The 144179-nt window shown below is 39.7% G+C and overlaps 1 long non-coding RNA gene and 1 pseudogene across 1 annotated transcript; both read left to right on the top strand.

The window, feature by feature from the left end:
* Positions 1–55645: 55645 nt before the first annotated feature.
* Positions 55646–126450, top strand: LOC103277647 (uncharacterized). Its single transcript, XR_505577.3, has 3 exons — positions 55646–55981; positions 59179–59238; positions 123226–126450. It is a non-coding gene; the product is annotated as an uncharacterized LOC103277647 (long non-coding RNA).
* Positions 126451–129373: 2923 nt separating this feature from the next.
* Positions 129374–131859, top strand: LOC100554149 (tripartite motif-containing protein 2-like; annotated as a pseudogene).
* Positions 131860–144179: the final 12320 nt, after the last annotated feature.

Here is a 144179-nt window from a genome sequence, read left to right as displayed (position 1 = left end):
ATGACACAAGATAACAGGGGATCATTCCCCCCAAGTTCAGAAATATTCATACATCTTCTGATATTTGGGATTTTAAAAAACTTTTTGACAAAAACATTTTTTTAAAAAAATCCACAACACCCACTATCTCATTGAATGTCTTTAACCAATAGAACTTCAATTTAGGGATTTCTTCCCAGCCCATGACAGATTTATAGTGCTTACGAGTATTGAAGCATCAGCCAGTCCTCTTTGCAGAATTGTAAACTTCATGGCTAGCTGGCTGTTGCTACAGAGGAGAAATCGCTCTCCCCTATCCTCATTGGGGCTTATATAGGCAAAGCAGTTTATGTAGGAGAAAAACAAATTTCTTTGATGGGAAAAATGATTGTTTTTCTCTTCTTCCCCTCTCCTGTTTTTTAAACAATTTGCATGAAAACAGCACAATTACAGAGGTCATCCAGGTAGGAAATCAGTAATGTATCAGAAAGATGGGTTGTAGAGTTTAGCACATTATGATGCTTCATATTCAGTTTAAAGTCTTTTAAAGTAGTGAACCATGGCATTAGGAAGTAGGAAGCACAGTCAAATTTCTATACACCGGAAAAATGCACCCACCCACAAATAAATTCATAGCTGGTTCCCCCCCGCCCCTCAATCATGTAACTCAATACCCTTCTTCACTTTTCTTTTTTGTTCTGGGTGCTTTCCACAGAAAAGACATCATTATTGGCACCAGACTGTCTGCCTTTCTGAAACTGAAGCTCCAACAAAGCTTCAGCTAGATCAAATTTCAGCTCTGTTTGCTTTGGAGGAAAGAAACCACTTTACCTCATGAACCATCCAAACTGGTCTGAAGGACTTTGGTGCTCCTTGGACTTCAGTTAAATCCAAAGTACAGTCTTACTTTTAACATTACAATCCCCTCATTAGATGTTTTCTAATATCACATGCCATGTGTAACTCCTGCCTCTATATGGAACAGAATATTCATTAATTTCTACATATGGATGCAAATTAAGAGTTAATATTGTCTTGCTTATATCTTGAATGTTTGGTGCGTTTTGGTCTTGTATAACAGTTTTACCATTAGAGGGTGCTAAAGACTTTCCAAATTGGATTTCTTGTAAACAAAAAAGTTTTATGTAAATATAGTTATGTTAAGTGAAAATGAAAGTAAAATCTTGGTAAACCACTATATTAAACCAGTTTACTACAACAAGAAGTTCCAGTAAACCTTCAGTTAAATTGGCTGCTCCACGGTTTTTAAATCAAGTGTAGAAGAGATATCTCAGAACAAGTACTTTGGAAGTCACAAAAATGTTGAGCTTATGGCATTTCAAAATGGTTTGTTTAGCTGAAACATCTACTGCCTTCAATAAAAACAGAAAGTTTGCACTAACAGAGTGATAAAAGTTGTGAGCTACACCAGGTGTAGCCAAAAGGCAGTTTCAAGAATTTCTCAGCATGGGCTAGGTTGGCAAAAGTTACTGGAAGAGTCATTCAGCAACCATTTCCAGTTCAGGTTAAATGGCTATTACTTGATTCTCTTTGATGGACAGTTCTGAACATGGACAGATTGATCATTTTTTTTATTGCGATTCACACTGTAATAAGCTGTGTGAGATTTGTTTTTATAGAAAGATGGCTTTAATTTTTTTTAAATGGCTAGAGTCCTCCATAGCACATGTGTCAAATGCAAGGTCCATGGGCTGGATTCGGCCTTCCGCATCATATTATGTGGCCCATGAGGCTTTCAATACCAGGGCAATGTAGTTACAATTACATATGGCCCTTTCAAGGCAACCATAAGGCTGATGTGGCCCTTGGTGAAAATGAGTTTTACCCTTGTCACCGATTAAACCCCAGTGACACAGTGGGTTAAACTCTTGTGCCAGCAGGGTTGCTGACTTGAAGGTTGGGTTTCTGACCTGAAGATTGCTGGTTCAAATCCAACCTGGGGAGAGCATGGATGAGCTCCCTCTATCAGCTCCAGCTCCATCGGGGACATGAGAGAGGCCTCCCACAAGGATGGTAAAAACATCAAAACATCCAGGCATCCCCTAGGCAATGTCCTTGCAGACGGCCAGTTCTCTCACACCAGAAGCGACTTGCAGTTTCTCTAGCCGCTCTTGACACACACACACACACACACACACACACACAAAGCGATTAACCATGCCAATCACCTTCATACATCTGGGATAAGATAAAATGCCTTTATATCATATCTGAGGAAAAGACACTACTCCCTCTACGTTTAGAGATCAAGGCATGACATTATGGGTTTCTGATGAAAATTCATTTTTTTCATATTTGTTCAACTGTTGGTCAGAATTACATGGGTCTAATTCAATTTTCTTGCTGGGGGAGGCTGGAGATGTACAGTACAACTCCCATATCTGTGAGATTGGTATCAGTAGTTTCACTTATCTGTACCTGGCAAAATATGTCCTCTTTAGGCATTTGTAGGTTCTCAAGTATGTCTGTATGGCATTCTTGGATTTGCAGTTCTTCATTTCAATAGGGTTCACTATTGTCCATGGTTTCCTGTATCTACACAAAGTTCAGATTCTCCATATACTACTCAGATGGTAGGATATAGAGCTGCATTGTGTTTTTAAAATATATGCTATGCAGTCCGTAAAAGGGTAATGTTTTGTTTTTGAAGGAACAGAGCATTAGGAGTTTATTTCAGATACTTAGCTAAGATTTACAATAAAACTACATAGTATATAGTATTCGATTTGCAGCCAGAATGATCATAATCTGGAGATGTATGCTGTTTACAATATCCCTCTGGTCCTCACATGGTAATAGTAAAGCAATTTGTGTGATGTGTTAAATTGCCTGGTGTAATTGAATCAATCGTCCTTGTGTAGACAAGCCTGTTGTTGGCTTCAGGGTCTCATCACTTTCCAGGAAAAGAACAAATGAAGCAGGCGTTTATTCATGGACATTTGTGAGAATCAGGATTTATTAACCTAGTGAAAATGCTTATCCATAGGTCTTCATACAGAAACCCATGCAAGAAAGTTTTCCCAACCATAGTTATTTATCAGGTACTAATGATTGCAATTTTTCAGATACTAGTCATTAATGCTGCAGGCCTGCACCTAATGAGTTGTGCATAAGTACCAATAAATCAATAGGACAATAATGAATATCAGGAATGCACACTCCATTAGCATATTTTGTATTATGTAAATTTAGGCAAAAAGGACCCAGGTTTGACAAAGCTAAAAGAGAGTTGTCCTGTGCTTTTGTTGTTAAAGTTGTCGTATGTAAGTAGCTGTTTCAAATTCCCCTTCAAAATGTTTAGATCAATTTACACTGCATTCTGACATCATTAATACTTTACATTTCCCAATCCAGCAGCATTTCACTGCTTGCCACTTGAAGGGAACTGATATAGGGTTGCTGTTTCCAGCAGCAACTTTTCTTGGACTGTTGTAACACATTGTTCTACCCCTAATGTAAGATAAGACAGCCAGAAAAAATCAATCACCAATATATCCTAGTATTCACAGGCATGCTGTGAATATAACAAAGCAATCCTCAATTATTTTTTGAGCTGTATATATGAGGAAGTCAACACCATGATTTGCAGAAAGAATAGTGCTAGACTTTGGCTGGTATAGCTAAAGAGGCATGATACTCAGACTCATTGAAAGATGAAGTATTTCCAAAGTTGCTTGCATCCTGGACTGAGAATATCCCATTTAAATGCTTTCAATTGGCTTCAAGTGTGGATCACCATCAGTGAAAGTTTCATATTCAGTTTGCTATGGGCATAGCAACCTTTGACTTTAAAAGGGATTCACATCCCTGCCATGAAGGTCAATGTTTGCAGCTTCACTCGATTTGTTATTGGTCAGGTGGTTCAGGCAGTGACTATTATCCAGATTAGATTACAGTACTGCAAATCCACAACACTGCTTTTGACAGGGGCTGGGCAAAGGGAATATATCTACCAATTCTTAAGCACTTGCTGTCATTGCTGACCTGTTGATCTGTTTTGTGTGATTTCAAACTTGGTTTTCCTGAAGATCACCTACTCTATGGATTTCAGAAATAAAATATGGCAATCCTGAAAAAGAGAGTGATTCCTGGAGCCTGGCAGGGATGGGAAGAAGAGTTAGAAGAGTTAGCTAAAGTAGAACCAGGATGAAGGGATGAATGCGTTGTTGAAACTCCAGGACCACAAAGACCCAAAAAATCAGCAACCAAAGAGGAGCCCCTGGTGACGCAGTGAGTTAAACCCTTATGCCAGCAGGGCTGATGACTTGAAGGCTGAATTGCTGACCTGAAGGTTGCCGGTTTGAATCCAACCCAGTGAAGCCAACAACCCAGATGAGCTCCTTCTATCAGCTCCAGCTCCATGCGGGGACATGAGAGAAGCCTCCCACAAGGATGGTAAACACATCAAAAACATCCGGGTATCCCCTGGGTAACGTCCTTGCAGGTGGCCAATTCTCTCACATCAGAGGCGACTTGCAATTTCTCGAGTCGCTCCTGACATGAAAAAAGCAACCAAAGAAGGCATCAGGAAGGGTCTCACTGAAAAAGTCTAAACTGACCTTTCCCCCAGAGGTTACCTTTGGTTCCATTTTCAGTTGTACAAGCATACATACTGCTGGGAAGGGGGCGCTAATCCTCCAGGCAGAAGACACAATCATTCATGACCATCCTTTTCTCTGCAACAATAAACTCACTCTGGTCAGCAGGAAGAGTCATGAAGTCACCCAGTGCCATGCCTTAGTCTCTTCCTAAGAATCCATCCAGGTGTGCCAATACCCATTGTTTCACCAGCCCAGACCCATAGTCTTGTCTGGGCTGGTAAAATTATAACCATTAGCACCCATCAACCTGAACCCTTCTCACATTCATTTCCCCCATGTACCCACTGAGGGCAGACCCAGAAAGCAGCCACAGACGTCATAGAATCAGAGAATCATAGAATTGGAAGAGAACTCGTGTGCCATCCAGTTCAACCCCCCCCCCCCTGCCAAGAAGCAGGAAAATCGCATTCAAAGCACCCCCGACAGATGCCAGCCAATCTCTGTTTAAAAGCCTCCAAAGAAGGAGCCTCCACCACACTCTCGAACAGAGTTCCACTGCTGAACAGCTCTCACAATTAGGAAGTTCTTCCTTATGTTCAGGTGGAATTTCCTTTCCTGTAATTTGAAGCCATTGTTCCGCATCCTAGTCTCCAGAGCAGCAGAAAACAAGTTTGCTCCCTCCTCCATATGACTTTCCCTCACATATTTATACATGGCTATCATGTCTCCTCTCAGCCTTCTCTTCTGCAGCTAAACATGCCCAGCTCTTTAAGCCACTCCTCATAGGGCTTGTTCTCTAGACCCTTGATCATTTTAGTTGCCCTCCTCCGGACACATTCCAGCTTGTCAACATCTCCCTTAAATTGTGGTGCTCAGAATTGGACACAGTATTTCAAGCGTGGTCTGACCAAACTGAGCAATGACAATTTATTAAAATTCCCACCAGACACAGAGTCCAATCAGCCACAGCAGCAGACGGCATGTCTCAATCAGCACACGGATTGTTGCCTGCACCGACTTCCACCAATCAGTGTTCAGGGTGGCAAAGGTCCATTGCTTGAATAGCTGTCAAACCTCTATAAATATCTTTGCATCTGCCCCATTGTCTTTATGTGATTTAAGAGTGCAGACTCTCCTGACATCCACTTTGGCCAATCTGAATAAATTTCTGATCCTTGCCTCCATCCTGCCAGGTCTTATTTTGAGATTGGAGCCTAGGCACCCCTGGAACTCAAACCCATGATTCAATGGAGCTGCAACAAAAATGAGTGAGAGAGGAAAGAAGAGAATCAGGACTTGAGAGAGAGGAACAAAGTGGGGTCTCACTCAGGGGAGTTTGGTGAAGTTTGAATATATATCAAAGTAGGGAGGGAAGAAAACCAAACCCAAAACAAAAAAGACTAGAGGGATTAGGAGAGGAAAGAGCACTGGGATGAAGAGTGAGACTGATAGCTTTGTGATCTGAACAATGGCAAGTGCTTTCACTAGTTTCTAATAATGCTGTGATTCTAAAATTCTAATAATGCACATTCAATCATTCCACAAAGCCAAAGGAATCATCCAGCTCTGTTTACACCCCTAGATTTTTGGCCCACTATGAATGATAAGCTGCAGAGATCTATCTGGAATGAGGTGAAGTCATAGCTAATGGCTTTTCTGCATGAATGGTTACACTTCAAGTGTCCACATTGCAGTCTCTTTTTATAAAGCTTCTCTTAAGTTTTTTAGGTTATCGCAGAAAAGATCTGAGCTGGCACTTTTTCTTTTCTTGGAAGAAGGTGATTGCATTGCATTCTTACCACAGAGTTTTATGCTGTATAATTTTATATACCAGCTCCACAGACTGTTTCAGAAAAAGAACTATGAATTGTAACAGAACATATTACAAAAAGGGGATAGACAAAAAAGTTGCTTTTGATTCTAATCTGCATGAGTTAGAATGAAGAAACTCAGCTAGGTTTTCGGAAAAGCCAAGTTCTGGCAAATCTATGCATGTTATATTTTGCCTACACTGCTTGTGAACACCACAACAGATTTTGTTAGCAGGGATGGGGGCAATTTGAAAGAGTTGTTCAAGCTTTAGCAGTCGCAGTGACGTGCAGTCTCAAAGAATATATGGTATATCTCATGTATATGTCAACTTCTGGTGTAAGTCAGGGACAGGTTTGGGGACCAATATTAAGGATTTTGGTGTTCTGGTGTTGAACAATGTGAACCAATAAAAAAAGATTGTTTCTCCATCTACTCGATTCATGTCTCTATCTTTCCCAACAGCTCTCCAGCTTTTCAGCAGTGCAAAATTGGTGCACCTATAATGATGGGCATTGAAATATTAATTATGTTTTTACATTTGGTTTCTGTTACACCATTGTGATCATAAATGAAATCTAGTTGATCCAGATGTTCTTAAACTGGATTGAAGCTGGAATGCTGACTAGCTATAGCAAAGTCCAAGAAATAATTGATTTGCTTCTCTTTTCAAGGGTTACTTTCAAATCTGCATACAAGGTACAAAAAAGCTTTAGAAAAGACTATCTATATATATAATAAAAGTGAAATCGGAGTATGTATCAGCGTTTTGATTGGCCTGGCGGAATATGTGCTCGCGTTTTGATTGGCCTCGCAGAATATGGATCAGCTTTCTAATTGGCCAGCCGGAATATGGGCCAGCTCTGATTGGCCGCCACTTTCACAGGCCACTGGGATCGCTCAGGGAAAAACTACTACCAACTGGCTTCGTTCGGCCTACTTCTCTCCTCAGAACGATGCTAGCTTTGGGACAGTTAACAGCCTCGGCTTACACTTTGGTAATCCAAAACATCACTGCCACCACCAGAAAGGCCGGACCTGGACCAAACCTGACACACATCACCCCATGAACCCACTGACAACGGATGGCCCCCTTTGGCCCCTCTGCTGACATGTTTAAGGCCTTCCAGGCTGGCCCCTCGCTGCTAGGCCGAAAAGGAAGACGCCATCTTGCCTCAGCTTTCAACTTCTTTGTAAGGCCCTACTTGCCTCAAAAGACAGCAGAGAACATTGTTATTATCTTTTTAACGATATGCTTATGAACACTTCTAGCCCCCAAAGCCCCAATCCAAGCCTCCTTTGATCATTTTGCTAACACGTTTCAGGCCTTGCGGCCTGGCTCCATTGTGCTAGGCCGCAAAAGAGGCAGCCATCTTCCCTGTTCCACATGGTTCCAAACAGAGCAGCTTTTGCCTGTGTCTTTTGGATACAGCACTCTCCTTCAACAAGGTAAGGCGGCAGTACGTAAATACTATTCACAGCAGACTAAAGAGAAAATAATGACTATCTTTTTATTCTTTCCTTTTAAGGATCGTTTACTCCCCCCCCCCCCCCCCAGTTTTTACTGAGGCAAAAAATTACCACAGAGCAGGCTTTGGCCTACTCACTCTAACAGGCCTGACACATACAGTCCCCATGGCCTACTATACATCCGGGCCCTGTTTGGAGTGGGATGGACCATGGATGATGGACTTGCATATGGGAGTTGTAGTTCACCTGCCCCACTGAACCCTGCTATTTCTTATTTATACTACTATTGCTTGACATTACTTTTATGTTTTATTTATATGGTGGATGTTAGCACGTGGCTTAATGACCTTGCAAGCCACTTTGGGTCCATTGCAGAAAGGCGGGGGAGAAATATCAGAATTAAATAAATACATAAATAAATAAATGTCTCAATGGTATGTATGGTTGGAATGACCTTCTGTCGGGAGGGCTTGAATGGTCTCTTCCTTTGTGGCAGAAGGGGCTGGATTGGATGACCTTCAAAGACCCCTTTCAAATCTAGGACTCTCTCTATCTCCCAATCGTATGTATGACTGGATGGCCATCTGTCAGGAGGGCTTGGATGGTGTCTTCCTTTACAGCAGAAGGGGCTGGACTGGATGACCTTCAGAGACCCCTTTCAAATCTAGGACTCTCTCTATCTCCCAATCGTATTTATGACTGGATGGCCATCTGTCGGGAAGGCTTGGATGGTGTCTTCCTCCATGGCAGAAAGGGGTTCGATTAGATGGCCTTTGGGGCCCCCTTCTAACTCTAGGATTGTATGGAAGCCTTTAAACCAGGCATGGGCCAACTTGGGCAGGTGTTTTGGACTCCAACTCCCACAATTCCAGAGAGCCTACCCCATGATGCGCTTTATGTCCTGGTGCCGTTTGCGGGATGATGGCCCATGGGTGATGGGATATGTAGTACTTTCAATCGCTACGATTCCCACAGACCACTGCGATGCCCACCAGTGACGGAACTGGACCAAATTTGGCACACAGTTGGGACATGCAGTACCTTCACTCGCTTCTTGAGACCACAGCAACTGCTACATATGACAGAACTGAACCAAATCTGGTATATATATCCCAAATGACACACTTTATATGTTGCAGCAGTTTGGGGGAGGATGGACCAAGGACGATGGGATTTGCAGTACCTTCATCCAATTCACCTCCCACAGGCCACTGTGATTCCTATGAATGATGAAACTGTACCATACTTGACACACAGGTGCAATGTGGCCCCCTTTACGCCCTGGTCCAGTTTGGCGCAGGGTGGGCCATGGATGATGGGATTTGCAGTACCCTCACCCAATTCACCTCCCATGGACCACTGTGATACCCATGAAAGATGAAACAGTACCATACTTGACACACAGGTGCAATGTGACACAATTTATGGCCTGGTGTGGTTTGCAGGAGAATGCACCAAGGATGATGGGATTTCCAGTACCTTCATCCAATTCACCTCCCACAGACCACTGTGATGCCCATGAATGATGAAACTGTACCAAACTTGACACACAAGTGCAATGTGGCCAGCTTTAAGTCCTCCTGCCGTTTGAGGAAACAACTGACCAGGGAAGATGGAATTTACAGTACCTTCACTCACTTCCTCAGACCACTGCAACCCACACCAATGACTGATCAAGATCAAACTTGACACATTGCGTCCCCATGACCTACTTTACATCCTGGCGCTATTTGGAGGGGGATGGACCATGGACTTACATATGGGAGTTGTAGTTCACCCATACCAATTGAAGACAACTGACACTGGATCGAGACTAAACTTGGAACAAAGGCAAACAATTCCATTCTCAAATAACCCGGGCACTGCTGGGCCCCCAAGCTAGTATTTAATAAATAGCTGACTCTTTTTAGAATGTTTGGTGTGAACATTCTTTTTCCCCCTTGGATGAATGCCAGCACCTTGTCAAAAATGCCATTGTTGATGAAATCTGCAATTTATTTTTTGCAAGTGTGATAGGCTTTCATGATTTCTACTATAATTCTATGTAGAAATTTGTTTAAAGCTGGCATGACAGAAAAATTCAGATGGCACGAAAGCAAACACTTTCACATCTAATGTCATGTTTCCCCCCAATAATAATCAGATTAATTGTAATTAAAATGTGATTTGATCTCTCAGTGTAACTACACCATAAATCAAGGGGAGTAATGTCAACAAGTGACACCAGTATTATTGGTTTGGTCAGTACTATCCAAGGTGATAAACCAATTGGTGAGATTGGTTCCTACATCTTGGATTTTAAGTTTGGTCTACATCCCATGGTGGATTAGCTGCTTCACTGACATCAGATCTTTTAGCTACCATTGGAGAGAGGTTGATTCATCACTGTAAGGACTGTTTATGATCTAGAGCAGTGATTCTCAACCTGTGGGTCCCCAGATGTTTTGGCCTTCAACTTCCAGAAATCCTAACCGTTGGTAAACTGGCTGGGATTTTTGGGAGTTGAAGGCCAAAACACCTGAGGACCCACAGGTTGAGAACCACTGATCTAAAATCTATGTGCTACATGAAATATGACAGCCTATAAATAAGAATCATTTCCACTGTTTGGCACAGTGCTGTGGATTTTTTTTCTTGATGGAAGCCTGGTGAGATCCTTTTGAGTTGCTTAACAACTTGCCTCTTTGGGTAACACTTCTGTTACTTTGTAGACTTGATGATTTTGTTTTACCTTTTATATTTCAGTATTTGAAGGCCTACATACCCCAAAGGCAAGAGATTCTGCCTGAACTTGGAAATTAACAATGTTTAACCCTGGTTAATATTTGGGTGGGAGACTACAATGAATGCAAGATGCTATATGCTATACTTTAGAGGTTGGAATTGGTAAAACCACCTGAGTATTCCATGCCTAAAAAAACCCTTTGAAATTCATACGGTTGCCAGAAATCAACGGGTGACTTGAAGGACACACAAACGCATTTTAGTTCTCATATTCAGCTATAAAATGTTCATTTATTTGAGGTGTCGTTATGCTTCCCTATAAATTCTGGGGGAAGCTCACACAATAGAACAGATTAAAGACAGTAGTAGAATGGACAATATTGTAAAAATCTTGGAATAAAAACATTTTAAAACCTAACAAAAAAGTCTGAAATCTACAGTGCCTTTGAGAAGTCTGACTGATGCTTAGAAATGTTACAATTTGGATGTCTTATCTTGTCTTCAAGGATGTTATTATCATCACCTTTTTCAAAAAGGGAGAAATAATAGATTGTGGGAACTATCCACCTTTTAACTTTTGTCTGGGAAATCCTTGCAAGAATCTTCACAAACCACTTTCAAATTATTTCAGAAGATATCTTACTTGAATTCCAAAATGGCTTCCTCCCCTCAAGAAAAATATGATCTTCACTGCACAACAGCGCCAAGAAAAATGTAGGGAATAAACTCAATCTCTGTACACGGCATTCATCGACCTTGAAAAGGTATTTGACTCAGTGAATCACAATGCTCTTTGGATGATCCTCCTAAAAACTGGATGCCCTGATAAATTTGTGAACATCCTGTGGCTCTTCTATGATGAAATAATGGCAGCAGTCTTGGACAGCAATGGCTCCCAAAGTGACCCATTTAAGGTGAGATCAGATGTCAAACAGGGAAGCATTATTGCTTCAATCTTATTTTCCATTTTCATAGTTATAATTATGCACCTTGTTGATGGGAAGCTTCCCACCATTGTAGAAATCATCTATAGAACAGATGGCAAGCTCTTTAACCTCAGCAGGCTGAAAGCTACCCTGTTTCCCCTAAAATAAGACATCCCCATAAAATAAGACCTAGTAGAGGTTTTGCTGAATTGCTAAATATAAGGCCTCCCCCGAAAGTAAGACTTAGCAAAGTTTTTGTTTGGAAGCATGCCCGCTGAACAGAACACCAGAGCATGCAGGATCGGTAAGTGTACATGGAAATAATGGTAGTAACAAGAAACTCTTGATAGGATTCACAGTTTGTCTGATTATGCTTTGTGATGACAGCTACTGTACAGTATACTAGCTGTGCCCAGCCACGCGTTGCTGTGGCGTTGTCTGGTGGTGTTGGTGAGAAATTGTTGTAGTGGTGGTATTGAATGTGTGTTTTATGGTTGTCTTTATGTTTAGTATGCATTTGGTTGTTTGTGTACTGTGAAAGTGGTGAGGATAGAGGGGGGGGTCTATGTGCGGAGCTTAGCCCTCTAACTGGCAGCAATTGGATAAAAACAATTATTGCTCTCCCTCTAATTAGGACTTTATTTTTCTTTTCTTTTTGTTGTATCAACCTAGAGCCGTGGATGATGGGTTGTGTTGTCAAATTTCAAGGTTGGAGGGCCTGTAGTTTTGTTGTTTTGTCCGGTGCCCTGATTCCATCACTCTTATATATATATAGATAATAAATGTTCCTTTTTTGTTCAACAATAAATGTAAATTCTTCTTCATGGAAAAATAAGACATCCCCTGAAAATAAGACCTAGCGCATCTTTGGGAGCAAAAATTAATGTAAGACACTGTCTTATTTTCGGGGAAACACGGTAAAAGTAATAATTTCACTTATAGAACTACAGTATGCTGATGATACTGTAGTAGGGGATCATTCAGAGGAAATTCTACAAGTCACTTTAAACACTTTTGCAAAAGCATATGAAAAGCTTGGCCTCTCACTGAACATCAAGAAAACGAAAATGCTCTACCAGCAGGTATTAACCAATATATCTGCAATACCATCAATAAAGCTCAAAGGTGCAATGCTAGAAAATGTTGACCATTTCCACCACTTAGGCAGTTACCTCTCCATGAAAGTTGACATCGGCACCAAAATACTTCACCGTATGAGCTCTGCAAGGGCAGCATTTTTTTCAAATGAAATGGAGTGTAGAGTATGTTTGAGGATTGGGACATTTGTAAGGACACCAAGATTCTTGTTTATAAAGCTATTCCAACTCTGTTGTATGTCTGTGAAACATGGACCATTTACAAATGTCACTCTCAACTTCTGGTATGAATCAATCAGCATTGCCTTAGGGAAATCTTGCAAATCTCTTGGGAAGACAGGTAGACAAATGTCGGCATTCTGGAAGATGCAAAGACAACCAGCACTGAAGTGATGATCTTTTATCATCAACTTTGCTGAAGTGGCCCCATTGTTCAGATGTCCAATTGCCGTCTCCCAAAGTAGTTATTTTGCTCTCAGCTCAAGAACAGAAAATGGAATGTTGGTGGACAGCAAAAGAGATTTAAAGACGGACCTAAAGCTAACCTTAAAAAATGTGGTATAAATACAGAGAACTACGAAGCCCAGGCCCTCAAGCATTGTAACTGGACATCAGCTTTTAACAACAGTGCTATAGATTTTGAGGAGGGAGGAGGGAGCAAGCTTGTTTTTTGCTGCCCTGCAGACTAGGATGCGGAACAATGGCTTCAAACTACAGGAAAGGAGATTCCACCTGAACATCAGGAAGAACTTCCTCACTGTGAGGGCTGTTCGGCAGTGGAACTCTCTGCCCCGGGCTGTGGTGGAGGCTCCGTCTTTGGAGGCTTTTAAGCAGAGGCTGAATGGCCACCTGTGCTTTGAATGAAATTTTCCTGCTTCTTGCAGGGGGTTGGACTGGATGGCCTGCTAGGTCTCTTCCAACTCTATGATTCTATGATTCTATGATTCTAGGCCCAAATAGACGACGAAAAGGAGAAACATGCCAAGAGGAAGGCGCATCAAGTAAACTCTTGTTGGGACTGCTTTCCATTTGTATGTTCTCACTGCAAAGGAGCATGTTGATTCAGAATAGGTCTCTTTCTACAGTCACTTGCGGATTTCTTGTGTGTGTCAGGAGCGACTCAAAAAACTGCAAGTCACTTCTTGTGTTAGAGAATTGGCCATCTGCAAGTACGTTGCCCAGGGGATGCCTCGAAGTTTTTGATGTTTTTACCATCCTTGTGGGAGACTTCTCTCATGTCCCCACATGGAGCTGGAGCTGATAGAGGGAGTTCATCCGCGATCTCCCTGGGTTGGATTCAAACTAGCAACTTTCATGTCAGCCACCCAACCTTCAAGTCATCAGTCCCGCCGGCACAAGGGTTTAACTCACTGCTCCATTGGGGGCTCTGGGATACACTGCCAAGACTCTATCCCTGGAAGACAATCATACTCAGCCACAAGTGATAGCCTATGATTATTCGAAATATGGGCAGCATTCTTTGTGGAGGTACACAATTTATCAGTTCTGCCTTCATTGGCAGCATAGTGATACCGTCTCCCAAAGCAGTTACTTTACTCTCAGTTCAAGAACAGAAAACAGAATATTGGTGGACAGGAAAAAAGATTTAAAGATGGGCTTAATGCTAACCTTAAAAACTGTGGCATAGACACTGAGAACTGGGAAGCCCTGACCCTTGAACACTCTAGCTGGAGGTCAGCCGTGACCAGCAGTACTGTGGAATTTGATGAGGCACAATTGGAGGGTGTAATAGAGAAACGTGCCAAGAGGAAGGCGTGTCATGCCAACCCTGACTGGGACCGCCTTCCACCTGGAAACCTATGTCCTCACTGTGGAAGAATATGTGAGTCAAGAAAAGGGCTCTACAGTCACCTACATATCCACCGCTAAGACACTACACTTGGAAGGCCATCATACTTGGACAATGACGGATAGCCAAAATAAGCAAGTAAGTAAGTGACATTGAGAGAATTTGATTTCCCCCAGAGCTTCTGTTTGTATAATTGTGTTCAATTCTATTGCATCTAAGTTCCTGTTTGTCATTTCCCCCCCTTAAAATGTTAGCCTTCTGCACCTGATATTATGGCAATTAGACCTGTCTTCTGAAGTCAAAGGATCTCTCATCAGCTCAATGAAGTGGCTATTATTCCTTTTGCTAAAAAGCTTTCCTCCATTTGAAAAAAAGCTTATGAATCATTGCTTCTGTCCAATCTCCCCTTCTTGACAAAGGTGATCTAAAAGGTCATATCTGAACAGCTGTAATTTTTATGTTTTCTGGGGAGAAAAAAAAATTAAACTTCAGCTGAATGAGAAATTTCAGTCCAAGCCTGAAGCTGTGAGTCACTGTGTTTAAGGCCTGCAATTGCTAATTCTTGATTGCCCCTCTTCTAGTATGAATAAAGCTGAGCGCTTCCTTTGATGAAAGGGAGGTCATTTAAAATTCACCTTTAAATGTAAATTGACCCAAGTGTTGCCTCTTGCATTTCTATTAAATTGATTTTTGTGAACCAAAGTATAAGAAAAGGCCTGTGGGGTCACAAGGTCCAAACAAGTGCAATGTAGAAAATTCTAAAAGTTGTGAAATGGATGCGTGCAGTTGTTTTGGCCAAAAAAGTGGGTTCTTTTCCCCAATGACTTTGGGGATCACTGGAAAAAATTGGTAGAGTCAGCCAACCAACAGCAGTCTTTTCCAGGAGCAACTTCCCTGGATTGGGAGTGGAAGACATGCAAGAACAATGTGTAAAAGAACAATTAGTCAGGTGGGCCTCAGAGCAAAATTGTGACCTTTATTTCAAAAGCAACTTTAATTGGATAAACAAATTAAAACAAATTAAACAAAACAAAACAAAGCACTATTTTGCAAAAGAACGTTAAGACAGTTCAAACTATGCATAAAATGTAAGAAAAATGAAAGCATAGCATCTTTCACTAAAAGACCTTTCTGCCATATGAATTAAGAGACAAAGGGACAAAGGCCTGCCTAAGTAAAAAAGGTCTTCACCATTAGGGGCACAAAGAGAACCAAAGAAGGAGCAACCAAATCTCTCATGAGAGGGAGTTCCATACCTCAGAGGCTGTTTTTCAAGATAGTCATCACATTACCCAGAAATTAATTCAATATAAGTAATGCCTAAGTATCTTAAAGACACTAGATCCCATATGATCTTGGAAGCTAAGTAGGGTCATCCCTATTTAATACTTGGATGAAAGGGTTACCAATAAATAGCAGGTGCTGTAAGCTATATTTTAGAAGAAGGCTCTAGCAAAACCACCTCTGAGTATTCATTGCCTAAGGGAAGTGCGGAGCCCCTGATTATGGTTTGCAGAGCCCTAAGGGCTCCATGGAGCACAATTTGAGAATCACTGCTGTAATTGATTACTTTCAAGCTCAGATGAATTCCAGCTGAAGATGGTATATGTGGTCCTTTAGAGAAGTGATGTGGGTTATCTATCTTGCTAAATCAAAAACTGCACTTGGGTTATGTGATACCAAGGTGGCCTATAACACTGCCTACAAGGCAGCACATCACACTTTCTCTAAGGTGACTTACATTAACATTTCTGTTAAACACTTGGCCAAGGCAGGCCAGAATTTTAGCAAATCACTAAAAAAAATTATAACTGATATTGCAAAAAGGGCTGTTGATATTAATATTGTAATTTGGTGAGGTACCAGCACTGTTTGGCAGAGAAGATTAAGACCTTGTAAAACTATAGCTCTCCGAATTCCATAGCATTGAGCCATAGCAAATAAAGTGGTGTCAGACTGCCTTATTTCTACATTGTAGGTGTATCAAATACACAATCTACCTATCTGAAGTGACCCTGAAACTGAAAATTCTGAATGATTAAAATGTTCTGATCCAGCCAGGAATCATAGGCATTTATAGAAATTTGTTTTAATATGTGCATTTTATAGAATGTTTACAATGATCATGTCAAGGACAGAACGCCACAAGATTCAAAGTAACAGAGTTTATTAGATTACAGAACTCAAAAATGCCCGTAAAACACAAGGGCCAGGCAGTTTTTGCCTTTAGGAGCAAAAAGGGGCAAAAGTAAATGTTCAAAAGATAAACCGGATTAAACCGGAGTTTAATCCGGGTAAAAACAAACTGCTTGCGTCAGCCTGGGTATAAACGAAACGAAAGCCAAGGAACAAAAGATACAAAGAATGCAACTAATTGGCAGCAGATTCCTCTCTGCTGCCAACACTGTGCTTAGAGTAACTTGCGTCGCTCCCCCACACACACAGCAGACAGGATCTCCAACACGAGTAAATCAGCCAAGGATTGTAGCAGTTGAGTAGACCAGTTCCGTTCCGTAGATCAAAGCCAGAAGCAGACGTTTGTAGTTTTTCCAAGTCCAAGAAGGGGGGAAAGACAAGCCGTGGTCAGTTCAGTCCGAGTTCTCAAAGCAGGAGATGGCGTCCGTCAAGAAGACGACGGAAGGTCAAGCTAATAAGAGTAAGCACAGGTTTGCACAAACAAATGCCCACACAATCCCTCCCGCCGTCTGACCCTGGATTCCAATCAACTTACGTCACAGCACAGGAAAGCACACAAGTCTTCAGGGAAGCGTCCCACACACACACGGATCCCAAGCGTTTGCCCAGATTACCTTGCCCAACGCAATTTGCAATTGCTCTCAAGCCCCATTTTATGCCAGTTACAAATCTTCATCACTGTCAGCTGTCCTCCTTAACCCGGGCGTTTCCTCATCACTTTCCTCGTCAGAGCTGGAACACCTCTGACTACGCCCAACAGCATCTCCAGCTGTGGATCCCGTCCCATCCCTCCAGCTAAACCATGGGTCTAATCCTGAAGGTCCCCATTCATCTTCTGTCCCATCATGGCCAGTGGCACCCACTTCCTCCCTTACCCGAGTCCAATCCATCTCATCCTCCTCTGAGCTAACCAGCCCCTCCTCCATTCTCTCCGTAAACCCTTCGAAAGACTCCTCGTCAGATGGTGCTGCAAATATGTCTCGCAGTCTTTTTCTCTCTCGCTCCTCGAGAGTATCTGACTCTCGAGGAGTCTTACGCCCACGTCTGTCAGTAACAGAGCCATGAGGCTCAATCATAACACTATCCCCTCTCACAAAGGCCTCCTCCCCCGATGGCGGAGAAGTGGCAGTGATACCCTCCGCTATAGCACCACGACGACTAGAGGTATCAAGTTTCAACAGCGAACGATGAAAGACTGGATGGACCTTTAAACTAGACGGTAAACGCAAACGAAACGCAACAGAAGAAATCTTTTTAACGATAGGAAAGGGACCCAAATACCGAGGCGCAAACTTTCCCCCAGCCTGTTTAATATGTTTGGAAGATAACCACACCAAATCCCCTTCTTCCAACTCCTCCCCTGCCTGCCTGTGGCGGTCAGCCTGAGTCTTCTGCGTTGCCTTAGCTTCCAACAGTAAGCGACGGGCAACATCATGCAATGCAGCCATTTCCGAAGAGCGGTACACAGGGTCCGAAGAGACCACATTGGTCGACGGCGCCACACCTCCCCGTGGGTGAAAACCATAAGTTAGCTCAAATGGCGTATGCTGACTAGACGTGTGCACCGCATTGTTGTAAGCAAATTCCGCCACCGGTAACCACTTTACCCAAGCCGTGGGTTGATCTAAACAAAAACAACGCAGATACTGCTCTAAGAGCCCATTAACCCGTTCCGACTGTCCATCCGTTTGCGGATGGAAAGCTGAAGACACGTTTAACTTAGTCCCCAAACACTCATGGAAGTGTTTCCAAAAGCGTGACACAAATTGCGGAGCCCTATCTGAAATAATCACCTCGGGTGCTCCGTGCAAACGATAGATGTGCTTTGTAAATAGTAAGGCCAACGTAGGGGCCGCCGGAATGGTTGAACAAGGAATAAAATGAGCCAGTTTACTAAATAAATCCACCACCACCCAAATACAAGTATAACCCCCAGACTTAGGCAAATCTGAAATAAAATCCATGGAAATGATTTGCCATGGCCTCTCCGGAACAGGTAAAGACGATAACAACCCTCTAGGACGCCCAACAGGCGTCTTACTCTGCTGACAAACGGCGCAGCTGTCACAAAAGCGCAGAATGTCTTGCCGCATCTTTGGCCACCAGTAGCTCCTGGTGATAAGCTGTACGGTCTTGAACCTGCCAAAGTGCCCAGCCATGGGTTCGTCATGGTGGGCTCTAATCACCTCCAACCTGAGGGTCCCTACTGGTACGTAAACCTGCCCCCTACGCACCAATACCCCGTCTTGATCCTGGAGATGCGGCAGTATGGTACGGTTACCTGCAGAGAGCAGCATCAGTTGCTCCTGAGTCCACACATCATCCTTCTGAGCCTCAAGGATCTGGTCATGTAACCCAAGCTCATTATCTACAACACACAGAGAGGCAGTAGGCAAGATGGTCTGACATACTACCTGCTCATTGGTCTTAAATTCCGGCTTGCGGGATAAAGCATCGGCCCGCAAGTTTGCCTTCCCCTCCACGAACTGCACCTTGAAGTTAAACCTGGAGAAAAACAAAGCCCAGCGGATTTGACGCTGGTTTAACTTCTTTGCTGTTTGCAAGTGCTCTAAGTTCTTGTGATCAGATCTGACCACGATCTGGTGCCGTGCCCCTTCAAGCCAGTGCCGCCACACCTCAAACGCCACCTTAATCGCCAACAACTCCTTCTCCCATATGGTATAGTTCTGCTCGAAGGGTGTTAGTTGCCGCGAGTAAAATCCACAGGGACGCAAGGTCCCTGAGGAATCCTTCTGAGACAATACAGCCCCCAACGCGTAGCTAGAAGCGTCCGCTTCTACCACGAACGGTCTGTCAACATCAGGATGGGTTAGTATGTTGTCCGATTGAAAACTAGACTTTAGTTGTAGAAACGCCTCGTGAGCTTCCCGCCCCCACACAAATGGCTGTTTCTTGCGCAGAAGCTGCGTCAAAGGTACCGTGAGCTTTGCAAAATTCGGAATAAACTCCCGGTAGTAATTAGCGAAACCCAAGAACCTTTGTACATCCTTCTTAGTCTTCAGCTCCTGCCATGAGTTGACGGCGTCAACCTTATGTGGGTCCATTTTAAGTTCCCTACCTGACACTACATGACCTAGGAACTCCACTTCAGGCACATGAAAGACGCACTTGGAAGCCTTGGCGAAAAGCCCATTAGCCCGCAGTCGGTGCAGAACCTGCTTGACATGTTGACGATGTTCTTTCTCGTCCTTAGAAAAAATCAAGATATCATCCAAATAAATCACTAAAAATTGGTCAATTAGGTCCCTGAACACATCGTTCATGAACCTCTGGAATACCGCAGGAGCATTACAAAGCCCAAAAGGCATGACTCGGAACTCGTGGCATCCGAAACACGTGTTAAATGCCGTCTTCCATTCATCCCCTTCCCGTATACGGATTAAGTTATAGGCCCCCCGCAGGTCAAGCTTGGTAAAGACCTTAGCCCCTTGCACCCTTGATAACAGTTCCGAGATTAAAGGCAGCGGGTACCTATCCCGAATGGTGTATTTGTTTAGGATCCGATAATCGCAGACCAACCTAAGTTCCCCAGTCTTTTTGGCTACAAAGAATACCGGTGCCGCAGTTGGAGAACTAGATGGGCGAATAAACCCCTTGGCTAAATTTTCATCTAGAAACTCCCGCAAAGCTTGCCTTTCCGGTACAGTCAAGGCATACAGCCTCCCTGCTGGCAGTTTCGCACCTTCTGCCAACTTGATGGCGCAATCATATGGCCTGTGCGGTGGTAATTTGTCCGCTTCTCTTTTACAAAATACATCAGAGAACTCCCCATACTCAGCAGGCACTCCCTCCATATCAGAATGAGTAACATTTAGAGTGCAACAATCCTGCCTCTTTAAGATCACTTTACGTGTTGCCCAATCTACATGTGGGTTTACTACAGCTAGCCAATCCATCCCCAGGATCACATCATATCTAGGCAAGCTCGTAATATCCCACACAAACGTTCCCGTTACTCCCTGCACCTCCCACGTTACTGCTGAGGTTTCATGGTTAACCACCCCAGTCTCCAGCAGTCTCCCATCTGCTCCTTCCACCCACACGTCGCATGCCTTGCGCACTCTAGGAATGCCATGCTTCTTAGCAAACTCAATATCTACATAGGAGACCGTAGCCCCTGAGTCCAGCAGTGCCAAAGTAGAAACAAGTTCCCTTCCCCCAACAGATAATGTAATGGGTACGAAAACATGCTTCCTCCCCTCAGTTGACTGCTTGAGGAGCCCTAGTGCGTTGGACTCACGTCGCACTAGGGCTGGCCTTTTCCCGAAAGCTGGGAAGGTTTCACATTACAATTTTTGGCAAAATGCCCAGCATTCCCACAGTACAAACACAAGCCCAGCTGCCTCCTACGGCTCTTTTCCTCTGTAGACAGCTTTTTAAAGACCCCAAGCTCCATGGGCTCTTCCCCCATCACCACAGGTGCCCTGGTTACATGCATGGGTGGCGCACACATTGCTTTTGAGTGTTTACGAGCCTCGAACCTTGCGTCTAAACGCAGCACCTTAGCTACTAAGGCGTCCCAGCTTTCAGCCGGCTCCAAGCGTGCTAATTCATCCTGGAGCATATCACTTAACCCGGCAGTAAATAAAAGCATGAATGCATTTTCCCCCCAATCCAGCTGGTGGCGATACAGGTTAAACTTATTTAAGTAATCCAAAACAGTCCCCTTTCCCTGTTTCAACCGATACAGAGCCCACCCAGCGTTCTCCGTGCGGAGAGGATCCCCAAAAGTATCAGTTAACAACTTTTTGAAATTATTCAAATTGTCCTTGACTGGGTCATTTCCCAAAATTAAATTAGTGGCCCATTGTCCTGCGGGACCGGTCAACAAACTCAAAATAAAGGCCACCTTGCTAGTGTCTGTAGGAAAAGCATGAGCACTGAGCTGAGAAAAATAAAGCTCCACTTGTGCCAAAAAGGTTGGCAACTTGCACCTGGTTCCGTCAAAGCGTTCAGGAGTCAAAACATGTCCTTTCACAGCCTGAGCTGTTTGGCTAACGGTAAAAGCCGTTTGCAATTGGTCTACTTTGGCCCTTAACTCATCCATCGTCTTCCTGACGGGTTTATTGCTGCAATAAACTTTTTATGGGCGTTGGGCAATCTGTCAAGGACAGAACGCCACAAGATTCAAAGTAACAGAGTTTATTAGATTACAGAACTCAAAAATGCCCGTAAAACACAAGGGCCAGGCAGTTTTTGCCTTTAGGAGCAAAAAGGGGCAAAAGTAAATGTTCAAAAGATAAACCGGATTAAACCGGAGTTTAATCCGGGTAAAAACAAACTGCTTGCGTCAGCCTGGGTATAAACGAAACGAAAGCCAAGGAACAAAAGATACAAAGAATGCAACTAATTGGCAGCAGATTCCTCTCTGCTGCCAACACTGTGCTTAGAGTAACTTGCGTCGCTCCCCCACACACACAGCAGACAGGATCTCCAACACGAGTAAATCAGCCAAGGATTGTAGCAGTTGAGTAGACCAGTTCCGTTCCGTAGATCAAAGCCAGAAGCAGACGTTTGTAGTTTTTCCAAGTCCAAGAAGGGGGGAAAGACAAGCCGTGGTCAGTTCAGTCCGAGTTCTCAAAGCAGGAGATGGCGTCCGTCAAGAAGACGACGGAAGGTCAAGCTAATAAGAGTAAGCACAGGTTTGCACAAACAAATGCCCACACAATCCCTCCCGCCGTCTGACCCTGGATTCCAATCAACTTACGTCACAGCACAGGAAAGCACACAAGTCTTCAGGGAAGCGTCCCACACACACACGGATCCCAAGCGTTTGCCCAGATTACCTTGCCCAACGCAATTTGCAATTGCTCTCAAGCCCCATTTTATGCCAGTTACAAATCTTCATCACTGTCAGCTGTCCTCCTTAACCCGGGCGTTTCCTCATCACTTTCCTCGTCAGAGCTGGAACACCTCTGACTACGCCCAACAGCATCTCCAGCTGTGGATCCCGTCCCATCCCTCCAGCTAAACCATGGGTCTAATCCTGAAGGTCCCCATTCATCTTCTGTCCCATCATGGCCAGTGGCACCCACTTCCTCCCTTACCCGAGTCCAATCCATCTCATCCTCCTCTGAGCTAACCAGCCCCTCCTCCATTCTCTCCGTAAACCCTTCGAAAGACTCCTCGTCAGATGGTGCTGCAAATATGTCTCGCAGTCTTTTTCTCTCTCGCTCCTCGAGAGTATCTGACTCTCGAGGAGTCTTACGCCCACGTCTGTCAGTAACAGAGCCATGAGGCTCAATCATAACACATCATGTGTTTTAACTATGTTGTAACCTGTCTTGAGGAGAGGTGAGTAAGAAATAATAATAATAATAATAATAATAATAATAATAATAATAATAATAATAATTCTTCAGAAGGCCAGATCTATATATAGTTCCTTAAGCAGGTGTGTTGCACTTTGCATGGCTAGCACAAGATAAATGACAAGACAGATGGATCATTTGGAGTTAGGAAAAGGAACTAAATATTTTCCTTCCCACTTCCTACTGGCAGTAGTTGACAGTATTTTATGTGGCGACCTTTAATGCCATCTTCAACAAAACTCCAGGATTGAAAGGTAACAAATAAACAAATATGATGTGATGTATTTTCTTTCTTTAATGAATTACTATATTTCCATCCTTTAAGAACTTTACTGTGCTGTTTGTCATCATTTAAGACAACCAATAGCACATTTGATCACATTAAATTTGATTCCTGCATCCACCCACAGCTTCATTGTATAAAGGTTTTATCACTGTATGTGATGCCTTTCACATTTTAAAAAAAATGAAATCTAGTTTGTGAAATGAAAGCTTACAAATCAAACTGCTGCTAGCTCATGAATTTCAGAAAACCACATAATGAAAAGCAAATGACAAATTGATGACTAACAAAGCGACAACACTCAGGTGAGCTTTGAATACAAAGTATAGTACTGCAATGAGGATCACGTGTCTCTGTTGAGAATTTGAATTCTGATATGTTTGTTCTGAGTACTTGCTCAAGATTGTAATTGTTTTCTTTGCTTTAGAGCTGTTATTGGGAAACAAACACCTTAATATACATGTATCCTGTTTCAACGTACATTATATATCTACAGTATACATTAAGAGCAATTCAATATCACTGTAACAACTATGACTCCATTCTAATGAATCATGGGAGTTGTTGTTTGGTGTGGTACCTACCTCTCCCAACTGCTTTGGTTAAATTCTTTGAGTGATAACATTAGGGTTTCCCTGCAGTGAATGTTATGTTCCACCAAAATACTAGATTCCCTAAAATGAAGTTATGGCAGTTAAAGTGGTACTTGATTCTTATAACTTCAGCTGGCTTTCCATATTCACAGATCCTGCATCTATACATTCAACCATCAAAGGCTTGATTTAAAAAAAAAACCAAAAAACCATAAAGCAAACATTGATTTTGCCATTTTGTGTGAGGGACGCCATTACTACACCATTGTGTACAATAGGATGTGAACATCCACACATTTTGGTATCTATGGGAGTCCTGGAAGCAAACCACAGCAGATACCAAGAACCGTCTGTGTTCAGAGTGCATACAATATTTAAACTTTCCAGGACATCAGAAAGGGAAGATCCAAGTTTTGGGAAGTCCTCACCAGTATCTTGTTTCCAAAGTAAATTCTTGCTGCATAGTGGCAGATTTAGTAATAATTGCTGTTGGTAGCCATAGCTACAAATTCAGTTTGGGAACTGTCTGGAAACTACAGTGAGATAGAAGGACCAGACATCTAATAGAGGCCTCGTCTACACAGCCACATAATATGGCATAAGAAACGGATTAGCACATGAAACAGATTAGCCTGGGGCATCCAGTTTATTCATTGCAATCTGGAATAAATCTTGTTTATTCCAAGTTTAAAAAATACCTGCAAAAGTCCAGATCTTGCCATTCACAATCCCAAAAGGCATATACACAGCCATCCCTCCTCCCCAGGTTCAAGCATTGCCAGCCTCCACCCTTTTTAAAATATACAATGTTGACAAATGCTTGGAGATACAATATTTGTTGGTCTGCACATCAGCAGCTAGAGAGCTAGACTTTCTATACACTATACAGGCTATCGACAAAGCATTCTTTGTTGAAAATAAAAAAAGTTGATCACTTGGTTTCATGCATTCTCTGATAAATAAGAAAATGCAATTTTTAAAAAAGGACATTGGTTGTTGGCATGCTGCCTATTGAATTCAGAGAGGGATAATGACTACTTTAAAAGGTGCAATATGCTTATTATCTCTCCCTGTCTAAAGTGATGCATAGACAAAGGGTTGAAATCAGAAGCTGAGCATGGTTCTTTCTTGATATGCTGATGATAGTAGACTGACCTGAAAAAGAAAAGGACATTGTAATGTGCCTTTTGTATTGCTTCATTTGGTTAAAAAACCCCTTTCTTTGCAAAGTCGAGAGTGACATTTGACTATCCAAGTATACATTACATAGGAGACATTGCTCCAGTGGCCTCAACTTGATATTGAACTTGTTTCTGCATTGGTGTTGTACCCGCTGCTCCAGTTTTATGAATTCCATTTTATAGATATATGCCACTATTTATTTTTAACAATCAGGTAGTATTTGGTTACTCGTGCTTATTTGCTCTCCCCCTTCTCTCTGTTTTATTCATGCATGTTCAGCGAGAGATTCTGAAAGCAGCTGCTATTTACCTTGCCTGTTGGAGGGAGACACACAGGATAAAATCATTTGAATAGAATCTCCACCTTCCCTAGCTTACTCTTTATTTATCCAGCCTGTGTTTCTGTAGCTCTCCTTCACCATTTTGCCAATGCCAATGGGTGTTGTAACCCAGCCTGCTCCTGAGCTGTCAGGTGGGCCTGAGGTTCAGCCTGTTCAGCCTGTGATTGTCCCTGCTCCTTACTGTGATTATTCGTGCACCTGACTTGTCAAAGGACTCGGTTTGGGCCTGTCCTGTTTTGTCTTTCAAGAACAGCCTAAAGACACTGTGGTAAGTAAATGAAAACTGCTTTACTTCAGCAAAACATAAAGTACAGTACACTCAGTGAAATAATGCAAAAGAAAGCCAGGAAGTCTTACTTTAGACAAAGAAACAGGCATAAATCCAGATGCAGACTTGAAGCAGGCACACAGGGAGTGAAGGCATTAGAGTCAGGTTGTTACCAGTAAGAACTGGCTGCACCTGCTTCAGCTTTTATAGCTGCTAGGGCAGTTCCTAATTACTCAGCTGCATTTCTGGCAGCTAATCTAGCTGAACAACATCTCTGCTCTGTTTCCTTTCACCTCTCCTGGTGAAAGGGTACTAGCAAAGTCTCCTCCTCAGACTCCAACTCACTCTCAGATTCATGAACACTTTCCTGCTCCCCTTCCTCTTCTGAAGAAGAGGAATCCCTGACAAGGCCTGAGATTCCTATGCAGCCAGAGTTGGATGAAACTGCTGTTCCAGCCCAGCCAAAGTTTGGCTTGGAGGATTCTGGGAACAGGCACAGAATGGTTTCAAGCCGGCAGCTTGAACTGCATTCCTTGAGGGAGTCCAGGTCGAACCTTCTTTTGCCAGATGGGCATTCTAGTTGTGATAAGGATAATGAGCTTGACAGAAAGAAAGCAATATGTCAGCAGAGGAGGTTTCTAGGCACAGCCGAAGGCTGTTATTGAGAAAGAATAATGAACAAAATTCCCACCGGAAGAGGCCTTGAGTTTAGCCTTAAGAAGAGCTGCTTCTCTGAGAGATTTTCAGAGGCAGTAACTTAGCTCATCGAGAGAGAGATCCTGGTTTCATGCTGCATAGACTCCTGTTACATGTTCCTGTGGACTTCTATGTCAAGTTGTGTAGCCTCAGAGCCGGCCCTAGGTATTTTTCAAGTGTAGGCGAACAGAATTTTGGCACCACCCCCCAAAAAAACAATCACTGAAAAATAAAAGGGTTGGGTAAGCGAAAATGTTGGACAATAAGGAGGGATTAAGGAAAAGCCTATTAATCATCAAATTACATTAAGATTTTACAAATTAAGCACCAAAACATCATGTTTTACCACAAATCAACAGAAACAGCAGTCTCGACTGCGCCCCCGTATGTTTGGCGCCCGAAGCGACCGCTTAATTCGCCTCATTGTTGGACCGGCTCTATGTAGCCTTGTGTCCTGAGTCTTGTTCCAGTCTTTGTTCTGCTTGTGGGGATTTTTGGATTATCAAGGCATTGTTCCTGTAAGTTGCAGTTTGGATTTCCTGCTCCAGTCAAGGTCCTGCTTTTGTTCCAGTATTGATCCTGTTTCTTGGACTAATCTTGGTGCCTTGATTCCTGCGTTCCAGTTTGATCCTGTGTCTTGGACTAATTTTGGTACTTTATTTGGACTCATTTGGATATCCTGTTTGGACTTCATTCTTTTGTGAGACTTTCATAGACTTGTTTTGAGATTTTCAAGTATTTTGCACCTTGTGGACTTAAGCCTTATTTCATTGACTTTGAACTCTGATTTGCTATTGCTTGCATATAATCTTCAATAAACAGCTTGCTTTGCCCATATTCTGGGGCTCTAGTGTGGTTTTGAGGTGCCTCTGCAGCCTAGGGTGCAACAATAGGGCCAAACAATTCTGGCTAGGCAGAGGATGAGGGAAAAGAGGAGAGGGAAGCTGGATTGATGTAAAAATCCTTTTATAAAAGGAATTCCATTGCACAAGGATTTGCCAATTGTGGCAAGCCTGTCTTGATTTAGAGTTCATCTACACTTTAGCAGTAATGCAATTCAACACTTCTTAAACTGCTATGGCATCATGAAATATGTTGTTTTACATTATCTTTAGGGGTTTTTTTTTTAACCAACAAGTGCTGGTGTCTCACTAAACTACAATTACCAAGATTCTATAGCAGTGAGCCATAGCAGTTAAGGTGGCATTAAACTGCATTAATTCTACAGTGTAGATGTACCCTTAGTTTCATGTCTACTTATAGCTCTCCTATAACATAACTGGATATTTGGCAATGGTCTGAAAGAAATGTCTTGCTAACAGCATCAGGAGAGCAGCATGGCACCCATCTCTGTTATATAGGATTCTTTCTACAAGAAACAGAGAGGAGCTGTTTAGTTGCTTCTCCTGAGCTCTCTATTTCTGCTTGGGATCATTGTGTTTACTTACTTCTTAATTATCTTAAAAAGATTTGGAGCCCCAGGTGGTGCAATGGGTTAAACCCTTGTGCTGGCAGGACTGATGACTTGAAGGTTGGGTGGCTGACCTGAAGGTTGCCAGTTCGAATCCAACCCGGGGAGAGCACCGATGAGCTCCCTCTGTCAGCTCCAGCTCCATGCAGGGACATGAAAGAAGCCTCCCACAAGGATGGTAAAAAGATCAAAAACATCCAGGCATCCCCTGGGCAATGTCCTTGCAGATGGCCAGTTCTCTCACACCAGAAGCGACTTGAAGTTTCTCAAGTCACTCCTGATACCTAAAAAAAATCTTTAAAAAACAAGTGTCTTCTTTAGTACATGCTTATAATGATGAAATTGATATAAAGGAACAGAGGGATGGAATTATGCAGTATCAATATGGTTCCAAAAATATTCTGTGCTTAAATAGTTGATTAATCCTGGCTTTTGCCCATTACAAAACATGGAATTGCTGGTGAGCAAGAAATGATGGCACATTAGGGATTGCTTTGGGATTAATGTCTTATTCTTCTGATGAAACAGCCTTCCTTAAGATATCCCTTTTATAGATTTCTGTCTGTCAGAATTGTGCATGAATAAAATGTTAGGCTGGAAAATACCTATGAAATGGCCTTATTTTCTAAAAGATCATATGGTAGTTGTAAAAATTGTCTCCTCCTGTATATCTTATTGAGGAACAGTTCTGTGAAGAAAATAATCTGCTATTTTAAAAAAACAGTGGGCAAAGATTTCTGTTAGTTTTTAAAAGTAGGTCAAGAGTCTGGAGGAATATCAAAAAGGCTCCTCCAAAATGAAGAAACCATTACAAAATGTTTTTTTTTTAATGCCTTAAGGTGGAAATAACGCGATAGCACCGTAAGTGGTGTTCAGAATGAGAAACTTCTATTCAGAATTGTGCAGAGCTTGGAAAGTTATTTATTTATTCCATTATTCAATTAATTAATTAATTAATTAATTATAATTCCCACAATCTCCCAGGCAACGTGTAAGAAGCATATCAAAGCTCCCAGTGTGGCTATGAGTATCCCTGGGGCCCAGTCAACCCAAATACATAAAATGGCACTATTTGCAGTTAGAACCTGATCCCAGAAGGAAACGATAAACTTCTAGTTGAAGTTAAGTATCAGGTTGCTGATTAGATATTTCTAGAAATAACAATCATCCAGCTTCTGTCCCTCTTAGTGATATATATTGAAATACAAGAGATAAACACCGCTCTGCACCTGTTACAGAATTCCCACTCATTGTAATGTGGTGACGGAAAAGAGTTCTGAGGATATCATGAACTGCTAAAAAGGCAAATGAGTACTAGAGCAAATCAACCTTGAACTCTCCCTAGAACTCAAGATGACTACCTGAGGCTGTCGTACTTTGGCCATGTCATAAAAAGAGATGATTCAGTTGAAAATATGACAATGCTTGGTAAAATCAAGGGCAGTAGGAAAAGAGAAGTGCTACATTCCAGATGGAAATACTCTATCAGGGAACCTATGGTCTGCAAGATCAAGATCTGCACAGAGTTGTTGAAGATAGTCTGGCTTGAAAATCTTTCATCCATACAGTTGCTATACAGATTGACTTGAGGGCAGCTAACAGCAACAAGATGAATAGAATTCAGTAGATGATATTAGAGGCAAGAGTTGCTCTCTATATTAAGTCCACGTGGTATTAAGGCCCCAAATTTGTAGATCAAGGTTTTGGTTTCCCCCCTCTTTTTTGTTTTTGTTTTAAAGGGCAGGTAAGCAAAACATTTTATAGCATTATATTATATTACATCCAAATATTTAGTCTGTATTATTTTAACATCCTTTATTTAAACTATAAAATTTTTAAGTCAACATTTTGTATAAAGGAGGGATCTTGTTCTTTAAATCTACTGTTCTTCTCTTCTTTTAATAAGTCTCTATATCCTTTTAGTTATTTCCTTCCTTCCTTCCTTCCTTCCTTCCTTCCTTCCTTCCTTCCTTCCTTCCTTCCTTCCTTCCTTCCTTCCTCTTTTTAGACAATCCGAACCAGTCTTAGGAAAATATTTTCTAAATCTATCTGTTAGTATGTTAGTATTATATATACTTAACCAACCAAAAATATCTACTATATCTTTATCCTACCCCCTCTCTTTTCTTAAGCATGGGTTAGATCATGGAGTTTCTCTGCTGGAAAGATTATGCTGGAAAGACTGTGCCCCTCAGAATAAAAATATTTAGCAACAGGTTGCTCCATGTTTTTAAAGTAGTGATTGATAACTTATGGTTCCTTAATCTTGTGTGCAGACTGGTAGCTATTTTTCTCACAAATTGCATATTGCATCAAGGGTGGCGGAACTGTTGGTTATGTTTTCTTTAATGTGAAAGGTTTTGCTTTACATTGTTTTGCTTTTGCTTTTGCTTTTTTTTGCTTCTACTTTCTTTCAAGAATATATTCAGTCACAAAATGAAGAAATAACATTACAGAAGCCTCCAAAACGGGGGTGAGGGGGGTGGGGGGTGGAGATGGGTGGTTTTCATCTTAAAGCCTATTGTGCTCCCAACTATAGGCTGTGAACCTAATGCTTTTAAAAATCTCAGAAGTGATTATCTTAATATTTGCAAAAATGGGCAAATATAGAAATAGGCAGGAAAAGCCCTTCAACCCTCTGTCGCCACAATCCTTTGTAATAATTCATATTATATTAGGATTTATTTCTGAGTGGACACACATAGGTTGTGCTGTTGGATTTTGAGTCTATGCCACTTACAAAATTTTCTTATTCATATATAATATTGGGGATGCCAACAGTTCATGGTTGCCAGGTCAGTATTATCCCATGTCCTGAGTCTTAGAAATGACCTCTTCTGATGTCATAGGGGAGGAGCCTTAGTGATGTCATAAGAGGCAGCCCTGAAGATGTCCTTAAGCATTATATATTTAAGCATCAACCATCATTGCAGAATATGTCATGCAAATAAAAGGCATTAAATCTAAGAAATGAAGAAAATATAGATATGTATACTCACTTTTTAATATAGCACTTTCACTATGGGATTCCTCCCGCTGAGAAATTGAGAAAAAAGGCCAGACCATCAGATTTGTCAGTCTTAGGTAACACATACATCTTTCCCAGCTGAATTCAGATTTGAATAGAATGTATTTTTTTTTAAAAAAAATTAATAGTAAAAAAAACACTGGGACACATTTCTCCTCTATAATTTGCCTAAAATGAATATTAATTATTTAGGGGCCAGGGCTCTGGTGCTTTTACTTGTTTTTAGCTTATCATGCAGTGCAGTGGTTCTTATCCTGTGGTCTGTATATCCCCAAGAGGCCACATGGTACTCACAGGGGATCTGTGATGTCTCATGGGCCTTGTAGTCCCGTTCCTAGTACTATGGTGGCAGACGAAGAGGAAAACATGGGATTTACACCGTTTCAGCCAGAAACGGAGCCCCTGCACCTGCAGGATGTTTGCCCTCAAGAAGTTAGCCAAACAAGCCTTGGGCAGAATTCTCCCCCGTTTTCTCGAAGAGACAATTATAATAGAGATAGAGGAACTAGGGAGGTGAATCGCCGGAGCGCCAGAATCGCAGCCAAACAATTAGCTGATTAGGTTTGCTTCCCTTGGGAAATTCTAAGGAGTCATGCATCTGGACTGAGTTGGGTTTCACTTCTGGTTCTCCAGGGAAAGTGTTCTTCTGGCAGGAAACGAGACCCTATTTAGGTGTTTTCCCGCGAAGGAAACCTTGCGGAGTCAATTCGTCAGCTTGTGGAGTAAGATCGTGTGTGGACTTCGTAATCCCAGCTCCTCGTTCCCGGACCAAGTTTCAAGCCGCCTTGTTTCACGGACCTTGCCACGGACCCTGTTCTTGTTCCTTGTTGCCTCGTATCAAGTCCTGCTTAGTCAAGTATCTAGTTGTTTTCCAGCCTTGTTGTCAAGCCTCCATGGACTAAAGGACCTTGTCATCTCCCCTCACTTTGCTTGGCAAAGTGTGTGTTTCGGTTATTGGATTATAACTTTGGACTCTAATATCATATATTGGACATTGTTTTCCTGGACTATATTTGACCTTTCCTGAAAGGTCTACTTCTGAACTATATTCTTCACTTGTTTTTATTGACTTTATATATTTCCTTAATAAAGATATTAGATAGATTCTGGTCTCTGCGCATGGTTATTGGTGCTCCGCAGCCTGGGTCCTGACAGGATCTGCAATGGCTTCAAGAAATGTTATGAGCTTTTACAGTTCAAAGAAAGAAAGAAAGAAAGAAAGAAAGAAAGAAAGAAAGAAAGAAAGAAAGAAAGAAAGAGGAAGGGAAGGAAAAAAGAAGACTGATCGACAGACAGATGAACAGACTTTGACTCTATAGAAAACTTTATGTGAAGAGCATAGAAATCTCTCTCCTCCCTTATTGTTTGTGCTAAAATCAATGCAGCGACAGACATAGTGTCCATGTGCAGGAGGTATGTGAGGTGTGTGTTGTCACATAGGATCACAATCACCTTGGCAATGGAGTCATCCACTGGGATGAGCACTGCCATTGGAGCTGAGAATGAACCCATGGTCAGGCCTAATATGGAGGCCAATGCAGAGGGAAAGGGGAACAGGAAGGGCAATGTGGGGTGGAAATGGCAGTGGAAGGGTCCTGAGCACAAGCAGAGTTGTCCCTCAGCACATTAAGATCCTCAGCATCAATTCCAAAAACCCACAGGAGCACACCACTACCTGAGATTACTGCAGAGCTATATGGCTCAAGATAAAGTGTAGGTTCAACTGACTTGAAAAGACTTATCAAATGTTGTGGCTCTACAGTTCCCATTGTCCTCCAGCACAGTTGGCTTAGAACAGTGGTTCTCAACCTGTGGGTCTCCAGGTATTTTGGCCTACAATTCCCAGAAATCTCAACCAGTTTACCAGCTGTTAGGATTTCTGAGAGTTGAAGGCCAAAACATCTGGGGATCCCAGGTTGAGAACCACTGGCTTAGAAGATGTTGGTTGCTGAAGTCCAGAATAGATTTTTTTTTTGTTTTAGTGCAGAAAGCATTTACATATTTCTCTCTTCTCTCCAAATTGGGACCCTTGCTAAGCAACTTTAAATAACTGTTTCAGATGCATTCAGGGTTTAAATTTTTGAGTTAGGTCTTGGCTGTCCATGGCAACAAAAGATGTTTAAAGTGGGGCATGAAATGCAAAAGATAAAGAAAAGGTTAATGATTTTGATTATGTATGTGAATGTGTCTTCAAGTTGCCTGTTGAGCTCATGAATTTTGTATTATTATCTGACACAAGACATATTCAAAGGTGATTTCACCAGTTCCTTTCTCTGTAATACAGTTGTCCTGCCACATTTGCAGTTTTGAGTTTTGTGGATTTGATTATTCGGGGATTTGATGGAAAATGTTCTTGCTAGGAATCTCAAGAGTCTCCTTTTGTTCATGTTCAACGTCCTCCAGTCATGCTGGAAGACTTAGACATTCCTAGAGAGGTATTCTTTCAATTGCTTTATTTGTGGTTTTCCACTTTCACAGGGGTCCTGTGCCCCTAATCCCAGAAAATGTAGAAGGTTGACTGCATAGCCTACAGCACTTAGCATTCATTGGTGATTGTCCATCCAAGTGCTTGCCACACCTGCTCATTTTTCTTTTACACAGCTATTAACATTGCAGTTGCCATAGCCTTTATGCATCTGGCCTCCCTACATGAAGAAGGCACATTTTTATCAGTCAGCTAAGAAGATGTAATGACTGAAAATTCAGAAAAATCAAAGACTTAGAAAAGGCACATGTGCTATTGATCTTTTTCAGACAAAGAAAAACAGATACCTTTAAGTGTTAGCATCTAATAAGCCTAATTTCCTTCTTTTGCATAAAATGCAATACATGTGAACTGATAGAGCTGTTAGCAATAAACATCACTGATTTTCCCCAAATATATATCTCACACAAGTTAAGACAGTGAAATTGACTTTGTTTGATCAAACTGTAGAATTAGCAGACAAAGCAACTGTAAGAGTAGATTTTAACAAAGCATTTGACAGAACTTTCAGTCTTACATGAGTCATTAGTTTAAATTGGTTTGGAAAAGAGCTGCATCACATGGCAAATTAGTTGGCAAGCATGTGAAGAAAACTTGTGCTCAATTTGGATTGTACTGTGTCATCATCAGTTTTGAGACAAGGGGCTGGTTAGAGGAGGAAAGGAGAAAAAAATAATTCGACTTTAAGAGTGACAGCGACCACAAGGCTTAGAAAAGTTATCTTTCTGTACTACAACTCCCAAATCCTCTAACTCCTTGGGCCATTGGCTGTGCTGTCTAGGAAGTTCTGGAAGTTCTGATACACTTACAGTGTTTTAGTACTTCAGATGTACTTATTTGAATTTGGGACTGCTATGGTGTGATGTAATGATTTGAGTATTGGGCTATGACTCAGGAGATCAAGGCTTGATTCCCTGCTTGGCCCTGGAAGTCCACTGGGTGACCTTGAGCAAATCACACTTTCTTCTGTCCCAGAAAACCCCAACTTAGGATCACCGTACGGTAAGTTGGAAATTAGTTGTTTTCGTATCAGGAGTGCAAGTCGCTTCTTGTGTGAGGGAACTGGCCTCACGTTGGCCAGGGGATGCCCGGATGTTTTTGATGTTTTACCATCCATGTGGGAGGCTTTTCTCATGTCCCCACATGGAGCTGGAGCTGATAGAGGGAGCTCATCCATGTTCTCTCTGGGTTGGATTTGAACTGGCAACCTTCAGGTCAGCAACCCAACCTTCAAGTCAGCAGTCCTGTCAGCACAAGTCTTTAACCCATTGCGCCACTGGAGGCTCCTGAAGTAAGTTGAAGACACAACAATGGTAGCAACAACACTAGCCCATTTAGATATAGTAAAATCCCTTTGAATGATCTTATCCTGAAGATTTAAGGTATCAAACTTTTCTTGTTTTGAAATTCTTTCTTTTAATAAAATATTTTAAAAAGACAAAATGCAACACACAAATTATATGTAAGACCACCAAAAACTACACATCCGCATGGTATCTACTAATACTAAGCTTCAGTTAAGTGTCTATTATAAATAACTGAACAAAAAGAGAGAAATAAAACACACAAGCACAAAGAAGCAATAAAAAAAAATCACCTTACCACTCTGTACTTGATGGCTTGTTACAGGCGCATAGCCAGGATTTTGTTTTGGGAGGGGCTGGGATTTTGGTTCGGGGGGGGGGGGGCTGAGTCCGATCGGGAGAGGGTCTACCCTAGCAAACCTTTTTTATCATTATTCCAATACCCCCACGCATATGGCATATGTTGAGCATGGTGATCAGATCATGATATGAAGAAACATAACAGTTTACATAATAAATGTAAGGCCTTCTCGCGGACCACCCTGAGAATTTGGGGGGGGGGGGGCCTGAAGCCCCTCAAGCACCCCCCCCCCCCCCCCGGCTACATGTCTTGTTAGTTTACTCCCTTTAAATCATTCATTTTAAATTCTGCTTTTCAACCATCTGATACTGCCTCCTTCATGGAAGATAGTTTTTTAACAGTTATAATTCTAAACCTTCTAGTAATAATAAATTATATACAACAGTTTGGAAAAACCCCTTGACCCTACCCCAGGTAAATACTATCAAAGCTCTTAACAAACAATATATCAAAAAAGAAAAGAAAAAAAAAGGAAAACATTACCTATAGTAAGACAGTAATGATTTAGTTGTATAACATTTATCATAACATTTCTCTTCTTTCCATCAATGATAGAAATCCACAAGAGGGTAAAAATCTAGATATAGAAAAGTAGTTTGGCCAAGTTTCACGTGGAATAATGTGTCCAATTCTGGAAACCATAAATCAAGAAGGATATTGATAAGATGTAATATGTCCAGAGCAAAGCAACCAAATTGATAAAAAGTCTGGAGATTATATCATTTGAGAAATGATTTAGAGACTTCATTCATCAAAGATTTTAATTAATTTTCCCTTTGCTCCACCAAATTTGCAGTGTTTGCAAATAATAAAGTTAATCACATGTTAATTTCTATAGGTGTTTTGACTCAGAGAAGGCATAAGGCAAACCAGCTGATTTACCAACCAATTAGCAGCAGATTAAAAAACCATTTTCCGCTTCCAACAGGCTAGCCAACATATATTTGGGATAATTCTGAACAGGAAGAGTGGCTCACACTGCCAATCTAGATGACTGGATACCAAGTCATGCAGTTTCCATATCTTGTGAGATTTGGTGCATTAGAGTTTGTGGCAGTCTGAAACCTCTAGTTTCGTAACATTATTTTCTAAGCACCAAGCTTCAGCACTAGCTGAGTCTGGGGCACTGGGACACTGCAGCAGCCACCCCAATCCACAAGATCATGGTTGAAGATGGGAATTAGCCATTTTGAGTCTCCCTGTGGAGAGAAATAGTGGAGTAATAGTAATAATAATAATAATAATAATAATAATAATAATAATAATAATAATAATAATAATAATAATAATATCTTCTAGACATGTATTTTATGTTTTCCTAGTTATATCCTATTACTTCAATGTTATCCAGTTGAAGTAATAGTCACAGAGGTTACAATGGAAGTCAGTTATATAATCTCTAGTTATATTAAGCAGCCTGTGTATATGTGTATATTACAAACCCCATATCCACAAGGGTTACATTCCCAGATTTCACATGGATACATGCAACCATGCATAACAGTCAACCTTATTGAAGCAAAGTACTTCTGGCCTGAGAATACCATAGAGTCACAATAGAAGACCTAGAAAATGCCTAAAGAGGACATATTTAGTTAGACATAGATAAATGAAAAAGCAAATACTAGTTTCACAGGTACAGGAGCTGTACTGCGTAATTGTCTGTGTGAGGATATACTGTATATACTCAAAGATAAGTTGAGTTTTTCAGCCCTTTTTTGAGGTGAAATAGCCTCCCTCGGCTTATAATGGGATCAAGGCCGGCTAGCGGAGCCTGGAGACCATTGCTTTCAATATATGCTATATTTCTCTTCTCTTACCTCCCTTAACAGTGTGTTTGCTTTTCCAGTCAAAAGGGAAGGAAGGAGGGAAAAGAGATATATTTCATGTCCCCATTGTTTGTATGGCTCTCTTTCAAACCCACCCAATTTCCTGGCTTTTGTGTGTATATCTAAATGTATCAACTTTATATGTGCATTTTTGTTCCTTTGGAAGTGTTCACTGGCCTTTGCACGCCCTATAGGTCTATAAATATGTTTCTATATATGCATGTTTCTCCTGAAGTCTTTGCAAACTATTTAGCATATATAATTGCAGATCTATATCTAGCTCTGCATTGTTTATATAGGCATTGAATGTTTGCCTATTACTATGTTGGAAGCTGGCCTGAGTCCCCATGGGGAGATAGGTCGGGATATTATTATTATTATTATTATTATTATTATTATTATTATTGATAACATATTGTTTTTGTTGACCCTACTTTTCCATTTACAGAGCTAGTTTACTGTTTTTCTTTGAAATACAGTAAATATTCAAAACGTTTAACCTACTGATGCCTCAAATAATGTAATTTTATTGGTATCTATTTTTATTTTGAAATTTACCAGTAGCTACTGCATTTCTCACCCTTGGCTTATACTCGAGTCAATGAGTTTTCCTTGTTTTTTGTGGTAAAATTAGGTGCCTCTGCCTATATTCGGGTTGGCTTATACTCGAGTATATATGGTATATAGAGGGGGGAGGGAGAGGGAGAGAAGGAGGGAAGGAGATTAAGAAAGAAGGAGGGAATGGTATGGCGAGAACATAGATTAGATTGACACTTCATGATGTCATCATATTATGAGTTGTAGCTGTGAATGATTTCTGTATAATGATGTCTGAGATCATACTGAATTTTTCCACATATGATGTCAGAGGTGTGGCGGCTCATTCACCCAAGCAGGTCATGACAGCTATCATATGATGGCTCTGCACATGTGAGCCAAATGTCACTTGTTAACACTTTGTAATTCTGTAGAAAGAGCATTTCACCAGTACACGGCAGTTTAAAATCTTACATTTTGTGTGATTGCTGTCTTCCTTCACTACATGTTGCTTTTGTATAGACTAGGGAATGAACTGAAGCCACAGTTTTGTGCAGTGCAATAAATCAGGGACTATTGAAAAGAGCTGCCAAGATCATGGCAGGAACTTTAAATTATTCAAGTCTTTCCAATAGCAGCTAAAAATGAGAATATCTAGAAAACTCAGAGATCAATCATTTTGCAGAGCAGAAAAAACCTACCTCAGACTGCCAAAGAAAATTAGGTGAGACAAAGTCCAACATCCTTGTCACTTTATCACAGGAAGTATCACAAGTGGGGCATATTTATAAAATATCTCCATTCTGGATGCTGAGACTCAGTCTCTTCTTTTGTGCAGCCAATTAAGGTGTGATTTTGCCTTTCACTCTTTCAGAGAAAGTAGCATAAATTTAGCACTGCTAGGGCACTTAGGCATTAGGTGACTGTAATAATATTTTTCTCAATATGACATGAATATCAAAGGAAGTTAGCCCTCTAATCATTTTCTGTGTGTTATACATTCAAATGTGGAACATTTGCTTTCTTAATAGAGGACAATTTCTGCAATTGTCATAGTATGACAAAATTGTTGCTTTATAGGTAAGACTTGGCACTCCTTATGCCTTTAGGCTGCAACTTTAATAATCCATCACGACTGGCTATGTTAAGCTAGGGTTGATAGATGGTACAATACAACCAAGGTTGCCAGGTTTCTGACTTAAAAATAGGAGGTGAAGAGGAGGGACATCAACTGCAGAAGAGGAGTAGGAGGAGGTGAGGAGGGGGGCAGAAGGATGTAATTTGTGGAAGAGGAGGAGGAGCTCAGGTATGGGGGTGAAAGAGGGTGGGGCCCTTATTGACTGTGGCCCTGGAATATCCCAGCTGGTGATTCCCGGGACATGGGACATTTTCCCAAAATAAGGGATTGTCCCTTAAAATCCATGATGCCTGGCAAGGTTGAGTCCAACACCACCTGGAAGATATCCGCCCCAGTTCTGTTACTGCATGGATATGAAACTGTCATAGAATTAAGAATAAATTTTGAGCTTGGTCAAATGGTTAATAGGTCACACTTTTTTAAATAAGTATTTTTGTAAATAACAAAGACTTGAAAAAAGCTACATCTATGAAAAACGTTAAAATTAGCTTAAATTAATTAACAATAAATCTCAATTAAATGTAGCTAAATTCATTACTATTGTCTTCATTCATTGTCAACAAATATTTTACCCTTTTTTATTAATCAATACTTTGTTGATGACATTAGACTTCTAATATAGAATAGAATAGAATAGGCCTTCTATTTGTGTATCAAGGAGCCTTAAATGTTATTAAATAATTATGACTATGGTGCTTTTAATGCTTGCTTAGAATTTAGAAAACCTCTTAGATAATAATTGATACTTCTTCAGTATGAGGTGGAAGACTTCTGAGTTGTAGAATCACTGTAGGCTTACATAGGAAGATCACATATTTGAATACCTTCTTGCCTAGAGCTTGAAATTAACTTGCCAGATTATTAAGCAGCAGATCTTTCTACCAATTTCTCCTTACTAGACTTCTCAATTAATACTGATGTTAAAATATGGTTTAGTGAGTCAGGTCAGTATAATTCATTCCAAAAATGGAAAGAAAATTATGATTACCAAATTGATTATTAGTACAAAGAGGTGAGGAACATTGCAAAATTGATAAACTCACTTGTGAAATAAAATGTAAAAAGGAATTAACAAAAAGAAATGATTTTGAGTTAATATGAGGTAAATTCTTAGAATATGTATTTGTCAAAGAAAAAGGAATAAAACTAAATCAACATACACTAGCATTTTGGAAAAGAGGTCAATATAAGAATCATTAATATTAAGGATGAAGTATATATACCCCATGGGTAGTGGGTGCATGTAGAGATTGCATGTATAAAAATATAGGATTAGTTGTTTAACTGATTTATTGTATGTTTTGTGTTAATGTTCATTGTGTGTAATTTGTATAATTTATTTATTATTTTTTTTAAAAAAAAATACTAGAAAAGGTTGTTTGTATTTTTGAATTTTGAGTGAATATTTCTGTGGACTGCCATGATGAGTACCTACATTTCCAAATTTACCACTACACTACTACCTTCCATCATTAAATTTTAGCCTGTTTTGACTTTCTCATTGTTAAACCTTTCTCATTGTTAAACCTTTTGCATTTCTTTTTTGTTTAATGTCTGAATGGAATATTAGCCCTGAGTTTTCTTTCTGGGATCCTTGGAAATAACGTATGCTTTTGTCTACGCTAAACCTGTTCAGTTCCATCAACTCTTTTTCCTATGACTTGTTTTCAGAATATCTGGCCAGTATTGTAGATTGTCTTTTAAATTTAGCATATTGTTATTATTTGCTTTTTCATCTGTAGATAGATAGGTATGGGATATATTTTGTGAAATGTGCTAAAAGTGAGTGATAATGACATTCTTAGCAATTGAGTACAAGCATTATTTCTACATTAGAAAGGCTAGTGGAAGAATAAAGTTGGGCTTGCATACTTGAGCTGTTGAGCTAGTGCCAAACTGTTATTAGTCCTTTCCAAAGCACTATCATAGTTATGAAAACTTAATATATGATGGACCGGGATGAAACTTGCCACACAGACTTGTCACACAGACCACCCCATGACAAACTTAAGTCCTGGTGGGGTTTGGGGGATGGACCCTGGAAGATTGGAGTTGCAGTACCTACACCCACATCCAGAGATCACTGTGAACCCTATCAGTGATGGATCTAGACCAAACTTGGGACACAGATCCTGGTGGGGCTTTGGGGGGGGGGGCTCTGGATAATGGGAGTTGCAGTACCTATACCCACATCTAGAGACTACTGTGAACCTCACCAACAATGGATCTGGACCAAACATCCAACACAGACCCCTATAACAAACTTTAAGTGCTGATGGGGTTTGGGGGGTATGGACCCTAGACAATGGGAGTTACAATCCCTACATCCACATCCAGAAACAATGGCAAATCCCATTAGCAACAAATCTGGATCAAACTTGGCACGCAGACACCCACCCCTCCTTGACTACTTTATATACTGGTGGGGTTTGGGGAGAAATGACAGAGGATGATGGGTCTTGCAGCTTACCTATATCCTTATGCATTTTCTAATGGGGCCATTCATCAAATCCACAAACAAACAGTAACTTTTTCTAATATTTATCACTTCCAAATTACATAATCCAGACATCGCTGGATACCTAAAATAATCCTGATTAAAATTTAAAACTCATTTATGAAGAACACTTCTTTTATTCCATGCTTCTTCTCTTGTAAAGAGGCCAAAGACAATAATCAAATGATCATCAGGTGTTATTCTAGGGGTCCACACAAAAATATATTTTTGAAGCAGGAGACATGAGCACCAAGATCTTTCTTTCCCCCACTCTGACCTATATACATTCATTAGCGTATGCAGAGACTCACATAATTAGAAATGTTACTAAAATCTTTACTTACACTACAAAAGAAGCAAAAGTCTCCCTTGTTAATTTTTAGCTACAATGTGACACATGTTATTGACAAAAGGTGCTAATAAGCAACACATTACTTCCAGGCTCTATTATAAGGTGTTTTAAATTCATTTCTCAGATATTTGAAGCTTAATTTTCAAACTTGGATTTCAGAATAGAGAAAACTATGTTATCACTGGATATTTTCTGAAATGAGTTTTAGTATGCAATGACCCTCCTTCTTGCAGAGGGTCCAGATAACAACAGCTTCAACTCTGAGCCCTCTTACATTTTCTCATTGCTTCCTCTGTATGTTTTTTTACTAGATAGATTTGTTTATTAGTCCTCTGACCATATCAACAGTAAAAGGCAAAAGTATAAAATAAAGATAAAGGTTTTCCCTTGACATTAAGTCTAGTCGTGTCCGACTCTGTGCCGTGGTACTCATCTTCATTTCTAAGCCAAAGAGCTAGTGTTGTCCATAGATGCCTCCAAGGTCATGTGGCCGGCATGACTGCATGGAGTGCTGTTACCTTCCCACCAGAGCAATACCTATCGATCTACTCACATTTGCATGTTTTCAAACTGCTAGGTTGGCAGAAACTGGGGCTAACTGCAGGAGCTCCCTCTGCTCCCCCGATTCAAACTGCTAACCTTTCGGTCAGCAAGTTCAGCAGCTCTGCAGTTTAACCTACTGCGCCACAGGGGCATGATAATAAACACAAATCCCTATCCTAACACTCCTGCAATAGTTAGCTAAAATACATTTAAGCGCTTTAAAATTGATTAAATAATACGCTTGGTAATATTGGATTAAATTAAATTACAATATAATTTTGAATAAGTTCATTTACTAGAAAAAATTAGGCAAGGAACAAGCAATGGAATATAGCTGCACTTTGTCTCTTGACAGGTAGGACACCAGCCAAAGTAATCATCTGAGGGCCATGTAATTGATTTGAATCATGTGGTTTGGCATTGTGCAGTTTGTTTAAACAGAAAATAAGAAACATGCTTGGTCGGGGGGGGGGGGCCTACGGCATGGGGAAAGAGTAGTTTAGTCATACCACCCAACTCTATCCGAGCTAAAAGGGAGTTGTAGTTTGATGAGGCACCAGCTCCCCCCTTTTTTTTTGGCAGAGAAGGTTAAAGACCTTGTAAAATTGCAACTCTCATGATTCCACAGCATTGAGCCATGCCAATTAACATGTCAGATTGCTTTACTTCTACAGTGTAGATGTCTGTGGAAATTTATGCTACCAATTTTATTTTCTCTGTTAATCTCTAAGGTGCTACAAGATCCCTTTGCATACTGAGCAAACAAATGCTATTCATTGTCCAGACTCCATCCCCTTAGCCCATTAGTATTTGTTAAGTAGAGCCTAAGGCTGATGCACAGCTTGTTGGGCATTTCTGACTGAGGCCATAAGTCATATGCAAACCTATGCTATACTAAATCCTTTTGTAAATTTCAAAGCTTTGTGATTTGGATTTTCCTTTTGAACATGGTTTCTGTATCAGCTTTCAGTGAAGCAGATTAGTGGATTTCTTCCCTTACATGCATTCTCTCTTATGCAGCCAGATCAAGAATATTCTCAGGTCACTCAGAACAAGAGAGAGTTCTTTTCTTCTTACTTTGTTGCCAGGTGTTCATCCCACTTCACTGTCCAGCTGTGCCCTTGTGTCTCATACAGGTATCATTATACGCTGCAGTGGACAGGATTGAGCTGCCAATAACTGAAGTCAGGGTTGATAGTACCTGCTAAATAGGCCATTGATCTGACTCTGTGTTAAGACAGGTCCTTATAGATAGAGGGAGTAGAAGATTAAGGATAGATGCTCCAGCAATTCGTGGGGAGTGAGGGTGAGGTGTGAATGGAGAAAGACTATAAAGGGAAGAATTGACTTGGAAAACTATGTTTCATACTTAACAGCCTTCCTGCCAATGTACTGCTGAACTATATGTGACTATTTTCAGATGTACCCTTTAAAAATTGGAGCAGTTTCAGTCAAACCAACCTCAGGCTGCCACGATCTTTAAAGAGTGCAGCTCAAAGTACCCCCTGCCTATGCTTTTTTCATGTGAGGAAAGTAACTATTTTAAACATTACTTACCATAAGGATTCTTTTCAAAAGGAGAGAAAGCTTTGATGCGTAGCACAGTAGAGAAACTATATAAGTGTGGAGAGTAATGTAGGGGAAAAATCAATCAAAAGTGCTATTACATACAAGGCATGGATAATATTAAACATTACTCCATTCTAGAAATAACACTTACCTGTCAGGCAAAATAAAGTGGAGGGAAGACTTGTGCGAACATATCATAAAAGCTGTGCTTAGTAAGCACAGCAAGTAGGCTAAGATCATCAGGATATTGGGCTGGGGCGGGAGAAGAGATGCAAAGATCAATAAATCTGTAGCAAACATCATATTGTAGAAGCGGTCTACTAGAAAAGTGTGTGGGTTTTTCTCTCTATTCAGAATACGAAAGGGAACAAAGTAGTTTACCATCTGACAAAAGATGAGCTCCCCATAACATTTCAAAACTTGTCAAATTATTTGTTTGCCTTAGTCAAGTAAGATGAAACTGAAGAAAAGTAGTTTTTGGAGGAAAAGTATCTCCCTAAGCAGAATAAATAAATCTGGAGAAATGAGAGCTTCAAGGATGTGTATTTCAATAAAGTTAGAGATAAGAATACAGCAATTTAACACCTCTGTTGGAATAGTTATGTAAAGAAACTTGGGCAATACTTCAGACAAGCAATTTGAGTGTTTATCAAGATGATATATTCAGAAGGACTAATCATTTTTTTTTCATTTTTAATATGGTAAATGTTAGATTTGAATGTGAGTCAGTTGGGCATATGGTTTCACTGGGTTGTATGGTCTAGTTGAGCTTTTGGGTACTTACAACAATGAGTAAAAAGTCAGTAATAGAAACAAAAGTGAATTAGGTATCAATGGTAGTAGTTACTAGGGCTGTGCGATCAATGAAAAAATGTTTCATAACTCATTACAAAATTAGGGGGTGCCGGCGTTTTGTTTCCACTCTCATATGTCCCTGTCCACATTGGAGTACCCCTCTGTCCCCCTCACTCCGGGTTTTATCTTTGTGTTCATGCGGCCTGCTCTTGTTTTACTGTTTCTTGATTTCTTGATGTGATGTCTATTATTATCTATTGTATTACTTTTAATTATGTTATGATATGCTGTTTTATATTTTATTATATTGTATTGCTTTGGGCATGGCCCCATGTTAGCCACCCCGAGTCCCCGCTGGGGAGATGGTGGCGGGGTATAAATAAAGTTTTTTTTTTATTATTATTATTATTATTATTATTATTATTATTATTGTTTCCAAAGTATTGTTAGTGAAAATTTCAATACTATAATGAGAATAATGAATTACTTTTTGTTATAATAATTTGTTATAGTAACACAGGGGCTCCTTTCTCCCTCATTTTTACAGCTATTGGAGTGAAAATTGCTACAATGGTGGAACACATTGGCCACTGTTAGCCCATCAAGTTTCAGAACGTTTCACTTATCCACAAATCCTTGGGGAACTTTCAAACATTTATAAACAACATTTTTAAATAAAAAAGGACAAGAGCTATCTCTTTTAATTTTCTGTACAAAATAACAAGATAATAGGGGACCATTCCCTCCAACTTTCAGAAATATTCATACATCTACTCATTTTTGGGAAGTTTTGACAAATATGTATCTCATATTAACCATTAGAATTTCCATTTAGGGATTTCATCCTAGCCCAGCATGGAGATTTACTTATTAGAAGTATAAGTTAGTCCTCCTCTTTGCAAATTCAACAATTTATTAGAACTCTTTCTGGCTGCTGCTACGGAGGGACAAATCTCTCCCCTATCCTGACTGGGGCTTTCTGATGCTGAGCAGAATTTTGGGAAATGTAGTTTAGGGCAGGGCCTTTTGAATTCTCTGGCATAGGGCTCCTTGCCTTCCCAAACTACATTCCCCAGAATTCTGTGCTTTCTCAATCTCTTTCCCAGCAAACTCTGCTTTCTCCTGCTGCTTCCCTCTACTAATGGTGAGAGGACATTAATTAAAAAAAAAGACAGCTTTTGAAAGCTTTGCTTTGCTTGCATTGAAAATGAAACTGACTTTGGGAGGTTTCCAAAGCTTACAAAATTCAAACAAAAAAGTATTATGTAAGTTTCAATTCTTAAGTTTTTGGCATGGGCCATGCCCACATGCCAGCCATTGTGCCCTAAGCACAAATTTAACCAATTTGATCAGACTTACAAGGACTAATGATAATTTTGCACAACCCTAGCTGTTACAGATAGGTGCCACCACTTATCAGTGTTAGAAATTCCTTTTTTTCCATCAGTGGTCACCTTGATACTCCCAGGAAAATCTCCTATATGTACTGGGCCCTAGGGAGGTACACCTGGAAGCTACAAGGCATAGTCTTTTCGACCTATGCTCCAACTCTGTTCGACTCATTGCCTCCATATATTAGAACAATGTCAGAGTTGTGACCTTTTGTAAAAGCGCTCAAGACTTGGCTGTTTGGTTGTGCATTTAAGTAAATCAGATCTAATTTGCCAAATAGTAATTGTTGAATGTTTTTATGTTGAATGTTTTTATATTGTGGAATGATATTTTAAATTGTAAGTTGCTCAGAGCACTCTGGTGGAGAGCAATTAATTAAGAAATGAAGTGAAGTGAAGTGAAATTCAGCCTCAAAGTAACTTGAACTGGTGAGGGAGGAGAACAGAAAAATATAAAATCTAACTATCTACTTACTGATGTGTAGCTGCATGTTTTAGACTTGACTTTCTGTTTCTTTCTTATACCAAGAGTTGTTATCCTGTTTTTGGGAAGAGGTAGACATATCTCCATTACAGCTGCCAAAGCACCCATAAAAGCCAGTTATAGATGTAATTTGCAAAGTCATTTAGGACTTCCTTAATCTATCCCTGAATAGTATGATGCAAACCCTATCCAGGTTAATCTAACAGTGCTAATCTTTGGTCTCTCAGGACTCATCATGTTCTTATACTCTTAAGATCCTTCCTTGGGGCTGGTACTGTAGTGGTTAATTATGACCATGGAAGAGGATCTGTGCCTGGTGAGTGTATGCCAAACCAGATAGGTCAGGACACAGAAAACAATTCACCAGGTTGAAGACAAGCTAAAAAGGATGCAAGTACAGCAAATTGCTTCAAAATGTACAAGCATAAATATACATATAAATACAAGACATCTTATACACTTCTGATAGCTATTCAGACTTCCCACCCTCTCCCTTGATTAGCTAGGAAATAGGCTGGATAGGATCCATGCTGGGATTGGCTGGGAGGAAGAATGGCAGCTGGGGATTATTCAGAGTGAAAGACAAATCAGTTGCAGAGATGCCCTCAGAAGGGCATAGTCTGGGGAAAACAAGTGGTAAATATATGCTGATGGGATTCTGATAGTCTTTCATCCAAACATTAGCAAGAGTTGAGCCTCTCTAGCTTCCAAGATAGACGGCATCTGGTGCCTTTAGAAAGTTTAACTCCTCCACTACCTTCTTGTTGATTTCTGTTGGTATAAGTGAAAGCTTCCTGTGGCATACAGTGACTTTCAATACCCAACAAACCTGTACATTCTTATACATAAAAATTTTAAATGTGAGGGTGACAACATGCAGTAAGATTGCCTCCTCATGAATATGGATAAGGCTCCTAACCATTATGAAAATCTCATCTTCTAAGCAGTATAAGATTTGTTCTTGTGATTCCTCAAGATTACTATGGTGATAAAAACTGCTTCTTAAAACATATTCTCTTGATTATTTTGGGTTTTTAGAAAAAAAAATAAAAAAGAGGCAAAGGCAAGCAAGGACCAACAAACAACGTGAGATAAATTATTTTAAGAAGAGGCACATAATAGAAGCACAAGCTTCTGCCCACTGAGAATTTTAATATCACTAGATTGCATTGACAGTCATCTTGGTATGGCTTTCATGGGGGGAAAAGTATACCCATTACAGTAAAATGAAAAGACAGGCACTACTAGTTGAAAAGGAATCCCGAATATTGATGCAAACAACACATACTGTTTTCGAAAAGAATGGCATGAAAGAGAGACAAAGATAGTGCTTATGATAGATGCTCACGCTGTGTCATATGGATTGAATGAAGGAAGATGGGAAGGAAAAGGGAGGGAAAGCTATAGTACACAGCATGTAAAATATGAGTGAGCTCTGTTCACTACCAGCACATCTATGGTATGACATAAAATATAACAGTACTTCTGGGTTCTTAGTTGTTGATTTGCAGGTGTATTAAGGATTGATGGAACAAAGCAAGAAAATAGAAGCAAGGTACATTCCCTTTGTGAAAAAGAACTTACCCTTTCTATCCAGCTATAACTAACATTTCTTCTTGTGACATATTTCCTATTTATGTTGAATTAGGCTAATGGGAATATTCCTGTTGGTCTTTCACAGGTTATCCCCTCTTCTTGTACCTTTTGTGTGTATTCTTTTATTTTTAAAATGAGAAGGCAGGTTTCATTATCCTTGTTCATAGACCTTATTTTGACAGACTCATTATTCCCTTGTAACAATATTCCCTGTACTTATGAAAGATTTACTTAACAGCAGTTGGTTTGACAGATTTTGTATATTTTCTTACATTTGTCTTGTAATGCTCTCTTAATCTAACCTCCACCAAAATTTTATTCTTTTAAAATATATTTAAAAGTATAAGTCTAAAAATATTATATTTAAAAGGAATGCAAAGTATGCTTTTATGCTCAGCTTATGGTCACTATGTGTGTCTAAATCTATTGCTTTAACTGGTGCATTAAAATCAAATACAAGAAGATATTATATGACTGAACAATAGCTGAAAAACTTTTTCTGCAATCTTCACAAAATTATTTCTTCTAATAACAAACTTAAGTGGTAAGTGTTGACAAAAATGGAGTCAAAATGGTGTCAATGAAAAATAATAGGGTGGTAGCAGAACTGAACAGGGGAAGGACAAATTTATGGGGACAATGCCCTGTGGAACAACTAAATGATGACTGAGTGGTAGCTACAGAACAATTAAAGTTGGTTGAAAGAGAGAAAATAAAAAAAATGGTCTGAAGGATGTGGAGTACTCTACTTGTGCCTCTAACAGCTTGATTGTGGGAACTATGGCTTTCTGGTAAAACAAAAACCTTCCTCTTAGGAGGTGATGTTGCAGGCAACATTTTATAGAAGAACCCCCTTATTCATTACTTTTTTTGAATGTCAGGATAAGGGGTGAGATTTCCTTCATTCTTTGACTGTTTTCATCTATTTGTAGTACCAAATCTTTGTTTGCCTTTCTATAGCCCATGACAAATTCGAAGATGTAGCCATAGCCAGCATGGGGGTGGAGGGTAGAGTCCCCAGTGGGTCCAGTTAAGCAGGGTGGCCTCTTCAGCCCAAGGAAGTTGCTCACCTCTCATTGTGAAAATTGCAGAAAAGGTTTTTTAGCCATTCTCCAGTGTGTGTGGACCTTCAAGTCATGCACAACAAGCGTATGGAGCAACATACCAGTGTTGTTTGTGCACTTTTTATTTGCTGTTAGAAATGCATAGGCTCATAACTACCCCATATCAGTGTTAGCTTTGGTATAATAGCTACTAATGAAGTGATACTAAAGATTGCACTGCTACGCTTTTCATTTTTTTTTCTACCTCCACACCATGATATAGTTTGGACATCTCTGCCCCCTGTTGGTTGCTGTCACCACGAGTAGAATTGAATCAATTTTTGAATGTTAAGTCAACAACTAGTTAAATTCAGTGATTCATTGGGTCTTTTTTAGCTGGAACTAATAACAGGATTTAAGGCAATATTTTAATTCCTGGGCATTCAGGATATATTAATTCATCAAACTCTTTACCAGTAATAGAAGAAGCTAAAATTTGTAGAAATGAAATGAACATTGAAAATCTCTGGGTTTTAACAAGTAGATTATATTTTCAAATGTGTTTCTCAAGATTTATGATAAAAACCATGAAGTATGGAAACTGTGGGATTTCCATGCAGTCTTTACCTCCCTTTTTTCTTTTCTGAATAGACTATTTGAGTGGAAACATATGGGACTTGATTGATTATATATAATACTTTTTACTATTCATATGGCACATAAAAATTTAAAATTAAGATTTAGTATGTATGGAACTTGTAGCCTTTCCTCAGTGCTTTTAAAATGGGTATTATTTATTTGCAAACTTCCTCACAGGCAAAAGGCAAATAGTGTATAGCCTTATCCTCTTACCTGGTGGAATGAGAATAGGCTTGTTGAAGCTAAATCAGCTATGCCACAATAACCCAAGATTTCAATGACATATTGAAGTCATTATGCACCCCTAATTTTAAACCAGTATAAAAAATTAGGATAGCAGAAGAAACTGAATACCATGGGTGAAGGCAAGAAGGAAACTCAAACAGTGATATTTAGTCATCATCAAGACCAAATTATGTTTATTTAAAGCAGAGGTAGGAATCATGCGATCTGGGCCACTTCATACTCTAGTGCTCCAACTACAAATCACAGGATTCAATGGAATCATATGGCTATATTAAATATTGTGAAAGGGCTCCTGATGACTGCATGCACTCTAATCCATTTTATTTTCTTCAAAGAAAAACTAATCTTCCAGAAGCTTGGAAACAAGAAGAGCCAGGTTGTTGTTGTTGTTTATTTATTCAGTTGCTTCTGACTCTTTGTGACCTCATTGGACCTGCCCACGCCAGAGCTCCCTGTCACCCGTGGCCACCCCCAGCTTCTTCAAGGTCAAGCCAGTCACTTCAAGGATACCATCCATCCATTTTGCCCTTGGTCAGCACCTCTTCCTTTTCCCTTCCATTTTCCCCAGCAGCCGGGCTTTATTTCCTGGGGTATGGACTGGTTGGATCTTCTTACAGTCCAACACATTCTCAGAATTTTCCTCCAACACTACAGTTCAAAAGCGTCTATCTTCCTTTGCTCAGCCTTCCTTATGGTCTAGTTCTCACATCCATAGGTTACTACAGGGAATACCATTGCTTTAATTATGTGAACCTCCGTTGCCAGTGTGATGTCTCTACTCTTCACTGTTTTATCAAGGTTGGTCAATGCTCCCCTCCCAACAAGTAAACGTCTTCTGATTTCCTGCCTGCAGTCTGCATCTGCAGTAATCTTTACGCCTAAAATACAAACTCTGTCACTGCCTCCACATTTTCTCCCCGATTTGCCAGTTAACAATACATCTGGTTGCCATAATCTTAGTTTTGTTGCCAGTTAACACCTCCCAAAGAGAGGATGCCACCAGGCAACAAAGGCCAGGCTATTTCTATGCGAAAACCCTCACTGATTGACTTTGCAAACTTCATGGCTACTCAAATGCTAATTCAAGCTTGCTAATTGCAACATTCACACTTGGTTTAAACAGACAAGGGTTCTTTCTTCCTCCCTGGACATTCCACAGGTATATATATATACTCCACTTGCTTCCCTGGTAACAGAACCTCTGTATATGCCAGCCATAGATGCAAGCAAAACGTTAAGAGAGAATGCTGCTGGGACATGGTCATACAGCCTGAAAAATTCACAGCTACCCAACACTCTGAATGTTATATGTTTAACATAAGAGCATGATGAAAGGTCCTTTTGAAACTACTACTGAGAATTGAAACTGAGAAATCACATTTTTCCAGTGTTTTCTCAGTTTATCTAACAATAACACCCTTGCATGTGGAAAAGTGCTATTTTTGAGAAAGGCTTCTCAAGTCCAGCCATTCAAGCTGTAGTGTGAAGAAAGAGGACAGTTATCTTCAATTTTTTCCAAACTTACTATGATTTTATTTAAGCTTTTGACATTATCACACCCACCTATTGCCTTGTAGCAATTATGCTGTTTATGCAAACAGTAACATACCATTATTGGAACAATTTCATATTTCATTACAATTGCACTATGCTGGCACTTTGGTGAGGCAAAATCTTGAAATCAGTTTTCCACAGAGCATCACTTCCTATCCATGGTTACCTTACCAGCTCCTAACTTTTCCCCTACTAATTTGCTGTAACTGCACAGTTTCAGCATTCTTGCAAGACCTTCCTCAACCTCACAACAGCAGGACTACAGTGGAAGGAAATCATCACACAAAGGAGTGGAAGAACAACAGCAATATTGGATTCATTGCTGCTTTCCTTAACATTGGAAAAAGATGTTCACCTGAGTCATGATTCAGGTGCAATGCAGCTATGGGAAAGGAACATTGGGTAGTAAGCCTCATAATTTTACTTTAATCAGGCTTGTCTGATAAAGTCCTTAGCACCAAAGTTCCCTATCCACTCTCCTTTCTTGGGAAAAATGTCCACCTTAAGAAGATGTTCTATTTCCAGCTCTCACTGTAGTTGTCCTCCTGTTTCACTTCCCCCTTTTTTTTCAGTAAATGCATCTAGTCATGTTGAAACTCGGGTTGAGTTCTTCAGCCTTATGAGAATGGCAGCGAGCTAGGCCTGAAATGTCATTCATGTAAACCCCTGTGATGCAAAGTAAGTACACGCAGCAACAAGGCACAGCAGCATGTGGCAGCTTTCATGCTGTTTTACTCTTTAACACAGTACAATGATTGCCAATTTGAAAATACAACTGGGTCTTATCCTGTCAATCCCACAGCATGACCTGATAGAACAGATTTCTTTTTGATTTCTTTCAAGCTTTCATAGGTCAAAGATTTGTGCAGTCGCTATTGGAGAAGAGTGAAATTCAAAACAAGCTGAAGAGCTCTGAGGTTGACACGGCTATCAGTGAAATGTCCCCATGTTCCTCAGATAAATTCCACTGTTTCCTGGAGCCAAACGAGAAAGGATTCTTTCTTCAGACGACAGAAAAACAAAAGATGCTGGTGATATCTTTTGTCTGGCTATGACAGTTGACACAAGCATCTAGGGTGAATTGAATGACAGTTATGTCATCACAATGTTTATGTATGCTAGAGGTTAGATAAATTGGGTGGGGTGCAAAGAAGTAGTGCAAACTAGAATATTGCATTGGTTTGAGTGTTGGACTGGGGCTCTGGAAGATCACGATTCAAATACACACTTGGCCATGGAAAACCACTGGATGATCTTGAGTAGGTCAGACTTCCGCAGCTTGTAAACCTCACTTATCCATGATAGATTCATCATAGTGTCACCATAAGTCAGAAAGGACTTAAAGGCACACAACAAGAACAAGAGAAGATCACATGGAATAGGGAGGGACATGATCATGACAAAAGAAGTATTATTTACATAGGAATACTGATGAGAGGAAGAGGTGATTTACAGTACTACCACAACATGGAAAAGGGATTATGCTTCCCAAGTCAGCCTCCTAAAGTGCTCCTTCTACCATGGTTGCTACCTTCACAAATGTTATTTACTTATGTTTATTTATGAAGGCTTGAAAGAAACAAAAAAAACCCAGACAAAGTTGTGTTTGGATCTCAAGAGGAATTACCTCTCTGCTGGTAATGGAGTCGAAATTTTATTGCCTGCCTTTTATTGATTTTCTTCCGAATCCTCACAAAAGTATTAAGGGGAGTGGTCTCTACCTGCATTGAAATCCCTCAATACCTTTTAAACTGACAACATCATAGAATGTAGGCCTGTGACTATCATCACCATTTTTCCATTCTATGGTTTTTAACATCTTTGCCTGATGAAGAAGCCAGTGGAAGTTTGAAAGCTTGCATAATGTATTTTATGCTTTGGACATGGCTCCCACAAATGGTACTGCTACTTCTGGATTTAGGATTTTATTGCATTTTGTTGCCTGGCTAACATAGCTACCCTTAAGTATTTTTGCTAATATATTTGTAATTTGATATTAACTCCATCTGGGGAGTGGATTTGTCATGGTTTGCAAAAGGCACTGTGCTGTGTGTGTTAAATGGAAAATGTAGTGCATGAAGCAGATTGACTGAGCCTGCAAAGACCTGGGGATTGATTTGATACTGTTTCTGTTCTGCTGCTGCAGAAGCAGTTTGGACAAGTTTTTCAGTGCTGACTGAGTACTGCTGGAGAGGCCTTGCTCTTTTGAAGCTTGTTTGCTGCTGAGAAAAGAGGGAGAAGAACCAGGACTGTATTTTTCTCTGAAGCAGATATTTGGACTATTTATGACTGTAGACTTCTGTAAGTGATCAGAGGGACCATTGTAAATACTATTGTTTTAGATCTCTTGGAATCAGTAAAGTTCCTGTATTTTTGTTCTGCGAACCTGAGTGGCATGCTACTGTTCTGCGGGCCACTCTGGATTGCGGGCACACGTAAGAGCTTCCACTTATCATTATCAATCCGCTACAAATTTGATATTGACTCCATCTGGGGGAGTGGATTGAAATCCACAAATATTTGTGCTAAAATAAACCAGTCTCAAAAGTGTTGCCAGATTTCTGCTCCTCCTTTTTTCTTTTTTTGTAGTGTGACAGACAAACATGGATTATCTCTCTGAAAACTATTTCTAAACAGAACTTGATATTTTGCTAGCAAAAAAGAAAAAAACCTGTATTTTAAAAAAACTTTTATATTTATAGTTTTATTGAAGGTTTTGCATAATTTTAGTATGCATTGAGAAAGACAGTATATAAATTAATAGTAATAATTTGAATAGAAAACCCCTCCTAACTTCAAAACAGGTTTTATAGATTTATAACAGATTTTCCAGTTGAACATGACTTGGTCTTTATGGGTTGGTTGCTCCCCCTCCAGCTTACTGACTTAGCTTGTGTATTTATCTAAAAATATTATAATATTTGGAAAAAAGCCAAGGCGCTCACAGATTTGATGCTGGCTCCACTCAGACCTTTTTTTTTTACCTGATGGGCTTTAGTGGCTAATTATTGACAACTACAATATTGTACTAGAGCACAGAGAAATGTGTCTGGATTCTTTCCAAGTGTTCCTGGAAAGCTTTCAAAATCTTGTTAGCAAAATGTTAGATGCAAGAGGAACATAGCCATTTATACAGGTCAGCACAGTCTAGTCCAGCCAGTAATACAGTACATCAAGGCTAGAAGTCTCTGAATACACGTAGAAGGAAATGCTATTTAATTCAGGAGGATTTGGTTATTTATAATCAGGTTACAACAGGGCAATGTCGTGCCGTGCTTACAGGAAGTAGGTGTTCAGAGACACAGATTATCACAAGGGAAGCAGCTTCAGGTTATGTCAGTCCAGTCCTGGTCATGCAGAGGGAATCAAAGATGATGAAGGGAGGCACAAGGCCAAAGTCTCAGCTAGTTTATAACTTTTTACACAAAGAGATAGCCATATCCAAGAAGGGGTGAGACATGGGGTTATTAAACATAATCCAGAGGTCAAATATCCCAAGACACAGAGGAACACCAAGAACACTACTGAATGGTTACAAGCAAGAAGAACTTTCAGCAGCTGCTATGAATGCTATAAATTGATGTCAAGTGCTTGACTAGACTTCAGTTGGGGCAACAGATTCTCTATCAGAAATATATCCTGAATAGCTCCGTTAGTAGCTGTTAAAACAGGAGATGTCATACAGTCATCTATGTGGAGCTGTTTATATCTTTGGGGCAATCCCTATACAATATCAACTCCCTTTATTGTGTGCTTGGGCCCAAGTCATAGCCATCCTCTGATTGAAGATAATATCAATGATATACTGCAATATTTATTTATTTATTTACAGCATTTATATTCTGCCCTTCTCACCCCGAAGGGGACTCAGGGTGGATCACATTACACATATAGGCAAACATTCAATGCCTTTTAACATAGAACAAAGACAGCCTCGAACTCATGACCTCCTGGTCAGAGTGATTCATTGCAGTGATTCATTACAGCTGCTCTCCAGCCTGCGCCACAGCCCGAGCCCTATACTGAAGTCCTAGGGAACAGCAAAATCAAAACCTTAGCAAACAGAAAGACTAATTTGACTTCTACCACTTGGAGATAAATTATTTGCCAGATATCGTGTTAAGTCTTTTCACCCACTTAAGCTGCAGAAGGTTAACAAATGTTACAAACGAAAACAAAGGAATGATCCGAATCCAAGCACACAAACAGTGGCAAAATAGAGGAAAGTAGGGAAATGTTTTCTAAAACTTCTTAATACTGTCCAATAAGCACTGGTTGGGGGAGAAATGTCATAATTAAAAGATAATCATAATTATTTAGAAGATAAAACGAACAGCGGAGCTTACTCAATGCTTCACAGCCCCATTTCTACCCAGAGCCCTCCCTTCACTAGACTGTTCCTTCCTTCACTTTAGCCTGAGAAGGGCAAGTTCACTAATAGCTAATCTCCTACCTAAGTATTTCCTTTTATGGGAGCAGCTGAAGACAATATTTGCTGGTTCATAATCTGAGGATCTGGAAGGGGCCTTTTCCTGCCGAAGAGAGGGATGTGAATGACTACCAACTCTCTTTTCTGGAGAAGGAGTGGTGTGTGCCTTCTCTGGTGTACTGGCTCTCTGCTTGATTAGCCCTAACTCCTACAGAGCTTTGCTTTGTCTCCTCATTGGATTTAAAAGAATAGCTGTGTCTCTTCAGTGTCTATCAAGTCCTGCTGTGGGGAGTGAGACCTTCAGTTGCTTTCACCACAAGCTTTTCAGATTCAGTGATGATCAGCCATTATATGGAGACAGAAACTCATAGTTTCCCAGCTCCCATTCACCAAATTCCTTAGGTTGCAAATCCTGCTTGCAAGGTAAGAGAACCTGACCATCAGATCCTCTGGACAATCCAAAGCCATATTGGGGTGAGCAGATAAGGAGGAACACCCATTCCTGGGTTGTTCAAATTCCATCCCATTGCTTTTAGTGGAATTGCTCTGCATTAGCTTCATATTTGGCACAGATCAGTTTGAGAATACGGTAAGTCTGATAGGCCAGAGAAAAGTGGATCCTCATGAAACCCTAGCCTTTCTTGCAGTTATTTGGCAAATAGGGTGTAGAATTGTTTTAGTTTGACATCATTTTAACTGCCCTGGCTCAATGCTATGTAATCATGGGATATATAGTATGTTGTGGCACTAATACTCTTTGGCAGAGAAGGCTAAAGACTTTGCATAACTACAACTTCCATGATTCTTACATTAATATTGGACTATAATTATGAGGGCACAGCCTGGCAAGTGTTGATAACCAAAATTAATAATCAGAGTTCCAGCTTAAAGACTCATCAGATGTGAAGACAAAAGGCAGAGGTTTTTAATGTATTCTGGCTAGGAATGGATGCATGTGGGCTTCTGCCAAAAAGTGCAAGCATAAAGGAACATATACTGATCAGGCAGTTTTATACTATCAAGTTAACATTGTCCAAGTTTGAATTGTCCCTCCCCTATCTAAGGATAGCTCGGATCCATGCCAGGAGTGGTTGGCAAAGCAGAAAGGCAGCCCGGGATTGGTCTGGAGTGGAGGACGGGTTGGCTGTAGAACCGTTCTTATGGGAAGGCACAGCCTGGAAGTACAAAAATATGTTGATGGCTCTTAATCCAGTTTTATATTAAACAAAGGCAGGGTTTTTTTAAGGAAAAAAGGTGTAAGGCAGAGATACATTCTAGAAGCAAACAAGCAGGTTTGGCCAGGCAAAAAAGTGAGGGTCTTAGGAAGTCTATTGAGGTGGTTGCAGTTGAGTTGTTGGGAGCTGCTGTGTATAGAATGATAGTCTTTTGTTATACCTTTGCCTGAGGTTGGAAGAACATTCCTGAGTGATGGCCCTGCCTTGAGTTCAGGCAGCCCAGATATTTTTTATATTTAGTGCATTTAAGAATAAGGTAAAATAAAAGTACAGTTTATACATTCTATATATCTAGGGAATAGATATAGTATACAGAAAAGTTATATGGATGTTGGATTTTTATAATCAAGCTCTGGATGTTAATTCAGTGTTCATATAAGACCTACACAATGAGTCTTTTGTTTGAGCATTATCCCACCCTTAGGAATCTAGAAAATTCCTCTCTGAGGTCAGTGAAAGGCCATTGACCCTAGTGATTTCTGGCAGAAATAATACATACATTTTGCTATAGATGCACATATATAAAACCCTAATAAAAGATATTTATTTATTTATTACAGTATTTCTACCCCACTCTTCTCACCCAATAAGGGGACTCAGGGCGGCTTACAATATAAAATGCATATATAAACAATTACAATAACTTTTCAACTCAATTTAAAAATTAGATTACCTTAAAACATTCATAGATAAACATATACATGTACATTTAGGTTCATTTTGAGTTCAACCAGGCCTGTCACGTATATCCTAAAACATATGTTGCAATTGATGTTGCCTCTATTGTCCGAAGGCCTGGTCCCATAGCCACTCTTTTGCGGAAGGAAAGGAGAGAGGGAGCCTGCTTGATTTCATTTGGGAGGGCGTTCCATAGGTGGGGGGCCACCACTGAAAAGGCCCTTTCTCTCACTCCTGCCAGCTGCACCTGTGAGGCCGGCAGGACCAAAAGCAGGGCCTCCCCTGAGGATCTTAAATTACATGGTGGTCATAGCGGGAGATACGTTCGGACAAGTAAGCTGGGCCAGAATCGTTTAGAGCTTTGTAGGCTAAAGCCAGCACTTTGAATTGTGCTCGGTAGCTAATTGGCAGCCAGTGGAGGTGATGTAACAGAGGAGTAGTACGCTCCCTGTATGCCACTCGGGTTATCAACCTGGCTGTCTCCCGTTGGACCAGTTGAAGCTTCTGAACAGTCTTCAAGGGCAGCCCCATGTAGAGTGTGTTGCAGTAGTCTAAATGAGATGTAACAAGAGTGTGAACCACCGTGGCCAAGTCCGGCTTCCCAAGGTACGAGTGCAGATGGCACACAAGTTTGAGCTGTGCAAAGGCTCCCCTAGCCACTGCCGAAACCTGGGGCTCCAGGCTCAACGATGAATCTAGGATCACCCCCAGACTGCAAACCTCTGCCTTCAGGGGAAGTGTGACCCCATCCAGCACAGGCTATAACTTCATACCCTGTTTGGCCTTCCGACTGACCAGGAGGACTTCTGTCTTGTCTGGATTCAATTTCAATTTGTTGGCCCTCATCCAGTCCGACACAGCTGCCAAGCGCCAGTTCAGGATCTGGAAAGCCTCCTTAGTGACAGATTGAAAGGAGTGACAGAGTTGGATATCATCTGCGTAGAGATGACATAATATAAAGTGTGTGTGTGTGTGTGTGTGTGTGTGTGTGTGTGTGTGTGTGTATATATATATATATATATATATATATATATATATATGACGAGAACTAAGTGTTGCTGGTCTGTTGTGGGGTGGCAAAGACTCCACATAAAAAGGAAACCATTTAATTTATTTCAACTTGGTGTCCTTTAGGAAACTATTAATCTTTTAGGGGTGGGAGCCTGTATTTGACAACAAATCCCCAGCATTGAGCCATGGCAGTTGAAATGAAGTCAAATAGCATTAATCCTTACATGTAATGAAATCCGTAGATGCTTCTTGGAAACTCAGCATGGATTGCCTAAAAGCAATGAAACCATTGGCTGACTTTGAACATACAGTATAAAGTTTGGTATTTTTCACTGTGGGCATTGAATTTGGGACCTTTGGCATTGAAAGCATGTGCTAATTTCTTGAGCAATGACACTTCTCTTTTCAAGCTTACCTTAGCCTCTGCTATAACTGTGATGGGATATTTGACTTTTTTTTTTCAACCCATCAGCTTTTATACACTTGCTTTCATTTTTTTCTTACTAGAAAATTAGATATCCCTTGAAGGGTTAAATACGATTAACTTTGCCTGGAAAGCAATTTGAGTCTTCAAGTCATTTTATCAAGTTAATTATCACAGCATTTTGGATGAGTATTTGTCAGAAATTAGTGCCAGAGCTCATATCAGGGCAGACCAAGTATATGTGTAACTACCTTTCATGTTTCTCATTTCAGTGGCCACGGGTAAATCTTTATAAATCCTGCCTTGAATACAAGATTTTGAAATGAGAACTTGTAAGTAAAACATACTTGAAGCTTTCCCTGTTTTAACACATTCAGCATTGCAACATCAAAGCAAAATGCATCTTAAAATCCAAGGGATTGCAGTGTCCCATTTTGGGGAAAAAAATAGCCTTCATAGTCAAAACAGATTATTTCTCAACCAGTATTATAGATCACATTTGCTCTATAATCAGGAGCTTCGGGGAGCTCTCAAGCATTCACTAGCCTTTAAATAGCTGAATGTTTGTGTGAAATGTAGTTTTTAGTTAGGCTGGTATGTTTTGTTGACTGCCACATTCTTTAAGAAGATAATCTGTCAGAGGTGCAACACAGTGTAAATCAGAACAAAGGAAATAGTGAACAAACCCGCATTTTTCCTCTCTCCCCAACATTTTTCCTCTTTCTCCTAATATGCTGCTTCCCATTTTTCATAACACTTTCTTCTTTTTCTGTCTCCCTGCTTCCCACTCATTTACTCTCCAAGCTTTTCAACCCTCTCTTCTCTCCCCCTCTCTCTGATTCCACCTTCTTCTTTCTGGTACCCCTTCTGTATCCTGACATCACTTTCCCATTAAGTTTTCTCTCTCTTTATCCTCATCATGCAGTTAGAAGGTGAACAGGTTTCTTTTGCCAGAGAACTGATGCTTGAAAGAACCTCTTGACATTTGGCTAAAAGTGGTATGCATCCTAGCATTTCCTGTTGTTCCTTGAATTAGATCAATTATTTGGCCGGATAAATGGCAATGCATTCAGATACAAACTTGTAAAAAAGTTCAGAGATTGGGAAAAGTTATTTTTTGGATTACCGTTCCCAGAATCGCCAGCCAACATATACAGTAGCCACATGGACTGAAGGATTCTGGAACTTCTAGCCCCAAAATCATATTTTCAAGCTAAGATTCAGACTTAGAAATGTTAACATTTGTGGAAATAATGAAGACTAAATAGTGAAGAGGATAGGAATTGCCAATGGCAGGCTTAGTCTGCTCACCATGCCATTACCTTTCTGTGATGGTGGGATTGTGTGTTTTTGTGAGCAAGAAGCCATGTTGATGCTGCTAATAGGGTCTCTCTTGTCAGAAAGGCTTTTGCTGAGGAGCCAGAGAACATATACAAACTACTGAGCAGAAGGAGAAGTAGTGTGTGTGTGTGTGACACTGGTAAAGGATTTTGCAGAGATAATGTCAATAGCATCAAAGCTGGAACATATTAGTATTGTATAGAACAATGGTTCTCAACTTGTGGGTCCCCAGATGTTTTGGCCTTCAACTCCCAGAAATCTTAACAGCTGGAAAATGGCTGGGATTTCTGGGAGTTGTAGGCCAAAACACCCGGGGATCCACAGGTTGAAAACCACTGGTGTAGAAGGAGACTTAATAGATCCCCTTGATTATCTTTTACCATGACAACCCTATGATGAGACAATCCAAAATAAAACAAGACATAATGCCAGAAGATGAGACTCCTAGGTTGGGGGAGACTCAATGAACTACTGGGATAACTACAAGTAAGAGGACAACTACAACTAAGATTATGGTTAATGATGCAGTTGGACTGAAACTAAAGGAGGTTCAGGTGCTGACATACTGAATGGTAAAAAGAAAGTATGAAGCTGTCATGCATATTATTGGAACATGGAATATGAGATGTGTGAATTAGCAGAAGCTAGATATATTAAAACATGAAATCAAACATATAAACATTGCAATGCTTGGGATGAATGAGCTGAAATGGACAGGAATGGGACATTTTGAGTCAGATAATTATATGGTGTTTTACCCAGGAAATGAAAGTCTAAGAATCAATGAGGTTGCATTAATTGTGAGGAGAAATGTAGCAAAGCAGTCAAAGGAAATAATGCAAAGTTTGATTGAATCATATAAATATAGCTTCTAGAAACACCAATGAATATAATCAGAATCCAAGCTTAAGCTCCAACTGCAGAGGTAGCAAAAGAAGATATTGGAAGATTCTGTGCTGGAGTCCAGAAGAAAATTAATCACATGCCCAAATAGGACTTCTTGTTAATCATAATTTATTGGAATACAAAAGTAGGAAACATAGGAAGCAAAAAATGTAGGAAATGTTGGCCAAAGTCAATGAAGCATTTAAGATTTTTAGCAGGAGAGTGACTGGATTTCTGGGCAAATAGTTTGTTCAACTTCATTCTTCAAGCAATCAAAGAATTGGTTGTATACAATGGCATCACTTGATGGCCAATGTAGGGATTAACAGACTACATAACTGGGAGCACAAGATGGAGCAGATCAATCTTGAAGTCATCTTAAAATCTGCAAGACCTGAGCAGGGCTTTGGATGGCAGGGTGACTAAGGCCCCTTCCATACAGCTGAATAAAATCACACATTTTCTGCTTTGAACTGGAATATATGGCAGTGTGGACTTAGAGAAGCCAGTTCAAAGCAGGTATTGTGGGATTTTTTTGCTTTGATATTCTAGGTTATATGACAGTGTGGAAGGGCTCTTAGAGGTCTCTCATTCATAGGGTTGCTATAAGTCAAAGTCGACGTAACCGCAGTTATCAACAACAAAGGCACAGCCAGCGACATTGTGTCTAAAAGTTTACATCACTCTGCAAACCCACCTGGTTTGCTAGTTTACCTAGACACAATTTATATTCTTATTGTGATTGAAAAGATGAATTCTCATTTCATATCCTTGAATCCTACACATAGTGGGTATAGGAAAAAATTACTTTTTCTAATCTCTCTCTCCCCCCCCCCCCTCCCCGGTTTGATTTAGCTACAGAGCAGCAATTCCAGGCCAACAATTAATAAGGTTTGATGACCTTTTCAACTAGCACTTCACTCCTTAATATTCTCCTAATTTATCTGAAATTGCATTTCATTTTCTTGTCAAATAGGCAAGGTACTAATTTTACTTCCATCTAGCTTTTTGATTCAAAAGTTGACAACAGAGGAAGAATAAACAGTTTTTCTTAATCTCTAGGACACTTTCTAAAAGTTGTTGTTATGTAAGTAGTCAAAACCTTTCCTACTGCCTGTCTTATTTAATGCCAGTGTGGGTTCAAAAATATGGTAAGTTGACAGTGCTTCTTGTTATCATTCCTGGTTCCATGACACAATCTATACTTTTAAATTATTTGGAACATAAGACCTCTTAAAAGCTCAGGATTATATTGTGATCTTGTTATGTTATGGGTTCTTTACCCTGTTTTCTCTCCAAGGAACTCAGGATAATCTACATGGGTGTTAACCCATTTCATTCTCTCTTGGTTAGAAAGAGAGAAACTCACCTAAGATTGTCAAGGAGATCACTATGGTGTAGTGGATTGAGCACTGCATTACAATTCTCAGAGACAAGAAATTGAATCTCTGCTCAGCCATGGAAACCTGCTGGGTGACTTTGGGCAAATTACACTCTCTTAGGCTCAGAAGGGAAGGCAAAAGCAAACTCCCTTTGAACAAATCTTGCCAAGAAAACGATAGGGTTGCCTTAAGTTATAAACAATGTGAAGGCAAACATCAAAAACAATGTCAACTAAGGTTCGTAGTTCATTATGGATGCCGATACATAGAAAATATAGTTTTGGACTATATTCCAGAAATCCCTGTCTGCATGTCACATGGTTGAACAACTGGCAATTTGTAGTAAAAAATAGTAATGTTTACAAGCTCCAAACTTCAATTATGCCACACTGGCTTTCTAAAATGTTATCTCTGACACTGTAGTTGTGGACACAGGAAATCTGTCACATATTTTGGCTCTTAACTGAAGGAAGACAGACTGTATTACTGGCATGGAGATGCTTCTTTGCCTTTACAGTGCAGCTTGTGTGTGTTTTTCTTCCATGGCTGATTAACTCAGGGTGTAAAAAGGCACATTTACTGAGACAAATATCTCTGTCAGATTCATCAGTTTACTATAGCAATGTTCTTATTAAACCACACATTTTCAGAGACTAGCTTCTGCATGGTCCATTGCCTGTACCCCCACCTCCTCATCTTTTAAAATTTGTTGCAGTTTATGCTTTCATGAAGTAAAGTGATCTAGGTACTTGTCTCAGCTACAAGACTAAACCCAGATGGGAATTTTTTGTCAAAAGACCAATGCTTGCCTTGCAGGTCCCATTTCTACACAATCCCCCTTCTTTCACAGTCTGCCTAGATCCTCACTCTTAGTTGCTGGGAGCAAATGATGCACTTATTTTTTAGAGTAGTGTCAAGATGTAGTCCTCTGGCCAAAGGTCCTCTCCATTTGAGTTCGGCACTAATGGACAACTTGAGTCAGAACAATATGTGACAAACTATTTACCCAATCTTATGAAAAAACTTGTGGCTGTTTTCTGTGTCCACCTTCTTTGGACATGTGAGGAAAGGAATGTGAGCAGAGTCTTTAAAGGGTTTAATCCTTTCAGCTGGGATCTTACAGTGTGTCTAGGCTGGGGAAACAATAGGTGTCAGAACAGCTTGATGGGTTCTCAGAGAGATACTGCCTTATCACACGAGGCAGAAGAAGCGTCCTAGGACACCTCTGTCCCAGTTCACCCATGGAGCCCCAAGCCACCCATCATATGACATAGGATGACTTCTGGTAGGATTCTGTGGGCGAACAGGGGTGGCAGCATGGTCCGTTAGGAACAATGGGGGCTTGGAGGAGTGGCAACACTTTCCCAAGTGGGATAGGAAAGTGTCAGATGTAGGCGGGGGCACCAGGATTGCCCTGCTGCTGCTCAGATTTGCCACAGAGGCTGGTGAATCATGAGGCTGGACCTCATCAATGTGATGAGGTACTTAGTGACTTTCTTGGCTGGTCAGGGATTAATTTATTGTTAGGCGGAAGGGCTTATTGCTGGATGGGAAGGATAGTCGCCAAATGATTATGCCAACCACCCAGAGGAGCAATTGGATTAGCCCTGTGTTCCCCCCTCCCCAATGGGTTCTGGTCAACTATGTATCTGGGGTAAAGGGCTTTAAAGGTCATAACCAGCACTTTGAATTGTGGCCAGAAATAGACTGGCAGCCAGTGGAGATGGTGCAACAGGGAGTTGTCCACTTTAGCTCTTTGGACCAGCTGAAGTTTCCCAATATTCTTAAGAGGCAGCCTCACATAGAGTGCATTACAGTAACCCAGACGGGATGTAATGAAGGCAGGTACCACCGTTGCCAGATATGACTTCTCAAGGAACAGGCATAGTTGGCGCACATGTTTTAATTGTGCAAAGGTCCTCCCGGCCACCCCAAATATCTGGGTCTCCAGGTTTAGCGCTGAGCCCAGTAGGACCCCCAAACTGCAAACCTGCATCCAGTGGGAGTGTAACCCCATCCAGCACAGGCTAGATCCCTATTCCCTGATCTGCCTTCCGACTGACCAGAGGTAGCTCCGTGGCTCCCCTCAAAGGGAGCCCCTGTAGGCGTTCTCCTTTTGCCCCCAGTCTGTAGGAAGGCAGATGCCAGGAGTCCAGCCTTGCCCTCAGTCAGGGACTGAGTCTGTGAAGAGCCAGTCTTCTACAACAGGATCTGAGGTCAGAGGCAGCCCACAGCGAGCAAATGCTGCCTCCTCCTTCCAAGTTCCATGTTGATGGTCCTTCTGGTTCTTCTGGGTGGTTCAGATTAAACACCATATTAAACACTGTGCAAAAGATCTCAATTGAAACAATAACCATGAAGTAATCTAATACACTAAACACTAACTAAAACACAAAATACTCTGATGTGCCTTTCCAAGCTGGAAAAAAGCAAATGAAAAAAGTTATTTGATTATGGAGCCATCTGAGTAAATTAACTATGGTTAATAACCATAACCACAAATGATTACTTTTTGTTGCTCAAAACAAAACAAAAAAGGAATGGTTTCTGATCTTTCAAAAATAATCTTCAATTAGTTCATCTTTTAAAACTCATTTTAATTAGGTAATTTGGGCTAGCCTTGATTATCTATTTTTCTGACATTGTTTCTGTCCATGTCCATTTTTTGCTGCTGTGAACATAATCCAGGATTGAGTCTACACTGGTCACTAAATCCAGGGCTAGTATGGAGCATAAATGCTGGCCTTGGAGGTGGTCACCTGAACCCGGCCAAACACGTTGTGGAGCTGCATTGGTGTACACATGGTCTATCTGGGTCACATGGACACCATGTCACCATCACTGTTCCCAGTTGGCTACATAGCTCTGTCTGAGCTTTTGGCCATTTTTGGGGCCTCATTCTGACATTATCAAAGGGGTCTGCATGATTAGCAAGGAGGGGAGCAGCATTGGTGGCAACATGGGCATGTTCCAGTACCTTTCCCTGTAATTTGCACAAAGTGGGGAAAAATTGGTTTAACTCTAAAAACTGTCCAATATTCACTGGAAGTCAGCGAGCATCGTGGGACCAGTCATCACTGGATTCAATGTGAGCCTGGAGCCCCTTCCACACAGCTGAATAAAATCCCACATTATCTGCTTTGAATTGGAATATATGGCAGTATGTATGTACTCCTATTACCCAGTTCAAAGTAGATATTGTGGGATTTTCTGCCTTGATATTCTGAGTTATGTGGCTACATGGAAGGACCCTGGGTTTTCTTGTCCATGTACATTTATACAATATTTTTACCCAGATCTTTACCCATAATATTGTCAAGACCCAGGCTGCAGAGCACCAATAACCATACACAGAGGCCAGAATCTATCTAATATCTTTATTAAGGAAATATGTAAAGTCAATAAAAATAAGTGTAGAATATAGTTCAGAAGAAGACCTTTCAGGAAAGGTCAATTATAGTCCAGGAAAACAATGTCCAATATAAAATATTAAGGTCCAAAGTTGTAATCCAGTAACCGAAACACTCACTTTGCCAAGCAAAGTGAGGGGAGATGACAAGGTCCTTTAGTCCATGAAACTTAAGCAAGGCTAGGAAGTAAACTTGATTCTTGGAACACAAGGCTTGATTCAAGGCAACAAGAAACGAGGAGCAAAAACAAGATCCGTGGTGAATTCGTGGCGAGATCCAGGAAGCAAAACAAGGTCCTGGAAGGCAAAAGCAAGGCTGGAAACGGGAACAAGAACTTGAACGCGGGAGCAGCGTAGTCCACACACAACCTACTCCCGGAGCTGACGAATTGACTCCGCAAGATTCCTACGTGGGCAAAACACCTAAGTAGGGTCTCGTTTTCCCGCCAGAGAACAATTCTCTGGGGAACCAGAACCGAAAGCCATTCTCTGAGTCCAGATGCATGACTCCCTAAAGATTCCCATGGGAAGCAGGCTTAATCAACCATTTGTTTGGCGGCGATTCTCAGGCTTCTGCGATTAGCCTGTTGAGCTCCCTTCTGTTGTTGATAATAATCACGGCGAGAAAAAGGGGGAGATTTTGGCTCAGGGCTTGTTTGGGCAACTTCTGGGAGGCAAATCTCCTGCAGGTGCAGGGGCTCCATCTCTGGCTGTGAAAGCTCCAATTCTGGCTGAAACGGTGGGAAACCTAAGTTTTCCTCTTCATCTGTCACAACAGCGCTAGGAACGGGACTACATGGCCCATGAGTCATCACAAATATTCATTCAGATATTTTTTTTCATATATTTTTATTGAAAGATTTATTTAACATAAGATAAAAAGGAGGGAAAACAAACACAAAAAAAACTGGGGTGAGACAAGGGGGGAGAGTGGGAAGGGAAAAGGAGGGGGGGAAAGGAGGGGAGGAGGGTGCAGTTGGGGGGGGAAGGGGTGTGGGGGTTAGGGAAGGTTTCTTAACTTCCACTCTTCTTCTTTTTGTTGTCTTCCATTCTTTTGGTTTTAAGTCTTATCTTGTTTTCTTTGTATAGTAATCCTGCGGTTTCCCTTATATTAGTATTGGTATCTTTTCTTTCTTCAACCAGTCTTTTACTGGTTTCCAGTTGGTAGCCGTTCTTGATTTATTTTCAGCCTTTGATAATAAGTAAGTTAAATGGTCCATGTTCATAACTTCGACTATTTTTGTTATCCATTCGTTTTTTTCTGGGATAGTTTTTTGTTTCCATACTTTTGCATATACTAATCTGGCAGCTGTCGTTAGGTATACAAAAATTTTGTCATCATTTTTTGACCAATCTAAATTTACCATTCCCAATAGGAAGGATTCTGGCGCTAGTGGTATATTTACTTTTAGGATCTTTTGGCAGGCACTGTGTATTGTTTTCCAGTAGGTTCTTGTCTTCTCGCACGTCCACCACATATGAAAATATGTTCCTTCAATTTTCCCGCATTTCCAGCACTTGTTATTTTTATCTTTTGAGTATTTTGCTATTCGTTCTGGTGTCAGGTGTCAGCGATACATCATTTTCAGCCAATTTTCTCGGAGATCGTTTGCGTAGGTATATTTTAATTTCTTTTTCCAAATTTGTTCCCATTCACTCAGCATAATTGTTCTGCCTATATTTTTAGCCCATTTTATCATACATGGCTTGATGTAATCTGTTTCCGTGCTCCGTTCTAGTAGAAATTTGTAGATCTTACTTGTCGCCTTCTTCCCTTTCAGTAATACTTTATCCCATACTGTTTGTTTCTCTTCAAATCCAAGTTTGGCGTCTTTTGTGAAATGTTCTTTAATTTGATAGTACTGAAACCACAATATGTTTATATTTTGTTTTTTCAATTCTTCTAGGGATTTTATTTTTAGTTCTTTACCTTCTTTCTTCAAGACTTCTTTGTATGTTGGCCATTTACTCCATCCTATTTCCCTCCTGTGGCCTGCCTCTGCCTCTGTGACAGCCAGAGTGGGGTTTTATTATATAATCTTTTTTTATATTTCTCCCAGATTTTCAATAGTGTGGAGCGGATAAAATGGTTTCCAAAATTTCTTTCCGTTTTTTTCTTCTCGTACCACAGGTACGCGTGCCAACCTGCCCGCAGGTCGTGACCTTCTAGAGTCAGCAATTTCTTGTTTTTTAAATTTATCCATTCTCTAATCCAATTCAATGCATTAGCTTCAAAATATAAACTTAAATTTGGTAGACCCAATCCTCCTTTTTCTTTCTCGTCAGTCAGATTTGTGTATTTTATTCTCGCTTTTTTGTTGTTCCAGATAAATTTTAATGTATCTTTGTTCCATTGTTTAATTAGCTTCAAATTTCTAATTATGGGTAGGTTTTGAAATAAATACATTAATTTTAGTAGGACATATGTCTTTATCGCTGCAATTCTGCCCAAAATAGATAATTTGAGGTGAGTCCAGTTCTTAAGCTTTCTTTTGATTTCATTCCATTTGTTTGTGTAATTATTTTGCAGTAATTGCGAGTTTTTAGATGTCAAATATACTCCTAAGTACTTTATCTTGTTTACAACTCTAAAGTCCGTTATCTTAGCTAGATTTTCTTGTTGTTGTTTGGAGATGTTCTTGGGTAAAATTGTTGATTTGTTTTTATTTATTTTGAGGCCCGATACCTTCCCGAATTCCTCTATTTTATGTAACCATTCTTTGATATTATTCAGTGGATCCTCAACAATACATATCAAATCGTCAGCCAAAGCTCGTAGTTTATATGTTTCTTTGCCTATCTTCAGTCCTTTGAGATTTGTATCCTTCCTGATGGTCGTTCAGTAGCATTTCTAGTGATAATATAAATATGAGCGGGGATAGGGGACACCCCTGTCTCGTACCTTTCCTTATTTTTATTTTGCTTGTCGTTTGGCCATTAATCGAAATACTTGCTTCTTGATCAGTGTAGATCGCTTGTATGGCGTTTATAAAATTATACCCCGCATCCATTTCTTTTAATAATAGTTTTAAAAATTCCCAGTTAATGCTGTCAAATGCTTTCTCAAAGTCTATAGCTAATATTGCCAATTCTTTTTGATTATTCCACTCATAGTACTCTATAATGTCAATTAAGCTCCTGACGTTGTCTTTAATGTTCCTATTTGGTAGGAACCCAGTTTGGTCCTCCCCGATCCAAGTTTTTAAGTATTCTTTTAATCTCTCCGCAATTATTGCTGTAAAAATTTTATAGTCGATATTTAATAACGATATTGGTCTGTAATTTTTGACGTTTGTAGCATCAGTGTTTTCTTTTGGGATCATGACTATATTTGCCTCTTTCCATGAGTTTGTATTTTACCCAAATGTACGGCTTGGTTCATTATAGTTTTTAAGTGAGGTATTATTTCTTCTTTAAATTTTTTGTAGTAAATTGCTGTTAGACCATCAGGGCCTGGGGACTTATTTTTGTTCAATTTTTTTATAGCAGTGTCTATTTCTCTTTCTGTGATGTCCTTGTTTAACATTTCTCTCTGTGTCTCTGTTAATTTCGGGATATTTTGTCTTCCTAAGTATTTCATTATATCCTCATTTTTAATATGATCCTTTGTGTACAATTTTGTTGAATTGTTTCAGAATTTCGTGGTCTGTGGTATAAGATCTTCCTTCCTCATTGATTTGGATTATCCAGCTTTCTTGTTTCCTTTTCCTTAGCAATCTTGTCATCCATTTCCCAGGTTTATTTGCGTTATTAAAATGATATTGTTTCTTTAGCTCTCTGTTCCATCTCTAAATTTTGTCTTTGTCTTTGTAAAATGTCTAGTTCTGTTTTGATTGATGTGTTATATGGTTGTCTTTTCAGTTCTGTTTCTGTTCTTTCAATTTCCTTTTGGATTTCTTTTTGTTTAATCCATTTTGCATTTTTTTATGGCATTTAGTTGAATGAAGTTGCCCCTCATCACGGCCTTACTGGCATCCCAGTAATTTGTCGAAATTCTATAGACTCTATCTATTTTATCTTCCACATCTTCTTCCAGCCAGTCCATCAATTTGGCTGTTAGTTGTATTATTATTTTCCTTATGTCTTCGTTGGGTTCCTCTTTTACGTTCCTATATCTCAGTTGAAATTCCATAGCTTGTTGTTCAAGTCTTTCTTGCATTGTTCCCAATCGGTTGCTGTTCTCCTCTATTTGATCCATCTTTAACTTCTGTTCACTTTGAGTCTTTTCTAGATGTTGTCTCTCTGCCTTCATCTCTTTTACTTCTTTCCTTACCTCCGTTATTTCTTGTTTGAGGTTTGACATGTCTTTCTTCATTTCTCCTAAATCTTCTGTCATTTCCATACTCATCTTTTGGATTTGTTCCTGGAATTGGTCCTGTTTTTCCGAAATGCGTTGGAGTTCCTTCATAATTTCCTTAAACATTGATTCCTCCTGAAATGGTGATTTCCTTACTGTCCCAGTATTTTGTGTCTTTGTTTCTTTTTCATTTTTGTATCTTGGAATTAAATTTGCCATTATGCGTATATTTCTGTACTTCGATTCCCTCTTCTTGATCTTTTGTGTTCTTTGTTATACTTAAATATTTGCTTGTCTTGAAGTTTTCTACTTTTATTTATCTACCTTGTCTTCCTTGTTGTTGTTTTACTTTATTTTATTTTCCCCTTCTTGTTGATTTCTATATATTTTGTTTTTTTTTAATTGTTTGGTGGCGTTCCCAAACTTAGCGCCCTTATTTGTTTGCACCGTTTGTTTGCTCTAATTTTGTCCTTTTTGTCTCTTTTGTCTCTTTGTTGCTCTGTGTATTGTGTTGGTGCAGTTTTGATTGATTTGTTTTTTACTGCACCAGCCTGCCTCAGCAGTTTGTTTATTGCTTCCCTTTCTTCTCAACTCTTAATATTTATTTGTGTTTTATTTTGTTATATTTTATTTATTTTGTTTGGTGGTCCTTCTTCGATTCTTCTTTGGTTAACTATTTAACTCTATTTCCCCTAGAATGTCTTGTAGAGTCTGCTTGCCTTTATTTCTTTCTTGTCTTTTCTTGTCTTTTCTTGTCTTTTCTTGTCTTGGATCCTCTGATTGTTTATTATTGTTATTATTATTATTTCTTAATGTTCTTAATATTTTATTACTTACTTATTTCTTGTTTTATGTTGTTATTGTTTCTATAATATTATTTAATATTGTTATTATTTTTCCAGAGATCGTAAATTAGAAACCAATTTGGTGGTATAGTGGTTAGGATCCAAAGATCTTAGATTAGAAGCCTAGACCAAGTTCCTAATATCCACCGTATATTATCTTATTTAATTTTTATTTAGTCTTCTTTTGTATACGGGTGGTTTTCCTTGCCAGTCTTCCTTGCCAGTCTTTTGTTTGCTTCAGCAGGGCTTTAGCGCATGTGTGGGATTTTCCTGCCCTTCCCTCTCAGTCTCGCGCGATCCGCCCTTGCTCACTCTCGTGCCTTCTGCTTTGCTTTTCCACAGACACAGTCGTCTGTTTATCTTCCATGTCTTTAAGCTAATTTGCCTGCCTCCCCCAGCTTGTTTTGGCTAGAGCTCTTTTCCAAGGTCAGTGACTCAGCTCAATCTTCACTTCTTTCTCAGTTCGTGTGTTTGTTTGACTTAACCGTTTGTGTCCAGGAGTCAAATTTGCGTTTACTGCTTATTTGTTTGTTGGGGGGGGAGGAGGGGGTGCGCTGCCTTAGTGCCCCTTTCCAAGATCTCTCTCCCTCTCTCTCTTCCCTGTTTTAGTTTAGTTTAATTTACAGTGCCGCACCTTCAACCTCCTTCAATCTCTTCTCCCAACTGGATCTAGTCTCTCTTCCAAACCTTTTTCAGTCAAAACCGCACTGTTCTTTCTCTCCCCGCTGCTGGTAATCCGCTGCCCTGCAGAGGTCTTGTCCGAGCCCTTGGTCGCCCTCCCTTGAGGGGGAAAGCAGCCCTCGGGTCGGTTCGACCCTATGGGTCCGCGGCCGCGAGGGTTCTTTATTATGTCGCTCACCACTGTTATTGTTTAGTTAGTCTTCTACTTTTAATTTCAGTTAAGAAGAGAGAGTTTCTCTCGTACTCACTCATTTCTCGTAGCTGTGTTTTCTTCAGTTTAAAAGTGTGGTGGCTGGCGGTGATCCTGTGAAGTCCTCGCTTCCAGGCTAGTCCTCTCCGGGATCCACTACCCTGCGGAGGTCTCGTCCGGACCCTTGGCCGCCCTCCCTTGAGGGGAAAAGCAGCTCTTGGGTCGTCGGTTCGACCCCCTACGGGTTTGCGACCTTTTTAGCCTCAATCCACCAATAAGGTGGAGGTAAACACACTCCAGATCCTCAGAGCATCGTGGGTTTGAGAGAGAGCCCTCTCTACCACCTTCCCGCCGCCATATCTCCACACCGGAAGTCATTCAGATATTTAATCTCCCTTTTTCAACTTTGAAATGGAAAAGTCTCCAAATTTATAACTTTTGCCATCTTTACCACACTCTAAGGTTGCTTGGCAACACGTGTTCAACTTTTCATCTATTAAATGATGGAGGCATGATATGACCTCAAATTATGTGATTCAAGTGGAAGAAACACTTAATGCCCTGGGCATGAAGGCCTGGGCCAATTCCTGTTCTATAGTTAGGTAAGTCTGGATTTTGACAACAGAACTATCGAGAAGCACCAGAGATTTTAGATAGTCAATGAAACTGGAAGATATAGGAAATAATGGATGGTCCTCCTCTAGTTTGTTTCAATATCCGTTGGATTCAAAACATCCAAAATTTGAGTCACTGCCAATCCAGGACTACCTAAACATTAACCTATGCCTTGCTAAACAAGGAATGCACCTCAGCATTAGGTGGACTAGTATAGATCCAATTATCACCCTCTAGGCAGTTTCTCATTCATCATTCCAGTTTCCAGTCCATTATGTTCCTAAAATTATTTGAATTGGCCTAATGTGACACAGAGGAATGGCAGAGTTTCTCCTGACTCTCACTTTACAGAATTAAATAGTGCAGCACAGTACATTGATGGTGGGTGGGGGAGGTTCTGTTTAGTCAGAACCTATTAAGAATTAAAAGTCCCAGCTTGATATCAAGCTGTAGCATCAAAACAACATTCTAATTACAGTGATTTAAGTGAATCTGTCCTTAGGGTGGAATTTCCAACATTCTAGCCCAATCTGTAGGCCACTTAAAACTGAAGTTATTGGATTTAAGCCAGTTTGGTCCCATTGATTTAGATGAAATGAAATTGGCTTACGTCCAAGCACTTTTTCACTTAACTGGGTTACAAATTGGGTTGTGAAAGAGGCATGTTTCAGTGCAATTGGAGTTTGCAGTCAGATTAAGAAGAGGGTCACGATGGAGGTTTTTGGGGCCATGCTCGTAAATAGGACATTAGTAGAATTTACATCAGAAGGGAAATATTTAGAGATGTAGACCAATTTCAAAATCTGATAATAGAATCTGCACAGGCAAAAACAATTCCCCAAAGCTAGTGCCCTGAACTCACCTGATAATTAAATGAATGCAGTTTGCTGTATACACAATGACAGTTCTCACCTGTTTTTATAAAAATATGAAATTGTTGTATTAAAAATAATGTTTGTATTTTTAAAAACCCATCTGAATGCTACAAGAATCTGATATAAAACATGTTCTTTTGCACTCCAATTCAGTGACATTTTAATAGAGCAAAGCACAGACAAATCAGCACTGTGAATTACTCCCCCACAATTTAGAAAATCCTCATATAATAACCTTAGCAGTAAAAAATGAATTACAAACATGTATGTATAATAAGTTACTTTTCAGCTCTACCCTTAAGCATTTATTTAAGAAATTGGTAGCAGACACCATTTTAATGAATGCTTAGCAAAGAACTGAATTGTGGTACACCAAGCATTATGGGGAGGCAGTGAGGAGTAAAAGTGAAACATTCCACCTTCAGTATAGTCAGGTACTGTTGGTTAAAGTATGTCTTCTAGGATCAGTATGTGAAACTTCCCTTTCTTTGAAAATGTTAGAGTGTTCTCGAAAGACATTAGTAAAGCAAAACTCAATCTGCCTCTGGTAAGGAACGACATAAAGTCACAGAGAAAATCCCTATTCAAGTTTTATGTCACTTAAGTAAAAACATATGAAGAAAGAATCAGTATAATCTCCCCGATTTTCATTGTCTTTCACTAATAAAATTCAAAGATACAGTCCTGTTAGTCTGGACTATCAAATGCAAGGGGATCTTGTAGCACCTTAAGATTAACTGAGAGAACAAAGTTAGTAGCATAAACTTTTGTAAACTAGTCTCCTTCCTCAGATGCACTAATAGAGAGTGAATTTCTGAAGAGGAGAGTCAAGATCCTTGATCTTTGGACAATATCCACATGATCCAGAACACTGAGAAACCAGGGAATCTACATACAGAGAGGAGACTCCCATGCCCTTTCTATAGAACAAGGGCAACAGAACCATGTAACATAAGTTAGATTCAGGACTGGTGCGCCTATCTTCTCCTCATGTGTTTGTTCCACTCAGAGTGCATGATGCCCGAATGGAACTCAAGGGGGAAAAGAAAAAATAAGAGCTGAAAGACAAAAAACAAAACTAAAACCCTGACTTTAGTGGTGTTTAAAATTTTATTTTAGAGCCATTTGGACTTAAGATTTTTTCAAAGACTATATATGGTACTGTTTAAATTTGAAACAATATGATTAAGCAAGATAGTGTATGATGTAAGGGACTGGTACACTTTGTCTTTCTACAGACTTCTTCACTGTGAGCCTGTAAGATAGAGTAACAACCTTGTAAGACAAAGTACCAACAACCTCTGCTGCTTAGAGTGCCTGTATGGTAGATATCTGAGACTGAGAAAAAGTGCATTGTCTAAAATTCCTTAGTGAGTCCATAGCAGAAGCAATATTCAAAGTGGGGACTCAAGCTCAGCCTTTTAGTCACCACACTACTATTATACCAGCACTTAGCTTTGTTTCTTAGCAATTGCACTGCTACATGAGCTCTCGAGGTTTTTATTGTTTCACATGCCTCCAGTGATCATATTCGGGTTTTAAGAAAGGTTAAAGTCCAGCAACTCTCAATTTCATCTTGATCTTTTCTGTGCATTGGGAAATTGAACGAGTTCTCTTGATGTTGTTCTTAGATATAATAGTGATGGGAATTGAACCACAGCTTATTGGGAGATATAAACTGATGCTGTAGGAAGCAGAAGTGTGGGATTTGGATTGAACCTAGGCAGTGATAGAGCTATTACTTTTTGAGTTTCTAGCTTATAAAAATAAACCTTGTTTGGAATTAAATCTAGAGCTGTTAATCTAATTCAGTTGAACAAAATTTCTGGGTCTTGCCAAGGCTCACTTGGCTCTTTGGGCAGTTGCTTCCAGGAAATAGTAATTTTATTAAGGGCCCTTAATAATATGAGTCCACACTACCAGACAATCTGGGATAAATAGAAAACCTGGGATCCTGGGATATAGGACCTGCCCAGAAGGGCCCAAAGAGTTTGGAAGCAAGGTAGAGTTGAAAAGTTCCTTTTTTGGACCACAGGTCCCACAATCCCATAGCTATCATAATTTCTAGTATTTGCTGATCTCACAGCTCTTACCAATGAAGCTCTTACCAGTGTCTCAAATGCTTAAACAAATTCATGCAGGTGCAGGCAATAATTTTAAAATTCTGCTTTCTTGCCTTCTTCTATTTTAGCCTCTCTCTGCCTCATGTTATTTTTCTCAGCTAGTTGCTTCCAAAACTATTGCCACTCTAAACAGTGAAAAAACCTGATTATCAACATACCAAAATGGGCACAGAGATATCATCTGCAGTTAGCTTGCACATCTTGCCTTTTCTCCCTTTTAACTTGACGTAGTATTTCCTGTCTCACATCCTCTCTAGTTCCAGATCTAACACAATGTTTGGTGGCTGATTGTTAATTTATAATGGTTTCATGATAAACGAGAGCAGGAGGAGCCTCCTGCAGGTGTGGGACAATTCCATTATCTGTGAAATAGCACTCAGCTTGCTAAAGGTCATGGTTTTCCTTTTGTTGTCAATAGAAGACATTGGCAATGGAATCACCCAGAGCTGGGTAGACAGCTACTTGGATGCAAAGAGAATGGGGAATTGATGGTGTTGTTTCAACAGCACTTGCTTTCCCCTGTGTTCAAGGGAAAGATAATGTGTAAAATGTCTGCAAATAATTCACATACTACAGTTAATTCTGAAACACACGGATATGATCTATGTTGTTGTTATTTGCCTTCAAACAATTTCTAACCCATTATGACCTTAAGGCTAACCTACCACAAGGTTTTCTTGGCAAGATTTGTTCAGAGTGGGTTTGCCTTTTCCTTTCTCTGAGGCTGAGAGAGAGTGACCAGTCCAAGGTCACCTAGTGACTGAATATCCACGGCCAAACAGAGTTCTGAATGTTGGTTTCCAGACTCAAACCATGTATCAATGTTGTTTCTCCAGTGTTAATGTCTACACATATATTTTGAAGATAAGGCTAAAGTACAGGTGATTAAACATTAAGGATCTCTTCACACAAGGCTTTTTTGTGCCTTTTTCTTCTTTTAGATGAGGCCTGCTGACCGTCATCGGATGCTTGACCCTGCCCACATTCCTACCAAAGTGGAGGGGAAGTGTTGCAAGGTGCTTCCTCCTCCAAGATGGAGAGAAAAGTGTTTTTCAAGTAGCTCCAATGGAGCTACCCACACTTTCCTTTCCTTTTCCCCATATGATGGGAGAAAGGGTGATGGGGCAATGCACATTGCTGCCCTTTCTCCCATATGATGGGGACAAGATGCCAACGCACCTTGTTCCATCAGCATTATATGATGGGGGAAGGAGGGAAGTCATGTGGGGCACCACGAGCCGCTCTGTGCACCTTCCCTTTTGCTGACGACTACTGGCGAAATTGCATGGTCCCGGGGTATTGTGAAGAGGTCCCCAGAGAAACTGATAGTCAGTGTTGTCTGACAGTAGAACAGACTGTCTTAAAGGACAGTGGGATCTCTTTCACTGTATGCTTTTAAGTAGAGATTGAATGGCTACACTGTGGATTCCTGCAGAGGCCTGGAGATGAATCCTGGAGTGTTTTCCAGTTCTATCATTTTATTATTCTTACTTCTGAGCAACCCCCTCCAAATATAATTAATCTCAGAATCTCATTGGATCATATTGTGATAATGGACAGATGGAAATTACAAGTTGGATAAAATATAAAATTGGGAAAAATTGCATATGGAAAACCATCAGTGTTTTGGCTGCCATATGCACATATATCTGAGTCCAGGCTGAATAGTGATGGGGTAGGTTGTGGGAGAAAGTCATTTCCAATCACTCTTCATGCATCAGGCACACTCTTCATCCTAATAATGCATTTCTGTGTGCCAATTCCTAATGGGACACATGTAAATTAGTATTCAGAAGAGGAAGAATGCATTTTTGTTTCAGAATATGACATTAATTTCTCCACACACATATACATACATACATACATACATATACATATATACACATACATAAATACATACACACACACACACATTAGGTATATTCAATTTGGTGTATGTATGTACATATGTATGTATATGGAGAGAGAGCGAGAGAAAGAGAGAGGTATCTGCTCGTTCCACAATGACAAATTATTTTTGGAGCTAGCTGCATTAACATTTTAAAATCCTTCTTTGAGTGGTGGTTACACACATAGACACAGCCTTTATAAGCATACAACAACAATTACAGCACAAGCATATACAACAAGAGGAAGTCACAGATAAAAAGGAAAACATACTTAAAAGTTCCTAATCTCAAGAATAAAATTTGTAACTGTTATGGTTGAGCCTTATGGCTCCAATACTGGAAGACGTGGTCGTAAGACTCCTCGAGAGTCAGACTCTCTTGAGGAGCGAGAGAGGAAACGGCTGCGGGACTTATTTGCAGAACCAACTGACGAAGACTCCTTTGAGGGTTTTACCGAGAGAATGGAGGAAGAGGTGGTTAGCTCAGAGGAGGATGACATGGAATGGACTCGTGTGAGGGAGGATTTGGGTGTTCCTGGTAATGATAGCATGGGAAGCGACTGGCGGGTTGCAGGATCGGACCCGTGGACGAGTTGGAGGGATGGGACGGGATCCACAGCTGTTTTAGCTCTGATGATGATGATGAGGCACCTGGAATTAGGGTAACAGCTGATAGCGATGAGGAGTTGTAAACTGGCATAAAATGGGGTCTTGAATCCAGGGCTAATTGCGTTGGGCAAGGTAATCTGGACGAACGCTTGGGCTCTTGTTGGGAATTTCCTGAAGACGGGTGTGTTTCGTTTGCTGAATACGTAAGTTACCAAGGACACTGGGCATAGACGGCGGGAGGAACTGTGTGAGCTTTTGTTGTGCAACCTGTGTTTAATCTTATTAGCTTGGACCTCCGTCGTCTTCTTGACGGACATTAATTGCCTATTCTGGATTGACGTTGGACTGACTGACTGACTACGACCTCGGACTACTCCTTCTGTGGCTTTCGGTGGAACTGGTGAACCAAAGACATCTGTACCTGGCTTTCGACTTCGGACCGGACTGGGACCCTGCTGACCGTTGCTACCCTGATTGAAGCGCCTGGATCCGGATTCTGTTTGTTGCACGGAGGAGTAACAACCTTAGTTACTCATTGGCAGCTTTCGAAGCAGCAGAGAGGAATCTGCTGCCAGCTTTTTATGTTTCTTTGAATCTTTGTTTATCAGCTTTTGTTTGTTCTAATTGCCAGGCTGAAGTAAGCATTTTCTGTTTAACCCGGATTAAACTCCTGTTTAATCCGGTTTATCTTTTGTACCGCTTTTTGTACCAGCGGAGTCTTTTTTGTGTATTTTTACACTGAAGGTAAGTGTTTGCCTAGTCCTTTGTTTCATACGGGCACTTTTTAGTTCTGTAACTTTAATAAACTGTGTTGAATTTTATCTGGTGGCGTTCTGTCCTTGACAGTAACAGTCTCACAAAAGAATGCATCAGAGTTGTTCAGAAGATAAGGGATTTTATATGATGCTATGTGTTTACAGATTCATCCATATTCTGTATTTGAGTTATATTTCTGAAGACATCGAGGAAAAACTCATAAGTATTATATATTTTGAATCTTTTAAATATTATATTTTCTTAACTATCAAATAGTCTCATTTTAGGGGCACTCAGTTTTCAGGGTACTAATAGTCATAATGTGTTGGATATAGGCTTCCTGGATTTTTTCAGTGTGTATGAATGTCTAAAGCAGTGGTTCTCAACCTGGCATCCCCAGATGTTTTTGGCCTTCAACTCACAGAAATCCTAACAGCTGGTAAACTGGCTGGGATTTCTGGGAGTTGTAGGGCCAAAACATCTGGGGACCCCAGGTTGAGAATCACTGGTCTAAAGAGTAAGGCCAGACGCAAATTACTAAATATCCAGACAGATCTGAGGGGTAACAGAGGTGCACCAACCTATGCTGGCACCACTGTCTCATACTGATTATTGTGCTTCTCTTTATCTGTCTGAACTGCAGACTATGAGAATGATCACACAGAAGTCTGCATGGTAGGAGAGCTCTATAATATTGTAAGAAAAGACAAGCATTGGGGAAAACTATAGCCTAAATGTCATTGTTGATCCCAACTAGGCAAGAACCATCAGTGAAGACTTGATAAGTCAACACCTATAGAAGTGTTGACTCAAAAAGTATATTTGAACTAGGGCTAACCTTCAGATTTAGGATAGAAGCAGAATTGTATCTCTTCTATAACAGGTGCTTAATGTTTTATTTTTCACATACCACAGTACGGCTAAGCAATTCGTGAAACTGCTTTTGGCCACTGTCATTCTCATATCATCCATCCACCACCTTTGTTATAGGAAGTGAAACAAATCAGCAGGTGATGTCCACTCCACAAGCATATGGTCAATTACCAACACACCTGTGCTTCCTTACAATGTCTCATTAGTGCTTTGACTCACATAGATGATGAACATTTGGTCAAACCGAAGCCCACAGCTTTTGAAGATTCACTTAGCCAAGAATTCATCCTGACAAAGAAGCTTATGTGGTCTTTGCAGAAGGCATAGCACAAAAGGCTGTTCTCATTACCCTCAAAATGAAATGCTTCCATGATAACAAAGTCTCCCAAAGAGCTCCCTGTCTTCAAAACACTGTAACTGTCTGTATTGCTTCGAGAATACATCCTCCACTTTTTGTTTTGTTTGTTTTGTTGTAAACTCACAAAGGTCATGGAGGCTGCTGAGCTTTTATAGTGATAGCACAATTAGATGTTGTTCAACTGCTGGTGCACTCCTCCTTCTTCCTTTTAAAAACATGGTCTGTACATGCTGTGGAAAGACTGGTGGGTGCCTTGTGCAGAATAAGCATCGCTGATTGTTATATACAAGTAAAACTAAAACATTTTGTTGTATTGTTTGCTACTCTTGATAATCTAGCTGTATTATTTTATATTCCTGCATACTTCACTTTGTATGTGTCTCTGCTGAGAATATATGGGTGTGATGACCCATGGGCCTTGTAGTCCTGCTCATGACATTGTGATGCCTGATGAAGAAGAAAACTTGGGTTTTTTACCTTCCCAGTCAGAACTGGATTCTTCCCAGACAGATTCTTCCCAGCCAGATCTGGGAACCTTGCACCTGCAAGAGGATTATGTTCCAGAAGTATGTCAAACAAATACTGAGGCTACATCTCCAGTGTTTTCTCGCCATGAGTTTTGTAAACAACAGAGAGGTTTGGAAGCAGCCTCGCGCAGGAGTGCGAGAATAATTGCTAAGAATTTGCCAATTAAGCCTGCTTTCCATGAGAATCTTTAAGGAGTCAAACATCTGGTCTCAGAGATTAGCTTTCGTTTCTGGTTCCCAGAGAACTGCTCTCGGCGGGAAAGTTAGACTCTATATAGGTGTTTTACCCGCGGAGTAACTTTGCGGAGTCAATTCGTCAGCCTCCGGAGCGAGTTGTGTCTGGACAGCGCGCTCCGTTTCAAGCCTCGTTCCTGCTCAAGCCTTGTCCTTGTTTCCAGCCTTCGCTCCTGTTTCCCAGCCTTTGTTTACCTACGGACCTTGCCTTGTTTCCCAGGACTAAACCTTGCCTTGTTTCACGGATTTTACCAAGTTATTCCACGGACCTTGTTCTTGTTCCTCGTTACCTTGTTCCACGATTCAAGCCTTGTTTTCAAGTATCAAGTTATCTCCTAGCCTTGCTCAAGTTCATGGACTAAAGGACCTTGTCATCTCCCCTCACTTTGCCTGGCAAAGTGAGTGTTTCGGTTATTGGATTACAACTTTGGACCTTAATATTTCATATTGGACATTGTTTCCTTGGACTAATTTTGACCTTTCCTGAAAGGTCTGCTTCTGGACTAACTTTTACATTTGCTTTTACTAACTTTATATATTTCCTTAATAAAGATATTAGATAGAATCTGGCCTCTGCGTATGGTTATTGGTGCTCTGTAGCCTGGGTCGTGACAATGGGGGAGACTTTAATGGAAGGTAAACATGACTACAAGTATCTGTTAAACATTTGATAGCTTTTTATTTTGTTTCAAATTAAGTGGGATCTGGTGGTTTTCATGTCTGGTGTTTACTCTGAACTCTAAAGGAGCTCTGTGAGGTATGGAACCCTCCCCTCCAAATAGATTCAGCACTTCAGATTGCTCATTTAGAATTTAGATTATAATCTAGAGCAGATTTGCTTGCCCACTGGCATGGAAGCCACTGACCACAATTTATTTTGTTTTTTTACTTTTTGTTGGAAAATGAACATTTATAGCATCATTCATGACTTCTCTAGGCCACCAGATAATGAGTTAACTGATGCAGTTCAAACATATCTTCACAAGTATTATTTTATCAAGGATGCAGGGTGCCAGGCATCACTGGATTTGCCATGATGAGTGGTGATTCCGGTGGCAAATGGGATGAGGTCTTTAAATGGCCTGAGCTGAGGATGTGTGAGGGACCACCTTTTTCTATATGAGTTCCTTACCTCGCTAAATTCTAACTTGGAAGCCTAACTCCATAGTTCGTCTTCATCTGAACACAGAAGATTACGATTTAAAGTAGGATATACTTGGCAGTAGTGTCAGTACTGTAAAACTCCCAATGTAAGAAGTAATATTTAATTCCTTTCCTGTTGTCTGGCCAAAATTGTTCTGTCTAGTTAGGCTTTTAGAGGTGTGGGATCACTCTAATTTCGACTGCCATCTGTTTGCTTCTGTTTAATGAACTCACTGTTAATCTTGCTGTTGCAATATACTGTAGTTTTAATGTTATACATTGTTTTAATAACCAACGTGAGGATTTTTGAATAGAAAATTTGGGGTACCAATATTTCAATGAGCAGACAAAAGTATACCCATTGTCTTAATTCTCATAGGTGGCATGTTTCTGCATACCAACACTAGAAGAGTGTTGTTGATCCCATTAACTTCTGGAGGAATAGAAGGCTGACTTCTACTAAACCAAACCATTCCTTCCTTTGCATTAGAAAAACTGAGTATCAAAAACAAGTATTCATAATGAAACAGAATTAAAAAAATATTATACAGGTTGAGCATCTCATATCCTGAATTTCTGAATCCAAAATGCTCCAAAATTGTCTACATATGAACTGAAATAGTGATACCTTTGCTTTCAACCTGTATTTTGGCTTATTTACCCTTGGAATGTTTTTACCATTATCATTTCAATGGTACAATGGGGAATAGCTGCTTTGAGTATTTTCATGACAGAACTGAGAAACTTGCCTTCATCACTTCTTTCTGTTTTTCTCTTTGTTAATTGGTACACCATCTGCTAATAGTCTTCACATTGTTTTGTTGTGATATTGAGGTATACATTTTTGGTACAAGCTTCTGCATTTTGATGCTTTAGTAAGGATCTATATTACTAATGACCTCCATTTAATCTTTTCATGATAAAAGGTCTAGATCATTTCACCAATATCTTGATCCCCAATGTCCAAATGGTACTAGCAACTGCTTGTTTTACCTTAGTTTCCCATTTTAAGGCATATCTGGTGTGAAAAGGAAAAGAAGAAACATGTCATATAGCAGTACTATTCCTTGCTGATTTTCTCTATTTCCATTTGTTCTAAACATGTTCTCATGGGTCTTTGTCTGCTTTTCTGATGTATATTGTGGTGGTAGTGGTAGTTTCCACTATACGGTAACTGTAAGGCTGTCTATTGCTAGCATCACTTAAAAGCTGTGAGTGTGATCCACCCAAGGTCACCAAGGACCTTATCACATTTACCCATTTAAGTGTCCGAGGATGCTTGTCAGCCAGTTGAGTGATGGATGGGCATGCAATCCATTACATGATATCCCTCAACTTCTGGTGGAGACCACACCCCCAACTGGTGTGGAAACAACCTAGGATGCTTTCTTGTCAACATAGGAAGAAGCTAGCACACTTCTGCCCCAGTTGGGCAGCGCTTCCCTTGTGCGATGGGAGAAGCATTGCCATGTCTGCCGTTTTGCCTGGCTTGTTGGCGATATGGCATGGAGTGGGGGTGGGGGCATGTGATAAGTCTGTTTCCATGGCCAAGATTGGAATTGATTACAACTTTGGAGACCAGGGTTCAACATTCAAACTAATACACACTATACTTTGCCCATCATTAAATGGCCATATGAGCCTTTTGCCAGATGTTATGGTGAAAGTAGAAGTGTCTGAGTGGTGATAGCCGTTATCTGCACTTGCAGTGGAGTCCTCACATGGTTACCATATCACAATTGAACCAATAGATAGAAAGTCATACAGGCAAAGACATTTTGGATCAAGGGGAGATAAGTTGTTTAAAATTCACTGTAGTGAATGATGCTGTACTGGATTAATTTCTACTACTAATTGCTCAATGGATAGAGCCCTTCAAAGACAGTGGATTGGACTCTGAGTTCATGTGAATGAAAATCTAGTCTATGCTTCAGCGGGATGAAGATGGAGCAGAGAGGCAATTTCTATTGTGAAACAAATCAAGAGCCAGTTTTTTTGTTCGTATTTGTATTGTGGAAACTGGTTTTGCAGGGCTTAGGAAGGTCTTTGGAGCAACCTGAGAATGGATGGAATAGGAGGTCAGTGAAAATCACCTTGTCTCCCTTTCCCAGCAGAACATCAAATGGATCTTTCTCCCTTCCATTTATGAAAAATAAGTTTTCATTTTACCTCATCTTCTTAAAATGAGAAAATTATTTGCTGAAAAGCTTGGATTCATTGCTGCATTGTGGTAAATGTTGTTTGGATACTTACCCTCAAGGAGAGATTATGAACAGAAATGCTGTGGAACCATGGGTTGCTTTCTTGGGTTGGCCAAGTGTTCAAATACTAGCATCTATGTACAGTATATTGGGGAGAATGTGGCATGGTAGCTATCTATTCTTGGTGTGAAACATTCAGGAGATCACTTTAACATTACTTGAAAAATTCATTCAGGTCATTTCAGCTTGTTTTGGACATAAAGAGGGATATGAGAATCATCTTAACAGATTTTATGGTTGGAAGAGAGTGGATAATTCAGGCAGCTTGATCCTATGTATTACTGAGCTCTATAGCCTGAGGAGAAACATTAGTATTCCCCCTTTCAGACTTTTTCTGTTAGTCCTTGAACAAATGCAAAGACCAAAAGGGTAATTTGCCATTACATGAAATGGAAGGAGAGAATCATAAGATTCTTAAGTAGTTTAATATTATAGAAAAGCACTTACTGTAAGTTAATACAATATACTTTAGTAAAGAGAATCTTTTGAAAGGTAACTGTAAGTTCAGATGATTCTTTGATACTGCTTCATCCAAGTAATTTCAATAAAGACAACAGCTGGGTTCATTTAAGTTTGATATGACTGCAAATATAACCACATTCTTCTATAATTTCTAGGTTAACAAACTCATCTCACATTTCTTTTGCTTTTGTTCTGTTTTTTCCCCTCACTGCATTTGTATTGGCACAAGACCAAAGTGGAAATATATTTTAAAACTAAAGGCACCATCAGTAATTTACCTTGAATATTAATTTTCTGGCTTCTGTAAAAGTAACAGCTGTGCTAGATTATTTTCTAGATAGGGAATGGGGGTGATATGTGGTGGGAATGACGGAGAAGATAGGATTGAAACAACTGACTTTGTATGGAAAAAGGACAACCAGTCCTTTATAGATGTAAAGTCCTTAATAGATGTAAATGTGGGAGTTGGTTAGCCATGCAGGTTGTTATTGGGTTTATAGACTAGTTGAATTATCTTGAAGACAGAATAATGTTTTTAACAGCAGGCCTTTAGCAAAAGTATAATCCTGACTTAATCACTTTATTCACACTAACTAGACAGGCTTCTCTTTCCCCTCAGGTTTCAAGTGTCATGATTTTCTTTTAAATATTTTACAAATAGTGTTATGATTTCATTGTACTACATTATGCATTTAAATGGTCTTCTGTACAACTAGGTATTGAAAGTGCTGGTTTTGACCTATAAAGACATGTATCACCTAAGCCCTAGCTATCTGATCCACCATATTTTCCAGTATAAGCCATCCTGGACCTTGAGATCCACAAGAGAGGCCCTTCTTTCTGTCTCCTGAACTTCACAGGTATGGCTTGTGGAAACACAAGATAATACCTTCTCAGTTGCTGCCCCTACACTTACGACCTCATCACAGGGGGCTTTTTAACATGTATTTTGAAGGAATCAAAAGCATTTAAGAACATTTTTGTCATACTTCACATTTGAAAATATTTGTCTTAGCCATAAAAATGGCAAATCCTGCATTGTTCTGGAGTGACTGATATACTTTGTGACCTGGGCTATGAAAGATTCTCCAGGTTAAGTTCAGAAAAATCTTTGTTATTTTGTGGTGTGTGAATACTAATTTTGGATGGATTCAGCATTCACTCTGACCTTTAGAGGAACTTATTATGAACATTGTCATTGAGAACTACATCACTCTTTCTTCAGAAATTTAAAGGACACAATGAAAACTATTTATAGCATTGCAAGTCATGGTTTTTAGCTGCATTATCAGAACAGGGAGAAAGCTAAAATAAATTGCTACAATGATGTTTATTGATATCACCTTGAATAGCAGTTTAGATTCAAACATGCAGCTGATTCCTTTGTTAAAATTCTAGAGTTGCTAGAGTGCCATATGCCAGATGAAATTCAGATTGCATTCAACTCAAAATATCTGCCTAAGCAAACATTTATCTATTTGACCTTACAGGCAAAGGGGCATCATTAGATTATAAGCAATGTAAGGTGGCAAGCAACCTCCCTCAGAATTGGATCAAATGATGTCATCATACTTGCATCTTGCAATTGACAAGCAATAAATATTTATTGTGGGGGTGACAAATGGCTCGTTAAGCAAAATGTTTTGTGTTTGAGGATTTTTTGTGTGTGTCAGAAGTGACTTGAGAAACTCCAAGTTGCTTCTGGTGTGAGAGAATTGACCGTCTGCAAGGACATTGCTCAGGGGACACCTGGATGCTTTGATGTTTTTACTATCCTTGTGGGAGGTTTCTTTCATATCCCCACATAGAGCTGGAGCTGATACAGGGGGCTCATTTGCACTCTCCCTGGGTTGGATGTGAACCAGCAACCTTCAAGTCAGCAACCCCACCTTCAAGTCATCAGTCCTGCCGGCACAAGGGTTTAACCCACTGCTCCACTGGGGGCTCCAAGTAATTGAAGATGAAAAGGAACATTAAATGACACCAACACTCAGCTAAATTAAGGTGCATAAAATTGTTAAATTGAGATATGCTGGGCTCCTGAACTGTATTATATTGAAGAAGTCCTGTAGCATTACAGAAAATAATCTAATATTTGTTTTGTTAATTTTGAAATATATCTCATAGTGCAAATCCCAACTGTGTAATTTACTCAGTCCATACATCTGGCACTGGGTACATAGGACTCAAAGCGAACCAAGTTACTACAAGACATTCCTTTTTTCCTGGAATTGACACGCCCCCTCCTGACACCCCCCCCCCCCCATTGTGAGGAATTTGCTATCTTTTCATGATACTCTCACATCTCGTCTTAGGACAAGAAGCTACCATCAAGAAATAATATGGAGTAACAAAGTGGTTTCCCCTTGGCAAGGGGATCAGGGAAAGCTGCATTTTATCATCCTATTTGTTTAAACTATATGCTGAACATATCACTGATAAAGCAGGATTAGACCTCAGAGGAAGGAAGCATGAAAATTAGAGGAAAGAATATCAGTGGATGAAACCATACTGTTAGCACAAACTAGCAAAGGCTTGGAACAATTACTGAAGAAAGCCAAGGAAGAAAGTGCAAAGGCAAATTTGCAGCCGAACATTGATAGAACTAAAATAATAATGACAGATGACTTGCATAACTTTAAAGTAAATGATGAAGACACGAAATCTTAAGATTTTCCATATCTTGGCTAAGTCATTTATCAGAATGGAGACTGCAAGCAAGACATCAGAAGAAGGTAGGACTTGGAAGGGCAGTTATGAAGGAACTATACAAGATTTGAAGTGTCAATATATATTAATGAGCAGGGCTGTAGCTAAGGGGGGGTGGTGGTTGGGGGTTCAATCCCCCTTGAAATTGTTTAGTTTTTTTTATAAAAACCTGGTTTCCTCATGAATTTTAACTGGTTAACCAAATCCCCATGAGTGTCCAGTCCACTGAAGTTTATCTGTCTTGAGTGTCCACTGGAGTTTATTGATGGAGCCTGATTTCTAAATTATTTTGTGTTATGGAACTACTCTTCATGATTTGCTAAAAAAGGTTTCAATTTCCCCTCAATTTTTTTCTGGCTATGGTCCATTTCAATGAGTACTACAGTTAGGATTGTCCCTATCTCCCAGTTTCTATGAATATGGAAAGTGAAGAACGCTGATAGGAAAAAAAAAGAACTAATTTTAAAGGCTGGGATGGAGAAGAATTCTACAAATACTGTGGATTGCTAAAAAAGACAAACAAATGGGTCCTAGAGCAAATCAAGCCTAAACCAGAAGCCAAGATTACTCAACAAAGACGCTTGTACTTTGAGCGTATTATGAGAAGTCATGAGTTGCTAGAAAAGACAACAGTGCTTAGTAGAATAGAAGATAATAGAAAAAGAGGAAGACTGTCTTACAGGTGGGTAGACTCAAGCAAGAAAGCCGTGGCCTTGCATCAGTAAGACTTGAGCAGGGCTGTTGATGACAGGGTGACTTGGAGGTCTCTTATTCATAGGGCTGAAGACAGCTTAGTGGCAAGTTAACAACAGCTCATGGCTGCCTGAAAGTCACTCTCTAAAGATAAGGATGATGCTAGCTGATAATGTTGCAGTGGTATTCTTTTGCCATCTAATGAGATGTATATCAGGGCTCAATCAAAATGACCAGTAGTTACTAATGAGATGTGTGTGTAATAGGGCTGAATCAAACTGACCAAGTGTTTCAGGTATGATACTGTCATGAAACAAGTATGATATAAAAGAGGATTCTGACTGGCACATAATTTCTACAGTGTATTATTTAAATACATACTACAATCAACTATATACATAGTGAAGGGAAACTTAATGGAACTCATGTTTGAGTAGGCATATACTGGATTGTATATAAGATGGTGCTGTTAGTGTAACAGTTTATAGTAGCTTAATTTTTTTTAGTATATAGATATTCTGATGAAACACAGCATGGGATTTGAAAGACAAAACAAAATGTAGTATCTCATTATGAAAAATGTAGTGCTGAAAAGGGTGAAAGGCACTTTTTTTGTCCGCTATGGTGATCTATTTTAGCTCAGTTTGTTGGATAGCAGCTAGTGACTCAGGTCACCTATTGAAATGTCGAACTGCTTCATTTCTTACTAAGTGCCCCCCTCCAACTAGTACAAAGAACCAAGATTAGCTTTATAACATTTGAGGGAAGATCAAAAGCTCTGTAAATGAACAGGTCCACATCTTCTATGGCTATGTCTGTGTAAACCAAATAAGCTGTCGTCTGTTCTCACCTTTTCAAAAGAGTATAGGAACAGTCAAGTTCTTTTAGTAAGTTATAATTCATTGTCTCAGACCATGTAGGAGGGGAGTCCAGTTTTCTTCCCACCCTTATAGTTTGAAGAATGGTCTACATATCCAAAAATAAAATCACTTCTGATTTTAGACATGATGGCCATGTATAAATATGTGAGGGGAAGTCATATTGTAGGGAGGAGAGATCAAGCTTGTTTTCTGCTGCCCTGGAGACTAGGATATGGAAAAATGGCTTTAAACTACAGGAAAGCAGATTCCACCTGAACATTAGGAAGAACTTCCTAACTGAGAGCTGGGGAGCAGTGGAACTCTCTGTCCTGGAGTGTGGTGGAGGCTCCTCCTTTGGAGGCTTTTAAACAGATGCTGGATGGCCATCTGTCGGGGGTACTTTGAATGCTATTTTCCTGCTTCTTGGCAGGGGATTAGACTGGATGACCTTCGAACTCTATGATTCTATAGGTGTTTGTGTTTTTGTGGATCATCATCACATACAAGGTTGGCTGCTCTTCCTGCAGTACATCAAAATTAACTGCATGAAGAAAATGAACACATCAAACACATGATTTGGCTTGCATTGCTTTCCTTGGCAAGTATACTTTACACAAGTTGTAGGATTGTGAGATGCAAAAAATGGATTGGCACACCCAGCAGCAAAGAAAATAAATGCACCGTAAGAGGGCATTCTAACATGAATATTGTTAGAGTTGTTAGACCATCTTTGTTAGTGTGACTGAAGAATTGCAGTGCATGCAGGTTGCCACTCGATGGCATTATCTGGAAAGCTTTGTCTGTAAACATTAACTTCAGTGTGCAAGTGTAGGGCTCAGCGTGAACATGAAAATTAGACTTATTTATGATGTTTGGAATTGGTCTTGTTTAAGGGACAAGTTTTATATTTGATGTTCTATGGAAGGCCTAAGGTCAGTCTAGCACGGACACTTTTTACATTTTGGAATATCTAAGCACCTTATTTGGTCAGCATGATGACCATCTCAGTGTTGGAAGACCATTTACTATTCATGCCTTCAGATTTCAGCAGGCTATTGCTAGGAACTAAAACCTAACACATGGGTCAAGAACCTCTAGATGCTTCATGTACAATAAAAAGGATATTAATGAAAGATAGAACAGATAAGGTCAAAAGAATATAGAATTGGTTACATGAGCCATGTAAGTTGACTTCAGTGAATGTGGGTCTGCTCAGGGAGACATTATGAGGATTTCATGTTTGCCTGTCACTCTTGTGGGAAGAAGGAAATGACTGCTGAAACCTTAAAGCTCAAGTGTAGAAATCTACACAAAATGTGAAAAAACAAAAAGAGAAAATACTAGACCACATCATGAGAAGATGGGAAAGCTTGGAAAAAATCATGAAGCTGGGGAAAATGGAAGGAAAAAGGAAGAGAGGCTGACCAAGGGCAAGATGGATGGATGGTATCCTTGAAGTGACTGGCTTGACCTTGAAGGAGCTGGGGGAGGGGGGGGTGGCAACGGCCGACAGGAAGCTCTGGCGTGGACTGGTCCATGAGGTCATGAAGAGTCGGAAATGACTGAATGAATAAACAATAAACAACAACATATGTATGCCTTTTCCTTTCCTACCAGTTCAGGTTGTTAATTTCCAACAAATAAGGCACAGAAAAGCCACCATCTCATTGCTTTTCTTTGCTGTACCGTATGGGCCTGGCTTCTTTGAACTGCTGAGTTTCATTGTGTATCATTGTTCAAGTCTATAGTATGCCATGTTTATCTCATTTTGTGTGTGTTTGTGCACATAGTAAGTATGTGTGTCATGGAGATGGTGAAGTGGGAGAACGCTCAGTTTCAGGTGCAAGGCTGAAATAGAATATGGAGAACATGGGCTAGAAAGAATTGAGCAGAGCCCTTTCTATGGTTTTCCTAATTGTCTGTACAGCTTGTGGTCATAGTTCAACTGATAGTTTGAAAGAAATAGATCCACTGAGTCAATGGACACTTGGCAAATCAGCACTTATGTACATTCCATTAATCCAATGGGCACATTTTACTTAGAACTAAAAATGGATTTAAGTCAATGCCTTTATATTTAGCTTGATTTCACCTTTGTTTAACCTTTAACTCTGGGTTCAATAATTTCTTGCCAATGAGTTGGACTTTGCCTGCTGAGTACAACTAACTTATGAGTCTTGTGCATTTGTTTCTGATCTTTTCTTGAGTTCTGGAGTTCAGCACATCCCTGACTCCACTGAAAATAAAATCTTGAAATATTTGCCTCTTTTCAGAGCACAAATCTGAAGCCACAGTTAGTTTACTCTCTATGTATTTTTAAAAATTAAAATAGCATCATCAACAATAACAACAATGGGTTGCTATGAGTTTTCCGGGCTGTATGGCCATGTCCCAGAAGCATTATGTCCTGATGTTTCACCCACATCTATGGCAGGCATCGTCAGAGACTTCACAACAGCAACCCAGTGATTCCAACCACAAAAGCCTTCGACATCACAATAACAACGTTTTACATAAAAGATTGCTTATAGAACTTGAACATGGAAAAGATTTTTTTGGACAACAGATTCCAGAAACTAGCATTTACAGCCCAAAAAATAACTTGTCCAAGCTTTAAATAGTACAGATTTTATAATATGGAGTATATCATGAAACATCATAATCCTGGACATGTCCAATAGCAAATATTTCAATTGTGATATAAATCAGTATGTGCCTATTTTGTTTTATGAAGTTATTACAGACCTCCTTAATCTTCCTGTGATATAGATTCCCCCTACAATTAGATTGGACAAGGAGATCAGTTTCATCTCCTTTTTCACTGACGGAATCAGAAAGATTAGGAAACAATATATGGAACACAAATTATTAGCTTTTCTTTCAATTTATGGAAATGCCTCTGAGCCGTTTCAAAAGTCTTGCCAGTAGGGTAAAGCTTAGCAGTGTCTTGGCTTGCAAATTTTCCAGTTGTATCAGCATTCCAAATGAAAAATGGATTGCACAAAGACTTTATGTAGATTCATGTGATGTTCTTGAGAAACCTGAATCTCACAGTTAATGAACAGATTGAGTAGCCTTGCATATACCTGACAGATACAATTCCAGTCCTTATTGTTTGTGCTAATAAAAACAGGAAACAATCTAGCATTTTGTCTTGAGTCGCCATCACCCAGAAAGAAAGGAGCATGTCAGGAAGGTGGGAAATGAAAACAAAGTAAATATACTACTTGCTAACCAGAAGAGAGAGGTTGTGCAATTCTAAGCCTGCTGAGCAGAGGCCAGAGTAGTACACCTGAAACAGTGGGAGACTACTGCGTTTCATAATGGAATTGGAAGATTTGATGTATCAAAAGATAAAAAATGTAGCAGAGAGCCCAGAGCACATCAGGAGTAATAAGTTCACATAGCTAATGTGTAGCCCTTTCTTACATGCGTTTGACTGTCTTTATTGGTTCTGCAGATTAAATTTCATCTTCTTACCTCTAAAATCTACAGCACACAAATCCATGACTTGCATTAGCTTCCATAATGAAGTCCAATTCTCACCTGTGGTATCTATGCAGTTCTCAGTGCTCTGCAGTTGGTATTACAGATGCCTTTCATTTAATAAGAAAAATATAAAATGATAACCAGTTCCTTTTGTAGTTTATTTTGTTCATCTTTTTCTTCTCTGAGTACAAAAATGGTTTCTATCAATGTGCCAGCTGGAATGCCTCTGCATGTATAGAATTGAAATGTATTTAAATTTAAAAGGTTATAGTCATAATGGAGCATATTATGTGGAGGCACCTAGTGAAGTTAGTTTAGGAACAGTGGAGGTTTCACACTCAGTAAGAAAACGTATTTCATCTGCAATGGATCCTAACCTATTGCCCTAAGCTTGGGCAATTTGTGAGCAATCTGTGAGCCACGGCCTGTCCCCATGCAATACCCCCCCCCCCCACTTTCACACAGACTCTGCTTCTTTGTCATGAAAATAAGCTCTTTCCATTTCTAAAAAGGTTCAACAGATCATGAAAATAGCACTAAGTGCCCAATGGAACATTCAAGGAACTTTAAAATAGGACTGGGAAATTGATGATGTTCATGTGCCCCAGGAATAATTTAGTAACCCTAGAGATATAGCAAAATTATCTCCCAACACCATAGGGAGCTGACGGTGGCGTAGCGGGTTAGACCACTGAGCTGCTGAACTTGCTGACCAAAAGGTCAGTGGTTCAATTATGGGGAGTGGGGTGAGCTCTCGCTGTTAGCCCCAGCTTCTGCCAACCCAGCAGTTTGAAAACATGCAAATGTGAGTAGATCAATAGGTACCGCTCCAGCAGGAAAGTAACAGTGCTCCATGCAGTCATGCTGGCCACATGACCTTGGAGGCGTCTACGGACAATGCTGGCTCTTTGGCTTAGAAAAGGAGATGAGCACCACCCCCCAGAGTTTGACTTGACAATACTTAATGTCAAAAGGAAACCTTTACTTTAGTGATACAGCAAAATTATCACCCAACTCCATAAAGTAGGAGTGGGATTGAAAAGGACACAGTGTTATGTGTGTTAAAGAGTGTGGAATGAAGCCTTCCCATGTTGTGCTAGCTGTAATGGAGCCAGCATAGGGCGTCCCCATGAGGCAGCGCTTTCCCCATGTGATGAGGAAAGTGTCACAAGAAGGAGTTACATGTGGGGCAACTGATTTGCTCTGCTGCTCCCTCTTTCATTGCCAGAAACCAGGCGAAGTGTCTGCTTCGCCTGGCTTCTAGTGAGGAAAGTGGGAGCAACAGGGCAAATCTGTCACCTTGCATGCAACTCCCTCTTGGGGAGGCACAATCTGCCCCTTTTCTGGCCTTTCTGATAAGGTATTTAGACAGAAAGGGGATGACTTGCCCAAGGACATCCAATGGGTTTCCATGGTTGAATGGCGATTCCAATCTTGTTTTTTCAAACTTCTATGTCAAAATCCAAACTACTGTACCCAGGATTCCTGGCAGTTCCTCACCTCTACAAATGATCCCTTTTCTTCTGAAGATGTGTTTAACATAAGAATCTGTATTTCAGTCTGTATGTCTTAAACTCTGAAACTTTAAAATTCTTTCTTAAAGAAAAAGCATATCAGAAATCTGAAGAATTATAGTATGGAAAACTGGCCTTACATGAAAGTATTTTTTCAGCCTAACGGAAGACTTCCTTCAAATGGTTGTATATTCCATGACTGATTAGAGGTAGTAATGATATTATTATTCATGCCTAGCTGGAAAGATTGGATTCTCTGTTGTGTATTATTTATCAATTAACAGCAAAAATGATAGGTAAGTTCATATGCTTCTGCCAAAAAGCCCTTTCCAAAGCTTCCCAAGGGACATTAAAGTAATCATTTCTGAGTTTAAATTAGCGGTCTCTGCGTTGATACAATGCATGTGTGAAAACTTTTTGAAGAATCTCCAATTAGAGAAAGTTGCCAAAGCGGGGTGTCATTCCCTATAATTTATATTTGAACACCATGTGGTAAAGAGCCCAAGAGAGAGCCATTGTTAATTATTTAAAGTCACAGGAATACACAGGGCACTTTGCATGTGGTTTTGATCCAGCTTAGATGAAAGGAAAGTCAGTGAGAATAAATGAAGTCAGAGGAAGGTAGAGAAAGGACTTCAGGGTAATGACAGCAGGTATCAAGATGGTGCTTCCAGCCAGTGTCCTTCCTTTACTGAGCTTCGAGGAGAAGAAGAATTGTATTGTGTGATCTCCTATTGGAAATAAAAATGCAACTGTCACAACTGTGGAGCATGACCAGCATGAATAACTACCATTCTCACAGGTATGCCGGATAGCCTGGAGGAGAGGGTGTCATTACTTTCTGAAATTCTGTAATAAACAATGATTTCTGCAGGCTTCAGCTGTATCCTCTTTCCTTCAGGGAATCTTTCTAGTTTCCTACTCACACTATACTACCCAACCTAAATACCCCTTTGACAGATTCTGTCACAGTCTCTGTGCAATCAACCATAGCTCATTTCTATATCTTAAAATGGAACTGTTTATGAAATCCAGCACATGAATATCTGAGACACATGAGAGAAAAGGGGGAAGAATGGGGGGAGGGGGGGAAGCATATGCTAGCTTCACATTGTTTAATATTCGATAGTCTGGGTTTTTCACATGGAATAAGTAAGCCAGGATCTAACGGCAGTGCTCATTTCTTCCTATTCCTTGTCTGAATTCTCTTTGCAGAAAAAGTTCTGTCAGTTCTTGTTCCATCAATCAGTAACACACTTCTATGTAACTAGTCTTTGGTTCAAGTTCAGAAACAGCAGTCAGACCTTTTCATCTTCCAGCACACCTAGGCAGTACCTTCTCTTTCATATTCAGATTCAAATTGATGTTCATGCTCTGAAGTTCTTATAGGAGAGACAAGGTGACACGGCAGGGGTTAGCTTTATGGACAACAGTTGATTAATTTCCTAGAAGAATAGGCTCAACCTGACAGCTAAAATGTGGATCAGTGTCATCAGGAAGAAAACATAGGTAAGTCTTTCAGATGCAACAGATATATACTATCATGTACTAAAATAATATATGCATGTAATGAGATGGAACAATGCAGCAAAGTAAATATATCATTCACAATTGGGTAAAATATAAGTCATTATAGGTTGAGTAAGTATCCCTTATCTGAAATGCTTGGGACCAGAAGTATTTTGGATTTTGGAATTTTGGAGGACTTTGGAATCCCTGTATTTGCATATATGTAAATAATGTATCTTGGAGATGAAATCCAAGTCTTAACATTAACTTCATTTATTATTCATATACATATTATATATATAGCTCAAATATTATTTTATACAATTGTTTTAATAATTTTGTGCATTAAACAAAGTTTGTATACATTTAAAACATTCGAAAACAAAGGTGTTATTATCTCAGCCACCCTCGTGGATAGTTTTGGATTTTGGACGATTTCAAATTTGGCAATTCCAGATAAGGTATGTTTAACCTGTACTGCATAAAGAAGGCTTTTTTGCTTTCCTTAGAACAACAATTAAACAAATCCATGCACTCAGCAAATCTTATTTAGGGCTGTAAAAATATTCACAAATGTTTTTATCTAAATGAGAAAAAGGTGTCCCTTGAAAACAATGATCATTTTCTGTAAGATTTGTTTATAGTTTGGGAATATTTTTGAAAAAAAAATGTGCAAAACCCAACATCTATGTGCAAAACAATATGCAACATATACTGCTTTCTGTTCAATGATATTGCTGTTTTGTTTTGAACAAAATAAATTTGTTAGGGGAATTATTTTTGTATTTTCTACAAAAACCTTAAAGTATAAATACTTGTTGAATATGTATAAAAATTCTCATGATGCCATCCAGCAGAGAGAATTAATAATAAAAAATATTTACTGATACAAAAATTTGCTTTTAAGAGTAGATGTGAACTTTTTAAAATGGTGGTCCTCCGCCAAAGGAGAAAATCTATAGAATCATTGGCTTAGAGGAAGTCTCAGAGTACACTTGACAAACTGTATGTAAACACTTTATGCATGTGCTAAATACATGTTAATAGCTACTATTGTGGAAGAACAATAGAATCAGATCCAAGAGACATGGGAAGTGTATACTATTAATTCACACTCTTCTGTCCTGGCAAAGATTACACTGTCCTCAACAAAAGCCATGCACATATAAGTGCTGTGACTATTACTGCTGTGGGATTTGAAGTGGCACGAAGGGAGGGCAAAAGGGAGAAATGTGCCAAGAGGATGACGTATCAAGTCAACCCTGATCAGGACTGCCTTCCACCTGGGAACCGATGTCCTCACTGTGGAAGAACATGTGGGTCAAGAATAGGGCTCCACAGTCACCTACGTGGACACTACACTTGGAAGACGATCATACTCAGACATTGAGGGATCACCTAAGTAAGTAAGTATACTATATAAAATAATCCACTGGGTTTTAGTTACTTGTTAAGTCCATCTTGTCCTGCAGAGTAGTTATGGTGACTGAGAAATTAGTTTTTTTTTTCAAGCTGTAAGTCTCACTGGAGGATTAGAATTGAAAATAGAAGCTATAAAAGAAGTTTACTCTCTGTTTTAAATTGTAATAAAGCAACAGCGACAACAAAAGAAGACTCCTGGGTCCACACTAGTGTTATGGTTCAGTACAGAGATGAGAGACATGTTGCTAGTGGTTCATCTGCAATCCCTCTCAGCAGCCATTCACCTATTTTGTTATAGTACCATTGGATTTCAGTGGCATATTAGTACATACTCACCCATTTTCTCAATTAACATGGTGTGCTGGAAATTCACATATTTTGGAGTAGAATTGCCCTTTTAAGAGTGATGTATAATACCACTCTTAGAACAGGGGGTGTACTTTTCATGTGTTTTGTTTTAACAAAAAAAATGCAGTTTTGGGCAACCAGAAATTATTTCCTCTCTATTTCTGGGTATATGATCTTCTGAATTAATGATTTGTTGTGGTCCACAGCAAATCTCAGAGGGCACAAAGTTATCGGGATACGCCAAGCATGCCACCCCTAGGGCTTGTGCAAAGTGGGTGCTTTCAGGCAATGTTTTATTGTACTGTTGCCCTGCTTCACTCACTGAATTTTATGTGACATCAAGGCAAAGCTGTTTTCTATTTCTAAGCTAGTTTGTGCATTTCTACCCCTTCTTCCATCTATTTTTGTTACTAAAGAAATGGAAAGGTTAAAATGATTTTTTTATTGATAGAGTGATGTGCCGTCCTTTTCTGGAAGCATCCATAGAGATTAAACAGAATAATGACTCTGTCTGTGTAACACGTGGCTAAAAGGATTATGTCTTCCAAACACTCCTTCTTACTTTTCCCTCATTATTCATTAGAAGTATGAAAAAATTTGTGAAAGTAAAAACATGCTTAGATTCCAATTTGATGCCTGATCTTTTGATGTTGACATAGTTGACTGATTTTTAGCTGTGCTGTGTTTCAACAAGAGGATTCTTTCTTCAAATGATGAGTTGATGAAGTCTCTTGCAGTAGATTGCTTGGTTATTAGACTCTGAAGTCATAGTGGGGTCAAGAAGCTATATAAAATTCTTGGTTTAAAATTAACATTGTAGCTGAAGTTTTGTGATGTTGAAGTCAGTATTGTTGATTGGCTTGAGTGAGGCAAAAATTACACTATAATATCAGAGGCAGGACTTTGACCATAGAAATAAATATCCAGTATGCATTGTTAGTGGCAGTCAGCCTCACGTATTTTACAATAAATATTTGGCATCTCTTTTTGCTGTGCAAATACTTTTCTGATGCTTTGCCCTTCATGTTCATGTGGATGTTAGAGATAGAGCTGAATATCTTCTTTATTAGGACAGATTTTGTTATTAAACTGCAAAAAAGAATTACCCTTTCCTGTATTCACCGAGTGCTCTAAATCTTGGAAGGCTAGTTTTACTCCTGCTTGGTTTGCAGTATGTGACAAAATGAATGTCGTAGCCTTTGAAATTTGCACTTGCAAAGTGCACTCATTGTTTTGTTGCCATTATGCTGGAAAATAATTGGATTTATCTTCATTTTATTTTTCACGTAATTGCCCTCCAAGAGTCTAAAGACACCCTGCACTTTGAAAACGTCAGTACCACTGGCTCAGGGAAAAGCACATGATGAGCATGAAAGATAAGAAGTCACTTTCTTCTTCTTTCCCTTCCAGGTTTAATCTAATAGCATCCTTGCTGGTATAAAACAAGGTCAAAGCTACAAATTAAAATATCTACATGCAAATTGTACATTTTTCATTAAAAATGGGTGTGTGTGTGTGTGTGTGAAGTAAAGCAATTCTAGATATCTGCCCACTAACATACATGCATGTGATCCTTTTGATTTAAGTTTCCAATTATTTTTTTGTTATTTCTAAAAGGATTTTTGGAATTGTTGACATTTCATTAACACTGGCAATGTGACCCATCTTCTTGTTTGTTGGGTTCTGTGTTGTAGCCAGGACTATTGTTATGCACCACTTAAGGTGCGCAGTAAAAGTGAGCATAAGCACAGTCCTGTCGTCTTGGCTAAATTATTGTACAAATAAGGTTTTCTATTCCCCAGACTGCTATACCACCACTTGTGACTTTGCCACAGTCAATTAGAAACCCTCAGGATATACAAGGCAAAGTGAGCAAATGAAACCAGTGAGAAGTAAAAAAAGGAACTCTTACAAATTCTGACTAATTCATTGTTGTTGGGCACAGGGGAGCACAACGCTGAGGCTGACTCATTACATTAAGGCACATATATAACAAGGTTATGCATACAGGTCCATGTTAAAGTATCCTATTTCTTGCCCTTGCCACTTAATAAGAGAATTTAGTATCACATTCTGCCTATACACCCTTGCTGGATGCTCGATACTCTTTGAACTGTGCACCAGGAGTTCAATGCCCAATGGTTTCATCAAGTGTTAAGAATTCCATTTGCCATTTGCTCTTGGCAGTCGATTTTATTTCTTTCTCCTATTAATGGGTTCCACTCCTAGAGGAATTGCTCAAGTTACAATTTGTTCAAGTACCCAAACACAGCTGTTACCAACATTTCTACAGCAGATTTCTAAAAGTTTGTCTTAAGCTACCGATTGCCCACTGGCTGAACAAGAAAATATCTTGGAAGAAGAAGATAAATAGAAAACAAGATTAAACTTATTCAGATTTGGATTCCGAAGTCCCATTCGCTACTGCTACTTAACATCTCATATTGTCAATTGAAGAAAACCAGTGTAATCCTGGCTGAATTCTATCCTGGGAAGAGAACAAGGCAAACAGTACACTTACCAAGAGGACTCTCAGATTGTTAAATCCAGCAGGACTGGAGGGATATCCATTTTTGAACTTGGCTCACAAAAGTTGTTATATGTTACTAATTTACATGTTTATGAGCCTTTTGATTAAATGCATATTCACTGATCATTGGAGGTTTCCTCACTGTGGGAAGGGAACTGGAAATAGCATCTTTCTTATGGCCTAAACTGATAGCTCAACAGACCCCCTTTGCCCACTGTTCTTGATAGCTGTTTAGCTTATGAGGTGGGTTACAATTATAGCAATAGTGCCCTTATCAGGACTAAATACAGGTTTTGCTCTATGATGTATGTTTCTTGATATTATGGATTATGTGAGACTTCCTTTTTCAATAACCAGCTAAATAATTTAGGATCTGACCAGTCATATCTGAAGTCTTCAGCAATTCAGTAGAGAACATGCTCTTCTATGTAGAAGGTTCCACAGATTAATCATAGAACCACTGTCAGTTAAAGGCGATACTGGGCTTGATGGGCAATTATTCTGAAGTGCTGTATTCACTTTGAAAAGCAAGAGATTAAGATGTATTAAAGGAAGTTGGTTAATCATCTTGCCTTTTAATCAATGTATTCATTACTCAATTGAAATTAGATGCACATGTACATATCCAAAGTCTAAATATAAGCATTATTTCCAAGGCCCAACCCCACAATAAATCTAATAAAAAGCTGTTAGTAGTTTTTTTAAAAAAAAAGATAAAAGAGGTCATCAATATTTTATTTTATTGCTTGTTGCAGAAACATGATGGAAGTGATAAAGTGTCAGGGGAAGCATTGAAGCTTGCTAGTGAAACAGCAAAGGGGGCATCTGATAAGGTCACAAGTCTGCAAAGCCTGATGACAGGGTGATTTGGAGGTCTCTCATTCATGGGGTCACTGTAAGTTGAAGTCCACTTTACAGCAGTTAACAAAAAAGTCATCCGCTCATCAGATAACTATTTATTTATTTACTTATTTATTGGTCACTCTTTTAAGTCTTTGGGACCAACTAATTAAGATCTTTCTTCACAAATATTCTTTCTTGCCCATTAAATCCAAAGCATTCTCAAAGAAGCTTCAGTTTTAACGTTTGCCTTTCATTTAGCAAGCTGCTTGCCAAGTTGTTAATAGTTCATTTGCACATTGCTCTCCCACATGGATCTCTGTTCCCTCTCATCGTAAAAAAAGCATTGTAATTTTCAATGAAACTGTTCCTCCAAGATAATTAAACTCAGTGATCATCATTGTACAGATGTTTTTCCAGGGATATCTAAAATGTTTACAGCCACAGAGGGCATTGTTATAAAGAGAAGCTATTTAATTTTTTAGATTTGTCTGTCTGGTAGTTGTTGCAATGTTCTTATTACTTTTATGTGTTTCTGTAGGTCAGTATGTGTTCTGTACAACTCTGAGGTTCCATGGAAAATCATAGCAAGCAAGCCAAATGTGACTGTCATTCTTGTTCATCCCCTATAGTAAAAAGTTTCTAGGAACTGTTGGTTCCTTTCTAGGTCACTTTAGTTCAGTTCACACAAAATATCCCATGCAAACTGAAAATGTCCAATAGAACATGCACACACTACCATTATAACATTAAGGATTTGTCTGGTTTTAGTCGTAGATCAGGTCCTGACTAGGATGTTCTTTACTGTCTTTAGTTCTTTGAAAAGTAGGAGATGTGACTACCTCAGTTCTTTACTTAGACATTTTGAATGGTGTTCTAGGCAAAACATGAGACTACAGATGGGAACATCAAACAAGTTCTTTCTTTCTTTCTTTCTTTCTTTCTTTCTTTCTTTCTTTCTTTCTTTCTTTCTTTCTTTTTTTCTTTCCTTTGTTTTATATTCTACCCTCTCTCCCTTATTGAGGGACTCAGAGCAGCTAACATTAGACAGCAGGAGGGCAGCAAGGATGACACATAAGAGTTATATTATTTACAGTACAACCTCTTTATCCACAGTTTTGATGTCTATTGTTTCACTTACATTCTAAAAAAATATCTCCTCCCCCCCCCCCATATCCCTCGGGGTGTTTGGGCTTCTCTAGGTCCTCCAGTATGATTCTATGGTTTGCTTCCAGCCCAAGTATAGTCCAAATAAAGGGTTATCTATTATTCATGGTTTCAGGTATTCTTGGAACATATCACCCATTAAATACCCTCGGTTATTGTTTCTCATAAATAGGAAAGTCTTTGTCATAAAAATTGTAATCAATATTGCATTTTTTCTTTCTCTAAATGCCACTTCTTTACATTCAGGAACAGATAATACACAACAATAATCTTCCTCCTCCTGGGTATCTTGGAGAAAACTTGGGATCAAACAAGGCTTTAGATGTACTATTTGGGATCTAACAGGAAATTAGCCAGCATCAGTGCTGTCACAGCTGGCTTAGGTGTCCAAAACTGAACTAGGGGATAGAAAGATGGAGGTTGTGTACAGTAGCTGGTATTGCAATTGGATTTGTTCTTCGTGTGATACAGTGTAAAAAAATCAATGTACACTGGGCATTCCCATAAAAATTGTGACATCTATTTCATATTCTCTTATCATAGATATATTGACATGCATCTACACTGTAAAATTAATGCAGTTCGACACCAATTTAGCTACCATGGCTCAATGCTATATAATCATGGGAGCTGTGGTTTTCCAAGGTCTTTAGCCTTTTCAGCTAAATAGTCCTAGTGCCTCACCAAACTAAAATTCCCATGATTCCATAGCATTGAGCCTAGGCAACTAAAATGATGTCAAGAGCACATTATTTTCACAGTGTGGACATATTCTTAGTGAAACTCTCCCTTTTGTACATCTGAGTGCAGCCCAACTCTATGATTCTATGATTATAATCCTATAAACCTATAGGATGTATGAAAGGAATATAATGTTCATCCAGCAGGGTTTTCTATGAGGGTTGAATGAAAAGTAATGCCTCCACCTTCGTAACTCAACACATATTGGTACGCGGCAAGTACTGGCTTGTTCAGTAGACTCTTCTCTACAGTTCCATTTGACGGGAAGCCTTAGCATTGAACAGTTGTGTTATTAAAGTGCAAAGTATGGAACCCTGTTGTCAATGCAACTTAGCAACGTGCAGTCATTGAATTCTTGACAGCAGAAGGTGTTACCCCAAAGAGGATTCATCAGAGAATACAAGCTGTCTATGGTGATTGTGCTGATGTGAGTACTGTGCATTGTTGGGCGAGTAAGTTTAAATTTGTTGAGGTGGGAACATCTGACTTGCATGACAAACAAAGAGTTTGACATCCTGTGATAGCGACCAGCTAGTTTCACAAGCAAAAGGTTGACAGATTGATTCAGGATGATCGTTGTATCAGTCAGAGAGAAATTTCAAGCATAATTGGCATTTAACAAGAATGTGTGGGTCAAATTATTGCTTTGCTTGGCTATTGGAAGTTCTATGCACAAACATTCTCCAAATTTGTTTGTTTGTTAAAAAAACATCTTGTCGTGTGGTACACAAGGCTTCTGTTAGCAAAACACAAATGTGAAACGAGAAAAAGGCATATAGACTGTGTTGGTCTGAACTATGGATCACATCTAGAAACCACCTTCAGCTTCAGAGAAAGTCTCCAAACATTCCTTTTGTGCAGCCACATTTGAGCAATGCAAATATTAATGCCCTACACAAGAATAAGCAGCATGTCTATTCAGATTATGGTGTGTTAAATACCAGCAAGGAATCAGTAGGAAACTTGATGAGGGGAATATCATTTGGAATGGACTACTCCTGCAACTGGATTTACATATTTTGGCTCCATTTTATGTGCTCCTACAGAACATATATCTCTCTGAATCCAGATTGAAATTAATGGTGTGTTAGTAACATGATTGAATTTACTTAAATGCCTTAGCACATTAAAATGCAGTGTCTATTCTCTTAGAAAAATTCTATTCTGTTCATCACTGCAAAATAAAATATCTGTATGTAACTAACTCTTGTGCCATTCAAAAAAGCACCTCCTTCCCTACTTTTGAAAATAAAGACTGTGGATGTACTGGCCAAGCAAGAAACATGAGCGTGTAAGAGAACTAGAAGACTTCTAATATGTTTGGTTTTACAAGTGTGGGATCTTTATTGGAATACCTACTGCATCGTCAGATTATTTAAAAGGTTTAACACGCAAGACTTAAAAGCTTCATCTTAATGTTTACAGGGGATTCCTGTAATCTGTCATGCTACAGAGCTACTTGGGGACACTTCAAAGGAGTGCTGTCTTATGATCAAGCAGTGAAATGTTCACAAAGAAGTACCTTACAGTGCCAAGTCACAGAGGAGCGTGTAAAGAAATTAGCCTCAGGCAATGTGTTTTTCAGGAGACACATTTTCTCTGTGATTTTAGCTAAATATTGGAAATGTTTATTGATTTTATTTATATTACATTCTTCCAACAATAGAGCAGTTTTAATTTACCTATGTTAACTTACGTACTTATGTTTTAAAAAGTTCCCTCTAGGCATTTTCTAGGTCTTCTAGTACACTGCTTCTTAAACTATAGGTCTTGACTCAAAATGGGGTGCCTTAGCTCAATGGATGGAGCCCCCTGCGGCTCATCGGGTTAAACCGCTGAGCTGCTGAACTTGCTGATCGAAAGGTCAGAGGTTCAAATCCGGGGACCATAGTGAGCTCCCACTGTTAGTCTCAGCTTCTGCCAACCTAGCAGTTCGAAAAATGCAAATATGAGTAAATTAATAGATACCGCTCCGGCGGGAAGGTAATGGCGCTCCATGCAGCCTTGCTGGCCGCATGACCTTGGAGAGGTCTCTGGACAATGCTGGCTCTTCAGCTTAGAAATGAAGATAAGCACTAACCCTCAGAGTTGGACATGACTGGACTTAATGTCAGGGGAAAACCTTTACCTTTACCTCTATCCAAAACAGCTCAATGTTGGGGTCATGAAAAATTTGGCAGCACTAAAAGTTTTCCGAACAACACTCATTTACACAAATCTGTTAGCAATGTGTGTATTTTGAAAGCTGTTTCTCTTTCTTGCACAGTTTTCTCTATTAGTTTTGGCCCCAGCTGCAATTTTGTCATGTTTGCTGTATTCTTACAATCCACTATTAGGAAATATTTTGATAAAACCTTTGAGGTGGGGACTGTGCTTCACACAGTAGTTTCCAGGCCAAGATTTGAAATGTGGTGCTACAGATAGGAACAACTAAAATCCAAAAGTTGGGATTGATTTCCCATGGAAATGAATTACTCTAGTTGGGGAGAATAGATTTAAAGATTTCCTCCAAGAGGTTTTTCACTTCCTTAATTAAAATCTAGGACTGCTGTCTGGATTGTTAAGGAGGGCTATTGAAAGGCTTCTGATAAAACACATATAATTGATGGATGATGCAGTCATTCTAAATGAAATTGATAATGTTCTGTGCTTAATTTCTATAATAAGAAATAGGGTGAAGTATTCTTGGAAGGTTTTAAATATGACAGTGATAGCAACACAGGTATTGCTTGGATATAACACGTTCAGAATCAGATTGGATCTACACTTCCCTATATTCCAGGATCTAATCCTAGATTGTCTGTTTTGAACTGCATTATATGAGTGCCACTTCTACATTGCTATATAATCCAGATTATCAAAGAAGATAGTTTGCACTATTGGCTTTGAACTAGATTAAAAAATCTACACTGTCATATAATCCAGTTCAAAGCAGATATCTGGATTTTATATGGCAGTGTAGAAGGGCCTGAATCTACACTGCCAGATAATCTGGAATAAGAAGATAATCTGAGATCAGATCCTGGGATAAGGGGCAGTGTAGATCCAGCCAAAATGTATACTCACTAGTTCATAATATTTGTTTTATTTAATTGGTTGTTTTTCACATGTTCAGACCAGAGGTTGGAAATGTGACTTTTATATCCATTCCCAGAGAACCCACCATTCAGGATGGCAATTCAAAGCTGTAGTCCAAAAAAGGGGGTCTTTCCATGATCTTGATTCATGCTGTGAAGGTGAGCTCTGAGACTTGGGCTTTTTCTACACAGGTCCTAAAATCTGAAAGAAACTATGATAAAAGGGAGTGTACCAAAAGGGACAGATACCAAAAGTGCTGGATCTTGGGATTGAATGAAAAACACGTGTTAGGAAGATTATCTTAAAAGTTGCAATCGGCCAAAAAAAAATGCACTGCTTCTAAGGACTGTATATCCCTGCAGTAAAAAAAAAAACTCATAAAAGTTTTGTTAAGGGGGTGTCCCCAAAAACCGATGGGGCTGAGCATCTCTGAGCATATATAACTTCTGGTTAATGTCCCACATCCATTTTGCAAAATCTGCTATAATATTCTACACTGCTGTATAATCCAGATTATCAAAGAAGATAATCCACATTATCTTCTTTGAACTGGATTATATGAGTCTACACTGCCATATTCAGTTCAACGCAGATAATTTGGGCTTCATATGGCAGTGTAGAAGGGGCCTTTCAGGATGCTTGGGGACCACTTACCGGAATTGAGAGCTCCATGTTTGGACTTTTCTTCAGGTACCGTAATTTTTTACCCCACTTCCTTTTCCCAGATTAAGAGGCTGTCTGGAAGGGCCCTGGATCTACATTACCATATGAACCAGATGATCAAAACAGGTAATCTGCATTATCTGCTTTGAACTGAATTATGGGTCTATATTGCCATATAATACAATTTAAAGCAGATAATCTGAATTTTATATGGCAGTGTAGAGACTGCAAACAGATTCAAATGCAATCACTTAATTGGGACCACCTTTGTTGACCAGCCTCCATTTCCAGAAAAAGCACAAGCCACTATATGCTTCAGTTGTTTTTCTTGTTTAATATTTATCAGTTTGGCAGATATAACACTGTGCTCAATTAATGGTAATTTTTCCCTGTGTGTGAAAGAAAAGAAGAGGACTGGGATTTGGCTGGTAATAAATCTGAAGCATAGGAGGCATGAGAGAAGCGAAAGTGGTCTTCTGGAAATAGTAACAAAATGCTCATTTTTCTAGCATGTTAATTACAAACATCTGCACTTTATTTTTAGACTTAAATTTACTACTATCATATTTAGCTCCACAGCCGTCAGTATTACTGTAAATTATACATAACAATGTGAAATAATTAAACGGATGCATCAGGGAATGCTTTTTGTAGTAAAGAAAAGCTTGCATGCTCTTAAGTAAACTGCTGCTATCATGCCTCCCTCTTTTGCCTTGGTCTTCAACTCCTCTCATTGAGTTTCAAATGTGGGACTCAGCAACTAAAAGGGTATGTATACAAAGGACTCTGATTTAATACTTTAGGAGAAAAGATGGCTATTTCAGTTCAAATTATTCTTGGGCTTCTTAGCAACATTGCAGAGATAAAAACGATGGGTCTATTTGTTCATCAGCAGTGTGATAGAACCAGTGGAACTATTTTAAATAGCAGGTGTGTGCTGTGTGTTGAATTTGGCAGGAAGCCGTTTGAGGAATTTTGTGCAGCCAACGTATTCCAGTGCCAAAATAGCACTCTCTTGTATTTCATTGTACTATGACATAAAAGCTGGCATGCTACATACCAAGAAGCTACTGTGACTCTCTCTTCATTTTTGAACTGCTGATCCCATAATCCTTTACCATTGGCTCTGCTGGTTAGAGTCCAAGGAGGACCAATTGCACTGGGTGGCACCATCCAAAAGGGTGACACTCAAATGACCAGGTATAACAGTTTTGTGCAATGCTTTAGTATTATATAGTTAAATATAACTGCAAAAACAATTTTTGTAAACACAGTTTACATGTACAGTAGAGTCTCACTTATCCAACATAAACGGGCCAGCAGAATGTTGGATAAGCAAATATGTTGGATAATAAGGAGGCATTAAGGAAAAGCCTATTAAACATCAAATTAGGTTATGATTTTACAAATGAAGCACCAAAACATCATGTTAGACAACAAATTTGGCAGAAAACGTAGTTCAATACGCAGTAATGCTATGTAGTAATTACTGTATTTATGAATTTAGCACCAAAATATCATGATATATTGAAAACATTGACTACAAAAATGCGCTGGATAATCCAGAACGTTGGATAATCTTGGACATTCTTAAAATTTTATATAATGTGATTTTATTTTGTAATGGTACCTGTTTTATATGAACTGTTGTTTTGTAGATTGTTTTATATGAATTGTTGTTTTTACATTGTTTTTAGGCATTGAATTTTTGCCTATTTACTGTAAGACGCTTTGAGTCTCCTCGGAGAGAAAGGCGGTGTAAAAGTGATGTAAATAAATAAATAAATAAATAAATAAATAAATAAATAAAATAAGCGAGTGTTGGATAAGTGAGACTCTACTGTACTTTATCAATATATCTACAAGGCTTAAACTCTATGCTAATTTGCTTTTTGAGCTTTCTAATATGCATGTGCTCTGGACAGTGCTGTTATTATTACTCAGTTTCAATTACACTTTGAATCACATGGTTTTGTCTGTATACCCTACAAGAACACACTTATTTTCATTGTTGTTGGTATTTATAGTTGTAATTTTGTCACATTTTCTGTTATTTTAGCTATGATATGGTGATGTGATATGAGAGTGACACCATGAATAGACACATCAGGTGACACTGAGCTGACCAAAAGCATCTGGAGTGCTTTTGTTACAACACATAGACACACAGAGACATATACAGAAATAGAATTAAATAATTTGGCTGCATGCTCTACAACTTTTTGGTCCATGGACTAGATTTCAGAGAGTAGATGTGGTGTGGTCCTGGATTCAGGGAAATCAGGATTCAAATGCCCCCTTGACTGTAGAAACTCAGGTGGTAAAGTTGGGCAACTCACATACTCTCAACAGTGGCAAACCTCATCTGAATAAATATTGCTAAGAAAGTCCTATGATAGGGTTGCCATTAATTGAAATCAAATTGGAGACACATAATAATGAATAAATTTCTACATAGAAATTTCCTGGGGCTCTTCTACTCTGCATACTTACAGCACTTTGATTCCACTTTAACTTCCATTGTTCCATCCATTGACTCCTAGGGTTTGCAGTTTAAAGAGATATTTAGAATTATCAACCAGAGTGCTCTAGTGCCCCATCAAACTATTGACTTGAGGAATCCACAGGATGGTAGTTAGGTGAATTACAGTCCTATCATTATGTATTGTGAAAGGGCCATTGGAGCCATGGCCAGAACCCAAATGGCACAATGTTCTCATCCACATGCAGGAATCCATAATATACTCCCCAGAATGAGATGGCAGAGGAAGCATGCTGTTAACCATTTGATTCCAAATGGGATCATGAAGCTGCAACATGTCTGTTAAGACAATTCACATCTTAAAATGGAGATGTGCACAGGATAAGTAGAGTTCTCATATTTTCTTACTTTATTTCAGCAGATTTATCCATCATTACACATAAAACTATGGAATGGGCCATAGGACTTCATCACATGGAGGACCTTAAGCCAAGGTGCAGTGCGGGAATCTGTCAGGCAGTGGGGTGAATCCTAGGGCAGTGAGGGAAACTGTTGGGCAGCACCCTGTATCGCCCTCATTTCCATCACAGTTTTCTGTCTGTCCTTGGCTTAGTCAATGAGAACATGGGTAACTGCCTGTGTTCTCAGGGCAGCCTCTCAACACGCTGCTGAGACACAACCCGAACAGAGCCCCACCAGAAGTAGCACTGCATTGTGTGATGGGCTTCAGTAGACTAGGCTCCATCCTGTCTGTGTGTCAGCAGAACCCTAGGACAGGACTTTTTGCCCATGTGATGAGGTCCTTAGTCATGTACCATTACCAACAATAATATCCCTACAAGTAGCAATTCAGATTGTTTGCAAGCACAGAACTTACCTTTGTTTGTGATTACTATATAGTATTTTAGTAAGTTTCAACATTTTCTCATGTGTGTTTGTGTGTGAGAGAGGGTTGGGGGGGAGTATACATTCTGGAAAGTTTTGTCAATGAGAAACAATGTAATTGAGCAGTAAGCACTTTCCTGTTTTGCAGAAAATAATAAAATATTATGCTCACATACTGCTTTCCAGCAGAGAAGTTCATTTTCGATCTTGCTTTGATGGTGAAGCATTCCCAGGAACTGCGGAGAATATTTTCTTTAACCTCAGAGCACTTGTAAAGCCTGGTGAGTGAGGACATTGATGGATGAAGGTCTCCTTGAGGCTTGACATCTAGCTTTGGCAAGGCAGTGGAGAATATAAGCAGGCTGGGACAAGGCAGGACAAGGGCAGAATTACCTGTTAGCAACCCAGATGAGAGAGCCATTCAGAATCAGAGAGTTCATTTTGAAGCTCTAATAACAGATGAGGCCATAAAGCTTCTGGATGGGGCCCTTTGATCTCTCTGGTAGGCTGGGGTTTAGTTTGTGAAATCTCCACATCTTTTCAAGCACAAACATAAATTATATTGTATTGGGATTATGGATCTGTATTTGTTTGTAGCTCTATTTCTTTTGGATTTTTTTTCTTGTGTAAATACAAGTATTTGAGGGTATGATCTATCATAAGAAAGGGAACATAAAGGCTTTTGCTCTAATCTTGTTGGATTTCTATTACAGTTATCCACCTAAAACTACATATCACTTGAAGGCTAAATTGCTCAAAGCATGGCTTTAAAAAAATAATAGAAGTAAATATTTTGCTCTTTTGGTAAGATAGTGGTGATGATTGTCTTAAAGAAATGATTCCATGCAAATGAAATATGAAAGCAAGGATGAAACAGAATACAAGTTTTGATGATAAACTTGATATCTGGGAAAATGTGTGAGGTGAAACTTGATTTGTGGTCAGTTGGAATATATGCATGTTACCAGCATTTTTGGGGTTCCCTCCGAAAGGTCCCAGGTTCAAATCCCGGGAGCGGAATGAGCGCCCGCTGTTAGCCCCAGCTCCTGCCAACCTAGCAGTTCGAAAACATGCAAATGTGAGTAGATCAATAGGTACCGCTCCGGCGGGAAGGTAACGGTGCTCCATGCAGTCATGATGGCCACATGACCTGAAGATGTCTATGGACAACGCTGGCTCTTCGGCTTAGAAATGGAGATGAGCACCAACCCCCAGAGTTGGTCACTACTGGACTTAACGTCAGGGGAAACGTTTACCTTTACCTTTTACAACAGCTTCTTGGGCTTCCAAATGGTTGATTGTGAACCTGGAACACAACTCCAAGAAAGCATCAAATGCAACATAAGAACCTGTGATGGGAGAAGAATAGACTCAGGACCCTTTTACACAGGCCAAAAATCCAAAAGGAATTGAGATTTTAAATCCCACTTTCTCTTGGGATGGAGACCACACAGCTGGTCAAAACCCCAGGATTTTGTGTGGGGAGGGGGTGGTGGCTAGATGCTTTCCTGAGCTGATCTGAAATCGGCACAGGTGGGCACAGGCAACAAAGCCCTTTTCCTTCCCCCCTCCTTTGGAAGAGCCAAAAGAGGGCTTTTGAGAAGGGAGGGGGGATTTCTTTTCCAGAGCCCTCTGTTGGTTCTTCCAGGGAGAAGACAGAGAGGAAGTAGCTCCAAGCCTCCATTGGAGCTTTCCTCTGGTAAATGGAGAGGGAAACGGGGCCCACAGAGGGAGTCTATAGTGGGCAAGGAAAGGAAAGCACATCTTTTCCATGCCTGCAGGGATACATAGGCATGGAAAGGTGCTTTTTCAGGAGGAAAAGAGTTTAAAGGACACCTTTTTGACATGAGCTTTTCAGCCCCTAATCAGATTCCTCCTACATTTTGGCTAAACATCATTTAGCCACCCCCACTTTTAACCTGATTTAACCTGGCTTATAATGCATGTGTAGAAGGGCCCTCAGACCCTTTGCCTGCTTTTGAAAGTCTTTTAGGCGTGCACCCAGTCCTTTGGAACCCAGCCAAAGCCCCTAAATACCTTGTTTTTGTTTGCTTACAGCACAGCTCTAAGGAGGTTTGCCCAGAGGTCCCACTGACCTCAATGACACAAGAAGCAAAAGTTTTATATTGTGTCTTATTCCATTTCTTTTTTTCTTAACAGTCAAAAGCCACTGTAATTTCTTATAATTTCTATAATACTATGGAGTCTTGTTGGTAAAAGCCGAACTTGTAAAATAACATGGATTATAGCTGGCATGAGGTCCTCCCCTGAAGTCAAAATCCTGCTAGAATTTCAAGGGACGTGACTACATGGCAGATACCTGGCAACTGTAGCAGCAACTGTTTTACAGGCTGCCTAGAAGTGCTCCATGGGGTGTTGTACATGATTCACTGTTCCACCTCATTGGTCTTTCTAGCCAAGTTCTGCTCTCTGCTATTTAGGGATTTCCAAAAGATTTCAAAGAAACATCCATGTCTACTAGAGCCAAGTTGCAATGGAGATGTAGGTTAGCTTGTGCAAAGTGATGTCTATTGTGACCATTTATGTAGAACTCCTTTAAAGAAAAACTGAATTATATGATGAATCTATAGTGGAAGCTTACACCGATGGATATGTTTTATAGTGACTATTTATTATTTCCTTCTCATTTTGCTAACTAAAATCAGTTTGCTAATGACTAAAATCAGTTAAATTTCCTAATCTAGCAGGGAAACATTTCATGGTCTGGTCTTGTGCTTTTATGAACAAGGGCATTCTAGCTCAGTACAGGCATCCCCAAGTTACGAACAAGATAGGTTCTATAGGTTTGTTCTTAAGCTGAATTGTATATAAGTTGGAACAAGTACATTTTAAGTGTGACTGCAGCCAAATATATATATATATATATAGCTTTGGACAGCATAGGGGAGAGGTAATACCCCTGTGGAGTTTAGCTGTCTGTGCCACTATTCAGAAGATTTCACCTCACTTTTTGTCCCTGTGATCATTGGATTTTGAAAAAATTGGCTTCTTGTGGAAACAAGGATTTGTAAGAAAGCTTCAGTGGAGACACCTTTTCCCCCTTGATAACTCTTTCGGGATTGAATTTCCCTTCCTAGGGATAGATTTCTCTCTCTCTTCCTGTTGTCTCACACCTGTTCTTAACTATGAGTAATTTGTAAAGTGGATGTTTGTAACTCAGGGATTGACTGTATTCTGGAAGCTGAAGTCAAAAAAGATAACTTTTACGAACTTTGCTTACAGCATGATTGGTATTAGCATTGATAGCACATAAGGCTACAGAGAAAAGAAATATTTATGTGGTCACTTTGAGGGGTAGCACTTCTGTCTATAAGGGATTGTCTAAGTGGATTAAAAATGACATTGTGTGAGTTCTGGCTGAAACCTTGCCCCCAATCGGGTTCAAGTGTCACTGGATGGTTTACCTGCCAACATGGGAAGCTTTCCCCCAACATGGGAGGCATCCCGTATTGTGCTGGCTTCAGTGGTCGAGAGGGAGCTACATGCGGGGTGACAGATTCACCCTGCAGCCTCTCTCTTTTCTCCCGGATGCTAGATGAAACGGAATGCTTCGCCTAGCCTTTATAATGAGGCCCTTCGTCTTCACCATCAGAAGCCTGATATTATCCAGCTATACAGTGTTCCCTCACTACTTTGCGGTTCACTTTTCGTGGATTCCCTGTTTCACGGTTTTTCAATAAACTCTAAAAGACTATTATAAATCATAAAAAATTATAATTTACAGCCTAAGGAAGGGAGGAAGGAGAAGCCAAAGGGAGAGAAAAGGAGCCCAAATGGCAACGGGAGGAGAAGGAGGCGATTTATCAACACATGATTGGTTGATAAAGCCTTAAAATAGAGTATATCTACTAAAATAATGTATAAATATTAAAATAAATATAGTGTCCCTACTTCGTGGAGTTTCATTTAATTGTAGGTGGTCCTGGAACCTAACCCCAGCAATAAGTGAGGGAACACTGTAGTTTTAAATTACCACTTTGATTCTTCATTGCTGGAATTGAAATTAAATGCATTCCCATCTCAGAACAATGTTGTAAAATTAATTCATAAAAGGCTCCCTAGTACTATTTCTTATCTTAGACCATTTGAATGACCATGTATTCTGTCTGTTCAAAGCTGTAACAATCTTCAGTCTCATTAGCTGAAATTAAAAATGTAATAGGCCAAATGGTGAAGTATTACAGTGTTCCCTATCCTCCCAGGTTTGCAAGGTTCTCTTTACAGTTTCTAATAAGATATACATATACATAAGGCTGATTTCAAACATTTGCTTTTCTTTATGGATGCAGATGTTTTTAAACTACAACTCCCCTCATTGCTTATAAACACAATCACTTCTGTTGGCTAGGACTCATACATGCTGTTAGCTGACAAAAATCTAGAGAGACACATATTCTTCATCCGCATTCTGAGATATGAGGACCAGCCTGTTCATTCTGAGAAGTGGGCTTTGATTAGTGTTATCTTTGTGTAACAAGTATTATGAACCTATTCTGTATCCCAATCTTGTAGGGAGGGGGTGGTTGTGGTGTGTGTGTGATGTACCAGTGATTGGAATAGCTGTACCGAAGAAAATGTTCTTGTTCTGTGCTAAAGATTCAGAAGCCTCAAGGTTTGGACTCAGGGCGTGTACATTGCATCCCTAGGAGGCTGAATGTTTCAATACATTTATGGAGGTAAGCATCATGAAAACTCTGCAGAGTTTGGCTAATGGTAGCATTTAAAAAACTTGTGCTGCATTAGCTGAAGCCTAGAATGTCTCCACTCTGCTAACCTTCAAACACCCAATAAAACCAGAGCCCTTGACTTTATTACAACTTTGTTTCACTAATGGCAATCTTGTACTGCAGAGATAAAGCTGGGATTGCACTGCTTGCTGTTTTATAGTTCCTAGGACGAAATCTTTGTTTTTCCAAGAGAACATTGAAAAGTCAACACCTGATAATGAGTTTGCTCTAATTCATTATGGCGGATATCTTATGACTTAAATGTTCACCTTGTGTTAAATTGTTTTGCATCATAGCTTGAGAAAACCTAATAGCAAAAATTCCTGCTTTTGATTTTACGATCAGCCAAGATGACACGCTTGCATAGCTGTTGTCCCTTGTGTTCTTCTCCATATATACCAGACAGATGCCATTCTCTTGTGAACTGATGTGCTGAATTCATTGGGACTTCATGCAAGCATATGCTGCATACAATTCTTTCTCCCTGTTTTAAACCGGCAGCAACAACCATTACCATGTTAAGACTTTCTCTTTGTTTTGTTGTCTTTTTAGATTACAAATATTTTGGGGCATGCATCAGTCTTCTTCTTCTTCATTAATCACCATCATCTATGAAGTGTACTGTTCATATTCCATCGAGGTTCACAGATGATACACACAGAATCAGAGTGTGGCCAGGAAACAGGAGGGTACAAATGATTAATGTGGAAGAACACACAAAATAGCATTTTAAGCAAAAACAAAAAAAAACCCACAAAAACCCTGGAATGAGTTTAGAAAATCTTGAGGGAGAAAAGTGGAGTGGGGTTTCAAATTGATAAATACAACATTGATTAACAAGAAATGTTATATCATGATTTATTCTAATATCAAAATTCCTTTAACTGACCTTTCAAAATTCCAGCTTTTTTCACTGTATGAATTATGTGTTCACACCCCTCCTCACTGCTGCTCAATATAGATCAGGTCAGATCTCACCTTCCTTGTATTATAACACTCACACAGTCATGTTGAACCAACTATAGCTTTTCAGCTGTTCTCAGAACAAAATGGATTGTGGGGTGGGGAAAATAATATTTAATAGGTTTAGCTGTTGGCGATGAATGGGATATTATTAATTAGGAAATATATATATCTGAAGAAATATCATAGATAAATATATGCATTCCATAGCCTTTTTGAAAGTTTCAGATCTATCAGATCTGGAATGCATTGCAAATCCCTGATGGTCATTCTAAAATAGAGAGTGATCAGCCACTTTCAACTCTAGAAGTGTAGGTCTGACCCCTTGGAAGTAGAAGCATTTACTACTGAGACCAGTTTGCTTTTCTGTGTGTCTCAGAAAAGAGGGCACAACATATTCCTGTTGATCTGTCATACAGGATTAAGTGTATGATACTAGGTGAAGCGAAGAGAATTAGGTATTTTTAGCAAAAAGGGCTTGCCGTCTGTATCAGATGGATCAAAGAAGATGAGAGACATAGGCAGCCGATTTCTAAGGGAACCAATAGAACAGCGTACAAACGTAGGCATTTGACCTGGGACCTATTTCATTGCCATTAAAGGAAACTGGAATATACGCTACAGCTGTGCACAGTGGCAAAATGTCTTGGTCTGACCCTGAACAGAACAGAAGAAAATGGTTTTATATATGTAGATACAAGGGCTGTTACAGATTCTTAGTAATATACAAAACTGACTAAAACTAGATGTATGTTTTCTTAAACGTTCAAGATAAGGCTGGTTGAGGATTTCTTGAAGTATTTTTGAGTCCATCTCTAGGGGAATACACAATGTTGTATAAATAAAGTTTTGACATAATTAGATCTTATGAAGTATTTTGGGCAACATATTACTTTATCGGTACTATTTTTTAAAATGCGGCTCACGATAACCATAGTCACATGGGTTATGCATGCTGTCATAACAGTCCCGGAGAAGAGAAAGGGTGCACAAAAAGCAGAACTGAAATATATATTGGACTACATTAATATTTTGACTGGCAGAAAATGGATGAAGACTCACCTGCAAATAAAATGTTAGAATGGTGTTAGATAGTGTTAGAATTTAAATAAGGATGGTATTAGAATTTACGTAAGATCACTTTTCCAATCACCCAGGTAGTAATGAGATGAACAGCAAATTACTTTAAAGAACTGGAACATATACTTTCCCTTTTGCTAATATCCCATTAAACAAGCCATTAGAACTCCGATCATCTCCTGCTGGCAAATGACAAGTTTTTCTTAGCATTGGCTAATTATCACTTGACTTCTAAATTAGTAACAGGGAGGTTACTATACTTTTGAATCCCAAATATAAATCATATTCCAAGTTCATTCAAGATTTTGAGCCGATGAAGCTCATGATGGTGTAATCACACTAGAGCTTAAAAAGTAGGCAAAAAGTATGCATCCCATTTGAAATCCTGTGGCTGCCTTCTGCAGAATCCTGGGGCTTGTAGTTTAGGGCAGGACTTCTACTGTAGGAGCCTATAAAATGCTCAACCAGAGAGGTCCTGAGTCTCACTAAATCACTAGCCCCAGAATTCTGCAGGAGGCAGCTAAAGGGTTTCAGATGGGATGGATACTCTTCTTCTACACTTTAAGATCTAGTGTGATAAGACCGACACTAGTATGCAGGTATGAGCTTATCTATATTGGTCAGAAAACCTAAACTCACCATGCCTCCTCTCTGCCTCTATGATTCACAGCAACCTCCAGGTTTTCTTATCTTAATCTGACTTTGCCCTACTTTATTCCAAAATTTTGTTGGAAATTGATGTAACCTACGGGTTTGTGGCAGTCTGGAAAGCTGGATTAGGTTCATTTTGAACTGATTTCCTGTCCAGACAGACACCACTGCCATTATCCTTTCTCAGTGCAAATCAATGCAGGGAAAAGGGATGGTTGCCCATCCCCTCCTTCATGCAGATCATGCAAGTGGAGCCCCCGGTGGCATAATGGGTTAAAGCCTTGTAACCTGAAGGTTGGGTTGCTGATCTGAAGGCTGCCAGGTTTGAATCCCACCCAGGGAGAGCACGGATGAGCTCCCTCTATCAGCTCCAGCTCCAAGCGGGGACATGAGAGAAGCCTCCCACAAGGATGGTAAAAAAAAACACAGCAAAAACATTTGGGCGTCCCCTGGGCAACGTCCTTGCAGGCGGCCAATTCTCTCACACCAGAAGCGACTCAGGTTGCTCCTGACACGAAAAAAAAATCATGCAAGTGCCCCATTATGATATCAACAGACATAACAAGGAGACTAGGACATGGAACAATGGAAATTGAAATTGCAGGAAAAGAGATTTCACCTAGACATTAAGAAGAACTTCCCAATGGCAAGAACTGTTCAGCAGTGGAATATGCTGCCTCGGAGTGTGGTGAAATTGTCAGAGGTGTTATTCTCAATAGCCAACAAGGATGTCAGTTGAGAAAGCACTCCAAGTTACAGACATACTGCAATTGCAAATACAGAGCATTTTTATTTCATTTGGCAGCTATTCAAGAAATCCGTGCTTGCTCCTGATTGGTTCAGGACTCCGTACGACGTCATTGCTCGTTGGCTTTTTGTAATAGTGTGGAATTTAATAAACTGTCAATTCTGGTTCCAAAATCTGATACAATCACTAATCCAAACTGTTAAACTTGTTATTCCAGCCACTGAATACCATCATTAACTTGGTTAAAATGTACTAGGTTTTTTTTTTTGAAATATCTTCTTCAGAATGAACTCCTACCTATTAGTATTTCATGTGAACCATACAAAACAGCAAAATGTCACTACGTTGATAGCCATGCAGAGATGGAAGAAAGATCTATAAAAATCAATGCATCTCTATGCCCATAAACAAAACATTAATATTATTGTTGGCAGAATGACGTTTTTCCTAGTAAGGAAAGCAACGTTTCTTTTCTTTCCTGCAATGCTGATGCTATCTTTTCGATTGAAAGAGGTAGGGAATAAATCCTAGGGGTTTGCTTTAATAAAAACAGAGGGAGTTGAAAGGGAGACAGAGTAACAAAATACAACCTTTATTATTCCATACTTCTGGCAGCCCTGGGAATTATTTCTTTCAACTCAAGTGCATGGACATTTTAGCTGCTTTATCAAGATGGAGGTGGTGTGGGAAAAAGAGGATGAACATATTACAGCTAAAAAGCATGGCAACATTTTCTTGAGCAAAGTAGTTTCTGGACATTTTTACATGCTTTATCTTGAGCTTTATTTTGATTAGGAGGCAAATTGGAGAGAGAAATGGCATGGACAAGGGAAAAATATAGTCTTATTTCTTTTTTGGTCTTCGATTGAAAAGGTTGCATTTTCGTTTTTCCTGTGTCCGTTCTGCAAATGCTTATTTTGAATATTTGTAACTAAAGTGATTCTACTGCACAAGTATTGACAATAACTTTATTATTTCATGGTTTAAAAATACAATAGCACTTACACTAGAAAGAAGTAAATTATTAAAAGATGCCAAAATATTCACTCCTCTGGGCACGTCAAACATTATTATTATAATGTGTGTTGAAGATGTCTGCAGTGTGGCCCTCAAATGGAAAAAAAGGGGAATGCAGTAAACACATTTGTACACATAGGCCCTATCTACATGGGCAAAAATAAGTCTGTACTTATGTTTGTCCCAGTGCTACTAGAATAAGTGCTGTGTCCCTCATTTCAAAGTAAAAGTGCTTCCTTTAGGCTTTAATGTCATTTTTTAAAAGTCACTTTTTAATGTTGCAGTTTTCGGGAAAAAAATAGTTTTTTTTTTCACCTGTGCCCTATGCATGATTGGATAGTCTAACCCAGGGGTCCCCAAACTTTTTAAACAGGGAGCCAGTTCACGATCCTTCTGACCATTGCAGGGCCAGACTATAGTTGGACACCGAGCAGTAGTAATAGTAGTAGTAGTAATAATAATAATAATAATAATAATAATAATAATAATAATAATAATGAGGGTTGGAAGAGACCCCTTGGGCCATTGAGTCCAATCCCTTTCTGCCTTTTGCCCCGAAAGCACAAGCAAAGCACCCCTGACAGATGGCCACCCAGCCTCAATGCTAATAATAATAATAATAATAATAATAATAATAATAATAATAATAATAAGGGTTGGAAGAGACCCCTTGGGCCATTGAGTCCAATCCCTTTCTGCCTTTGTGCCCCGAAAGCACAAGCAAAGTGACAGGGGATGATGGGAGGCAGAGTGGATTCCAAAAAATCATCATCCCGGTCTCACCTCCTTCTCCAGACTGTATTCCCATGCTGAGAAACAGCACTGGTCAAACAAACACTCCAGCAGACGAAGTCCAACTATTGATTAACTTTATTTACATGTCTATTTACAGTTTGCATTTCTCGGCTTCAGAGCATAGCATTCATAGTCCACCTGCAGAAAAAACTCAAGCCGAACTCCACAGATAAGATAAACAGCATTCCTCAGATCGGAGGAAGTTCCAACCCTCAAAAGGCCGGAAATCAAGCCTCATAGGTCACAGTAATCACAACAGGCTGTCAGTCAAAACTAGCCTGCTGTTAACTATTTCATTACTGAAAATACACACTCTAGCTCATCAGCAGTAAACACTTGATTTACATTTCATACAAATACAACCATATTCCAACACAAAGCACCCCTGACAGATGGCCACCCAGCCTCAATGCTAATAATAATAATAATAATGAGGGTTGGAAGAGACCCCTTGGGCCATTGAGTCCAATCCCCTTCTGCCTTTGTGCACCGAAAGCACAAGCAAAGCACCCCTGACAGATGGCCACCCAGCCTCAATGTTAATAATAATAATAATAATAATAATAATAATAATAATAATAATAATAATAATGAGGGTTGGAAGAGACCCTTTGGGCCATTGAGTCCAATCCCTTTCTGCCTTTGTGCACCGAAAGCACAAGCAAAGCACCCCTGACAGATGTCCACCCAGTCTCAATGCTAATAATAATAATAATAATAATAATAATAATAATAAGGGTTGTAAGAGAAGAAGAGACCTCTTGGGTCATTTAGCCCAACCCCCTTCTGCCCTTGTGCTGTGCGGGCCGGATAAATGGCTTCGATGGGCTGCATCCGGCCCACGGGTCTTAGTTTGGGGACCCCTGGTCTAACTATTGAATGAGAGTGCAAATTGAGTGATAATAATTCAGGAAATCGAGAAACACTATTGGCTGATAGAGTGACCTACTTCTCCTGGAAGTCTTCAATAACAACAATTCATCTTTTAAACAGATTGTTGTTCATCCCTGCACTGTTTAACACAAAACACATGGTTTGGCATTGTAATGATGAATTATAATGGCATAGAGGACATGGACCTAAATATACTAAAGCCATCCGATGCTGTCTAGTCTTGGAAGCTAAGTAGGGTCAGCTATGGTTAGTACTGGTTGTATGGAATTTTTTCAATGAATACCAGGTGTTGTAGGCTGGCCAAAAAACATCTGAGGTCCCCAGATGTTTTTGGCCTTCAACTCCCAGAAATCCTAACAGCTGGTAAACTGGCTGGGATTTCTGGGAGTTGTATGCAAAACATCTAGGAAGCCCAGGTTGAGAACCACTGTTTTAGACAAAGAAACTGGCAAAACTGCCTCTGTGTATTTTTTGCCTTAAAAAACCCTATAAAATCAATGAGGTTAGCATAAACCAATAGGCAACTTGAAAGCATATATACACAAATGTAAGTCAAACTCATACCATTCCAATTCAACTTTGAGATAATTTCAAAGGTCAGAATTCACTATTAACTGTAATCAAAATCCCCCCTGCTGATATTTTCGGAGTGGCTACCTGTTTCCAGGTCAGTGGAAAGCAAGGAAATAGCAGACTAACATAACACTATTTTCCTATAGTTGAACCCAAAGCAAGAATATCGTGTGCTGGAGTTTTCTAAGGCTCCCTGGAAGGCCTAGAAATAGAGTTATCTATTTTTCAAAATAATTATTTTTTTTCTACTTTTACAGGGAACCTGCATCCCTAACATCCACAAAAGTGGAGGGCCTACTGTTATGCTGAATGAGTTACAGTCTGCTATGCTAATCTGGCATTTATTAAATAATCTCTTTAAAACCTTGATAGTTGGCCAGTTCACCACCCAGTTTTCTTTTACATGTTACCATAAAACAGAAAACCACACTGTGCATGGTTCCTAAATGTAGGTTGATCACATTTGAACTTGCCCTCCAAACCCTTCTGTGAACCATAGGATTCAGTACTTTTAAGTCCCTTTGATTACATGGAGGAATGATTCAAGATGTGCTTTCCACTTTCCCTTTCAGTGACCGGGACCGAAAAGTGCTCCACTTGGATCTAGATGCTCTCATTTGGTCACAGACCCTGTGCTTCAGTCTGAGTATCAAAATACATATATAGTATATATTTGTGTTGTTTTCTGCTGTTTTCCATTTACACACTGTCTGCATAAAGCTAATGTGAGGAGACTTGAGTTGCTCTTGCATACCCAATGGCTGCATACAGTATGAGGTTTGTCCACCATCCCATCATTATTAATAACCTTCTCCAAGATAAATGACCCATGGGATATACTTCCTGCAATAAAGGTTATAATTTCTTTGCCCCGGTCCTTAATGGCTCAATTCCTTTGCTATTTCTAGCATGGTGTGTTCAATGGGCTTTGGTACACTAATGCTTAAAAATAGTTATTTTATAGCTAGCAATAATCAATTTTTAATGCTGACAACTTTTTGTTTCTCCCAATGTTTTATTAAGCACTTGAGCTTTGGGGAGAAAAAAAGTCTGAAGCATAAACTTGGATGACCCTGAGCGAGAGGGAATTCTATCTATAAAGCATGTGTTCAATTTTAGAACTTTTACTCCCATATAAATTTCTTATACTAAGCCATAACTTGCAGTCAATACAGAGCATTCAGTGAATGAGCAAATACCTTAGTACTTCTATACATTTGTATTCTGTCATAGCTACAGCAGATACTTTTGTGCTTTCATGGGAGCGGGGGAAGAAAGGTCAAGGAGGCCCTATTTATGGGCAGACTTTTGCCATGGTCCAGTAATACTATTATTCCCACAGACATCCAGCATCTAGTTAAGTGCATGATCTCTTTTATATGAAAAAGAAAAAAAATCTGTTTGCAGGTGTAGTTCTGATGGAAATGTTATCTGGGTAATAAGGGATGATCAGCAACAGTATCAAAAACAAAACAAACAAAATAAAATAACAACAAACATCACTCCTCCCCCCCACCCACCCCCTTAAGTAGAGTTCAACTGTTTGTATATGCTCATCTGCAAATACAGTAGACTCAGTTAACTGGCATTCATAGGGATTTGGTAGATTTCAGATAACTGTAATTTCTGGTTGCTTGAGACTTACGATTAAAAATAGACCCAAATAATACTATACCCCCATACTATGCCATTCCATAAATTCTGTATTGACTTGACATTAATATTAAAATATAATAACTGAAAGCAATTTAAGATAAATAAGGGCAAACCTAATTTAATGTTACACAGCTTTATTGTATTGTACATATATTTTAATTTTTATTTAAAGTATTATTCCTTCCATTTTTTGCTGGTTGATTGAGAGTTTCAGTTGCTTGAGTTCTGGGTAATTGGGAGACTACTGTATACACACAGACATTCATCATGGGACTGTGTACAACCGTAAAACACCTTTTATGGCATGCATGAAGGCCATTTGTTTTTAGATATTACATATTGCTTAAATTATTTAAGTTATATGTATTACCACTTGTACTGACTTGCTGTATTCACAATGGTAAGTAGAAAATACATGAAAATTAAGTAGAATGGTAAGAAGAAAATACATGAAAATTAGTGTAAAACAGAGCCAAAAATCCTAATTTGTGGAATCCATTTTATCTGCAGGTAGAATGAAAGACTGGCACAATGAACAGTATAGCAGAATCCATTCATTCCAGCAAAAGACCATCCCAAGGAAAATAAATGCTTACACAATTATACTTCGAGCAGTTTTTGACAGGTTTGTTTGCTTTTTATTAACTCTGATGGACAGTTCTGTGGTGGATCCGGAGCACTGAATCTTTGACCTTTTTCAGACTGACAGGGCTTGCTGTGAAGCAAGCAAGGAAATAAACAAAACACAGAAAGACCTTTACGTCACTCACCATCATGACAAAACTGCAATTGGAGCAACTCTGGCAAATGCAAAAGTAAACATTCGTACAAGTAGCCATTGAAATTACTTAGTGACTTAAAGTGTTTAACTGCATCATAAATTGCATTATAAACAACAACAACAACAACAACAACAACAACAACAACAACAGGATTTTGTGTTCAATGGAATAAGAGTTCCAGAACCCATGCTACATGCACATGTTTGCTTGGGCTTTGGCAGTTTTTCTAGTTTTGTTCTGGGTGGAGGATAAAGGTACTATATGTTCAGTATCTTTATGAATGTTGCAGTGATATATTGACACACAGAGACATGGTGTGTGTGTGTGTGAGAGATCATTCACAGATTTTTTTAATAATGGATAGCTCTCTTCCATTTTGAAGCTTTCCATGTTTTCCCACCATTTCTTCCCCCTTCCTTATCATTCAAAGGAAGAGAAACAGAATTAGCTGTACAAATCATTCATTCTACAGAAGTAGGTGAACAAATCTTTAAGAACTAGGACCTATCTATCTAGACATATGAAAAGGGAGGGTGCTACTGGAGCACTGAATATGGCTAATTCTCACTGCCTTCTTGCAATAGAAGGCTCTCAATGCACCCATTGTTTCCTTGACTGGTTCATGGCATGAAGGATGAAGGATTCACACATGTCTTTTGGCCGATGAAAGATGGGCAGGCAGACAGATAATTACACTTTGAGGGTGGGTGGAAGGAGGATATATGTAATTGTTTGACAATTGTTACATAACTGTAGGCAGTGCCACATAAATGGGTTCCATGCCAGCAAGGCAGTAAATTACTCTGGGTTTTAGTCCAGGAGCCATCCAAGGTGCTGAATTCTATCCCTGAAATAGCTTCACCTCCTGTAAAGCTCAGAGTCAGAGTCAATTCACTTTTCCATTGACACTGGGTGCATCTATACACTGTAGAATTAATGCATGTTGACACCACTTTAACTGTCATAACTCAATGCTATGGAATCCTGGCTGTAGTTTGTGGAAGCACCAGCACTATTTGGCAAAAAATTACAACTCCCATAAGTCCATAATACTGAGCAATGGCAGTTAAAGTGCTGTCAAACTGTATTGATTCTATAGTGTAGATGCACCCAATGAAGTAAGTGGCCACCTCTGAACATGGCATTAAATGTTCCAGCTGTTGTACTCACGGCAACCATCATGGTTGCACCTGCGAATGAAAATGACTCCCTACTGATACTATTTTTTTAACTAAATTAAAACTGCTTGCATAAAGGTGAAAATCAGAGCATGGAAGTAAATAATTATAAATAATTAGTTAAATACAAGTGATATCTTTTTGCAATTACTAATGTGTGGATTAGGTATGCTACAACTGTGGATTACAGAGAGATAACATCAGTCTCTTTGCTTCAGAACTATTTTTGTTACTTTGATAGTTAGAAAGGGCTCATGGCTTGCACAGAGGTATGCTTTGTACCAAAGCTAAATACTTTTGGGGCATCCTTATGATTAAAGAAAAAAAAATCAACTAAGTATTTTTGATTAATGAGAAAACACCAATTCTTTAAGAATCTTAGATATAATGGTAAATCATTATTGCGGGCCTTGGAGTTGTAATTTGAACAAACTACATTTGGAACAAACTACCAAGCAGCTGTAAAATTCCCCTGCAGATCTGCCATATTTAATTCTCACAGTGTGGTTAGAGAATACCTCTTGACTCGACTGCATCCCATTTTCGTTTTACTTTTTCTTATATTATTATTATTAGTAATAGTTGTTGTATTTGTAGTGAATTACTTGTTTTATTAGGTTTAGCTAGTTGGTTTATTGTATTTTTCTTGCCTGCAAGCACCACTGTACCAGGTTAACTCATGGTCTTTGCTCATGGTTTATTACAATTTGGATAATGTCTGTTAATCTTGTAGTGGATAAACATATAAAACATATAAAAATCCTGCCTCCAGGTGAGGGCTTCTTGTCCCTTCCAGCCACCATATCATTCACAGAGGCAGTTTGGAGGAGTGGCTGAATAAAAATCTATCCATATTTATTTAGATAGAGTGAACCTTAAAAGATCCTGTCTAGTCATAAGGCTGCCATGGTACAAGTGGTTTTTCAGATGAAAAGAAACAGCAGTCAAAAGCCTGGTGCCCTTGAGGCTGTAAGCAAAGCACAATAACCTCATGCCATTTTTTAAAAATCCTCTTCACAATATAAAGTTTGCTTAGCAACAGACTGTCATTGTCATTCCCTCACTCAATCTCTTTGGGCGCTTGCCCACTGTTAACTATACAGGCAGATGGCTGTCCATGTGTCTGAAAATGGACATTGTATATTCCCCTGTATTTTAAAAACTGCTTTTAAAATGTCATATATAAGAGTTGCACTGTCATTGTATTTTTTTCCCCTTAAATTATATTCCCATAGATATCACCTAAAGTATTTGTGTTTAAATAACTAGATTTCTAATTGCTATAATTTTCATCATTGTTTCACTATTGTTTTTTTCCTTCATCATTACTGTAGGCCAATTCCATTTACTTTGCTGATAGAAGATACTCACCTGTGTGCCATCTAGCATTATGTTCCCTCCTTTTCTTTTTAAGTGGAGATATGTTATTGTGCAGAGCAATTCACATTCTCATCTGTCCTCCTGAAATTTCATATCCTATGCCTGAATTTTGTTGATTGGCAAATGCCTAACTATTCTCCCTCCATGGGAAGCAATCAAGAGGGGGAACCAACTTAATATTCCTTGGGAGTGAGTCTCACAGTCTTTGTGTGGGCATACAATTACTGTTGGTCCTTTATATCCAAAGATTCTGAATTCATGGATTCAAACCTTCTATGCCCTGAAAATATTCAAAGAAAAATCCTAAAACCAAATCTCAGTTGTGCCATTTTATATAAGGGACACAGTTTTTCTATGCCATTGTATATGATGAGACCTGACCATTCATGGATTTTTGGTATCCACGGTATGTCTGCATCCTGGAACCAAATCCCAGCAAATACCAAGTGTTGTTCTGTGCCTCAAGTCATTTCTGACTTATGGAGACATTAGGGTGATTCCATCTCAGAGTTTCTTCATAAGACTACAGTGCATCTACACTGAAGAATAAATGCAGTTTGACATCACTTTAATTGCCATGACTCAATGCTATGAAATCCTGAGATTTGTAGCTTGGTGAAGAACCAGTAAAACTACAATTCCCATGATCCTATATCATTGAAACATGCTAATTAGACTGGTATCTAGGGGTGGGTTTGGGGTTCAAACCAACTCCAAAAAAATTCAGGTTAAAAAGAACCCTGATTTATTCATGAATCTTAATTGGTTGAACAAATCCCCATGCTAAGTCTATGAGAAGCAAAAAGACCAGACTTAGTGGGGGCAGCTGACAGGGGCGGAGCAGCAGGCTATTTAAGGCTGTTCCACCCCCTGCTGTTCTCTTTGCTTCAGCTTGAGGTAAGAGGCAGGTTCCTAATGGGGAATTAGGACTCTCCCTCTTTGCTCCCTCCACCCTAACATTTGGAAGTCAAGCCTGTAGCTGGGGGGGGGGGGGTGTTAGGGGTTCAAATTTTCAGGTTAAAAAAAATCCCTGGTTTACTCATGAATTTTATCTGGTCAACCAAATCCTCATGCTAAATCTACGAGAAGCAAAAATCAAGAGTCTCTCTAGAACTGCAAGCACTATCTCAACCCTACTTGCTCACTCACATCTCCTTTTCCAGAGGATAATAGGGTTCCTATTGCCATGCCTTTATCCCAGGAATTCACCTTACAACTTGGGCAATTTCTGCCCTTGGCATTTATTGCCAGGATTTTCCCAGCAGAGCATAAAGGCTGGAGGCTTGAGTGGCTGCACTAAGCAAAGTTCTCCTCCTCACCCGGCAACATCTAGTGTTCCTGGGTTGCCTCAAGAAAGGTACATTCTGTAACAGAGGAGGTTTTTCCTTCCCCTTTAGAATAAACTCTTAATAAATTGTTGCCTGGGTGAGTCACACTCTCTCAGCCTCAAGTCATGATGGCTGAGCCAGAGGGGAAGCTTTCAGACAACTTCTTCCTTTAAAACAGTGGTTCTCAACATGTGGGTCCCTAGATGTTTTGACCTTCAACTCCCAGAAATCTTAACAGCTGGTAAACTGACTGGGATTTCTGGGAGTTTTAAGCCAAAACACCTGGGGACCCACATGTCGAGAACCACTGCTTTAAAAGAATGCTTAATGACTTGTTGTCTGGAGGGAGTCACACTCTCTCGGTCCCAGGAAGGTACAGGCAATTCCACTCATTAACTGTGTCATCACATACTGAGGCATACATTTTATTGCTTGCCTCATGTTAGGAGTATTGGGAGGCCTTCAATTGGTTTCAGGCAGTATGTTCAGGCTTTAAGCCTTTGATGATATATTCAGATGACAGCACTCTGTTGAGATGAAACTTTGGATATGAGTATTTCAGAACAGTTGTCACTTTTGGTAAGGTTAGTTGATGCTGAAGTTGCAGGAATAAGAGAAGACTTTATAGGCTTTGTGAAGACAAGTGATATAACAGGTGGAGGACTTGCAAGCATTTTTTTGAAAACACTGGAAAATCTTGGGCTGAACCTGCAATACTTGTGTGGACAGGGTTATGATGGAGCTGCTAATATGAGTGGTCATATTAGTGTAGCACAGTCAATTATATCACAGAAATATGCAGTGGCTGTCAACATCCACTGTTCCAACCCCCCTTCCCTGAATTTTTTTCTAACTATGTGCCTGGTCTGGACTGTCTGGCAAAATGGTTCATCCTGTGTGATTTTCAAACATTTAGATGCAAATGCTTCCCACTTGCAAAATCCAACTGATCATTGAATGTGAGAACTCCTGGCCTTGCCTTAAGCTAAAATCTTACATTGCAATGATTCATGCAGGGCAAAATACTAGTTGTGTGATTTCTTTTTAAAGCACCATGTATCTCTAGAGAAAGGAGGAAAAATCTGATGCAATGATTTTGCCATTCTCATATCTTCATCTCTATCTCTACTGGGGGGATTGTACTGATGTAGATTTTTCTTGAAAGCTGTGTTTGAGCATCTGAAAATTGGAACCAAAGATTATGGAATTGTAGGTGACCTCAACAATCATCCCCTGCTTATATGGGGAATCCAGAGCTAGAGGATTACTGACAGATGGCCCTCCAGCCTCTGCTCAACTGATTTACCTGACACTCCTGTGTCCTGCCCTTTGGAGATCATAAGTTTCTTCCACTTCATCTACTGACAGCCTTTCAAATTCTTTAAGATGACTAATAAATCATCTCTCAATCACCTCTTCTCCAGGTTTAACTGGAAGAATAAAAGAGGTATAGTGGGGGCAAACAGAAGGCATTGTCCCCAATAACTATTCTGCCTCCCATGAATGTTTTCAGTCAAACCCCAAACGTCTACCGTGTTTCCCCGAAAATAAGACAGTGTCTTATATTAATTTTTGTTCCCAAAGATAAGCTAGGTCTTATTTTCAGGGGATGTCTTATTTTTCCATGAAGAAGAATTTACATTTATTGTTGAACAAAAAAAACGAACATTTATTATATACTGTACAGTAGTTGTCATCGGAGTGCTGAACATCAACCAGAAACAGAAAGAAAGAGAAAGAGTTTCTGCCTGAAGCTGGGGAATTCTGCAGAAGCATTACAAGCCAAAACAAAGGGAGAAGGGGGCTATTTCCTGCTCTTGTAAAATGATTTTGAAAAATCTGGGCCCATTCCAGATTTCTTTTACATGGAATGGGAGAATGTCTCTTTATAACAACAATATCACAAAACTCTTTTAGTTGAAAAAAAAACTATTATTTTAACCCTTTTTCCATTTCCTGTTGTTATTTTTAAGCCAGGCTGACTTCTGTTTTTGTGGAGGACTGGTATTCAGTTTTAAGGTAAAGTTGTTTCAGTGGAGAGCAGGCATGTGGAAGACTAAACTCTAGTGTTTTTCATATTTAGATGTCGGAAAAGGATTTTTTTTTCACTTTTGAATGGTCTGAGACAATTGGTGGCTTTTTATAGGTGTTTTGTCTTCGCATACATCTTCAGTAGCTTCACCTGCAGCGTGCAGGGTAAAAAGGAACAGGACCCACATGTCAGTGGTCTAGGATGGCCAGTGAAGGCTCCAACATCCCAAGTCCTGTGGTGCGTCAGATTGACAAACAGTTTCTGATCTGCAGCATATGCCTGGACCGCTACAAGAACCCCAAAGTACTCCCCTGTCTGCACACTTTCTGTGAGAGGTGCCTACAGAATTACATTCCAGCCCACAGCTTAACCCTTTCTTGTCCAGTGTGCCGCCAGACATCCATTCTACCAGAGAAAGGGGTTTCTGCACTTCAGAACAATTTCTTCATTACCAACCTGATGGATGTCCTGCAGCGAACTCCAGAAAATAGCATTGAGGAGTCTTCCATCCTGGAGACTGTCACAGCTGTTGCTGCAGGGAAACCACTTTCCTGCCCCAATCATGAAGGAAATTTGATGGAATTTTACTGTCAGTCTTGTGAGACAGCCATGTGCCGGGAATGTACAGAAGGAGAGCATGCGGAGCATCCCACAGTGCCTCTCAAGGATGTTGTTGAACAACACAAGGGTTCTCTTCAAGCACAATAGATGCTGTCAATAAAAGACTTCCAGAGATAGATACTGCACTTCATTTCATATCTGAAATTATACATCAGCTGACCAACCAAAAGACCAACATCGTTGATGAAATTCATTCCACTTTTGATGAACTCCAGAAAACTTTAAATGTTCGCAAGAGTGTACTACTTATGGAACTGGAAGTCAATTATGGCCTTAAACATAAAGTTTTGCAGAATCAACTTGATACCCTCTTGGAAGGACAGGAAAACATTAAGAGTTGTAGCAATTTTACAGCCCAAGCACTCAATCATGGAACAGAAACAGAAGTCTTGCTTGTCAAGAAGCAAATGAGTGACAAGCTGAACGATCTGGCTGACAGAGATTTCCCACTGCAGCCCCGCGAAAATGATCAGCTGGACTTCATAGTGGAAACAGATGGGCTGAAGAAGTCCATTCATAACCTTGGCACTATTTTAACCACAAATGCTGTTGCTTCTGAAACAGTGGCCACAGGCGAAGGGCTGAAGCAGACGGTGATAGGACAGCCTATGTCAGTCACCATCACTACTAAGGACAAGGATGGTGAGCTCTGCAAATCTGGGAACACTTACCTGACTGCTGAGCTGAGTACCCCTGATGGGAGTGTAGCCGATGGAGAAATACTTGACAACAAAAATGGCACTTATGAATTTCTGTATACTGTCCAGAAAGAAGGGGATTTTACTCTTTCACTGAGACTCTATGATCAGCATATTAGGGGCAGCCCATTCAAACTCAAGTTAATCAGATCAGCGGATGTGTCCCCGACCACTGAAGGAGTTAAAAGGCGTGTGAAGTCTCCTGGTAGTGGCCATGTAAAGCAGAAGGCGGTAAAAAGACCGGCTAGTTTGTACAGCACTGGCAAAAGGGAAGAGAACCCCATTGAAGATGATTTGATCTTCAGAGTAGGTACCAAAGGGAGAAACAAAGGAGAGTTTACAAATCTTCAGGGAGTAGCTGCATCTACAAATGGAAAAATATTAATAGCAGATAGCAATAATCAGTGTGTACAGGTGTTTTCCACTGATGGCCAGTTCAAGAGCCGTTTTGGTATTCGGGGAAGGTCTCCCGGTCAGTTGCAGCGGCCTACAGGAGTGGCTGTGCATCCTTGTGGGGACATCATTATTGCCGACTATGATAATAAATGGGTTAGCATATTCTCCTCTGATGGAAAATTTAAGACAAAAATTGGGTCTGGAAAACTTATGGGACCAAAAGGTGTTTCTGTGGATCGAAATGGGCACATCATTGTTGTGGACAACAAAGCATGTTGTGTGTTCATCTTCCAGCCTAATGGAAAAATAGTAACCAGGTTTGGAAGCCGAGGCAACGGAGACAAACAGTTTGCAGGTCCCCATTTTGCAGCTGTCAACCACAATAATGAAATTATTATTACTGATTTCCACAATCATTCTGTCAAGGTAGTTGTCATCACAAACCAGCATAACCAGACAAACTGTGAATCCTATCAAGATTTCTTGTTACTACCATTATTTCCATGTACAACAATCTATGGTATGTACATTTACCAATCCTGCATGCTCTGGTGTTCTGTTCGGCGGGCATGCTTCCAAACAAAAACTTTGCTAGGTCTTACTTTCGGGGGAGGGCCTTATATTTCGCAATTCAGAAAAACCTCTACTAGGTCTTACTTTCTGGGGATGTCTTATTTTCGGGGAAACAGGGTAGCATTCAGAATGAGACACTGAACATTGTTCATACCCAGAACTCTTATATTTGTTCTCCTGGCTATTTTCTTTGGATGCATTAACCTCATTTCTAAATGATAACTGAAATTTCCAATTACTGAAATGTAAGAAAGTTGAAGGCTGAAGGAAAATTTTCAAGTGTGGCAGAATTCTTATTGACAGGACAATGAGTGCATTACAATATAGAATTAATGAAGTTTGAAACTATTTTAGCTACCATGGCTCAATTATGTGGAATTATAGGAATTGTAGCTTTAAAAGGTCTTTAATCTTCTCTGTCAAAGAATGATGGTACCTTGAGAAATTACAACTCCCAGGATTCCATAACAGTTAAAGAGGTTTCCAAATGTATTAATTCTACAGTTTAGATGCACTCAATAACTTCATGTTGCAGCCCCTACGGCTACACCACTGTTGAAGGACAGCATACATGTGTATTCTAGTCCTATCTCATGAACTCATAACATATTCAAAGGAAATGTAACTCTAAGTTAAATGCGAATACCTAGAACAGGTGTTCACAGTCCCTCAGATAGTTGGGGAAGCGGACAATGGTTTGAAAAAAATGAACACTATGCACACTGTGCATATCATATTTATAATGCAAACAAAATAAATGAAAGAACAATAAAATATTAAAAATGAGGAACATTTTTAACCAACATAAACTTACCAGTATTTCAATGGGAAGTGTGGGCCTGCTTTTGGCTGATAAGATAGTCAAATTAATTAGGATTGTTATTATTGTGGTCCTTCAAGTTATTTTAGAGTTAGGTAAAGGTAAAGGTTTCCCCTGATGTTAAGTCCAGTCGTGTCCGACTCTGGGGGTTGGTGCTCATCTCCATTTCTAAGGTGAAGAGCTGACGTTGTCCATAGACACCTCCAAGGTCATGTGGCCAACATGACTGCATGGAGTGCTGTTACCTTCCCGCTGGAGCGGTACCTATTGATCTACTCACATGTGCATGTTTTCGAACTGCTAGGTTGGCAGAAGCTGAGGCTAACAGCAGGCGCTCATTCTGCTCCCCGGATTCGAACCTGCGACCTTTTGGTCCGCAAGTTCAGCAGCTCAGCGCTTTAACACACTGCGCCACCGGACACCCCTCATTTTAGAGTTAGGGCAACCCTAAGTCTAAAGTTTAGGGTGGGGCACAGGTAAATGACCTTGGAGGGCCCAGCCTTATTTTGGTTTAGATCCTAGCTTTCTTAAAGTTACTGATGATGCTTCACTTTTTTACATAAATGTGTAAGATTGGGCTGATATGTGAGTTTCCTTTCTCTCTATGTCTACAATTGTTGGATTCCTGAAAAAGGTGAAGAAGGAAAGAAGGAAAGAGGAGAGGAAAGGCTCAAAAGGAATGGTATATCAACAACTCCTGTTGGCTCACAGCTATTTTGCAAATGTGCCTTAGTGGATATTAAGTGTGTGCATATTTGTTCCAACTAATGTGTTGGTTCAAACAGAGAACAAAATATTAGCAGAACTCTTGATTTTTGCCTCCTTAAAATAGAAAAGCCTGAACATAAAGAGCCTGCTATTTTGAATTTTATAAGATATTAAATCTAAACTCTGATAAGGTTGCTCTGTGTTTGAGGGCAAACTGGATATTTTCAGTTTTTCCTTTTCTTTGACAATAAACTTTGAGAACCTGCATGTTTTTTTTTTTAAATGAAGAGGGGCGGAGAGTTGAAAGACAAGAAAACCATGAATAATTTAATTTGGAAACCATCAAAGTAGAAGGAACATTACGGGTTTTCCGCCCTCTCTAATGTTCAAATCCATGTGAAATGCAAATGGCTGGAAAAGAGCCAAAGGTTTAGGCTACAAGTTAAAAATTTCTCTTTTCTAAAGGGTTTAGAATATTGAATTATTTGCTCTTGCAGCAGGGAAAAAAAAGTTATTTACTTTCTCAGGAAATAATTTTCTCAAGTTGAAGCAGAATATAAATATTCATTTCACTTCAGTCCTTGGAGGTTTATAGATCCTAATACTTACTGATGGGATAGAAAGCCATGGATGGTATTGCAAAGCAAACTAGAAAATCCAAATGTAAAAGAAAAGGAATAGCTGCATTAGCAGTAATAAGACTTCACGTTAAAACTACAATAATGATAAACTGAAATTATTGGAGAGAGGAAATTAAGCGAAGAAGATTGAAGCAATATCCAAACAGTGATTTCATAATGGGGAATATTGTGCTTACAGTTTGCTCTGTTTTGAGGTCTTATATCGACTTATTTCACACGTGTGCACACACTCCACCATTAAATCATGTATTTAAAAAATTCCAAATATTAAGTGGGGTGACATAAAGAAATAAGTGAAGTCAAGAATTTTCACATGAAAATTCTCTGCCCGACTTACTGGGCAGAGAGTCTTCTGGCAGAAGACCTCTCAGGGGCAGAAGTTCCCACCAGCCAATTAGGGGCTGCCCCCACTCGCCCACGATTGGCTGGATTGGCCACCCTCGCGACCTCCAGGCAACCTTAAAACAGGCTGCGAAAGGCTGCACCGAGCAGTGCACCTTTCTCGTGTCCCAACCCACACTCACTTTATATATGTTGTTCAAGTTGCATGGTTTTGTTGAGCATGGTTCCTCTGTCACAACTTTATGGCGTGTGGCATGGGCCCTGGATCTGGCTTATCCCCCCCCCCCATTGGTCTGTTGGTTCTCCAAGGGTGCAACGGTGTCAGAATCCTAGTATTGTACCAGTCGTTTACAATAGCACCCCTTGGAGTGGTTAAGTGGTATCAGACAGCAGTGGGCTGCCTGATCCCCAGATCCAGGACCCATGCATGGCTGCCAACCCCGAGTTTCTTCTGTAAGCAATAAACAAGTTGTGGCCATTTGTTATCCCAACACTGTGTGTGTCTCATAATTGGGTTGCTGGCGGGAGGCTCCAGTCACACATGCCCACACAAATGATTTATTTACCTTTATATAAAATAGTTCACAGGCTGCTTATTTTTTTAATTGCTGAAAAATCTGAAACTAGATAATATGAATCCCAATCTTTTTGACTAATAACTACTAAATATTTGATCAGATACCTTACTAAATACCTTGTTATAGTGAATCGTAGTTTTGTACTTCTATGTCACTATGCATCAGCTGAACAAAAGAATTGCCTTAGAACTGATATTATTGTATCAGAAGGCCTTCCTGTAGATATTGATGTGTCCTGTGCTTTTTAGTTGTCCTAATATGCATGAGGTTGATGTGTGTGTCGCCCTGATGCATACTACTTTACGTTTTTACGAAAAAAAAGGAAGAAAAGCTTGATGTTTTAATGTGGGCTGTTTGCAATCTACATAAATAGGCCATGGAGCTGCATATGATATTTGTTCTCTGAAGGCCAGTTCAAAGAGACAGATTCAGGAGAGCTATTTTAAACACTAAACAATAGTCATTGATCTACAGCATTCTAGGATTTGTAGTCTGAACAATAACTTCCAAGCTCTGGCCTTCCGCATTTGCATGTGGCTACTTTACAAATTACACATAAGGAGATAATTAAAATATATATACAAAGATTCCAAATCCCTTTCTTAAATCCACACTTGGAAAGTGGTAGACATCTGAGAATCTTCACTAGTGATCTCTACCATGAGCATTAATCATAGCTGTTTAAGCTGAACTTTCTGACAAAGATTTGATCTGGCACTTAACATTTGTCTAAGCTGTACTTAATGGGAGCTACAGCAAAATGCATCCATCAATTTGGGATCCAGGTTTGTTTGTTTTTTAAACCCTTCATCGCCATGTCTGCATCACAAATCCATTTAATGCACACCATCTTTCTCAATTGCAAATGACTGAACAAGTCAGAGCCTCTATCTCCATAATGCTAGTGGATGAGTGGACATTGCATGCTGCATTTCACTGTTTAGGCTAGAAAATTCTCCTCACTTTTAAACTTGAGATCTATGGCTAGAAGAGGCTGTTTTTAATTGCCTTTCTTTGACATAGGCTTTTCTTTGGGAGAAAGAGTTCCACTGGATAAATGATTTATGCAATCCCTCAAAACAGTGTTGTTTGTTTTTTGTTGTTGTTTTAAAAAATCATTATTATGGTATGTACATAAAATGCTAGAATGGAGTTTGGGAATTTTGCACAAATATGTGAATTAGGTTTGATATTTCCTATGGCACCGTGTCACTGTTTATATCTTATTATATTGCATTAGATGTATTAATCATTTTAAACATATAGTGTAACACATAGATGAACATGTAGGTCCCATCTGCATTGCTGCCTATATCTCCTGACTTGATTCAGATTGCAGCCTACACGCAGACAAGTAAAAGAACCTATGGTTGGTTTCCCCAACGTAATGCTATGCATACTGGCTGTGTCTGAATGGCTCTTTAACAGAAATAATTCACAAGATTGTGTGGTTGCCTGCAATGATTATGTAGCTCTTCAATATTGGCAAAGTCACAAGGCTCATGCTTCTTGTTATAAAATCAGGGTCCATGTGTTTGTGTGTGTGTGCGTGTGTGTATTCCTCAGGGCCCCTAAAGTGATGCACTATCAATTAAAAACCCATTTTAAAATATCTAAATAACTAAATGCAGCCCAGGCTCCTCTTTAAAAATAATTCCAAAACCAGGCAAATTTAACCCCCTCCCCCGCTTGAGGACCCATGCACACCACCATATAATGCAGTGTAGACTCATAATTCAGTTCTTTGCAGTTCAATCTGCATCATATGAGTCTACACCAGGGGTCCCCAAACTAAGGCCCAGGGGCCACATGTGGCCCATCGAAGCCTTTTATTCGGCCCCTGCGGTGGCATCTCCCTCTTCCTCCACTGAGGAAGGTGCGTGCAGCACGGGGTAGGAGGGAAAGGCACGCACCTTTCCCGTCTCCTCCCTCACCTGGTGCGTGCCTTCCAAAGCTTTGCTTGATTATAATGGTATTTTAATTATTATTTAATTAATAATTAGTTATTAAGGGGTGCTTTGCTAGTGCTTTTGGTAAACAAAGGCAGAAGGGGGTTGGACTAAATGGCCCAAGGGGTCTCTTCCAACACTATTTATTATTTTTATTATTATTGACACAACAGTCTGACACAGCAAACAAGATAGATATGCTAGATTTCGTATCACAAAATCACAAGTCGAACACTTCCCAAGTGTCTAGGACTGTTTGATGTATTTTCGGATGATGCCTTTTGCAGTTGGCAGATCGTAATTTTATCAATGTCTATTGTTTCCAAATGCCGGCACAGCACCCAATGTGCCCATCACCACCGGGGCCACCTGTACTGGTTTTTGCCAGAGTTTTTGAAGTTCAATCTTGAGGTCCTGGTAGCGGCTGAGTTTTTCCTGTTGTTTTTCATCAATCTGACTGTCACCTGGTATGGTGACATCAATGATCCAAACCTTTTTCTTTTCCACAACTGTGATGTCTGGTGTGTTGTGTTCCAGAACTTTGTCAGTCTGGATTCGGAAGTCCCACAGTATCTTTGCATGCTCATTTTCCAATACTTTTACAGGTTTGTGATCCCACCAGTTCTTTACTGCTGGGAGGTGGTACTTGAGGCATAAGTTCCAATGAAACATTTGGGCCACATAGTTGTGCCTCTGTTTGTAGTCTGTCTGTGTGATTTTCTTGCAGCAGCTGAGGATGTGATCAATGGTTTCGTCGGTTTCCTTGCACAGTCTGCATTTTGGGTCATCAGCTGATTTTTCAATCTTGGCCTTAATTGCTTTTGTTCTGATGGCTTGCTCCTAGGCTGCAACGATCAGGCCTTCTGTCTCCTTCTTCAGTGTCCCATTCGTGAGCCATAGCCAGGTTTTCTCCTTATCAGCTTTTCCTTCAGTTTTGTCAAGGAACTTTCCATGCAATGTTTTGTTGTGCCAGCTGTCAGCTCTAGTTTGTAGTGCGGTTTTCTTGTATTTAATTATTATTATTATTATTATTATTATTATTATTATTATTATTATTATTATTAACATTGAGTCTGTATTTATTCCCATTTTGGTTTTTTACTTCAAAATAAGATATGTGCCGTGTGCACTGCATAGGAATTTGTTCATATATATATATATATATATATATTAAACTATCATCCAGCCCTCCAACAGTCTGAGGGAACATGAATTGGCCCCCTGTTTAAAAAGTTTGGGGACCCCTAGTCTACACCAACCATTATCATTCAGTTCAAACTGCATAATATGGCAGTGTAGATGGGGCCTGAGTAGACATCTTAAAATTTAAAAAACAAAGCTTATAAGGAACAGCACAGTCTTCACTGCCTACCAGAAATTTAAAAGAGACAGAAGATTTTGCTGATATGTTTGATATGTAAGGAAACTTAAATATTGGGTTTTGTGTCTGTGAAACATTTGCCTCTGATTTTTACTGAAGTTCTAAATTACACTTCACTGTAAGCCTGTGTCTACAAGGCCAAAAAAAAAGTGTCTCAGCTGCTGTTGGGAGTCCACACAATGCATGGCTGCATTTGCAGCAGAAACATTGCATCCAGCTGTTAATGTGGATTAAAGGAATAGTGCACTTTGGAGCTTCTAGAAGGTTCAGGAGTGATCCTGGAGATTGGGATACTGTTCACCTCCATTGGACTCAACACTGTGAGGTCATACCAGGGTGCCCAGCCCAGAAATACTATGTCACTTGCAAATCTCTGGCAGGGAATTGAGTCCTGATGTACCCTTGGAGCCCTTTGGCCGGTATTGTTGGCCAAAGGACTCCAGGGATGCTCCCAGGCTTTATCAGAATAGCCCCGAAGCTCTTTAATCTGGTAAATGTACATACAGCTCAAGACATTGTTGTTTCCACACCAAAAGCATCTGTAACTGTGACCATTCTGTAACAACCCTAAGATTAAAGGAATTATTTTCAAAATGGAATACACTGAAATAATTGAAACAAGATTGTTTAAATATGCTTGATCATCATTCCTAATAAATAAGATGATCTCCACTGGCTAAATAAGCAGTAGTGTTCCCCTTAGTCCAGATTTCCCTAAAGTCTTAAGTTCTTGCATTCAGAAGTAGCACTATACAATAGTCTCGTGCATTTGTATGGGATCGCCATCCCTTTCTCTTTGCCCCATTAATATGGCCCTATTTCCATCTGCCACCTCCAGAAATGGGCGCCTATCTGAATGAGTTTTTCCATCCAAGATCTGAAAAAAATGAAGATTTTTGGCTAATTGGTGGCAAAGCACCTGGGCCTACAGCTGAGTGCCCAGCGCCTGGCGCCCAGCTGTATGTAGGCCCTGCCAGATTCGGCAGTTGGAGCTTGTACAACAGAAAAATCCACAAGTCTCAATGTCCTCAATTCCTAGACTGATTCCAAAATATATGAGGAGTACAAGTGAACAAGTTCATACACTCATTGTATCCCCCTTTGTTGCCTTTTCTCCCTGATTTTTGGTGTACCTCTCTTGCATGGATCCAACATATATACTTTCACCAGACAAGATATTTGGAAGCAGCAGGTGTTGCCTAGCATTACATTTGATTTTAAATGTAAACTTAAATTAATCTCAAACTTTCACCACCTCCAGTGTGACTCACCTTGAGATTTGACTTCCTGTCCGGAAACCCAGGAATGCATAGCAATCTCCTGAGACTTCATGAGGTGCCCTGAGAACTGCCAAATCTTCCGCACACTGGCTCTCTTCACTATGATTAAAGAGATTCAACCTGTACTGTTCCATAATAAATAAGCTACAAAAATCTTTTGAAGTAATGTAAGCTACTATCAATAACCACATACAAAACTTTACAGTTGGCACCTCTAGGCTGGCTCTGAACCTTCTCAGAGTATTTTCGAGAGAAATAGAAGTCTGGTGGGAAATGGAAATTTTATTTGGGTCAGTGCTGCTTGCAAGTGTCATAATAATATGAAAAGTACAAGTTGGATGTCATGTGTTTGAGTGCCCTTAGAGCACAGCTTTTAAATTCCATTTTAAAAAGAGAAGTCATTTGTTTCAATTCAAGTACTAGGGAAAGTTGAAATTCATGTGTCCGTTTTCTGCATGTATGTGCGTGCACATGCTACACTACTACTTCAAATAAAAATAATAATTTTGTTGCTCCGGTATTTTGTATTGCAGTTACATATTTGAATTGGTTTGTATGTAGTTAAACTACATAAATATTCCTCCCCACCCACCATAAAAGCTAGGGGTTGCATTGGACAAAGGTCTGTGCAGCAGGCAACTAGGGTGTTTCTAGCCCTCTCCAACCAGTGAGTGAATCTGCGACTATCCAAAGGAAAGCTCCTCTCACAATTTCTTGTTGAATCCTTGTTTACTAGTGGAAGAAAGAAAGAAATGTCACTCTCTTTGAGCACCAATTGTAGCAAAAGAGACTTCCTTCATCCAATGTGGTTCCTGCATGTTAAGGTGGGCTTTGAGTCCCCCTCGAGGTAGAGAAAGGTGGGATATAAATATTGCAAATACATAAATACATAAATAATATTTAGGGAGGTCTGACCAGGAGGTGTTGCTTAGTTAGGCATACATAACTAAAGACCCAATATAGAATATCAGTGAATAATAAAAATTTCAATCCAGCTGAAAATTCATTAAATTCTCATGTAAAAGTATTGCATAATTCTTTGCAGTTCATCGTTTCAGAACTAGTGCTGTTAGTAAAAACACCAGTTAAAATCAACTTTGTGATGCTGTTAATGGTGATATACTGGATGGTATTGCAACGTTTATTATGTCATTGTAGTAAACATTTTGTGATAGTGTGCAGTTTGGGCAGAAAGTACACCAGAGAAATGTGTCTCCATCTCCCTGCTGCTCCCTCTTTCCTCCCAGATGCCAGATGAAATGGGTTGCTTCACCTGGCCATTATGATGAGATATAATTCCCAGCAGAATGGGAATGATGGAGAAAAAGATAAGTGAAATCAACAGTTTGAAGGGAAAAGAATCAAATTGCTTAATACTGTAGAAAAACATTAATACAAGGTTTTTTTTGGATGCTAACAGTGCTAGAACCCACATGTACCTCATATCAAGAAAGCAAACTGTTTTGCTGCTTCAATAATTTTGGCTAGAGTGAGAAACATTTTGGGTAGAGTGGTAACAGATCTAGGAAATTTAACAATAAAATATGAAATGACACAACCCAGAAATGGTGCAATACCAAATTCTGTGACTCTTTAGACAGCAACTCCAGAATATTTTTTCACCCTAGCTTTAATGCTGGCTCCTACTGTATGATTGTGCATAGAATTTTAGATCCACAAATCCACTAGCATATCCCACCAACCCTTCTCCAACAGCAGCACAAGGTCCTGCAGGGGTCAGTACTGTCCTCCATGTTGTTCAACATATACATGAAGCCGCTGGGAGAGATCATCCGGAGTTTCGGGGTGTGGTGTCATCTGTACACAGATGATGTCCAGCTCTGTCACTCCTTACCACCAGTCACTAAGGAGGCTGTTCAGGTCCTGAACTGGTGTCTGGCTGCTGTGTCGGACTGGATGAGGGCGAACAAATTGAAACTTAATCCAGACAAGACAGAGGTCCTCCTGGTCAGTCGCAGGGCCGAACAGGGTATAGGGTTACAGCCTGTGTTGGATGGGGTTGCACTCCCCCTGAAGACACAGGTTCGCAGTCTGGGTGTTCTCCTGGACTCATTGCTGAGCCTGGAGCCCCAGGTCTCAGCGGTGGCCAGGGGAGCTTTCGCGCAACTAAGACTTGTGTGCCAGCTGCACCCATTCCTTGGGAGGTCTAACTTGGCCACGGTGGTCCAAGCTCTGGTTACATCCTGTTTGGACTACTGCAACGCGTTCTACGTGGGGCTGCCTTTGAAGATGGCTTGGAAGCTCCAACTAGTACAACGGGCGGCAGCCAGATTAATAACAGGAGCAGCTTACAGGGAGCGTACTACTCCCATGTTGAGTCAGCTCCACTAGCTGCCGATATGCTACCAAGCCCAATTCAGAGTGCTGGTTTTGACCTACAAAGCCCTAAATGGTTCTGGCCCATCTTACCTGTCCGAACGTATCTCCCCCATGAGCCTTCTAGAACTCTTAGATCATCGGGGGAGGCCCTGCTCTAGGTCCCACCAGCCTTGCAGGTAAGGCTGGTGGGAATGAGGGACAGGGCCTTCTCGGTGGTGGCTCCTCGGCTATGGAACACCCTCCCCAGCAACATAAGGCAGATACCAACTCTCCTAGGCTTCAGGAAAGCCTTAAAGACATGTTTGTGCACGCAAGCTTTTAATGAATGAGAACATGGACTTTACATGACCTGTACGAAGACTTATTGAGGATTCTGGATGAATGGATTTTAATCTTGGACATGCTTAAAATTTTATATAATGTGATTTTATTTTGTAATGGTATCTGTTTTATATGAATTGTTATTTTGTAGATTGTTTTATATGAATTGTTGTTTTTACATTGTTTTTAGGCATTGAATTTTTGCCTATTTACTGTAAGTTGCTTTGAGTCCCTTCGGAGAGAAAGGCGGGGTAAAAGTGATGTAAATAAATAAATAAATAAAGTTGTGGAACTTCTTAGAAAATGAAGTCAAGTTGTCTCTATCTGTCTTGAACTTCCAGAAACCAGCATAATTTTGTATGACCCTGGTTCTCTGAAACCAGGACTGGTTTTTACTACTTCTATATTGTGTGTGTGTGTGTGTGTGTGCGTGTGTGTGTGTGTGTTTTGAAAACTGTATTTTAATTTAAAAAATAGTTGGATAAAATGTTTTGTCACTCCAAGGGACTTTGGCAGAATGAGATGTGAGAAACAATATTTTAATTAAATTAATAAATTAATAAATCTTAACTCATTTGAGTTTGTATTTTTGTATTGGAATTTCTAATTTGTTAATAATCAAGTAATGAGAGAGAAAACATTTTTATATATGGAGTGAACACAACTTGGCAATAGCTGGTTAAATATTATGACAGGTGACAGACTGGAGTCTGGAGTATTATGTCTTGCCTTATAGCAATGGTCTGTCAAAAAGCATATGATGAAGTTAAATCAAAAGTTTTACTATGAAGAAACAATTATATAGTGGATCTGGGACACCTGAGAGATCATGCTAATTTTGGAATAATTTCAACCTAGAAGATTTGGGTATCATCAAGGTTTAATTAATAATCATTTAAATTTTCATTAAAAATTTTCCTGTAATAAAGCAGTTATTGTTTGTTCCCAAGTAGCTGCATGTTCCTCTCACATTTCACCCCCATTTAAAATGTAGCAGCTTGAATAACAATGATGGGACTAGGTACTATGTTTTAATCTGTTTTATGCATTTATATGTTTTCATTGTCTTATTCTTTGATATGTTTATTTATTGCTTGTTGTATGATGTGGCATTGAATTTTGCTTTGTTTTGTAAGCCACTCTGAGTCCTCTTCGGGGCTGAGAAGAGTGGGGTATAAATAAAGTAAATAAATAAATAATAAACAAAATGTATAAAATGATACCTTCTATGCAAATCATACCTTCCAAGCAAACCTACTCCATCTCTAGTGTCATGTCCCTTTCAATACATCTTTTTCTTCATCCTTCTACAGAAATTGGCATTTAATAACTACCTGTGGGGTCTGGTCTATAGTACAGACCAATAGCTGGCCCTTTTGTAATAAAACAAAAAAATAGAGTGGTATGGCTGATAGTTTACCTTGCCAGACACATTTGAGTTTAAGAGATTGATTCACAATTGTAGTTCTGTATTGCCAGTCATTGACAATCTGACCACTTTCTCTGCCATCTTGGATCATTTCAAGATAATTGGCTGTCATACCTCCTAGCATTTTATGGATGAAAAGAGCAACCATCTCATATACTTGTAAACAACTCTATTAGCATAGCAAGAATCACTACCTCGGTGTTGCTTAAACCTTGCTGAAGGCTCTTTCCTGTTTGTTCCACAGGAGAGCAGCTTAGTATTCTGAAAGGTTCAGTATATTTAATCTCATGATAAACTTGGATGCCATATTATAGATAAGCTGCAACTGAAACATATTCAGCAGCATTTACTGCTGTATAGGCAGTTGTGCAGTGGGGAGGCAATGATAAGGAAGCAGTGTGATGACATTTTGGATCTCTGTAACTCCAGGTACATTCAAGCAGCTTAATCTTACTTTCCCCTGGCTTCCTCTCTGAAAGATTTTAAATTGGGATATGTATGGAGGTGAACTGAAAAGGCATGAATTTTGTTATATGCTAGCGTAAACCAAGAGAAAGTCAAATGTGACAATATCCTCATAACAAGCAAAATTCAGGACAGGATTTCGCAAAGAACAAATACCAGAAATTAGGGATTGTGCTTGCAAAAGAGTGAAACATATAGGCGCAGGATGCTGAACAAATTTCA

The sequence above is a fragment of the Anolis carolinensis genome, chromosome 2 (assembly GCF_035594765.1).
Source record: "Anolis carolinensis isolate JA03-04 chromosome 2, rAnoCar3.1.pri, whole genome shotgun sequence".
Classification (NCBI taxonomy): Eukaryota; Metazoa; Chordata; class Lepidosauria; order Squamata; family Dactyloidae; genus Anolis; species Anolis carolinensis.
This window is presented reverse-complemented; position numbering and strand designations above follow the sequence as displayed.